The following is a 119,518-nucleotide window of genomic DNA, read 5'->3' on the forward strand; positions in this document are numbered from 1 at the left end:
AAGTTAAGGAACTACCGGGGGGCCAGAATCTTCCAGAGCTCTGAAGTAGGAGACGGGACTGTTAAAGCTGCAATCGCAATATACCAGCCTGAACTCGACATCATACAGTACCCACAACTTACCACGAATAACATCGTCGTGCTAGGAGTCCGAACCAGAGCCTGGACGGTCACACTGGTATCGTACTACTTTGAACCGGACCAAGACATGGGGCCATACCTGAGCACTTAAGGCGAGTCCACAGGAGACCGGCCAAGGCAAACTAATCATCGGGGGCGACTGCAATGCCAAAAGCGCATGGTGGGGCAGCCCAAATACGGACCAAAGAGGAGAGCAAATATGCGACACCCTGGGAGAACTGGGCCTAGAGATCCTCAACACCGGAGATATCCCTACCTACGACACGATCCGAGGAGGCAAAAGGTACAGCAGCCATGTCGACGTGACGGCGTGTTCAGCAGACGTGCTTGACTTGGTGGACGGCTGGCGTGTAGAGGAAGGTCTCACGAGCTCAGACCACAACGGCATAATTTTTGGAATAAATTTAACAAAATCGAAAGGAACGCACATACAAAGAACTACCAGATTATACAATACAAGGAAGGCAAATTGGAGGCAGTTTCATGAGAAACTGTCTCAAATTATGCTTGAGAGAAATCTTACAACATTGGAAATAACATACATACAAAACACAGACCAACTAGAAACAACAGTAAAATCATACACACAAGCAATAATCGATACAAGCACAGACACTATACCTACAAAAAAGAATACCGTAACACTTACCTTGCCGTGGTGGTCTGAGGAGCTCGAAGAGATGAAGAAGCTAGTCGCCACCAAAAGACGTAGAATCAGGAGCGCAGCGCCGACTCGAAGAGCGATGGTTGTTGGCCTTTACCTGGAAGAAAAAGAAAAATATGAAGCAGCAGCGATACAGGCACAAACAGCAGGCTGGAAAGAGTTCTGCAGCAAACAGGATAGGGAAGGAGTCTGGGAAGGGATATATCGGGTCTTGGGGAGAACTGCCAAAAGGGAAGAGGACCTACCTTTACAAAAGGATGGCCGCACCTTGGACGCCGTAGGCTCCGTGAGGCTGCTGGCTGAAACTTTTTATCCGGTGGACCTCGAGGAGCAAGACAATACGGACCATCGCCACACAAGAGAACTGGCAAACATAGTAAACGAGTGGAGTCATGGTGAGCAGCATGAACCACCGTTTACTCAAAGCGAGCTGGATCGGTCCGTAAAGTCCTTTAACCCGAAAAAGGCCCCGGGAGCTGATGGCCTCACGGCTGACATCTGCACTCACGCAGTTTGCTGCGACCCCGCCTTCTTTCTGGCCCTCATCAACAAATGCCTCACGCTCCACTACTTCCCAAAGATCTGGAAGGAGGCGACCGTGGTGGTGCTCAGGAAGCCTGGGAAAACCTCGTACACCGTCCCAAAGTCTTACAGGCCGATTGGGCTTTTGCCTGTCTTGGGGAAGGTGTACGAAAAGATGTTGGTTGCTCGCCTCAAATTCTACATACTACCGACGATAAGTACTCGCCAATACGGCTTTATACCCCAAAAAAGCACCGAGGACGCCCTCTACAGTCTGATACAGCACGTTCGTGAAAGGCTCACAAGGAAGAAGATCGTTGTCCTGGTGTCGCTGGACATTGAGGGCGCCTTTGACAGTGCATGGTGGCCAGCTATTAGAGTGCGATTGGCTGAGGAAAGGTGTCCGGCTGATTTGAGGCGGGTAATGGACAGCTACCTGAGCAATAGAGTAGTCAGGGTTAGATATGGCGGGGAAGAGTGCAGAAAAGACACAAATAAAGGTTGCGTCCAGGGCTCTATAGGTGGCCCAATTCTCTGGAATTTGCTGCTGGACCCGCTCCTCAAAGAGCAGGAAAGTCGTGGCGAATACGTCCAGGCGTTTGCCGACGATGTTGTGATGGTCTTTGACGGCGAAACAGCCCTAGAAATCGAAGGACGGGCCAATGCCGCACTCGAACGTGTTCAGGCGTGGGGTGTCAAAAATAAGCTCAAATTCGCGCCGCACAAAACCAACGCAATGGTCCTCACGCGGAGGCTCGGTATGACAACCCACGCCTCAGCATGGGGATCGAGATTGGTCTGTCCCAAGAAATTAAAATACTGGGGCTTACGGTCGACGCCAAGCTCACCTTCAACACACACGTGACTGACGTCTGCAAAAAGGCGATAGGAATTTATAAACAACTGGCCAGGACAGCACGTGTGAGTTGGGGTCTCCACCCAGAGGTGATCAGGGCGATCTACACCGCAGCCGTCGAACCCATCATAATGTACGCGGCGAGCGCGTGGGCACCAGCCACGACCAAGCTAGGAGTCCGGAAGCAGCTAAGCGTGGTCCAGAGGTTTCGCTCAAAAGTTGTGCAGGGCCTACCGGACCGTATCCCTAAACTCTGCCCTAGTGCTGGCTGGGTTGCTTCCGCTCGACCTCCGTATACAGGAAGCGGCCTCACTGTATGGTGCCAAGCGAGGTGTACCGCAGCCGGTACTGGGAGACAGGGAAGTGGAACGTATGGCTCCAGCAATAGAGGCGCCACACCCTGCAGAGCAAACTAGCCTGGAGTTCGACAGCCTGATAGACGAGGAACAATATCAAACCCACATTAATTTCGACGTGCGGATCTTTACGGATGGCAGCAAGATCGAGGGTAAGGTTGGGGCGGCGCTATCATTGTGGAATAACACGTCCGAAACCAAAGCCCTTAAGCTCGCACTGCCGTCCTTTTGTACCGTCTATCAGGCGGAGCTCCTGGCTATACAACGAGCCGTAGGAGAAGCGCTGAAACACACTGGTACCACGTTTGGCATCTTCAGTGACTCAAAGTCGGCTCTTCAGACAGTAACAAACGTCACCTCCCCTCACCCCTTAGCTGTGGAAACGAGAGACGCCATCCGACTCTGCACGCTCCAGAACAAGAGCGTCTCCTTGTTCTGGATCAAGGCCCACGCAGGGCTGGAGGGGAACGAAAGAGCCGACCAACTAGCAAAAGAAGCTGCTCTACGGTCAAAGAGGAAACCGGACTACGACCTGTGTCCGATATCATTCGTCAGGCGACAAATCCGTATGGAAACGCTTGGCGAATGGGACCGGAGATACGGGTCGGGGGAGACTGCCTCTGGGACAAAATTATTCTTCCCAAATGCACCAGACGCTTATAGGATAGTAAGGGGGATGGAACACTCCAGCATTACCACCCAAATATTAACGGGACACGGCGGGTTCTCCGCATACTTGAAACGCTTCAAGTGTAAGGAGAGCTCGTCGTGCACATGCGATCCACTCGCAGAAGAATCTGTCACACATATACTGCTGGAGTGTCCCATCTTTGCTCGTGAGCGCTATGACCTGGAACAAGAGCTGGGGATCGAACTCAAGAAACATACTCTGGCTAGCGTAATAAAGAATAAAAAGAAAAGAGAAAAATTTTTAGAATACGCCACAAAGTTGGCTTCAATAGTAATTAATAAAAACAAAACATAAGAAAAGAGAAAAGAGGTAGGAATAAAGATGCCCGACCCATGCTTCCACCTTATTAGAAATAATATGGCCTGGCAAGCATGGGGAATTATATACGAGTTGAGATTTCATTATCATAAAAAATTGTATAAACTATCATATATAAATGTATTGAATTTATTATATAAACATATCTATTATATTTAAATATCTATCAAAAGTATTATACATAAATGTTTAAAACGTATTAGATATAATTATTTATATGCTATACAAATTATTATGCAAATTATTTATTAAATATATATATTATACTCAACTACATACTATTCCTCCAAAAAATTAATCTATAAAAGCTTAAAAATCGAAAACAGAGCAAATAAGGTCTCTGACTATGTCAGGGTACACTTGACGGCAGGTGGGTTTTAGCCGGTAAGAGTCCGGCACTACCCTTAGGTGTCCATGAGGATTTCCCACCCTGCCAAAAAAACCTAACCTAACCTTTTTTTTTTTTCTCGGGGAAATCCTCATGGACTTCCTCCGCCTGGGGAGAGGCGGAGGTGTGCCGGACTCTTACCGGCTAAAACCCCTGTGTCCTCCTTACACGTGGGCGCGGGGCCGCGGGAATCCAAATTCTTCCGCAGCCCCGCACTGGTGCTGGCCCGCCTTGCGGGCCTCGCCTCGGGCACGGGGGGGTGAGGTGTTAAACTCCCCCGTGCAACGCCTCAGAGGCGCGCGTCGACACCCGCGCGCGCCTCCGCCTCGGGTCCGTTGAATGGGGCGGGACCTCCCAAGTCCCCGCCCCTGGACCCGTTCATGGGGGCGGAAGAGGGCGCTGTCTGCCCTCCTCCGGCGCCCGGAGCGCCTGCTGCGGGCGGGATCGGCAGTTGAAATCTCCTCTCCCGTTCCGCAGCTTCCTTCTGCGACATCACGTCCTCGCAGAAGGACACCACTGCGTCCCACGACTCTGCGCTGCCGACCATCTTCCGTACCACGGCCGGCAGCGACAGATCGCCTCCTACTTCATTTGTGAGGACACGGCGCTGCTCCTCCCAAGCAACACACTGAACGAACGTGTGTTGCGCCGTGTCCTCCCCGCCATGGACGCAGTGGTGGCACCGAGCGTCCGGCTCCTGCCTATGCGACACAGGTACTTGCCGAAGCAGCCGTGCCCCGACAGCACCTGCGTCACCCTGAACGACAGGGAGCCGTGCCTCTCCCGAGCCAGTCGTCGAGCACTGGCCGGATCGCCTCGACGGTGGCGAGGCCGGCGGTAGGGCGCAGAAGCCTCTGCCGCCATTCCGCCACCAAGACCTGACGGAGTTTGCTCGGCGCTGCGCTATCTGCCGCTGCACCGGCCTCGAGTCCCGTGCCCGCTCTTCCTCGCGCCACCGATACAGCGACGCGAGTACTTTAGCCTCTAGGTCCCAGGGCGGGGATCCGGCCAGGACGCAAGCCGCCTCGTAGGAAATCGTGCGATACCCGCGGACGACTCTGACGGCCATCGCCCTCTGCGGTCTGCGCAGAATGGCTAGAGTGCTGGCCGCCAGGTCCATCGCCCACAGGGGCCCCATATAGGCCATGGACCGCACGATTCCCACGTACAACCGCCTACAGGCGGCGCTCGGGCCCCCCATGTTAGGAAGCAACGTTGACAGCGCGCCCGCTGCACCCATCAGCTTGGGCACCAGCCGCCGGAAGTGGGGGCCGAATTCCCATCGGCTGTCGAGCACCAATCCCAGATACTTCATGGTGGACTCGACAGCTATCCGGGCTCCACCGACCACGATGTGTGATCCCGACGGCGGCGCGTCGGGGCCATGAACACCATGGCCTCCGACTTGTTGAGGGCCACCTCCAGGCCCAGAACCTAACCTAACCTAACCTTTTTTTTTTTTTTTCTCGGGGAAATCCTCATGGACTTCCTCCGCCTGGGGAGAGGCGGAGGGTGTGCGGACTCTTACCGGCTAAAACCCCCTGTGTCCTCCTTACACGCGCGGGGCCGCGGGAATCCAAATTCTTCCGCAGCAACCTAACCTAACCTTTTTTTTTTTTTTCTCGGGGGGAAATCCTCATGGACTTCCTCCGCCTGGGGAGAGGCGGAGGGGTGTGCCGGACTCTTACCGGCTAAAACCCCCCTGTGTCCTCCTTACACGTGGGCGCGGGGCCGCGGGAATCCAAATTCTTCCGCAGCCCCGCACTGGTGCTGGCCCGCCTTGCGGGCCTCGCCTCGGGCACGGGGGGGTGAGGTGTTAAACTCCCCCGTGCAACGCCTCAGAGGCGCGCGTCGACACCCGCGCGCGCCTCCGCCTCGGGTCCGTTGAACCCAGAACCTAACCTAACCTAACCCAGTTTGCGTCCGTCCGCGGCCACGAACGCCACGTTTTTACAACGCTCCGCGCTAAAAAATTCAAAAAAGTGGTATTTTTTCGAGCTACAGTTAAGTGTTTGGTATCAAAAGTTGCGTCTCACTGCAGCGCACCCAGTGGTGAAAGTGCCATAAACCGGACTTTGTGCAGTGAGGAGATATTTGTGAAAAACTGAAAATCTGTGGACTTTGAAAACTTTCAAAGTCCGATAACTTTGGATCCAGATCGGTGACCTGCACTTCTCATCATACCATCTTGTGAGGCGCAGCAAGGAGCATCTCTGAACACCACCTTCGCGAAAATCCACCCACGCATCACGGAGAAATTGTCAAAAAACTAAAAATTCTAACCTCAACTTTGACCACGAGGCCGAAGATCCAGACCTCGCAGCGACATCACCTTTTGACAGAAGACGGACCCCTGTGATCTCACAGGGGTCCGTCTTCTGACTTATCTAAGTACAATAGCGTTTAGACCAGATTTTTATCTCACCTGGTTACAAAGATAATAAATATTGAAAGTTGGAACTTTGACCCGCTATCCTGAAAATTCTTCAGGCAGTACCCCATATTTTTTCTGCGGATCCTGCTGCGCGCACGCCCGGACAACAAGACTGCAGTTAGTTTATATTTTTAGCAATATTATTTTCAAAAATATAGCAAAATTTTCAATTTTTTCACTTTTTCAAAATTTTTATATGACAAACTTTTTAAAAAATTTAATTTATTAATTTCATTGTAAAGCCCTATAATTATCATAAATTTAACAGTTTTTACTAGATTTTTATGTCCTTTGGTTCTCGAGATATTCAATTTTTTGTTATTTTATTGAATTAATTAAAAACAAACTGTTTTTTAAATATTTTGACCTCTGGATAGGGTTCAGGACCCCTATCTCGTCTTATTTGAACCCAAAGTTGGCACCTTTAACCTCATCAACGGCGGAAATAGATTTTTTCGGCCATTTTGGTTTAAGCGGTTCGTACATAAATGTATTAATATCTCCAGAACTATTGGGCCTATCAAGTCCGGGTTTTCACGGATGCAAACAGCCCAATTACTAGAATATTTTGTATGCGTTTTCAGGAGATTTCAGGACCTGAAATTTTTCAGCCCTGAAACTATTTTCGGCGGATAGAGGAAGCCAAGCCGAGCACCACATTCGAAACCGCAGGTCTCTGTGATGAACGGTTGCGGAGTTATAGCCAGTTAAAGTTGGCATTTGACAGTTGGGCGGCCATTTTGGAAAACTTTGGGCCTTCATAACTCCGGAACCAAGGGTCGCAGAGAGTAGCGGATTTCACAGTGGTGTTTGGGGAGATAACTTCTACCCGATCCACCTGGTTTCAAGCGTTTTGGCGCTGAAAAATTTCGGGCGCCTGGAAACCACCTTGCGCGTCGGGGCGGGACGAACCAAGCAAAATAAGCCCAAACTCGAGTATTCTGCGACCTACGGAAGGCAAGTTATGCCGGTCTGAAGATTGTCTTTGACAGTTCTCAAACTGTCAAACCAATTTTCATAATCCAATAACTCCCGAACCGGAGGTCGCAGAAACCTCGTGTTTCCTTTGGGGGCATCGGCTGGACGTTCCCTATCCGACCTGTGGGTTTTCAGGAGTTTTCAGGACCTGAAATTTTTTCGGCCTGAAACCTACCCCATCGGCTGGGTTTCGGCGAGCCCATCCAGAAAAGTCCAAGCACGGTAGGATTCGGACAAACGGTTCCGGAGAAAACCACAGTTAACTGGATTCTGGCCGCCATCTTGTTTTGGCAACCAGAATTTTGGACCGGATTTTCTCGGGAACCTTTTGAGCTAGGATAGCCGTGTTTGGGTTCGTTGGAAAGGGCTCGAGGAGACCTACCTAGTCGAAAAATTTTCGACTCTATTTTTTAAAATTTTTTCGACGCATTAGGGTTCCTGAGAGCTCCTTGACACCAGAACTGGTTCTGGTACCAAATTTTCAAAATTAAATTGACAGAGCAAGACTACAAGTATTGATTAAGATAAAACTTTTGTCTTATTGTTTTAAAAATAGTAAACCTACACCTTGTACGTGGCTACATTCTCGCAGACGACGTGCTTGACGCACTAGATTTATTGGACAATCCCTCTACCTCCCCGACCTCTGTTCGCTCTGGGGCACAAAATCATGTTGAAGTAGGTAGAGTTAAATTAACGCGGGAAATAGAACTTTCTAACTTACCTTGTGCGTAGATCCATCGATGAGCGCCTGGTGACCACACAGCCGTGTACGTGATTGCATCTGAAACAAAAGAAATTAATTAGCGAACATACATTGTTTAATATTTTGTGTTTTATTATTGCTCACCTAAATTCTTTATTTTACTTATTTTTATATTTTTCTTTAATTGTTATTATACACTTTATATACAGACAGGGGTACTCTATACACTACCCCCCTTTTTGACGTTGTACCAAATCAAAACTTTTCATACCAGCAATATGATGGGTATCAGGACACCAAAGAGGGCAACGTCGAACCCGCCAAACAGAAGCCCACCGAAGGCAGGACCTTCGCAACACAGTGTTCGCAGGAGTGTGGGCGAATGGGAGGCAGGGTTCGAGGAGCAGCGAAAATCCGTATCACCAACTAAAATTAACGAGCCGAAACAGGGAGCCAAACCATCCACCTTGACCAGAGGAACGGTAATGACAATACCACTTGACAGCCCACCTGTGCCACATACCAACGTACGAAACCCCAGAACCGCTGAGGCGAAGAGGTGCGTCTCGAAGGTGATGCAGCAAATGGCACTCTCTAAAAACATCAAGAGAGAGATTAAAGAAGATGTCACAATTCAGGTGCAGAGGCTCTCTCTGGTAAAGGAGGCTGAGGCTGACGGTGGGCGAGCACCCTTGGTAAGGACGCAGGACTCAGTGGCTGTCCCCTCCCCACCCCCCTGCTCAGTGACCATGGAGACTGAAATGCAGTCCCTTAAGAAGGTGATGGAAGAGCACAGCAAGAAGCTCGCCGAAAGCAATGGAATGATGGACAGACTGAAAGAGGCACTACGCTCTAGCCAAGACAGTATTGAGAAGATCTCATATGCTAGCGTAGCGGCAAGTCAGTCTGGAAATCCATTGCCTAGGCAGACTGCTCTACATTCCATAGCCGTCACCACCGAGGATGAGAGCAAGACTGGAGAAGAAGTTATAACTAAGATACGGGAAGCAGTGAATGCAAAAGAAGAATGGATCACGGTGGAAAAGGTTAGAAAAACGAAGAATAGAAAAGTTATAATGAGTTTCGGCACAAAAGAGGAAAGGGACAAAGTGAAGGAAAGACTTAAGAAAATGGAACTGACCTCACCGTGGAGGAAGTGAAGAACAAGGACCCGTTGCTGATCCTTAGGGACGTTCTCTTGGCTAACACCGATGAGGACGTCCTTAAGGCACTCAGGAACCAGAATCCGAGTATCTTTCACGGCCTCGACGGTGAGGCGGATAGGTTAGAAGTTAAATATAGGAAGAAAGCAAGAAACCCGCACACAGGACACATCGTGCTTAGTACCTCGCCCAGCATCTGGAGACGGGTGACAGAAAGAGGATATGTTTATATCGACCTCCAGCGGATACGGGCCGAAGACCAGAGCCCACTCCTCCAATGTTCGCTCTGTCTTGGATACGGGCATAGCCGCCGAATCTGCACGGAAACCGTAGAGAAGTGCAGTCACTGCGGCGGACCGCACCTAAGAAATGACTGTCCGGATTGGTTAGCGGGTTCAACACCGATATGCTGCAACTGCACACACGCAAGGCTAGAAAAAACAGAACACAATGCCTTCAGTTCGGATTGTGCAATTAGGAGGAAATGGGATATAATAGCAAGGACGGCAGTAGCATACTGCTGAGGTTGTCCCAAGAAACACTCCCGTCCAACAATCAGCAAGACCTTACCGTGTGGCCCAAGCAAACTTACAACGCAAGGAACTGGCTACCACCGAACTCTTATTAGAGGCCAGTGAAAGGCAGATCGCATGGGCACTGATTCAGGAGCCGTACGTGGGGGCGAGGCGAGGTATGAAGAGCTACCGTGGTGCGAGAATCTACCAGTGCGAGGATGAAGGAAGTGGGAGGGTTAAGGCAGCAATAGCTGTCTTTGATGATGACCTTGATGTTATCCCCCACCCGAAACTCACCACAAACAACATCGTCGTGGTGGGGATCCGAACCAAAGCCTGGGAAATCGCAGTAGTCTCATACTATTTTGAGCCAGACCAACCGATAGGGCCATACCTGAATCAGATCGCCCAGATCAAAACGGAAGTGGCCAACGGTGGATTGCTGATGGGTGGCGACGCCAACGCAAAGAGTTCCTGGTGGGGCAGTACTGTAGAAGACCCCAGGGGTGAAGATATGTCCGGGACCCTGGAAGAGTTAGAGCTTCAGGTACTGAATACTGGCGACACCCCTACTTTCGATACCATGAGAGGTGGTAGAGCGTTTAAAAGCCATGTAGATGTCACGGCATGCTCGCTCAACCTCTTTGACCTGGTAGACGACTGGCGGGTCGACACAAGTGCAACGTCCTCGGACCACAACACGATATTTTTTAATGTTAAGGTAAAAAGGGAAAAGGGTATGAACATAAGCAGGACGACAAGAAAATTCAACACAAGGAAAGCGGACTGGGAAAAATTTAAGACAAACTTAGAGAAACTGAAAGAAGAAAATCACTTAAATTTAGAAAGTATAAAGTTAATTAATAGCAAACAAAAATTGGAAGAGACAGTTATAATATATAGAAAAATTATTCAAGAAGCATGTGAACAAGCTATTCCACAAGTTAAAAACAAATGTAAACTTACAATTCCGTGGTGGTCCGAGGAGCTCGTCTTGATGAGAAAGGAGGTAACAAGAAAGAAGAACCGCATCCGCAATGCCGCACCGGTCCGGAGAGCGATGGTCCTTGACTCGTACCTGAAAGCAAAAGAAGAGTATGAGATCGAAGAAAAGAAAGCCCAAGTCACCAGTTGGAAGGAGTTTTGCCGGAAGCAAGATCGAGAGGGAATGTGGGAAGGTATCTACAGGATCATAGGCAGAACCACCAGGAGACAGGAAGACTTGACCCTATCTAGCGATGGTGCATTCCTAAACCCAAGAGAATCGGCAGCCCTACTTGCAGATACGTTCTATTCAAAGGACACAGAAGAAGAGGACAACGCAGACCACAGGATGATTAGGGAAGCGGCCAGTCGAATAAACGGGTGGACTCATGATGAATACCATGATCCACCGTTTACATCACTGGAGCTGAAGACCGCCGTGGCAGGTTTCAATCCGAAGAAAGCACCAGGAGGGGATGGATTAACATCAGATATCTGCAGTCGAGCAATCTACCAGGACCCGGACGCGTTCCTTGCCCTATACAACAAATGCCTAGAACTGGCACATTTCCCGGACATCTGGAAAGAGGCAACGGTGGTGGTCCTAAGAAAACCGGGCAAGGACAATTATCAGAGCCCCAAGTCGTATAGACCGATAGGTCTGCTGCCGGTCTTGGGGAAGGTCCTGGAGAGGATGATAGTAGCACGGATTAAATGGCAGCTCGTGCCGCGGCTCAGTACTCGTCAGTTTGGCTTTATGCCCCAGAGGAGCACCGAGGACGCCCTCTATACGCTAGTGAAACACGTACAGGACAAGTTGAGGCTGAAAAAGCTAATTGTCCTGGTGTCATTGGATATAGAGGGAGCGTTCGATAGCGCCTGGTGGCCTGCCATTAGAGTCAGACTGGCTGAGGAAAGGTGCCCGGTAAATGTCAGGAGGCTACTAGACAGCTATCTCGACAGTAGGAAAGTCAGGGTTCGATATGCCGGGGAGGAATGCACAAGAGAGACGAACAAAGGCTGTGTCCAAGGGTCAATCGGTGGACCAATCCTGTGGAACCTACTTCTGGACCCACTACTACAGGACCTGGAACGGCGTGGGAACTTTGTCCAGGCGTTTGCGGACGACATCGTCCTCGTCGTGGATGGGGACACTGCAGCTGAAGTCTCACGGATCACCAATGCAGCCCTCGCCCATGTTCGGGAGTGGGGAGTCAGGAACAAGCTCAGGTTTGCACCGCACAAGACTTGTGCGATGCTCATAACCAATAAGCTCAAGTACGACACCCCAATCCTGAACATGGCCGGGGTCGACATTGGTATGGTGAAGAAGATGAAGCTTTTAGGACTCACCATTGATGAAAAACTCACGTTCAACGAACACACCGCAAACGTTTGCAAGAAGGCAGCCGAAATATATAAGCAGCTTCCCAGCTTGTAGTCCCCAACTGATTTTTTCAGCCCGCGCCGCAAAAATCAGTTGGGGACTACATCGAGACATAATCCACACCATTTACACAGCAACCATCGAACCTATCATCACGTACGCGGCTGCCGCCTGGGCTCCCGCTACCGCTAAGCAGGGAATACGGAAGCGGCTTGCCTCTGTCCAGAGAGGATTCGTCCAGAAGCTCTGTAAATCCTACCGTACTGTCTCTCTCAATGCCGCACTGGTGCTCTCTGGGATACTTCCTCTAGACCTCCGCATACAAGAGGCAGCAGCCCTGTATGCGGCGAGGAGAGGGTCGTCCCAGTTTGTGCCGGGCGATAGAGAGATAGAGAGTATGGTGAGGTTTGCAGAAGCCCCTCATCCAGCCACGCAAATGCCCCTGGAGTTCGTGTGCCTTGCTGATCAACAGCAGGTAGACACATACAACGTGCAGACAGTGCGAATTTTCACTGACGGCAGCAAGATTGAGGGGAAGGTCGGAGCCGCATTATCCTTATGGAATAATGAGGGCGAAGTCCAGAACCTCAAACTTAGCCTTGCCGCGTACTGCACGGTCTACCAGGCGGAACTCCTGGCCATTTGCAGGGCAACAGACGTAATCCTCAAACGCACGGAATCGAGCTATGGTTTGTACAGCGACTCAACGGCAGCATTGCAGACGCTGTCAAACCATGGCTCGCTTCATCCCCTGGCGGTCCGCGCGCGAGCAAATTTGTCTCAAGCCTTGAACCAGAGCAAAGCTGTGTCTCTGTTCTGGATCAAAGCCCACGCGGGCCTGCCAGGGAATGAGCGTGCGGACGAGCTGGCGAAGGAGGCAGCATTGTCGTCACGGAGGAAGCCAGACTACGACCAATGTCCGATTTCATACATCAGGCGACAAATCCGTCAGGATTCGCTTGGTGAGTGGAATCGGAGATATGTGTCGGGCGAGACGGCCTCGGTGACGAAGATGTTTCTTCCTGACGCCATCGCCGCCTTCCGTATTGTGAAACAGGTGCGGCCAACAGGCGTTCTCACACAGGTATTAACAGGGCACGGTGGGTTCTCAGAATACTTGAACCGTTTCAAGTGTAAGGAGAGCCCATCGTGCGTCTGCGATCTTAATGCAGAGGAGAGTGTCCCGCATATAATTCTAGAGTGTCCAATTTTCTCACGGGACAGATACAACTTAGAATGCCAACTAGACATCATATTGACAAGGGACAACGTGAGAGACGTGATGTCGGGCAAGTCTAGAAATAAATTTTTAGAGTACTGCGAGAATGTAGCCAAAACAGTGTTAAAAAGAAACAAGACTGTATAAAACTATGTTTTATTTATAATATAGATTATAACATAGAAACATAGTAATAAGAAGCATAAAATTGTAAGTGTAGTACATAAGAATATTATAAATAGTCATAAGAAAGATAGTAGGTGTAACATGGTAGAATATAAGTAAAATAAAACAAATAGTATATAAGAACGTAAAATATTGTTATGATAAGCTGTAAAATAAAAACGAGGAGTAAGAGAACTCATTTCCCCTACAAAATTTTTAATAAATATAAAAAATAGAATAGGAAAATAAAAGTGGGAGTCCCACCCACAAGAATGAATGAGGAAGGATAGTAGAAAGACACTGTATGAAGCATGAAAGTACGAGAGGAAAATCAGCGAGAACTGGTATGAAAGAGAATTAGCATTACATAGGCGCCAATCAATGTGGCGGATTTGGTAAAAAAAAAACCTAACCTAACCTAACCTAACCTAACCTTTTTTCGGGGAAATCATGGACTTCCTCCGCCTGGGAGAGGCGGAGGGTGTGCCGGACTCTTACCGGCTAAAACCCCTGTGTCCTCCTTGGGCGCGGGGCCGCGGGAATCCAAATTCTTCCGCAGCCCCGCACTGGTGCTGGCCCGCCTTGCGGGCCTCGCCTCGGGCACGGGGGGGTGAGGTGTTAAACTCCCCCGTGCAACGCCTCAGAGGCGCGCGTCGACACCGCGCGCGCCTCCGCCTCGGGTCCGTTGAATAGGGGCGGGGACTTCCCAAGTCCTTCGCCCCTGGACCCGTTCATGGGGGCGGAAGAGGCGTTGTCTGCCCTCCTCCGGCGCCCGGAGCGCCTGCTGCGGGCGGGATCGGCAGTTGAAATCTCCCTCTCCCGTTCCGCAGCTTCCTTCTGCGACATCACGTCCTCGCAGAAGGACGCCACTGCGTCCCACGACTCTGCGCTGCCGACCATCTTCCGTACCACGGCCGGCAGCGACAGATCGCCTCCTACTTCATTTGTGAGGACACGGCGCTGCTCCTCCCAAGCAACACACTGAACGAACGTGTGTTGCGCCGTGTCCTCCCGCCATGGACGCAGTGGTGGCACCGAGTCCGTCCGGCCCTGCCTATGCGACACAGGTACTTGCCGAAGCAGCCGTGCCCCGACAGCACCTGCGTCACCCTGAACGACAGGGAGCCGTGCCTTCTCCCGAGCCAGTCGTCGAGCACTGGCCGGATCGCCTCGACGGTGGCGAGGCCGGCGGTAGGGCGCAGAAGCCTCTGCCGCCATTCCGCCACCAAGACCTGACGGAGCTCTGCTCGGCGCTGCGCTATCTGCCGCTGCACCGGCCTCGAGTCCCGTGCGCTCTTCCTCGCGCCACCGATACAGCGACGCGAGTACTTTAGCCTCTAGGTCCCAGGGCGGGGATCCGGCCAGGACGCAAGCCGCCTCGTAGGAAATCGTGCGATACCCGCGGACGACTCTGACGGCCATCGCCCTCTGCGGTCTGCGCAGAATGGCTAGAGTGCTGGCCGCCAGGTCCATCGCCCCACAGGGGCCCCATAGGCCATGGACCGCACGATTCCCACGTACAACCGCCTACAGGCGGCGCTCGGGCCCCCCATGTTAGGAAGCAACGTTGACAGCGCGCCCGCTGCACCCATCAGCTTGGGCACCAGCCGCCGGAAGTGGGGGCCGAATTCCCATCGGCTGTCGAGCACCAATCCCAGATACTTCATGGTGGACTCGACAGCTATCCGGCTCCACCGACCACGATGTGTGATCCCGACGGCGGCGCGCGTCGGGGGCCATGAAACACCATGGCCTCCGACTTGTTGAGGGCCACCTCCAGGCCCAGGCGCCGGATGCGGTTCACCACCTGTGACACCGCAGCCGTGGCTATCAACGCTGCTTCCCTGTGCGAGCTCCCCCGGGCAGTGACAAGCGTGTCGTCCGCATAACACGTCAAGTCGGCGCCCGACGGGAGTTCGCCTCTCAGCACCCAATCGTAACCGATGTTCCACAGGAGCGGCCCCAGCACCGATCCCTGTGGAACACCGCACGTCATGAGGTGCCGACCGGCACCGTCATGTCCCCGATATGTGACGCATCTACCTTCTAGGTAGGCCCCTACTGTGCGACGGAGGTAGGGAGGCACGCGGTGATATCTCAGTGCCTCCCGAATACAGCTCCAGGGCAGGGTGTTGAACGCGTTGGAGATGTCTAAAGACACCGCCAACACCACCCCACCCTGGGACACCGTCTCAACCTAACCTAACCTAACCTTACCTCCGAGTCAAAGGCCTTCTCATAGTCCACAAATGCTAGACACAGGGGCTGATTATACTCTTCGTAAGGCGGCCAACTTTCCTAAAACTGAATGCGGGACTTAACCTTTCGTGAAAGGGGGGGGAGGCACTGAAGAATGATCGGACGGAACTGATAAAGTACAAACCTATAAGAAAGCAAAAAGCTATAATTTAACCTATCAATATCGTGTCACAGCGTTCACTAATGTCTTATTTTCAAAATCATTAGGCCTCACGAGTTCAGTAGAAATAAAGAGAACGAGATTATATTATAGGTAATCTGTGTTCCTGCACTGTTGAGCGTGCGCGCAGGTGGGTGTTGTGTAGAAGTGTGGTAGCAAAATAGGGATGCGGGACATGCCGGACGCATACAACGTTTTGCGGGACTATTTTACTAATAATTTCAAAACGGGATTTCGTCAAGCATTGCGGGATTGTCCCGCAGAATGCGGGACGGTTGGCCGCCTTAACTCTTCGGTCTTCTGTATAATCTGCCGCACCGTGTGGATGTGGTCTATGGTGCCGTATCCGCTCCGAAACCCAGCCTGCTCCGGTGGTTGGAATTCGTCGAGTCTTTGCGCAAGTCGGTTCACTCTTGAGAACAGCTTATATAAGGTGTAAAAAAATTAACCATATGAAATTACAGGAAATATTCGGAGTTTCTAAATAAAAATCCGTTTCTAAGATATTCAATACTTTAAACTACGCGAAAAATATTGAATATGCGCGCTGTACATTGTGTCGGGCGCCGCTCGCGCCGCACTGTGTTTTCATTAGAACAAGCTAGCTAGACAAAAGTCACTGTTGAATTTCCTGTAATTTATCACATGAGCCTAGAGCCACATAAATGCATGTCCCAATTCTAAGAATTGTTTTGCTTCAATGTCAACTACTGGTAAGATAATGAGGGCAGTATAAAAGAGAAGAGGTAAAAAATTACTTATTACTTGCATTTTTGCGCTTATCGAAGTAACAACATATGACAGTGAGTTTAAGTTTTTTTAAAAGTGTTAGTAATGGATCTTCAAGTAAAAGGTATGTACTTTTCAATTCTAGTTAGAAAATAGATATACTTTCACCTCACTGTTTTTAAATACCTAGAGTTTTAAAGAGTATGTTATTTTTGGTCAATTTTCTGAATTAATTGGACTAGAAAGTACTTGTACCCTTATGTACCCGGGCTGAAAATGATATGTATTACAGCCATATCTGTTAGCTTTTATATTTTACTCATTTTGATCCGCGCATTTGAGTGCAACTTTGTCATTCTGTCTGTTGTTTCAGTATACGAGTTCTCAGTCTCAAAAATGGAGTTTTTTGATGAATGCCAGAAACATCCCAAAGAGAATCGTAATAGTAGACTATATGACTTTCTATCGATGAAACGTGATCTTGGGAATATCACGGAAGCATCTGCGCGGGAAATTAAAATGACAATTGGAAGATTGTCATCCAAATATGTAGAGAAATGTTAAAGTTCTGGAAAGCGTCGCGATCGTTTTCTGACTAAGAATTCTGAGTGGTTATCTGGTGATTTTTCGTTCAGAGTATCCATCTATTACTCAGCACCATCATCATCAAGTAAGACTTCGGTTTCTGGGTGTCCATCGGTGGATTTTACCGAAGCTAGTGAAAAAACGAAAAGGAGGCGCGTGGACGACCTTCTTCAAACACGGGATGTAAACCAGTTAATAGTGGCTGCTGAACTATCAGCGCGATTGTCTGGACATCGGAACTTCTGTGATTAAAGATGCAAGTCAAAGTCCTGAAAAGTGCCAAATAATGAGAGCAAGTGTGAGTGTACGCGAAGAATCGAAATGTTTGTCAAAGGAAGAGGCTTTGGCATATTACGTAGATGCAAAATCTTAAAAAATGCCAAATATTTAAAAACTGTAACTCCTGGTTCATCACTATCCCTTAATAAGCAAATGGGGGTGCTATGGAAGTTCCAGTCATAATCAAAATCTAAACTCATTTATTCAAACTTGGCTGCAAAACAGCACTTTTCGAACGTCAAAAAAAAAATACAAAAGACAGCGCCCCCTCTCCCCCCTCCTTCTGTAAATGTAAGTTCTAGTGTAAGTCATAGTAGTTTTTATCAAAATATCAATAGAGCTCTAAATAATATTGTACTAATCAATTTATTAGAATGTGTACCTTATCTAACTTTATTATTAGTTGTAGTTAAAAATATTGATAAAAAGTACTAATAGTGTCCCATTGTGTAATTAGTAGCTAGGCTATTAGTAGTTGAGTATTTTATGAGAATTGTTAATTTTATTTATTGTTGTCTTTTAATTGTCCGTCATAAACGAAATATCTTTTGTCATTTTTTGTTTTTTTGGTGCATGTGACCCTCCCTACCTCTTTTTATTTGGGTGTTTGGTGCTAAAACCGCATTAGAATATCATAATAAAGCCATACGAAGCAAAATACCCCAATAAATAATTTTGTCTAGCTAGCTTGTTCTAATGAAACCACTGTGCGCCGCCCGCTTGTAGGCATGAACGAGAGTAGTGGCACAAAATACATAGGTACAGAAGTCAATCTACATACAAAGCGCGTTCGAGTCACGCAGACAAAGGTGTCTCTGTGTGCGTGTTCACAGACGCGCTGTCTCAAAACAACTCAAAACAGTGCGAGCGCGGCTGCCGCTTTCTTGAGATAAGCGCGTCACACAAAGGTAGATAAATGTGCACGCGTTGTGATACCTACCTAACTGTAATTTGACTGTAATATTTTTAATTTTAATAACAAAAGAAAAAGTAATAATGGAGCAACAAAATTCGTATTATAATTGAACAAGTTGACGGTTGTTTTATACAACAATAAACAGTGAATTGTCGTTTTTTTAGCCTGCCGTATTACCTATAGTATGTACCTACTTATTTTCTCATATTTCGATGGTTCGTTTAATAAACGCAGTAGGTAGGTACAGTTAGGTGGGTAGGTAAGCGCCCCGGGGGCGGCCTCTGGCCCAATGCCGTAATAAGTTTTGCTAGTGTCGACCCAGGCGAACCTGCCTACCTACCCTCAAAGATTATTGCTAGTAGGAGTTGATAATTTTTGTGATCATGGCGAGACTATGTTGTAAGGTAGACGAAATAAAACTCGCACATCAAGTTTTCTGTAGGTAGAAGCAAGCTTAGATCAGGGACTGTACCAACCCATTACATACAAAAATACTTTTTTCACAAGTAAAGAGTAGGGTAAGTATATATGTATGAATAACAAAATTATAAATTGCGGTTTCTGAAAAACGGTATCTCGTTCAAACGAATTTCCGTTGAAAGTGTTTATTAACCTCTTGTATGCCACATTAAATATTTTATTATTATTGGTTTATATTTCATTTTTCCTGTGTTATTCTCAACAATACATCAAATAATTAGATACGAGTACCACTACCACGTTAGTTTTATGCGCATAAAACAGTTGACAACCCTAGCGCGACCGCCGAGTTTAGGCATGAAAAGTGAAGTACATACATGAGATTGACTTCTGTACCTATGTATTTTGTGGTAGTGGCGCGGCCGCGCGCACTGTACATTCACCCCTACGATACCGCCGTTTTGTTAACAGCTGATTCAATTTTTCTGCCTGACTGTTTATTGGATTTAATTGCAATTGTTAATTTTAATACTCGTATTGATAAATAATTATTAATTGTTTAAATTAAGTTTACGGTACGATCAAAAGTGAATTATTCAATTTACAATTATTTTGAAACCATTTCATAGAAGTAGGTATAAATTCTTACCTTATTTACAAAAGATGCTGGAAGTGTCCACCGTTTTGACCAATGCACAAGAGGGGACGACGTATCACATTGTTTTTTACCGCGATTAATGTGTCTCTGTCACTTTTAACCACGTTAAATGCACTCACTATGCGGGTTTTTAATTCGTCCACATTTCGAATATTGTTACCACTGTGTCCATACACTAAGTCTTTTACACGGTCCCAGAGATAGAAATCTAGGGGTGTAAGGTCGGGCGATCGAGGAGGCCAAGCAATAGGTCCTCCACGGCCTATCCAGTGGTTAGGATAGGTAGCGTCGAGATACGAACGAACTGCTCGGTGATAATGTGCAGGAGCTCCGTCTTGCTGGAAAAAATGGTGCCTTGTTTCGGCAAGAGACACATCTTCCAACATGTCTTGCACAGACTGAAGCAATCCTAAATATGTTTCACCGTTTAGGCGTTCTAGGAAGATAGGTCCGAGTACCGTCTGCCCTATGATTCCAGCCCATACATTCACTGAGAACCGGTGCTGAAAATGGTCTGGAACCACAGCGTGCGGGTTTTCGTACGACCACCAGTGAGCATTGCGGATGTTGAATAAGCCCACTCTACTAAACGTGGACTCGTCCGTCCATAAAATGTTCCTGCTAGGTTCTTCCACCAACCACCTACAAAATGCCAGCCTCGGTTCAAAATCTGTAGGTATCAGTTCCTGTACTCTTAAGAAGTGGTATGGATGTTGGCCTTCTTCACGTAGAATGTGCCAGGCAGTAGTGTGACTTATGCCTAAGTCCCGACCTGCATCACGTGTGCTCGCGTGTGGGTTATCACTGAAGTAGTCCAGTACTCGTTCTTCAAGGTCACTAGCGATGCGTAGCCTCCCGGTATCGGCTTGATGAGGTCGAAACTGTCCGTTGTCGAGTAAGCGCTGGTACACTCCCAGGATTGTTTGAATCGCAGGCACTCGTCGCTGGTTACCGTACAATTCACGGTACCGGTTACGTGCTGCGGTCAAACTTTCACCGGTCACAACATAGCACACTATCATGTCTAAATACTCGCGATTTGAGTACGTAAACGGCATTTTAAATATTTTACACGGAATTGCGTGAGCGCGAGAGTAACGGCACAACACACCCTTCTAGCGCGACCGATAACGGACGACTGCGGGCGGAGGGCGGGTGGGCGACCGGCGCAGCGGCAACTTTAGGTAGACAGCGCGGCGCCGATCCGCGAGCGCAGCCCTGAGTACAGCGCGCATACAAAAATTACCCTACATTATTTTTTTTCTAATTTAGTAATTTTGTTTCAATGAGCGATAGCGAGGGAATCAAAAGAGCACAAGGTGAAAAATCTTTGCACTCGGGTGCAACACGTAACTTTTCATCCCACCTCATCGAGGAAATTACTAAATGCAAAAAAACAAAATGGCGCGCACATATGAGTATCAAATTAAAAAGAAGTACCTATTTAAGTTCATTTATTTGAAAACTCAGTTTAAAAATGAAACGAGGTTAAAAATCTATGTAAAAACAATAGTAAAAATTACTCAATTAATTGAATAATTATTTTAAGCAGTATTTTATTTTTTTAATATGTATTTGTTTGAAAAGTCTTATCAAGATTGTCACAAATGGAGTATTGCACACGATGTTCTAAATTCAAATCACTTTGCTGCTCTAGAGGATAAAGACGGCTTTTGCGCTCAGATATCAAAGGGTAAAACTACTTTCCGAGATGGTGGGATGAAAAGTATATACTATAATTCGTTATAAGACATAAGTTAGTTACCCTTACCTGAAGTGAAGATTTATTTACACACTACCATTGAGCAGTTAATTAACTTTGAAAATTATTCATCATTTACTAAACTTCAACGCGTAATAGCATTTGTCAAAAGATTTATTAATAACTCTAAGAACCCACATGTAAAACGTACGGGTTTTTTAACAAAGGAAGAATTAAATCAGTCTTTCCATAGTCTCTGCTTTATAGCTCAACAACAAACATTTTCAGTAGAGTACAAACTTTTAAAACAAAACAAATCATTAAGCGCTAAGTCCAAAATTTTACCATTATCACCATTTATTGATGACAATGATTTGATTAGAGTTGGTGGCAGAATTTAAGCTTCTGATAGGCTTTCCGAATATAAGCTTTCCATATGATAGGAAGCATCAAATACTTCTTGACTCTTCTCACCATTTAACCAAGTTATTCTTTCGGAAAGAACATGGACGTCAGATGCACGCTGGGCCACAACTTTTACTAGCTACCGTTCGAGATACCATTTGGCCTATAAACGGTCGTCATCTGGCTCGCCGCACAGTACACAACTGTACAACATGTAGAAGAGTGTTCGTTTCAGTAGGGGTAGATTTCGCTGGCCCGTTCTTTATCATTAACCGAAGAGGACGAGGAGCGAGACTGACAAAATCTTACTTGTGCTTATTCATTTGCATGCGCTACAAGTGCATACATTTAGAGGCAGTAGGTGACCTATCCAAGGATGACTTTTTGATGACCTTAAAACGATTCATCGCACGACGAGGCAAGCCAGCGGAAATATTCTCCGATAACGGTCGTAATTTTGTCGCAGCTGCTAAGGAGTTAGGATCATTTTTAAAAATAAATAACCACTTGTTTTCCGACTTCGCTGCACAAGAGGGTATAAAATTTAATTTCATCCCTGCTTACTCCCCTCATTTCGGCGGCATTTGGGAATCAGGCATCAAATCCGCAAAACACCACGTCAAACGCGTTATAGGCAATCTTCACCTGACCTTTGAAGAATTGCAGACATTATTTGCGCAAGTGGAGGCAATATTAAATAGCCGGCCCTTATGTCCCATGACTTCAAATCCCAATGACTTCCTTCCTCTCTCTCCTGGACACTTTCTCATAGGGAGAACGCTAACTGCGTTTCCGTATCCACAAATAGAAGAGGTGGACCCCAACAAGCTGAAGCGGTTTCAGAGATTAAAAAAAATTAGACAGCACTTTTGGCGTCGTTGGCAAAATGAATATATAAATGAATTACAGAGAAGACAGAAATGGTTAAAGGATACGTCACAACTCAAAGTGGATGACTTAGTCCTGATCAAGGAAGAAAACTTGCCACCGCTGTGTTGGAGATTAGGAAGAGTCACGAAATTGTTTCCGGGACCCGATGGAGTAATACGAGGGGCAGATGTGAGGACATACCAACTGCCTTCGACGAACTTTGGTACGCTTGTGTCCCCTTCCTGGTCCAGAAGAAGAGATCTCTATTGAAAGAGAAGCCTTTCAAATGGGGGAGCATGGCGCGGCCTGAAGCGCCAATACATTTTTTCATAGCAACGCGCATCTCAACGGGTCACGGTTCATCGTCCTAGGCGTCAAGAAATGACGTACATTTTTTATGGAGATACCTACGTTACAAATTATTTTTTATTATATTCATTCACCGTCACTTTTATGCTGTTCACGTCAGCTCCATGTATTTTCAAGTTTTTGCAAGTATACACACGTAAAATCAAGTTCCCGAGTTTTATTTACACCCAGAATAGGACCCTCTTATGTCTAACAAGCAGACAATAATAATATATATGACAGGAACATACTTTGCTGTTTAATTTGCTTACTCCAAACCCCATGGAATTATTTACCAGCGATGTAATCCTTATTACCTCTTGCGAGTAGTAGCGAGTGTAACATCCACCAGATACAAGAACCCACCGCTCTCAGAACGCATCCCAAACGAGCCAGCTGAGCGCAGACCTAGGTAAGGTGGGGAAACTCATCTACCCCTATAGTCTGCAACATAGTATGCAACAATAATGTCCTCTTAGCCAATTATCGGCTACGGCGGCTGTTCTCATGTAAGGAGATTAGCCAACTGCCCAGGAAATATTATAGTGCACAAGAATTTGCGAGGTGACACACAGACACAGGTGCACTCACTATTCCTTCACTTCCATAGCCCGATGGGACGGCAATCCAACACGACCGGAGAGATCAGGCCCAGGACCGACATTTACGTGCTCTTCGATGCACAAATACTTCCAGGCTGCGGGCTGTTTCGTGAAAGTCTCTAAAACCCACAAAGCGATTTCGTGGATGACAAAATCGAGAAATGTTGACGATTTAACGATCTGGTCAAATTAACATGAACATTTCATGAAACGCAACCATTTCATGAAATGCTCAAGCTTTTCATGAAGTGGTCAATTCTACGATATGGCTACGACACGTACACTTGCACTACCTTGAGGCTATACCTGTCGGTGAGCTTTATGATAAGGTACGCTACCCTGTTCGACACACTAGACACCTCCACAACGTTATCAGCTAGGGACTTATTAACCAGAAACCCAACGCCACCTTGGGATTGTTGGTCTCCCTCTCGGAAGTACATTAGGTGACCTGATCCGAGGGTTATGGTGTCCTCCCCCTCTCTTCGAACTTCACATAACCCTAATATATGCCACCTAATCTTCCCAAGTTCCACCTCGAGTTGCGCCAGATGCGAGTCAAGCCGTAGCGTGCGGCCGTTGTACGTCGCCAGAGTCAGTTTTGTTTGGTGGCCTCCCGTACCCCGGAGATTCTTCGCACCACCTTTCCCGCCGTAACCACGAACTAGGGGCCGTGGCTTTTTTGTTCTGCCCATAGGAAGAATTTAGCCTACTGCTATCACGCTGGCCAGACGGGTTGATAGAGGTTTTTTTTTTTCGAGTTTTCCTTCTCTCATTTACTCCCCTTATGTACTCAACCTCATCAACTCCCCGCCAGCCGTCATCATTAAATTGGCCTTTTTTTGTTGAAAGATCATTTTAAGAGGTAAGGTAAAAATTTTTGTTCTAAGCCTTTTTATTGTCTCACTGTTGGGCTGCGGCGTCCTCTCACACGGAGGAGGATTGAATATTAATCTTGCTCAATGCGGGTTGGTGATTTCAGATCGCAAAAGTAGCCCGACATATTGCTTCATCACATGTCACGACGAAGAAGCACTGGTCAACAAAAAATCGAGAATAATATCTAGATCAGTTTTATTATTATTTTATAATAGTTATTTACAAAGTTATAACAGATAAATGCTCTCCGAGTCCCCGCTGTGTATCCATCCAATACTGTTTAGTCATCCTCGTGCAGCGAGAACAGCTTGGCCACCTCGAACAGGTCGTCGAACTCGCCCTGCGCCAGCACCTGCACACGGAGTTACATGAGATGAGCGCAAGCCGCCAGCCGGCACGACGTGACGTCACGCGCACTGACCTGACGCGCCACGTGCATGCGGTTGAACAGGTTCCACAGCAGCACGCCCACCACGCGCCGCTCGCGCAGGTAGAACACCACGCCGCGCTCGTAGCGCCGCGCCGCCGCGTCCGCCTCCGCCGCGCCGCCCGCGTCCGACGCCGCCGCCACCGGCCGCAGCGCGCCCGCCTCGCCCGCCACCGCGCCACCCTCGCCCGCCGCCGCCTCCAGCTGCGCCGCCGCCGCCGTGTCCGTCACCGCGTCGGCGGAGAACACGCCCACGGTGGGGAGTCGCGAGTCGATGATGCCGATGGCCTGCGAACAGACGGAGTGAGCGCGGCCGCCGGCGCGGGCAGTGCCGGGGCCGGCCGCGACGCTCACCTCGTAGCCGAGCTGCGGCCCGAGGTCGCTCCAGAACATGCTCTGGTGCGTGTAGTGCTTGGGCGGCGCGACACCGGCCATGTTCTCGCCGGCCAGGCGGCCCGACACGACGGCGTGGTCGTGGTGCTCCACGCGCCGCCGCCCCAGCACCACGTCGTAGAAGCAGGCCACGTCGCCCGCCGCGTACACGTCGGTGCGCGCCTGCAGCTCCGCGTTCACCAGCAGCCCGCCCAGCTCCGGGTGCGTCTCCAGCTCCGACGCGCGCGCCAGCTCCTCGTCCACCTCGCTGCCCACACACTCCACCACCAGGTCCGCGCGCAGCTCCTCGCCCGAGGCCAGCCGCAGCGCCACGCCGCGCGCGTCGGGCGCCGCCGCCACCACCTCGGCGGCGGGGCGCAGCGCCACGCCCGCCTCGCGCAGGCGCCGCGCCGCCTCCTGCGCCAGGTAGGGCGGCAGCACGCCCGCCAGCGGCGCGCGCTCGCGGAACAGCTGCAGCACCTCGCGCCCGTCCGCCAGCAGGCGCTCGGCCAGCGCCGCGCTCAGCTCGGACGCCAGGAAGCCGCCGCCCAGCACGGCCACGCGCCGCACGCCGGGCCGCTCCAGCTCCTGCGCCAGCCGCGCCGCGTCGCGCACGCCGCGCAGCGCCAGCGCGCGCCCGGCGGCCGCCGCTCGCGCAGCGTTCGCCGCGCGCGCACGCCGGTGGCCACGAGGCACTTGTCGTAGTGCACGCGCACGGGCTCGCGGCCCGGCGCGCGCAGCTCGGCCTCGTGGCGCACGGCGTCCAGGCGCACCACGCGCCAGCCGCGCGCCACGGCCGCGCCGCCCGCGCTGTCGGGCAGGCTGGCCACGGGCGTGTAGAAGGCGGGCGGCTCGTAGGCCACGGAGCGGCGGCGCCCGTTCCACTGGCGGAAGGAGAGCGCGTCCAGGTGCGGCGCGCGCGTAGCCAGGTCGGGCTCGCGCCACAGCTCCTTGCTGAGCGGCGGCCGCATGTAGGGCAGCTCGGGCTCGGCGCCCACCAGCAGCACGCGCGCGTCGGGCCGCGCCGAGCGGATGGCGCGCATGGCCGCGAACGAGGCCGTGCCCGCGCCCACCAGCAGGAACTGCACGCGCCGCGGGATGTCCTCGCCAGAGCTGGGGATGGGCTCGGGCTCTGACGCCGCGCTCGCCGCGCTGGGCTCCGGCTGGACTGCCGGCTGGCTCTCGTTGTCCTCGCTCAGTTTTCTATAGAAGTAGACCTGAAAGCGACGGACACAAGTGACAGTGTACCGGCGCTAACGCTAGGGACGCGGCGCGAGATGCGAGCGTGCTACAAACCCCGCCGAGCGACGCCGTGACGGTGACGGCGGTGGCCGTGAGCAGCCAGGAGCGGCGCGGTGGGGGCGGCGGCGGGGGCGGGGGCGGAGAGCGCGGGGGCGGCGCGCGGGGGCCGGGGGGGGCGCCATCGCTGTCGCCTCGCGACGACGTCAGTACTGTCTGCAAGGTACAGGGTACACGTTATATGAACCATTTTATAATTTCAGACGGTATATTGACATTTCAAGCTGTACAGTGTATTTTAGCTACTATAAATACTTAAATTATTTAATATTTAGTGTGGGTTTGACAGTAAGTAACTACATAAACTATAAAACTTTTTAAAATCGATCAAAACACTAAAGCAAAAAACTTTAGGTGCATCGGCCTAGAATTCGGTGTCTAATGGATGTTACTTAGTTAATTTTGCCACTGACTTCTAGGCCGATGCACCTAAAGTTAGTTTTTTTTTTGCTTTTTAGAGTTTTGGGAAGTCGGTTTAATTTTTTTGTAAAAAAGTTTTTTATTTAAAGCTTTTCAGTGATACGTATAGTTGTCACTATCCATACAAGTGGGAAGTTCTCATCAATACAAAGAATATAAGTCCAAATACGAGGTATTTTACATATTCAGTTGTCGAGTTCCCTCGACTTTCTCTGGTCTCCATCATCAGGTCAGCTTCAAACCTTCACTGTTGCAAAGGTCTTGTCAATACAAATAATTTAAGCCCAAACACGAGTTAGTTTACATATTCAGTTGTCGAGTTCCCTCGACCCTCTCTGGTTTCCATCATCAGATCAGCTCCAAATCTTCACTGTTGAATAGTGCTTTTAGGCGTACACCTGAGTATCAAGTTTTTACCCTATGTATGCCTACAACTTTCGAAGGTTGCCCTCGATTTCTCAGGGTTTCCATCATCAGATCCTGACCTGATGACTATGGGACCAACTGGCAGCTATTCCGAGTCGAACAAAAAAATAATCACGTAAATCGGTCCATAAACCTCGGAGTAATCGATGTATACAGATAAAAAAAAAACAAAAACATACTGGCCGAATTGATAACCTCCTCCTTTTTGGGAAGTCGGTTAAAAAGGAAAGAATTACCTTGGTGGAGGTTGTGTGATTGTACCCTTTGCAGCAAAAAGTTTTAGCGAATCTATTCACCTGGGTAACCACGTTTGTGGGAGAACACTGAGTTTGCATGGGTTCATGATTAAAGTTCAGTACTTATACTAGGCTAAAATGATAGTGCTGAATGGAAACACAATTTTGCTAACTAAAACTGATTTACAAAAAAGGGAAGTCAGGCTCATCAATACTGTTGCCAACTCTGGCCACATTGAGTTAAAGTTCACAATAGTGATGAACAGTTTACTATCTCACTAAATAGGACTACAATAATACATTTCTGTGGTTTCAGTGGGACCTCCTTCCCATACCAAACATTGCCTTGAAAAAATGATCCCTTGTATGCAGTTATATTAGAATTAGAATAAAAATTATATTACTTGAAGCTGCATAAGCAGTTTGCTCATTTTTATTATTATATCTAAGTGTCATTTTACAAAACCAAAAATAGAAAGGCTTTTTGTAATCGGTTGAGGAATAAGTAGAACACAACAATATCTGGCACAGCATGGTAACCTGAACACAACGTGTGCAACTCTGACTTGTGGCCATGCTATTGTTTTCCTTGCAGTATGGGTAACACTGTAGGGAACACCAAGATTATTAATCAAAGTAACCTACCGTTCTATAATGCTTAATTCTCCTTGGATGCTTGAAAAATAAATAGACTTATCATAACTGCTCACTATTTAATTCAATTCATAGTGAATAATAATGAAGTATTGGGTTGTCCGGGTAACTGGGTTGTGGGGGTCAGATAGGGCAGCCGCTCCTTGTAAAGCACTGGTACACAGCTGCATCCAGTTAGACTGGAAGCCGACCCCAACATAGTTGGGAAAAAGACTTGGAGGATGAGGATGATGAGTGAAGTATTAAAATGTTCATTGTAAGTTAATCTGTATGCCTCTTGTGAAGTTTTTTAAATATTATTTTTATTTCAATTTATTCCATTTTAGTTAGTAGATGTATAATTTGTGGTTGGCCACTGTGTAAATAAGAGTGATATTAAAATTGAAAGATAAATTACATGTAAACTAGCAACTACAAGAAAGTCAATCTTCTGCCACCTACTTTGTTAAGGAGAGTAAATTAAAATCTTAGGTCTAACTGCAGTGATTTCAAATTAAAGGAAGGTCTAGACACAAGTGCCTTATTCAGAGACCGGCAGTGTGGTGTAGTGAGTGGGTTCCACCAAACAATAGTTACCTGTGAGGAGGGAGCCTGCGTGCTCAGCGAGCTGGTGCCTGCAACAAGGAGCAGCGGTTACGCTCACGCCTGCACTGTGGGCCATCGAGACCAATAATGCTGACAAACATCACTCGATTCTGACCAACTCAACTGTTACATACATCAGAAAATGCATTCAACACTAAAATCCGTCACTTAGATGATCCACTGAACTAATACTATAGTTACTTCTATAAAGCAACTTCAGTTTTATCATAATTATGCCCAAAAAAGTCAAAAGGGCTTATATTAAGTTCCAAGTTATGGTCATATGGAATCGAGTATAAACATTCCAAGAACACTACACGTAGTTTATGACAAAGTCGATGTACAAAACTTACGGAACAGCTTGTACACATCTCTTCTCGCCGCCGAGAGCAGTTCGAGAGCTTGACTCTCGATGTAAATTGCAGATACGGCTTTGACTCTAAGCATTACTAATTATTTTTCACTTCCCTCAAAAACTAAATAAAATATTTAATTGTTATAAAATAGGGTTGATGGATGAAACTTTAATTTAACCCTTTATTCTCATTCCCATACATCTTTGAAATATTATAAAACTGTTGTGAAATTATGACTCGCCGCTAGGTACGAACTAGGTTAGGAAGCTGCCTTTGACTTTGACGTTTTCTATTTCATGACATAACTTTATATAATATCTATGGTTTGAAAATTGTCTAAGATTATTTTATTTTATACTGTTGTTGTTGAAGGCTACGTTTCGTATGCCCCGTATAACGACCACCAGTTTAAACTGTACTTTCATGAAAGAATTTTGGTGTGGGTTAAGGTCACGCGTGGTGTGTGGTGGCGTTGAGCTTCAAAAATATGTTTTTGGGCTTTATTTTAATAGGATTATATTAATCTGTGATCATAGACATAATATTAGTAAACAGGACTGCGCATATAAACCCAAAAAACGAGCCGAGTGAAACAGTTAGTACGGAGGCTGTCTGTCCCTTTCTAATAGGGTGACTATGAGATTAAGCTATGTGAGACAAATCCGAATTTGCTAAGATTATTAAACACAGATTGGTATTGAAGTTTTAACTTACGCAGTTTGTGACCTTAAGATACTAATAAAGGCTTTTAATAATTAGCGGGAATTAGCAGTATAAAAGCAGGAAGATTCGAAGTGAAGACTGTTTTTTTTTGTATTTCTACTTCATATATAGACTGCTGAGCCATTTATGTCGCCTTTTTTCTTTTTTTGGGAAGCTATAACAATAGTACAACAGTTTTGAAATCCATCACCCATATTTTGACTCGTTACAAGAATTCATGGGCACCCTAGTTGTTTGGTTTACGAAAATGTTATTATTAGCTTACCTGTGGAACGAGATATTGCAACCACCATAGGATTCACTTTTACAAGTATAAACGCAACACTTTTTCACCATTTAAATAGTTTAAATTGATTTAATTCAAAAAATATAAACAAAATTTTAAATGCTGAAAAAAAAAAAACAAAATAAAAATTTATGTTGTTTATGTTACCAGGTCAGGCAAGTACCAATGCAACTTTTCTAAGTTTGTATGTACTTTCTAAGAATATCTTAGACACCAATGGCTGATAAAAAGGTGAAGGAAAACATCTTGAGGAAACCTGGACTGTATAGTCTGAAATCACCAACCCGCATTGAGCAAGCGTGGTGATTAATGCTCAATCCTTCTCCGTGTGAGAGGAGGCCTGTGCCCAGCAGTGGGACGATAAATAGGCTGTAACTATGTTTTAATAATAAATACGAATAAATTAATGCGATTGTTATTAATATGTTGACTTACAATTGTTAAAATAAGATAAAAATTTTATGTGATTCAATTGTTTTTTGGGAAGACAAAACTTTTGATCACAACATTTTTTTATGCTGGCAAGGTGTTAGAAAGAGACAAACAGCCTCCGTTCGAACTATCCCTCTCGGCTCGGATTTGCCTCTGTGTATTATGCAACCAATTTAGTACCTTATTGCGTTAGAATAGAGTTCATTTTCGTAAATATATATTTTGAGCGTGCGCAATCTTGTTTAGTAATATTATATCTATGTCTGTGATACGGAATGACTGTCAAATTTAATAGGAAGTCACTGTCAGTCAAGTGTTGAATGTCAACAATGTCAACTATTTTCATCGTCGTAGATTGCCGAGCTGATGGTTGAAGTGATGAAAGTCGGAAAAATAATTGAAGAATAACTTGCATTAGATTCCAGTACACCATATTTTGAAGTTTTGGGAAAGTTCAGCGCAGCACTTCTTCACTGCTATTGATGCAGATATCTATTTGAAGATACAACTGTATTGAATCGATAGTAGTTAAAGTAAAACATCTCAAAATTCCTCCTGCCTCAGCGACTCAGGGATCCTCTCTCCGCACTGCTGATTGGTACGTACCATCCGCGATTACCTGCCATGACTGGGTGTACGAGAGATTGCGTTACTTACTGTGCAGACTCAAATATTTATTATATCGCCGGTCAATTCACGGCATGAATTTCCTAGTCATTTATTAGTTCATGGCTTCGTGAAACAGTCTATTCTACTTATATAGCTTTTAGTGAGTTTCAGTTATCACCGATACCTATATTTTTATCCCCATAATTATAAAGTAATTCATTTTTTGCCATGTTCCATAGTCAACTAGGAACCTTCATAGTCACGCCATGTCTGTCTATCCGTCCATCCGCGGATAATCTCAATGATCATTAGCACTTGAAAGCTTAAATTTACTATCAACATGTATATCAATCATGCTAACAAAGTGCTACAATAAATGGGGTAAGTTTATAAGGGAACACGTATAGTGTTAATTCCATTATTTGTTCTGTATTTTGTTGAAATATATGAAACGAAGAATAACCATATAGAAATACTAGTGCTTCTCAGCTGCATAACAATACACTGGATGCAAACCCCAATGCATTTGGAAAAGGCAGATAGCTAAGTAGATAATGATGAAACTTTGTGGATTAAACAGAGTATAAACTATTCAGACCCCCATCCTTCCCCACCACTTCTGATACTTGGTAGGAAGATGCCACTATTGATGTAAATCAGGGTGGGGCAACACCCTAAAATAATGTGTACCTTACTAGCAAATTACCTGCATACTTCAGTTAAGTTAGATGTATATCAGATTTTTTCATAATTTTGATGTTTTATGAGTCATGGTGGCCTAGTGGGTAATGAACCAACCTCTCGAGTATGAGTGTGTGGGTTTGACTCTGTGTCAGTCAAGTATGGCTGCAACTTTCCTAAGTTTGTATGTTTTTTCTTAGTATATCTTTACACCAATGACTGTATTTCAAAGGGCAAGTTAAACTGTAGGTCCCGGCTGTCATTGAGCGTCATTGGCAGTTGTTAAGGGTAGTCAGAAGCCAGTAAGTCTGACCGAGGGGTATTGGTTTGCACAGGTGACTGGGTTGAGGAGGTAAGATAGGCAGTCTTTCCTTGTAAAACACTGGTTCTCAGCTGCATCTGATTAGACTGAAAACCGATCCCAACATAGTTGGGAACAGGCCTGGAAGATGATGATGAGGTTATGGATAAAAATTGAAATAAGGGATTATCTTTTTCATTATTTTCCTAGCTGATGCCTAGATGGCACTGATCTTGGTGGGTGACTGCGAGGAACGGAGCGTCATATCTAATGTAAGGCAACATACTTGTCATCAGCAATAAAAAAATTGAAAATAATGAATTAGAGCGAAAACAAGTCAGTCAGGGTATTATCCTAATGTCCTGAGAGATTTTGAAAACAATCAGTCTTGGGAACAATTTTTCTTTTTTTAATTCTCATAAAGAAAACCTTACAAAAGTTGTATTTTTGTAGGATTTTACAAATACGGTTAAATAACAAACTTAGACCAGATTTTTTTTTTAACTTTTTAATGAATCAAGTTCAAAATAGCCTTCATTGATAGTTTATCTAAAATCTACATTTGAGTTCGTATTTTTTATTTAAAGTTATGGTTCAAGAGTTAGAGGGATGGGGGACATTGTTTTCAACTTACGGAGCGATTATTTCCCCCTAAATCTAATATAATACTATTAAAAACCGGCCAAGCGCGAGTCGTATCCGCGCACGAAGGGTTCCGTACCGATTTTTAAAACGGACAAAAAGAAACTCGTTTGTTCTATGAGAGCCCCCCAAAGTACTTCTTTAATTCTAGTTTTCAGTATTTGTTCTAGCGGCAACAATAGTACATCATCTGTGAAAATCTCAGCTCTCTAACTATCACGGTTCATGAGATACAGCCTAGTGACAGACGAACGGACGGACGGAAGGACGAAGGAGCGAAAACAATAGGGTCCCATTTTACCCTTTGGGTACGGAACCCTATAAAATGATCTTCGTAAACCCCTATTCATTTTTAAATTTTCTTCTTGTATGTATTCTGTGTGTTACTGTTAAATAAATAAATAAGGTTTCACCAAATCTAAAATAAGAAAATGTTTTTATTTAAAATAGGCCTTTGCACGGTTCCAAATAGTTGGTCTCATGGAGAAGAGCCAGCAGGAAACTCCATAGATGTGAATACTGTAGTAGATGTGAACTTGTGTATTGTTGTGCGGCAGGCGGTCGGAGATGCTGGCGGCGTGCGAGGCGGGCGAGGTGTTCGCCCTGCTGGAGGGCGGCGCGGGCGGAGCGCGCGACGCCGCCGACGCGCTGGCCGCGCTCTACGCCGCCGTGCGCGAGCCCTGGCTCACCCGCGCCCTGCTCGCCTACCACGCGCGCACCGCCTCCGCGCGGGCGCTCGACCTGCTCGCGCGAGCCCCCGACCTGCACGCGCGGCACCTGCTCGACGCGCTGCAGGACCAGCTCGGCGCCGACCGCGCCGCCCGCGCACACGCCCTCGCCGCGCTCGCGCCGCTCGTGGCGCGCCGCCCGCCCTGGCTGCACCGCCTGCCCGCGCACCCGCTAGCACGCGCCCTGCTGCGCGCCGCGCGACACGAGCGCGACGCGCTGCCGCTGCTGCACGCGCTGCTGGCGCTGGCGGCGCTGCTGCCCGCCGCGCCCGCGCTCGCCACCGCGCACCCCGCCGAGCTGGCCGAGGCGCTGCTGCGCCCCGCCGCGCTCGAGCCCGCGCCGCCCGCCACGCGCGCGCACCTGCAGCTCGCGCAGCTGGCGCTCTTCCACGCGCTCTACGCCACGCACCCCTGCACGCTGCTGGAGGCGCTGCGCGCGCAGGCCGCCGAGCTGTCCGCCGGCGCCGCGCGCGACGCCTGGGAGCGCGGCGTCACCGTGCTGGCCGAGTCCGTGCGCCTGCACCCCGCGCTCGTCACCGGCAGCCGCCTGCGCGAGGCCGACCCCGCGCGCTGGGCGCGCAGCGAGCCGCACGACGTGCTGGCCGACTGCCGCCGCCTGTCGCTGCACGCGCGCGCCGAGGACTCCGCGCCGTCGCCGCTGCCCGCGCCGCCGTGCCGGCTGCGCCGGCCGCCGCCCCGAGCCGGCGCCGGGGTCGGCGCGCACGCCGCGCGCTCGGCCGGCGGGCTGCGGCCCGGCGCCGAGCCCTGGTTCCCGCTGAGCGACCGCTGCGGCGCCGACTCCGCGCCGCACACGCCGCTGCCGAGCGAGGCGGACGCGGCCGAGCCGCCCGAGGCGGCGGTGGAGGCCACGCCGGAGAACACGCCGGCGCGGGAGACGCGCGCACAGTTCCGCTTCCGGGCGAGTCGGGCGCCGTGCGCGCCATCGGGCGGCGCTCGCGGCCCGCGTCGCCGCCGCGCAAGGAGACGTCCCCGTGGCGCCGGGCGAGGCGTACGCGGCGCGACTGGCGCGCGTGGCGCAGGAGCGGCGCGCGGCGGACTCGCCCGTGCTGTTCGCGCGCCGCCGCCGGCCGGCGCCGTGGCGCGGCCCGAGCCCGCGTGCCGGGCGCCGCGCTGGCGCTGGAGCCGCTCAACGGCGAGGACCGTGAGGTGCTGGAGCTGACGTCGCGCGCGGACGCCGAGTGGGAGGGCGGCGCGGGCTCCGGGCGGGCGCGCGTGCGGTGCGGGACCCGCGCGCGGGGCCCCGCGGGCCGGCGGCGGCGCGCGGGCCCCAGGCGCGCGGCGTCGTGCGAGGGCCGGCTGGCGGGCGGCGCGCGGGTGTCGGTGGCGGTGCAGACGGTGGACACGTGGCCGGAGCCCTACGAGTTCATCATCGCGGACTACTTGCGCGCGATCCCCGACGACTCGCGCCGCTCGGTGAGTCGACACACTCTCGCCGGTAGTTGTCAATAGTTAGTTGTATCTGATCCGTGCGACAACTACAATCAGCGGCGGCCCTAGCCATTGCGAGGCTACGTGCGGCAGGTCTATGCGAGGCCCTTTGTCCTACGTGAAAAGTCTGTGTTGCGAGCTAGGAGTTATTTTCTTGTTCATAAAAGGACTTACAAGCGGCGCTACCTTCTGTTTGGCAAAAAAGGATGGAAAAAAAAGATTTGGAAAATAAAGCACCCGCGAGCGAAGCGAGCGCAAAAAATTTTGAGCTTTGGGTCACTAAAGCACCTATACATGTATAGTAAACAACAGTGTAAGGTGAAGTCGCGAGCGCAGCGAGCGCGAAAATTTTTGAGTTTTGGGACATAAAAGTACTCTAATCATGTTAGAAAGAACGGTACTGACAAGTGAACAGCCGCAAGCGTAGCGAACGCGAATTTTTTTTAATTGTTTGTTTAAGGACTCTCAAATTAAACTCCGAATTAAGCACAAATAAAAAGAATCCGTGACTGGATCGAGAGCCAGTTGTTTTTGTTACTTTGGTGTTCCAACTTTTTGTTAAATTGAGAACTCAAAAAGTTAACGGAGAATGAATTATAGATATATAATTTAATTATAATTTTTTATATTAGTGTGGGTTGCAGCGCGAGGCCCCCCCAAGCGCGAGGCCCCCCCAAGCGCGAGGCCCTGTGCGAAGGCACAGTTCGCACACCCCTAGGGCCGCCACTGACTACAATGGAGCATTTATTCAACGCAGTCTATACTCTGATTGCTAGTTGCTGCTCGCTAGTTCTTTCTTCACTTCATACTAAAAAAGGGACCCAATAAATTACTTCTTCTAAGACTTACTGGCTTCTGACTACCCGTAACGACTGCCAAGGATGTTCAATGACAAAAAAGAATAGTTATTGATAGCCAAAGATGTTTATTTTGTAACCGATTGTACGGTCACAGTCGTCATAGTAGGCACGGCGTCATATTTTGCTGACGTTCGAAGTGTTTTTTGCAGCCAAGTTTGAATAAACCAATTTTGGTTTTGATTATGAGTACATAGGCTCAATACTCTATTACACGAGCACTCTGCGCAGTAGCTAGACTAACCCCAACCCCCTGCGCAGTGCGGCGAGTCCAGCCAGCCCAGCGAGCGCCTCGACGCCTACATGGCGGAGCTGTACGCCGGCCGCGCCAGACCCACCGCCGACCTCAGCGAGCAGCTCGCGCTCGCGCACGCGCAGCTCATGTACGAGCGCTGGCGCCGCGACGCGCACGCCGAGCGCAACCGCCGCCTGCTCGGCCGCTGTCGCCAGGTGCGCGCGCTCGAGCTGCACAACGCCGCGCTCGCCGACCGCGCGCGCGCCGCCGCCCGCGAGCGCGACGAGCTGCGAGCCCGGCCCCCCGCCGCCGCGCCGCGCCGCCCGCGCCCGCCGCGCTCGACGCGCAGCTCGCCGCCGAGCGCGCGCGCGCCACCGCGCCGAGCGCTGCGCGAGGCCGAGGCGCTGCGGGCGCTGGACGCGGCTGAGCTGCAGCGCGCGGCGAGTCCTTCGAGGCGGCGCGCCACGAGCGCGCCGCGCTGGCGGCCGAGCGCCGCGCCGAGCAGTGCGGCGCGAGCTGCTGGTGCTGGCGGAGCGCGAGCGCGCCTGGCGCGGCGGCGCGGCCCGGCGCCGGCGCCCGAGGACCGCGCGCTGCGGGCGGCGCTGGCGCGCGGAGGCGGAGGCGGAGGCGAGGCGGCGCGCGCGGACGCGGCGACGGCGCGGGCGCACGAGCTGGAGGCGGCGCTGGCGGCGCGCGACGCGACGGTGGCGGAGCTGAAGCGCGCGGCGCGGCTGGCGGCGGAGGAGGGCGCGGCGCGGCTGCGGGCGACGCGCGACAAGTACGCGGCGCTGCTGCGCGTGCTGCGCGCGACGGAGGCGCGGCAGCTGGAGCGGCTGGCGAGCGCGGAGCTGGCGCCCGAGGCCGAGCGCAGCTAGGGGCCGCGGGGCGCGGGGGGACTCGCTGGACAGTGCGCGTGACGGACAGTGCGGCGCCGGGGGGCGCGGGGGCGGCGTCGGGAGTGATGTGGCTCGCGGGGAGCGGTCGGTTCATCATTATGTGTATCGCATCGATGTAACGCTTTTTCATATTTAGTTTTCATATGTAATGGTCGATTATTGATTATATCTTCATGTAAACTAACTGGGTATCAATAAAAATCAAGTTTTCGTTCAAATTAGTCTTTATCTTTATCATTAAAATCCACGAGCGGATATCGCATAATAATACGTCATACATAGTATATTTGGTACAAAATTCACAACAAAGTATAATATAAATAGTTAAAATATCAACAAACTCTTATTTACAATGTACAAAATATACAAATACGTACAAAAGAATCAACAACATAAGCCTAAGATATGGTGAGTCAGGGCAGCGGCTCGACGTAGTTCTCGGGCACCAGCCCCGTCTTGCCGTTGAGCGTGCCGCGCAGCCAGCCCGGCTCGCCCGACGCCGACACGTTCGTGATGATCTGGTTGGGCTCGAAGGACAGCTCGCCCTCGCTCTCGCCCAGACACGCGTACAGCGTGCGCACGCGCCAGGCGACGCCCCGCGCCGGCAGCGGCGACGCGCCCGGCGACGACACCGACTCCGCCGACGAGCTGCTGGAGCGGCCCGGCCGCGCCATCTGCGCCAGCAGCGTCGCGTGCTGCGGCGAGTAGCGCGGCGCCAGCACGCGCTCGCACAGCTGCACGCACACGTCCGCGCGCTCGCCCGCGCCCGCACTCGCCATCGCCGTCGGCGACGTCCTGCAACACAACCACCAGCAGTTAGCACCGACACACTACCCGCACTCCACCTCATTCGATACACCCAAGAAGAGAAGAAAGGAGCAACCGAGTGGCTAGTTTGCGATGCATTTGTTTGCAGATACTATCACATCACGGACATTCGAACTGCGCATACTTGTAGAAAGGTCACAAAAACTTCATGCACAAACATTTTCTTTTGCACTTTTTTTCCAATATCTAAAGAAAGGCATGGGTCCTCTCACAACTGTTTTCCACAATAATTAATCTTTACGTTAACTTGGTTCGTACAAATAAGCCTGATCGACGATCGATGACAATAGTTGATCAAAAATAAGATCGGCGACTTGACAGTGAATCGATGAGCAAAGAACGTAAAGAGACACCAACCCGGCAATGACGAACCCGGATAGGCAGATGATCATGGTGCAGAGAGCGATCAGCGCGGTAGTGCAGCGAGCGGCGCCGGCGCTGCAGTGCGCGGCGGCCGGCGCGCGCGCGCTATATACGCGCCCGGCAGGTGCCCGCACACCTGCCGCCCCCCGCCCCGCCCCACCCCACCCCTACGCTGCTGGGACTCGGTCTACAGTGTAGCCTTGTAAAGACCATCTTTGTCTAAATGATCTACCTAGGTTTTTGATGCTAATTAACTCAAAACGACTAATACTAGGTATATCGACCTAAATGTGTTCCAATTATTATAAAGACGTATGCATGTATCGTATCGCTACCGCGGCCTTTCACTAGGCACATTTTATATACTTCACAAAACGCGAGAGATAGGTACAATTATACAGTAAACGTGAAGTCACTCCGTATTTTGATGAAAACTGAATTTTGAGGTGTCAGGTGTAGCAAAGTATGTAGTTGAATATAGATATGATTGCAAGCGCTGTGTTGGCGCGGAGGCGGCGCGGCGCAGGTGGCAGGTGAACATTCCGCGCACGCGCAGCTGCCGCCCGCATTCTTATCTCTCGTAAGGATTCGCGCACCTGGCGCCCCCCGCCCCGCGCCGCGCACCTCCTCCCGGCCAATAACTAACAAGTCCCAACAGGGGCCCGATTCTCCTAATTTTACTTAAGCGACATACGATTGACGTTCGACTCGATTCGACTGAGATCCAATCCCGACTCGATTACGATTGGAGCATATGTGGCATTCCGCTATTTTTTCTTTGAAATAAATGTTTTTATCCTTTTCTGTCATTCAATAATGAATCATTTTGTCTGCAAATGATTTACGATTGCAAAATTATTGTACAGCAAACTACCGGATAGACCAAAATCACCAAAATAGCAGACCAATCGCACACCAATCAAATGTCAATCGAATAGATTGTAGCAGAATGCCCGATATGGTTAAAACTGCTATTGCGATCATATTGCGATTCGATTTCTATTCGATTTTACATTTTTAACTTAGGAGAATCGGGCCCCAGAACGGTGTCGGGTCAATCATCCAGTATTGGCTATGTGCAAAGCGAGTAGTGCCGTCAGATAACGACCGCAGCGCACAACACGGCAGAAATTAGAAACAAATGCGGATGTTTCAAACCCGGTTTTTATTATAATATTCATTTTACAGTAAAACTATTGAATAAATTGCACTTAAATAATGTCAACAATACTATTTTAATCTTTGGTTTTATTTATATTAACAAAGAAATTTATAATGTTTACATGGTTATTATTTGACAGCTTCCGCAAATGTTGTAAACGCTACGCGTCGCCACCGTCGCGCACATAGTCAATACTAACTCCCTATTGTAACGATACTTAGTATTAAGATGAAGTTAAGTTTCACTAACTTACTCAAAAATGAGGCTCTCAATTCGGATATCTTTGTTTTCTATTTTCGAAATTCCGAAAGAGAAACACGCAGTAATAGTCGGAGCGCCTTCCTTTCAATAACGAGAGAACGGGTTCGATTCCAGTACCAATGTACTTTTTCTTAAGTATATCGATGCTGTGTTTCGAGTGACATAATCGTTGCGGAAACCCTGGACTACTTGAGCTTGGTATATAATGTGGAGACGACTATAAATGTCGTGAAGATATTGTTGAGTAGTAGCTAGTGGACCGGTAAGCTCAGCACTACGCGCGTGACAGCTGCTCGCGTCGGGCCGCGCATCTGCCGCGCACAACTCCACAACAAAAAATCTTTTCACCCCGAAGACACTCGTCTTGAATACGATGTCTATTATGTATCATTATTTACAGCTTTCATGTAAGTGCAGTAACTTGTAAATAACCGACAATAGTTTATTTTCGGGACAACTCTCCTATATTCAGCAACTATACTCGTATGTTTAAAAAATGTAATTTTGATGCTTGTACCGGTGGCATGTGATCCACGTTACTCTTTGTATCTAGCGAAAAAAAAACATTTTCTACACCTACATAATTATATATTCTGCTTCAATGCTTGAGGTATGTCTTGTGGCAAATTTAATTTCATTAATTTTAGTATTTTTTTTAATTAAATGAATTGAATACAGTAACACTGCAGTATTGCATTATTCGTGTCACTCACATAACAGGCTGTGCTCAATACAAATAGGTTTTACGAACCAAAGGGATCGTTGTGGATATAAAGGAGAGCACACAGGTGTGCACCGCGGCGCGGATGTGCGAGGCGCGGGGAAGCGGGATAATAAGACGCGGTAGTTTTTGTAAGGAACAGCTGTGTCGGGCAGGCTCCGCGCGCGACTGATGTCTGTCAGGTATGCGCAGTCGGCTTATTGCCATATACTCCAAACCATTGTTCTCTGTTACAATATAGCATAATTTTTTCTACTTGGGTTCATAAGTTTGCGAAAAAAGTACATAATATTAAATTGCTCCAAATTGGCTCCAAAAGAATTTGTGATTCGTCAACAAGATAAAAAGCCTTTGACTTTGTTAAAAGGTATTTTGTCATAAAATATGTTAAAAAAAACCAACAAGTTGCACCCGGAGAGCGCTGGCAGAAGTAAAAAGTGGAATGAATAAATAATCTTACAAGAATTGCTTTAATTAGCGGTATAACAGTACTATAATTGTGTGCTAAAATACAATTATTTTATTGCGCTATCGTTCAAAAACATGACACGATGATGATTACGATCATTTAACAAAATACCACCACGGACACGGAACGTCCATCGAACGTTTTGCGGAGTGTTTCAAATCCGTCGTTCACGTGACCCGCCGGGTGTTTATATTTTTTTTACAAAAAGTGCACAGCGCCGCTAAACCACTTTTCACTTCGAAAATACGCCGACTATTCATTCAGTTTTGGACACCACTCAAGGCAGTTTTCAACGTCAATTATATTATACATTGTAGAACAGTCTGATAAATAATACACCTCTATAAAAGTGTGGTAAGCAAGGTCGTTTGCTTACCACATATATAAATAAAGCCGATAATTGTAATGATAAATGTTTAGATACGTTTTTGAATACAATTACGAAAGAAAAACTGCAGTCGATTTGTGATAATACTTTTATTTATTAACCTTATTATCAAATAAACGATTATAACGTAATGCTCCTATATAATTTTTTATGGCGTCTGTACTTAACATTTTTGGAGCTCGGGGGAAGGATTTTAGTTTCCTTAAAGAATAGTAAAAATACTACTCTTTAAATAGTATTTTGCGCTTTGTTGCGTTGGGAAGGAATGCGTGGAGCGGGTGGGAATGAACCGTGCGGTCGGCGGAGGCAAATCGCGACTCGCATATGCAGAGCAGAGGGCAGCAGACGCTACTGTGACTGTGCTCATTTGTCGACTATGCTCATTTACAATAATCTATTTATTGAAATTACCGGAACTTAACGTACGCCTACAAGGTACTAAGGACATGAGATCCCGTCACAAGGGTTTATTGCCACAGAAACACAATCAGTGTCAGGTAGCGGCGACGCGAGGAGAGCGCGCGAGCCCGACACACTTCACAAAGGATTTTTTTCTGTAGGAGCCGTTAACCTTGAATTAGTTAATCACTACATCTGTCTGTCTGTTCCTATGTATGCCAAAATCTTTTAAACCACGCAACGGATTTTGAAGCGTTTTTTTTAAATAGATAGTTTAGTGAAGAGGAAGGTTTACAATGTACATATTATAACGCATGCATAATACTATTTGGTTCGCTTACATTAAAAATGCCGACTGAAGACCACGAGATAAATCCAAACTATTTAAAATATAGGTGCTGCAGTATTGTGCACCATAAAAAAGGTCAAGTCCGCGATGTGTCGCTTCGGATAACAAACAATAAACATTTTTATCATTTACATTTTTCCCGTAAAATGTAAATGATTCACGAAGTGATTATTAATAATTACCTTTAATACATTGTTTATACAGATCAAATATAGATCAATATACCTACAGTGTAATCTATACTAATATTATAAAGCTGAAGTTTGTTTGTTTGTTTGAACGCGCTAATCTCAGGAACTACAGGTCCGATTTGAAAAATTCTTTCAGTGTTAGATAGCCCATTTATCGAGGAAGGTACTTTTTATCCCGGAACGGGAAGTAGTTCCCACGGGATACGGGTGAAACCGCTGGCAGAAGCTAGTTTGATATAATATTTCCGAAGGATATTACAGATGTACAATGCAGGGACATAGCGGAGCCGGCCCAGCTGGAGGTGCTAAGTAGGTTACGTAGTACAGGATTAGCTTAAAACTATGTTTTATATCGGCGGATTTCAATAAGCTATCTCTGTGCCAATTTGATTACTAGAGATAGTAATGTCGAAACTCGTGGGAGTAGCGGCTCAAGAGAGGCGCCCCGTCTCCGTCCGGCGCCTCTTGAGCCGCGATGCTCGGCAGCATCAAGGGGTGACAGAAACGGAATGACAACACGCCTTGTATCTAGATTAATCCTCAGAAAAACAAAAAATTCGCGGGCGCTGAATCACTCGCGCTGTCTAAGCCGCTCTAGTTACTCTCTTTATATGTACAGTCATGGAATTTAAAAAGAATTCCGCATTTTTATTACTAAGTTTTGTTCTGTTTTATGACTTCACAAGTGAAGTCTGTTATTTATTAGTTATTGTGGAATTCGGACGTGTTACTCGATGTGTACTCGTAACGGTCCAGAAGATATGTTATGACAAATAAATGATCTATGTATCTATCTATAACAATTAATTCATTGAAAAAACAAAATTAATATATAAACGGCACATCTTTTAATACGTGAAAAAATATGAAAAAATACATTGAAATTAAGGAAAAACAATATCATATGACATTTGACTGTCAAATGAGTGCAGCGTCCAGCATGTAGGTACAACGACATGTCCTACTGTACTGTATCGCTCTACTAGGTACCTATGTCCCAACACATGTTTAGTGCTTACACATTCAAACATATACAAACTTTATCGAAAAATACCATCTTGAAACAGAGCGAGATCTCTACATCTAAACTCATTTCTATTAACAAACGAGTACCCGCTGAAGATTTTCACTAGTTTTCTATTAGTTCACGTTAATAACATAAAGTGCACACTACCGCTGTATACATGGTGTCATTTTTTCTTCCTTTAGTAGTTGTAGGTTGTTTACGTAAATATAACATCAACGATATGCTGTTTGAAAGTCGTTGTTTATTGAATGTTCAACTATCACACAAAAATTTAAATCATAAAATAATTATTTTATTTTGTTTTTAGTAATGTTATTTTAAGTAAAAATTTTAAGTAATTTTTAGTAAGAATATGACTTAACAAATTAAAAGCAAGAACGTCGGCTCTGGCCCTGCCTTGACTTCGAAATTGTGCGAGACATATACTCACTACTAACTTGTAAAAGAAAATTGACTATAATTATTCGTGAATACTCATTGACTAATCTTATTTCTATCCAAACGCGAATGGTCATTGCAGAACGTTTTTCTATCACTGAATCACAGTGATGACAAAAGTTGCGAGTTGCAGTTTTGTACAACATAAGTTCGAAAAACTAGCCTATTACATAGTGTATTAGGAAATACAATAACTGTGCAGTTGCGCGATATCATTACACAATATAAACAAGTCCTATCGAAGTACAAAAGGGGGCTTTTTACTTCCATTGTAATGTTATTGACTTCAGCTGTACTGTGATTACAATGACGTGCATGTGCAGGCGAGCGGGGGAGCACGGGGCGCGGGCGGCGGGGCGGGCTCCGAGCAGCACAACAGTAGCACACGTGTACAACAGTGAACATGACGTGGAGGAGTGCGAGTCAGAAGTGCGTGTACCTGAGCGGCTGCAGGTGGGGCGGCTGGTGGGGCGGCTGGTGGGGCGCGTGGGGCGGCGGCGCCAGGTCGTCGGGCAGCTCCAGCAGCGTCTCCACGAGCACGTTGTAGAACTTGAGCTCGAGGATGGAGGCGACGGTCTCGCGCTCGGCGCGCAGCAGCGTGGGCCCGAAGCACACCGCCAGGTTCGACGCAGACATCAGGTTCTTGTCGCTGCGCGCCGCCACCCTGCACAGTACACTCTACTTAGTCTGCTATACCTACAGTCATTTCAAACTGAAACATATAATGCTGCGGGAATTCGTAAGACGAAGCTCTCGAGGTCGTAACAAGCAATACGCACGGATGAAGTATATAAGTGCAAAAAGAATTTTCACGTCTGTTTACGTCGAGATAAATTGCCTACTCAAATATAGGTCCCTACAGTCTGGCTTACAGATGATGTCTTATACTATGGAACATGTGCGTTGCGTGTGTCTTTATGAGAGGTTTTCTTTTTGAGAATTAAAAAATATTTTCCAAGGGCTAGTTTGATGGGGTTGTACCTACTGTGTTGCTTGGCCCTAGCCAAAACAAAGCCAGCTAGCAGCTAAAAGCATTAGAAAAAGAAAATCCGTGATTCGCGACTGAGTTGAGAGTAGGTGTGTGTCGGAGTACGTACTTGCGCAGATGTCGCAGCACGAGCGTCAGCATCTCCCGGTTGTGCGGCGGCAGCGCCCGCACCAGCGCCGCCACGCCCGCCGCCCGCTCCCCGCGCCTCTCGCACTCTGCAACACGTGCGGGGTGAGTCCACAGCACAGCGACACACACAGCACACACAACACACACACACACGTACTGGCCACGGCGAGGAACTGCGCGTGCAGCGCGCGCGTGAGCAGCGGGTCGGGCAGCGCGCGCAGGTAGCTCTTGAGCGCCGAGGTGAGCGTCTTGGTCTCCCAGTGCAGCGGGTCGTCCAGCGGCGGCAGGCGGCGGCCGGGCGCGGCGCAGGCCACGAGGCGCGCCACCTTGCTGGCCACGCCCGCCACGCGGTACAGGCCCTGCTCCTCCAGGCCGCGCGCCTCGATGGCGGCCAGCACGCGCCGCACGAAGGCGAAGCCCGCGTCGTCCAGCGCGGCGGGCGCGGGCGGCGGCGCGGGCGGCGCGGCGCGGGCGCCCGGCTCGCGCAGCGCCGCCAGCCAGGCGGCGCGGTCGCGCTCGCCCAGCGCCTGCAGCACCAGCGCGGGCCGCTCGCGCTCGTCGGGCACGCACTCCCAGCAGAAGCGGCGCTCCACGGGCTCGGCGCAGGCGCGCGCGCCGCACACCGCCAGCGCCTCCGTGCCGCCCGACGTCTTCACGTTCATCTGGTTGTACGGCGTCAGCGACAGCTGCCGCGACGCCTTCTCGTACGTGCAGTACTGCTTGCTCCACGTCGTCGTGCCGAACGCCTCTGCACAAACCCATCGCATACATTGCAAAGTTCAGCCTCACGCAGGCATCGCACGACACATTAGTGGATGAAGCTTGGAGACACTCACTTTTCTCCATGAGGAAGAGGTATCCGGCGCGCGAGTCGGCTCCGCCCGGCTCGTCGGCCGCCTGCTCCTCCTTGTGCTGCAACAGAGCGGGGTGAGGCTGCGGCTCGCGGGCCAGCGCGGCGCACGCACACACACTTACCATCTGGCGCACCTCCATCATCTTCTTCATGAGCGACTCGGTCTGCTTGCTCATCTCCTCGAAGTTGGTCCGCGTCTGCAAGCGGCGCGCGGTTAGTAAGCCACACAGTCACACAGTCACACGAGCAGGCACACACACACACACACGGCACAGACACACAGCACACACACGGCACACACTCACCCGCTGGATGCGCAGCTGCAAGTCCTTGACGCGCGGCTCGGCGTCGGCGTGCACGTCGTGCGCGGTGTGGTGGAAGGTCCACCAGCCGAACACGAAGCCCAGCAGCGTCTCCACCAGCTCGAACTTCTTGCGCTCCTGCACCGCCTGCAGCTGGAACACGTACTCCAGCGACGCCTGGCAGAAGTCGCGCTCCGCCATGTCCATCGCCGCGTCCGCCTGTACAACGCACACTGTACTGCACACGACTGCACACTCCAAAACACTTCATTATAGAGGTATAGGTACTAAAAGGATTGTTTGTTTCTTTACTCGAACGCTCAAATCTCAAGATTACTATTAGGTAACCTATTTTTCAAAAGGCTACATGTAACACTGGTGCGCAGAGTAGTTCCTACAAATAAAATAAAATGATGCACGCTGGCGGAAACTAGTATGTACATACATAGATATGACTGCTAGAAGAAGATGGATTAGGGAAGTCACTTTATACATTTATAAATATGTGGCATGGCATGGCTAAATGTTAACCCACCAGACGGGACAAAAACTTTTGATGTGGGCGAGATCAGTTCGTGAAGTCCTCTGTGGGGAGTGTGTTCGTATGTGCTCCACTGCGGCGAATGTGAAACACTTTGGGGTCGGTTTGGAGTAAAGCGCGGTGGGCGAGGTTACCTCCTGGAAGACGGCCTCCGGCTTCTTGGTGGAGAGCGAGAGCGTGCGCTCCTGGCTCTGGCAGAACTTGGCAGTCTTCTTGTCGAACTTCTTCTTGCCCTCCTTGACGGCGCCGATGTGCTCCTTGCGGAAGCGCTCGAGCGGCTGGATGATCTGCTCGTGTGCGCGCCCCAGCTGCAACACAACGCACGACATTGGTGGCTCTGACAACTGTTTGTTACAATTTAGACTAAGTAGCAGTTTATATTGCCACTACAATACTGTTATGGCTGGAAGTAGCGGTAATGCGAAGCAGCCATTGATTGATAACGATTTGTTTACTTATTTATTCTTATTTACTTATTCCTTTATTTCAGGCAACTAGGGCCCATAAAAAAAAATCTTATGTATTTAATCAATCATTTATATTTCTATTACCTAATTATTTGTACATGTAGGTAGGTTTTATTTGCTAATCACATAATACTACACTTAAGAAAATAGCTTTGTATTTTTATTTGATATCAAATACTTTTAGCATTAGAGTGCTACATTACCTACAAGTTGTGCTATTAGCTTAGGGTATATATACCTATTAGTATAGCTACACACAGTGTAATTGTAAGTACCTACTCAGTGTTATCACAAGTTTTATGTATCTTATTTTGTTTAATAAGTAGGTACATGTATGTATCTCGAAGTCTTCATAAAACTATTATTTCCTATTGTATATTTTGTGAATGTTTTTTTCTCAAAAAATAAATTAATTAAACATTGCCACCAATATATAATATATATCATATACATATTTATCTACCTAGTTAATGTTTTTGACGTAGCGATCTCTACGAAACTTGCAATAATGCGAGCCAAAGGTGAACGTTTACAATAAATATACCTAGTGCCTGAAGAAGTGGCTTGCAACACAAACCCCGACATCCCTGCCTCAAGAAGAAGGAGCACATGCCCGGCCACAGACAACGATACAAAACATTTTGTTCATAGAAGAGAATCCCGGGCATTGACCTCTCGCGCAGACCATCTCGTGCTGTTTATTAAGAGAGCGCTGCCCAATACAAGTGGCCTGCGACATAATTCGCTACCTTGTGGCTAAATACAAATTTATTAAACCATATCTCATATTTTAAACATGGATATTAGTGTAGGTACACATATGTTAGCAACCGCAGCCCGCAGCGCAGCGCCGGCTCCTCACCAAAGATACGTCTCTGGCGGGGAGTAGAAACCGTTCACAAATAGTTGGAGCTTCCCCGAGGAGCTTCCGCGTCGTAGGGCGCGTGCTCTACAGTCTCGCAGTGAATGGGAGGCGGCGGGACGTAACGCGCGGCTAATTGTGTCAACGGCCTCATTAGCATGCGGCGCGCGCTGCGGGCCGGCCGCGCGCCGCATGCCGCGCCGCGCTAACGGAATCGAAAGTGATTCCTGAAGGTCGCCCCGGCGTGTTTACCAACAAGGCCGGCAGGACGCGCTCGCCACTAGTTCTCCTTGACATTGGACGGCGTTCACTAAACCCCGATGGCCTAATACATACGTATAGCTTCCGCCCGTCGTTCATCTTACTAACTCTCGGGCCCGGCGGACGAGCCACTCAATATCTTTGCAAAGTTTTCCTTCAAAATATACATAGGTATAAAGCTAGTGCCAAAATTCGAACTATAACAGCACACTAGTCCAGGACTGGCGAACCAATGACAAAATGTTACTCGCAGTTTCAATCGGATCAAGGAGGTACTTATTTTCCACACTCGAAAAAAATAGAGCCTTAAATTAATTATTTAAGATATCTGCACTCTAATGCCAAAAGATTATTTGCAAATTAACGAATCAAAAACAAACAAAAAATACATGTTGTTCTTCTTCATACTATGCCACGAAACTTATACACTAAACTATTTGTTGGTTTTTAGGGATTTAGCACATACCTAAGTCAAAAAGTAGGTGACCTAATCATCTTCCTTGCTTGTTTAAGGGAAAGATAAAACAATAACAATACTACAGAACAGAAGGTTAACGGAAAAGAGGCAGACAACCCAATAGACGGGCCGACGGCATGAGGCAGGTGCCACGGAGTACAGAGCCGTAGCCACAGAGATCCGAATGGAATAGGTTAGAGGAGGTCTTTGCAAACTAGCAAACGGACACACAAAGAGTGAAGAAACACCAAATACGGGAAATCTCTTTGCGTTAGATTTAAGTGATACAAGAGAATTCTTAAGTAATAAATATGTATCACTTAAATCCAAAAAATAAATGAATAAATGTGTTATGAAACGCAAGATCAGAGTAGAGGTGTTGTGTTAGTACTGACCATGCGGTCGCGCTCGTCCTCGATGGTGCGGATGAGCGTGGCGAAGTGGTGCAGCGAGCGGCTGATGACGCGCTCGTCCTCCGTCATGGACGCGCCGATGCACGCGAACTCGAACTGCTCCATGCTGGTGGCCAGCGCCTGCTGCGCCGCGCCCAGCCCTGCAACGCCACACAATACTCGCGACAACATTCATACATACGTCACCTACATAACAACACTCAACAGAATTTACTTTATAATATTACTAGCTTCCGCCAGTTGTAACCCGCGACCTGTGGGAACTACTTCGCTCATCCGGATAAAAGTAGCCTGTAGCCTTATTCGATCATTATGGATTACGACTTACAAAATAATTAATGTTCCTGTAAGAATAAAATTATACATAGACAGGATTAGCTGTTTCAAGCGGTCCGGGTAATGAAAACTCTCTACCCAACTAGGTATTTCCTACCAATTTAAAAACTCTTACAGAGCATTTGTTTACCAGTTGCAGGCTAAGTATGTAAGCTTGTAAGTAGTAGGTGTAGATGTACCTAGATGTAAGGCATCCACAGCCACCTGCCTTGCAGCCAACTAATCAAATCAAGTATGGTCGAGGGGCGGCTGAGTGAGTGGTCACGTCACGTGTGCTGCGCTCAGCGCGACATGGCGCCGCGGAGGTCACTCATTGTCCTACATATTTGTACATCGTAGGTACTACCTTTTAACCTATACCTACACGTAAGCTATAGATTTTACAGTCATCAATTTATTGTCATTAAGTGTAGACGATTTTCGACATGGTTTTATTTATTATTACTTATATTAATTACGTGGCTATCGTACACAGCCGGGCGAGTTGCGGAGTGCGCGCGTGCCTGTTCAAGGACGAGATTAAGAAACGTGCAGATAATGAGTGTATGTAGTGAACTATCGCGATGTGGCGATAGCGTTTCGAGCAAGTTTAGCAAGGTACGCGCGAGACAATCAGTGAGCGAGGTTATCAAGCGCGTCGCACGGAGCGCGCCTGACTCACGCGCCCAGCCCCGCCGCCACGCCACCGCTATAGCCTGCTCAGTTCCGACACTGATATACATATATTACATACCTCCCTTTAACCAGAAAAAATCAAAGGAATTACATAACAAACTTCCAAATAGTCGCAAAAATACCAAAAAAAAATATCTGGTGGGAGCTATGATCCTTGGCAGTTGTTACGGGTAGTCAGAAGCCAGTAAGTCTGATACCAGTTTAACCAAGTGGTATTGGGTTGCCTAGATAACTGGGTTGAGGGGGTCAGATAGGGCAGTCGCTACTTGTAAAGCACACACAGCTACATCCAGTTAGACCGGAAGCCAACCTCAAAACATAGTTGGGAAAAAGGCTCAGAGGATGGATAATGGTAGGTGCTATGAGAAATCAGAATCCAGAGGGTCTGTCAACTAGTCTTACCAAGAGGTTTATAATAAAAAAAAAAAACCTTTTTTTGTTTCTTTGTGTCCTAACAGCTCCAAAACTAGTGAACTGATTTGAAAAATTATTTACCAATAGAAAGCTACACTTTTCCCAAGTAACCTAGTTTGAGGGACATGGCTGTAAAAATATTTAGTACAGTTTTACAACATAACTATATATCTTAGAATTGTGATATTGTAAACCTAGTCTATATCTTTGTGCTTCTTTATGTATCTGTACATTTTTTGTTGAATAAACATATTTTGTTTTATTATTATACTATACTTTGACCCAGTACGGGCAATAGTAACCACAGGATGCAGGTGAAACTGTGTGAAAACAGCTATTAAAATATGTATAGAATGAATATTGCTGACACAGCCTGCCACTGGTGACTCTATTGAGTAATGTGCTGCATCTAACAGAGACTCACTGCCTTCACTGTCCAATATTACATAATAAAATGCATATTATTTGTGTTTGTATAATTCATACATTCTAATCTAATACACATAAATTTTAATAAATGACTGCCTACCAATAAGGTGGGCTAAAATTAATTTAAATTATCCTGTTTAAAATGAGTTTTCCATGATGCAATACAAACAACAAACACGAGTGTAGGCACGGCAGCACATGTGTCTGTGCTGTCACTGACAGTTAAGTGGTGCTAATTAACAACATCATTGACACGGATACCGCCGCTCAGCATGAATCACTGCAGCACAACGCCTGCTGCACACTCACACCTTTAATATTTCATATCATATGTATTTCAATGTGTATGCAGTAATTTGTCAGATTTACACAATTACATATATCTACATCACATACTTTAGAATTTTAGATAACTAATAATGGATATAAGGTTTTGTATTGCTAGCATGTGATCCATTTATGAAATGAATATTTAGTGAGAAGTTCCAGAATATAATATGTGAGCAAATACACATTGATATAATTCAAGAGTAGTGTTCCTCGTATTATGTCAGCAGAGCACAACAGATAGAGCACAATGGCACAGGTAGTGTGTGACAAGGCAAACATTAACAAAACCAGTTGTGCTAGTGATTCACACATGGACGTGCAGCTGTGTTGCATGTGTGTGTGTTTGTTGTTGTGTCACACTCCACAAAGGACTGATTAACTCTTATCAGCCAGACTGCTGCCAGTACTTGCAACTACCAAGGTGCACTCACTAGCCATCCACATACTTTCCTGATAATTCTGTGGACCAACCGCAATTGTATTAATGCCTATGCACATAGCTTCATTAAATAATTCATTACAACATTAAAAAGTTACTAATGTAAATCTTCAGGTACTGAGTACATAAGAGTGAGGATAGCCGCAGCATTCCGCTGTGTGTGTACTAGAGCGGCAGGCGCGACTTACGCTTGGCGGCCTGCACCACATCCTTGACTTCTTTGATGAGGCGCTTGATCTGTTGGCTGGTGCGCTCCAACTCCTTCTCGTGCCTCTGCAGGTTCTCCCGGAACTGCGGGCTGTCCGCGAGGCACTCGGTGAACTCGAGCGGCTGCAGGCCCACGCCCATCGTCACCCACTCGCAGTCTCACTCGCGCTCACAACACCATGCACTTTCACCGCGCGCGATGCGGCGCCAGCATCGCGACCGGCTGTCCCGCACTCGCCACCTCTCGGACGGATTCACTGCGATCAGGCTGAGCTGACCACTACACTCTAACACTACACTATTTAGCAAAACGAATAAAAAACTACGGTATCACAAGAGACTGACGATTGCTGCGTAGCTGTCAAATTGTCAACTAAATGCAATGTTGCCATAACATTTATTTTAATCTTTACTCGAGTGTGTTTTCTTACACCCATATTATAAAATACCATTTAAAGTATATATTTTTTTCATTTATTTATTCTTGAACATATTTATTACATTTTTAAATATTAAATATAAAAATAAAAAACATTTAAAAATATAAAAAATAAGTTGCCACCGATATCGGGCACATGGTCGAAGGTACCGGTGGTTAGGGTCCCAGAGATAGAAACCTCCTCACAATTAGTCACAATACGTGCCGTATCAAGGAGTACTGCCTTCTGAATCAGTCCCTTGATCCAGCCGCCCAACGAGAGCCTCCTGAGGTGTTGGTCGAGGCTCTTGACTATTAAACCATTGGCCGTAACGACAATCGGCACAATAACAGCCGCGTCGAGACTCCACATGGCGACAACCTCGTGCGCTAAGTCGAGATATAAAGTATGTCTCTTCCAGACCTCGGGACTATAGAGTCCCGGATTTTTGGGAGGCGAACGTGGGCCGAAGTGGCCGAAGCCAACACGCTGAAGCCCTTTTGAGACAACTTTAATGAAATGGTGACACAAAACCGACGATTATCCCTGTATACACTATAGAAATGTACCCAAGGACAATCCCCGGTTCTGTGCTAAACTATTGCTAACTATGGATGAAAACTACTTGGGCTATTGTGATGGGATGCTAATGGACTAGGAATGGGGAAACTACGGGAACTATGGCACCTGCCGATGACAATGTATTAAATACATGTTAAAATGGCAGGTGGAGACTCGCCAACTCACTTACTGGGCCCCCGGGAATCAGTCACTGAAAAGCAACAAGAGGGCAACAGGGACATGAGCGGCTGAGAAGGGTGAGGATACCTCGGCGGACTTTAAACGCAGATCACGCGCTCCCTGTGGGTCCAGCATCACCGGCCCACTCGCCACTTACCACGAGGCACCTACCCTCCGAGCAGGACTAACCTTGCTCTAGCGACTCCACTCTGACCGGCCGATGAAGGCAAGCCAAGAGGCGGGAGACCTATCCCCCGTCATGCTTCACTCCGGCAAGCCGGAGATGGGGGACAGTATACTCTCCCTGGAGCACTCGGATATACAGCCCCGCGGGGTCGCTACTCCCCGTCATCCGCCTCAGATGCCCTGCGGGGCATATAAACTATATATTATTATTATTTTGTGATGTATATCCAGTACTCAAAAATTAAAATTAATACTCAATAGTATGATCTCATGGTCCATTCTCAGTTCAAAATAAGAAAACATATTATACTTTCAGACCTACATAATGGCAACACTTTTGTCATATGCCTGAAAAAATGTGTATTAAGGCTCAGCAGATTCATCAATGGTGGCATTAAGGCGAATGCTTCGACTGGAGGCGAGAAATTCAAATATAAAATAGATTATTGATGTTTTTTTTTATTATTTTGATTAAAATGAGACGTGATCTTTGCTGTTATAATACATAGGCACTTATTTTATTTTAAGAAGCAAATATAAAAAACACATTTTTGGTAAGTTAAAAATTATAAATGGCATGGTTAGTAACTAAAGTTTCAGCTGTTAAAACTATGCACTATAGTAAACAAAAATGAGTAATAAAAAGGAATGAATTGGATTAGTGAATAAATTATTGAGCGGTGAAATTGACTGAATGAGCAGTTACGTGCGTGCAGTAATAAATCTGAATTTGTCGGTATGAAATCTTATTCTGAGCAATTCTATAAATAATGAGGTGGTAACATAAAGTAGGAAATCAGTAGGTACTTTATAAAATTAAATGACTTTTGCTTTAACTGAAATCCGTCCTTCTTCTGGGTGGTTTTTAAAGTAAAAACCCAATTAATAAAATAACCTATTACATCCAAGGCAATTAAAAAAATAGGAGAAACGAAGTCAGTCAGATTATTATTGGGAGTCCGGAGAGATTTTGAAAACAATTGTTTTTGAAATCTGAATTTCTTGGCTCGGTGCAATGTTTTTTTTTTACTTGGCAAACGCTCACTAAACTAACGTAGTAGGTAGGTACAACGCCATCTGTCACTTTCTTAGAAACTATTTTTTTTTGTAATTTATAAAAGAAAACCTCCCATTCAAATGTAACCCGATATCTTTACTTTACTTATATACAAAGATAAAAGATTCGTTGGTTTGCTTGTTTGAACCGAATAGGCTCCAGAACTACCGAACCTGAACCGATTTGTATAATGTTTTAATGCTAGGAATCTACAGTATCTGCTCTGAGCATAGGATATATTTCATCCAGGTACGGGAAGAAGTTTCTCCGGGAAGCGAGTGAAAACGTTTGGAACAGCTATACCATTATTTCGCGCTAAAAAGTTTATCGGATTACATAAAGTATTTTTTTCACTTTATTTACGCTTTTACCTCAAAGTGAAAATATTTATTTCTGGATTGATGACTACCGATTGGGATTTGCTGAGCTGTTTAAAATACTTACTTATACTTTTGCGTATGGCAGAATATTTGTGATGAAAACTTTTCAACCAATTTCCCAAAAAGGAGGGACTCAATTGGTGGGGAACTTTTTTTATGTATGTCTGAACTACTCAAAGACGCCTGGGTTAAATTTTGCTAATTAAGAAAAACACTGGTCTAGTGTAATAACATGAGTATATTGTGAGTTCGGTGCGCAGGTCAGGTCTGCTTGTGCGAGGGCGCTGCCTCCTCCTCGGACTGCTCCTCCGACTCCGACTCCTCCGACTCGTCCGACTCCTCCGACTCGGAGTACGACGAGTAGTCGCCGCCCTCCACGCCCGCGTACCCTGCAACGTTGCACACACACTCGATGTTACCTTTCAACGGTTAAATAAATAATAAATGATTTTCTAAATTATAACATAAATAAAAAAAAACAAATTCAATAATTGTTACTTAATTCAATTAAACGTAACATTTAATTTAGTCTTCATTTTTGACACGTAGAATTGTTTTATTATAACGGTTCAATGCGGGAACTGAATGAGCAATTCTCAATTATTTATTGCTTATAGAGAGGTTAACGTGGAAGGGAAGGTCGAAGGAAAGAGAGGAAGGGGTCGTCCAAGATATAGCTACATCAAGCAAATTAAAGAAAAGGTGAAGGTTGTGACGTATAACGAAGTTCAGGAGTTGGCGCTAGATAGGTGTAAAAGTGAAGGAGCTGCACCGACAAGAGCTGGGCTCTTAACTTAATGATGTCATCATCCTCCTGCTGCGCCGATTGGGATCCCTTATCCCAATTTTATTTGGGGTCGGCGCAGCATGTTTTCTCCTTCCATACTCTTCTATCTTCCGTCATCTCACAAGTAACATTCTTTCTTAACATATCTACTTTCACACAATCCATTCATCGTTTCTTTGGTCTTCCTCTTCCACTATATCCGTCCACATTCATACTCATCATTTTCCTCACAACATGATTCCCATTCCTCCGCATCACATGCCCATACCATGACAGCCGGTTTCCACGCAGTTTTTCTGATACCGGCGCTACTTTCAAACTTCCTCTAATATACTCATTCCTCACTCTATCCATTCGCGTAACTCCACACATACCTCTTAACATTCTCATCTCTGCCGCATGTCTTTCATTCGTCGCTTTTGTGGGCCAGCACTCTGATCCATAGAAGACAGCAGGTCTGACCATACTCTTGTAAATTTTCACCCTAAGTTTAAGGGGAATACGAGGGTCACAAGTTGTTCCCGTTACCTGCCGTCATTTCATCCATCTTGCGTTAATTCTGTGCGTAACTGTCCGATCTATTTCGTCATCGCCCTGAATAAGCGAGCCGAGATACCGGAAATCGGAGCAGACAGGAAAAAGTGTGTTATCCAGCGCTATGGCTTCAGGTTTGGAGAGACCGCCGAAATCGCAGAACATGTATTCGGTCTTGGTTCTGCTGATTTTCAAGCCAACATTCTCCAGTCTCTGTTGCCAACTCCCCAATCTGGGACTGCCTGTACATCGCACGAACTAACTCCACAGACTTCCCAGGCACACCTTTCTCTTTCATGGTCCAACACACACCAAATTAATGATGATGAGAGAAGTTGTTGGTATATAGATCATTTAGTCACAATTATGGACCCTGTCGCGCATATAACAATTGTATGAGAGAGGAGGAAGAGCATTAAGTGTTTCATGTGATATATTCTATGTAATATTAGTTGGAAATTTTGAGTTTTTTTAGGTATTATTATGATGTATATGAATGTAGTGTGTACCTGCGTCGTTGGGCAGGTCGTCGTCGTCGTCGTCGGGCAGCGCGGCGCCCTGGCGGCCGTAGCGGTGCGAGCGCGTGGACATGCTGAGGTCGGCCGTGACGTGCGTGGGGTAGGCGCAGCGCGGACACGGCGGCGCCGCGCGCCGGTCCGTGCGCACGCCGCGCCGCCGCACGTGCTCCTCGCAGAAGCACGTCTTGCAGCGCAGGCACGAGTACTGCCCCAGCCGGTTGCACGACTGACCTGCGACACACCAGCCCCGCGGTCACTCGCACGCCACTCCGCACGCCGCGGGCACGTCGGCCGCTCGGCCCGCGATACTCACACTTGTATGTCTCGGACTCCAGCACCTGGCAGGAGGCCTGGTGCTCGAACTGGTCGTCCTCGCACAGGAAGCCCTGGCAGAAGCAGCAGCGGAACACGCGACCGCCGTGCTCCCATACGCCTGAACATTCCAAATACATACAGTAAATATCATCTGAAGTGTGTAGACGGCACTGGTGCAATGGGATGACAGACCTCTCTCGCACTCCAGGCAGACGGCGTCCATGAGCGGGCACGTGCAGGCGTGCGACGTGAGGCACTTGCGTCCGTGGCACACCCACGCCTCGCAGAAGTCACAGATGGCGCCCTGCACACAAATTGACTACTTCCAAAAACTATACCTACACGAATCTTATTAAACATAAACAGGTGACGTGATAACTACAACAAATCAAGTAAACACAAGTTTGACATACCAGATTCAATGCTCTGCACATCAACATTATCAAAGCTAAAAGTAGTTGCCTATTTGTTGTTCAGAGCTTCTAACTTAGCATAGTTGTAGAGTTATCGCACTTGGTTGGCAGTCAGTACTCACCACCATGGCCAGGCCGGTGGTGAACACGCCGGGGTGGCGCACCACGCAGTCTCCGGACTTCAGCATGCACTTCACCTTGCCGCAATGTGCACACGTCGGCAGCCGCTGCACAGCCTGGCAGAAGTAGCAGAATGCACGATTTTTCTGCTTCCTGTTAAGTGTAAAATTTTTATGTTCAATTGTTCATATATTATATCAGAGTCGCATACAATCTATGGCCCTCACAACCTCTGTGAGGCACGCCAAGCCCTTTTGATTTTCCTGTTTTTTTTGCAACAAAATAAATATTTGAGAGTATTTTAATTTGGCTTATGTTTAACAGCCCTTTCACACGGCAGTCCAGTTTTGCGGGACCGGCATTTTACTGTATCCTGCAAAACTGAACTACGTGTGAATACAGCGTCCGTTTTTGCAGGATTCCTGCTTTTTAATGGACGAACGATCCAGTATCAAGTGACAAAACCGAATCGCACAAATCGACGGGAACAGCATTTTGCAGGATCCTGCATGCGGTTTGCTCGTGTGAACACTAGCATATAATATCTTTTGCGATCAAACGGGATCCAGCAAAAAACGGTATCCTGCAAAAAACTGGACTGCCGTGTGAAAGGGCCGTAACTGATCACCAGATATAGTAACAAACAGCAGACAAAAATAGTAAATGATCACCAAAATGAAACTCGCATTTTAATGTAAAACTATCACCAAAGTTTTAACACTTTGCTATCCTATTAAAGTGAAATTACTCCAAAATAAATCATGCGTAAGCCAAAAATAGTAAATGATCACCAAAATTAAACCACCATTTTAAAGTAAGATTATAACCAAAGTTTTTAAATTCTGCTATCCTATTTAAGCAAAATGAGTCCAAATAAATCATTGTTAACCCAAAAGTAGTAAATGATCACCAAAAGTAGTAAATGATCATCAAAAAAGTTTTTACATCTTGCTATCCTGTTTAAGTAAACTGACTCCAAAAAAATAAGTTCGGCCTGATAAAATAAATGCAATAACATTATGGGGACCCTTTTCCTGCACTAGCGTGGAAAATTGTCTATTGCATGCCTCTAAACAGTGCGATGAGAGTGTGTTTTCGAGGGAGTGTATTGAGAAACACATTCTTCTTCTTCTTTCTCCTGCCCTGTTCCCAATTTTACTTGGCATCGGCGCAATATGTCATTTTCTTCCATTTTCCCCTGTCACTCGTCATACTGACACTCACGCATGCATTGCAAGCCGGACACATAACTTAATATGGCATCATAATACTTTATTTGGTAATAAGCCTACATTTTATGGCAATCACAGTGACTTATTTAGGCAAAAAGAATACATTAATTTGGTCGTCAAGAGTTGGTGATCATTTACTAAATTTGGTGGTCGAATACAATTTAAAGCGAAGCCGTGACTAAAATAGCTGGTACTATTACATTTTTAGACTTTATTTTTCTGGTGTTCAGTAGATATTTCTGGTTGCAAAACTTAGGGTATCAAAGCATTTTATGGTGGTCATTATATTTGTTCCCTTTTAATTTCTAATACCTTTAAGTTGAATTTTGAAAAGTTCTTAAAAGTTAAAGCACCTGATAATTTACTTTGAAAAAGAATTCTATTAATATAGTTTTAGTCACAATCTGCCAAGTAACACAACATAAAAATATGGAATTGCTCACATAATATTTTTGATACTTTTAACATAACATGTACTTAACATGACTGCTGACAAAATTAGAGCTTGCTCCTGTAACTTCTTCTTTTTTGGAGCCCAGAAAGGAACAATTTGACTATGTGAGTTCAATACAATAAAAACACACTAATAACATTTAGGCACACATTTAGTCTGGACTGCACTGTATTAGATAAAGCCCATTCCTTGCTGCCCTTAGGCCAAGGCCCTGCAGAGGAACACTACAAATGCTGATTATGAACAGTTTATTTCATGTTCCTATCTGTATATAATTGATCTAGTCTAAAACCAGTGTGAAGACACCATTGTGCCACCTCTCAGCAAGGACGGGTGAAGTGTTGTGTTGGTGTTTAACTGTTGTTAGTTGTTGTAGAGAGCTCCTCGTGCGACACGTGATGCCTCTTAAGAAGTTACAGATTAACGTGGCAAGGAGACAGCTCTGTACCGAGATAGTATCTGTACACAGTTCACATTGGCCGACCTGCGTACTACGTTAGCGCAGTGGCGTTACATTTACAAACACAAAAGAGGAGTTACTTCTGGCACTTGTCGCACTCCATGGGAACGTTGCACGGGTGCGCCGCTAGGTCCACATTCTCTCGCGCATTGCGAATCTCCTTCTGGCGCAATTTCTGTTTTTCCGCTTTCTTGCGCTGACCAGTCTTCTTTTTAGGCATTTTAATTGTATAACAACGTATTAAATATGAACAAAATGTTGTGATAAGTGGAAATGTTTAATTTCACTTTATAAGACATCAGCTGCTTTGATTGTAGAAAATGTGACGCTGACATCCCCGGTGGGTGACAGATGACATTGCAAACTACCACTATTACGTTCTAAAACGAAAGTTTTTGTTTTTCTCAAAACAACTTGTCCCGTCCGAAATCACTTATTTAACTCCTCGTACTTACAGGGCGTAGTACCTAGTCTTGTTTGACTGTAGTGAAGCTCAATCTTTAAGCGGTCTACGTACCAAAGCCGCTGACCCGACGGCACAGCCCGGCGGCCAATTTCTAGAATGAATAAGTCACGCAATTTTTATTATATCTAGCACCTTCCATTACATTAAGGAATGCAATAAAGTATTGAGTAATTTGTATGTATTTATTTAAAAATTGTCCCTTGCGGTAAATGTAGGTTACAAATGTTTCAAAACGAATTATATAAACCTACCAAATTGAAGTCGCATCTGTTTTCACGAGTAAACGAAAGAACAACCTTATTTTTAATTTATCTATGTAACAGTTGCGTACTTGTTCAGCTCCGAACACAGTAATCAAAACAAACATTATTATTCTCGTATCCCCTCGTGCCGCTTCGCGGGGAGTCATTCGTCGCTTGTTATAGTACCGTTGTTAGTTGATGTCTCTTGTCGGAGGTGCGCAGTTTGTTCAAGAGTTAAGAAGGAAGTCGCACACTACGCAGCTACTATGATATCTCCAGTCGACCTGGTATGTTGTTTGTTCTTTGTTAGAAATTAGTCTGTTAGGAACAGATCAATAATTCCGTGTTGCAAGTAAAGTCTGATCCAAATGTGTATTTAACGCAACAGCTTATAAATCCGGCTTAGTAAAAAAATACACAGGATGATTGTGCATTTTTAGACATGTAAATAATTTAAGGATCTTCTCAGATTTCGTGCAAGCTATCATACCATAGGTAAATAGACTTACCTATTTAAAAAGGCTTAAGTGCAGTTTCAATATAATTCCCCTCCCGGGACGATCGATGAAACACTGTTGATCTAAGTTAATTGATAGTTTGTGAATGATTCCCACATCTCTATTCAACATCCGTACTGTACTTAGATACCTATATCGATTGTGCATCAAAGTGTTCAAGTACATTCGTACAAGTATATGTACCTATACCTAGAGCCTATGTATGGTTGCATAGTCGACCTACATTGCCAGTCGGTGTAGCGCGCACTCGGCACTTGCGACTCGATGTCACCACTCGAGTCACACCGGAATGGCATAATATAATATTGAATTTATGTATATTTAATACATACCTACTTAAAATTCCAGTATCGCTTAAAAAGCTTGAAAAGATCGCGCGGCCGCCCGCGGTGACGAGAGTGGCCGCGCAACTCGCACGTCTTGATGTCGCTGCCATTCCGGTGTGACATGACCCTTAGTGCTGCGTTAGGTGTCCTCATATAGATTTGCAAGTGTCACAAAAATCGCTAAGAGATGAGGCGGGTGTTATCGCGTTGGATCTTCCCGGTCCGAACCTACTCTTGTTCGCAGTAGGTAGTCGCAACTCCATTGCAATCATGTTAGAATCATGTTTCCAGCGGTTTCATGGGTACCGCAGAGAAATAATGCCAGAAGAATAATAGCTTATCATAACATAGGTACTCAATACTCAATTCTTTATTAGCATTCCATATGTTATAACAGGGCCCCGATTCTCCTAAGTTAATAATGTCAAAATCTAATTGAAATCGAATCGCAATATGATCGTAATAGCAGTTTTAACCATATCGGGCATTCTGCTACTAATAAAAGACCAATCGTATTCGATTGACATTTGATTGGTGTGCGATTGGTCTGCTATTTTGATGATTTTGGTATATACGGTAGTTTGCTGTACAATCATTTTGCAATCGTAAATCATTTGCAGACAAAATGATTCATTATTGAATGACAGAAAAGGATAAAAACGTTTATTTCAAAGAAAAAATAGCGGAATGCCACATACGCTTCAATAGTAATCGAGTCGGGATTGGATCTCAGTCGAATCGAGTCGAACGTCAATCGAAGGTCACTTAAGTAAAATTAGGAGAATCGGGCCCCAGGTGGTACATACAGATTAGTGACAATATGGACCATATAGGGCACAGCTTAAAGAAGGGTACATTATGGGTACCTGCGCAAAATACGCATCGAGTACGCAGGATCGTTAAAAATAAATTATAATAATAATATTATCGTCGTTATCGATAGTTCAAAGTAAATAATTAGCGTCGTAGGTATGTCTGTCTAATCTAAACTCGTAATGCGATGCATCAGCACTACGCCAATGAGATGCCAATAAAACACTACTCCATCACAACACGTTGTTTGTACCGTTTAGCTACCGTCCAATTCGGCAGGCAGTCGTTATCACCTGGCAAAGTATTTATCGGCCAAGTGTAGTGTAGTCGCAAGTTCACTCAATGTCAAGACAAAGTAGGTACCACCTAAGTGGTAAGACAAAGACCAAACTACGCACTTACTGTTTGTTATAAAGTAGTAGCTTATGTACCTGCGTAATACTTGTTTACTAGCAAATAGGTAGAGCAGTGCACCTTTCTGAAATAGGAATGAAGCTCTGATGGTCGACTGGTGGCGGTATGACCACCACGCACTACCAAGTGGGGATATTAAAAGGCTTGCTCTGATATGGACACCAATAAAAATATTGTAGAGTGCGCTTACCAACACGCATGCGCAGTGCGGTGAGTATAGTAGCTGCGGCAGTGTGTGACGATGGTATTGTGTTGTCAGGCGCGGCGGGTGAGCGCGGGCGGGCGGCTGGTGCCGTTCTTCAAGTGCGTGTGCGTGTACTTCGTGTCGCTGGGCGCGGGCGGCGGCGCGCCGGGCCCCGCGGCCGCGGCCGCCAAGTGCGCGCCCGTGCTGTGCCTGCTGCTGTGCGTGCTGCGCCGCGTGGCCGCGCTGCCGCGCCACAAGTACGCCCTGACCTACCCCACGACACGTGCACTATCGCACATTACCCATCATATCAACAAGCAAACTTCCTTCACGATACCTGCCGTAGATAACATAACAGAGCTCATTTCATACTGGTCGATATCTACAAGATTACATTATATGTTATATTTCTTTAGCCATAGCGTTACAAGTCGTACCTAGGAATATTTAACTAAGCTAGAGAGCAAATAAAACGGACCATGCTAATATAAACAACTAGTCGTGCCACTATCGATTTCTACATTCTCATGATTTAATGGCAGTTCCACGCGGTTTCACCCGCGTACTTTCCCCATACCCGGATAAAACTTAGCGCATGTTACTGCGTGTAGCTTCCTTAAGGTGCTCTTTATAATATTAGTAGATATAAGATTAGTATAGATTTATTCTGCGTTTCCGTTTTGAGTCCTCCAACTAACAATTTAACAAAAGTTCACGCTCGCTGCACTTGTTACTTCACAGTGTTTTTTTTTGTATTTGTTTTGGCACTTTTGGGCCCAACACTCAAATTAATCACAGCTTGCAGACTTTATTTCGTTTTATATTCTTTTTTTGCTAATTTCACTTCACTTTTGAACCCAGCATAAAGTTCACAGTTTATTTTTTCAGTTCACAGTTTGTTTCTTCTTCTTCTTCATTTAGTTAGAGTTTACTTTTGGAGTCCTCAAAAAATCGCAAATATTCGCGCTCGCGACTACTCTTTACATTGCAGTGGTTTTTATAACTTCTTAACTTGCGTTAATGCTATGTTTTATGCGTATGGTTTGTATAGGAAGTATTTTCACGCGACGCGGATGAAATCACGGGTGACTAGTAGTTATTATTATAATGATTAAAATGAATACACACAAGTGAGTGAATCAGTATTGATGATGGAGTGTGTGGTATCGCAGGGGGTGGTACGCGCGGCGCGTGGCGGCGGGGCTGGCGCTGTCGGCGCTGGGCGACGCGCTGCTGGTGTGGCCGGCGCAGCTGGCGGGCGGCATGGGCGCGTTCGGCGCGGCGCACGTGGCGTACCTGTGCGCCTTCGCGCGCGCGCCGGCGGGGTCGCGAGGCGCGGGCGCGGCGCTGCTGGCGGCGGCCGCGGCCAGCGCGCTGCTGCTGGCGCCGCCGGCTGCGCGCGCCGGCCGCGGGCTACGCGCTGCTGCTGGCGGGCATGGCGTGGCGCGGCGCGGCGGCGGGCGGCGCGGCGCGGGCGGGCGCGCTGCTGTTCGCGCTGTCGGACGCGCTGCTGGGCTACGGGCTGTGGGGCGGCGCGCTGCCGTGCCAGCAGCTGCTCGTCATGTCCACCTACTACCTGGCGCAGCTGGGCATCGCGCTCAGCGCGCTCGACGACGCCCACTGAGCCCGTACACTCTTCCTTTAGCTCATAAGCGTATATACTTACATATAAGTTAGTTAGGTATATGTTTAGAACCTAGATATTTTGTGACCCTATTAGCGTACTTCATGGTGGTAATATATTTTGTAGTTCGTTTACACGAGTCGAGCCGTGTGGGCCCCCGCATGCGCATCTGACGAGTCGGGTGCCGTCAGTCTGTGATATAATGTACTTTTACGAGAGAAGTGTTGTGTGAAATATGAAGAGTGTGTGTGAGTGGCGGGACGTAGACTACAACAAGACTGAGTCCGAGGCGCTCCGGTGGCGCGGGAGCGGCTCCAGGGTGTTGATACTTGTACATTCCTGCAGGTAGTGTTAGGCAGAGGCCACACGTGTCACTAACACGACGGTGTGTCAGCCACCGCGCCTCAACTGTGTTCTAAACTATTCCAATAGAATACGTTGTTCGTTTGTACTATCTACATACAATCGGATCCAGCATCAAGTATTGTATCGCTGAGCCACGTCATTGCACGGATAATGTCACACAGATAGTGTATTTAGTGGCGACACACCACGCTGACACTTATTGACTATCAACACGATGAATATCAATTATGTAATATTATATTAAATGTTATACATTTATGACCGGTAGTTATTATATTTTTATTATTGTATAGATATAACAAGTGTCAGGTCACGGAGAAGTGACTTTAAAAATAAATAATAATAACTGAAATTTGTGTTATCAGTGGTTTTAAAACAAGCTTTTATTTATGTTACAAAAATATGTATATTATAATATAGTGGATAAACTTAACTAAGCGTGTTGTGAGGGCGGCGGGCGGCGGGCGGCTACTCGCGGCGCAGGTTGTCGAGGCGGGCCTGCAGCTCGGCGTCGGCGTCGGGCGGCGCGGGGCCGGAGCCGCCCGCCACCGCCACCGGCGCCGCCGCGCCCGGCGTCCGCGCTGCAACACACGCAAGCGTCGAGCTCTACACCGTACTCAAGCAACCCCTCCACAAGGCATCTTCCTTCACGAGATGTTGCTTGCCATCTGTTTTACTCCATGCATGATACCCTTGATGCATATGCTTCAAAATAATACAACACCCTGCATCCAAACCTCGATTAATAATTGTCTCGCTGAATTCACGCTAAGTACATATTTTTCCAAACATTTCACGCCACTTACCTAAGCATGGTAAAATTTTTAGTGTTATTAAACTGACTAAAAAACATCCCAGCACTAGTATCTACTGATCCGTGGCAGCCACATGTGGAATCCGTCAGGTTGCACAGGTGCCTAATGTGGAATAAGTCATCTAATGATATAATTGATCTCTATTGGTAATGGTCGAATTTCTATATTACCCAAATCTGTTTTATATAAATACTTGTATTTTTGGCGAAAAAAGGCCAAGGTTAGTAGTGTCATACTTTGAGTACTATGGGTGCTTGAGCCGAGACCTGTGATCCCCGTATTCCGTGAGGCAGAAATACTGGAGAGTGTGGTACCTCGCGCTGACTGACCTGCGACGGAGAGCGAGCCGGTGGCCTGCGGCAGGCCCGACAGCGTGTCGTTGAGCTGCAGCCCCAGCTCGTCCAGGATCTGCGACACCACCTGGTCGCTGCACAAGTACAAGCTCACGTCAATCGTCACTCCATAGGTACAATTATGAACGACAGTTCCTTAGCTTAGCACATAGTGCCTATACATCTGTTATAAATATTATACATTTTCGATGTTTTGAACGTTGACATTTTACCCGTGTCCAGTAGGTATTTGAACAAAAGGTATTAGAGAACATACAAAGGAGAGGGCATGAGTGGCGGGACACTGACCTCTCCTCCTCGTCGTCGTCTGCCGCCATGGCCTCGTCGATAGAGTCGCTCATCATCTCCTCCTTCATGTCCATTATTTCCGACTGCTTCTCGAACTCCTGCAAGCAAGCGGGCGGTGAGCGGCGCGGGGCGGGGTGGGGCGGGGTGGGGCGAGGGGCCTACCTGCAGGATCTTCTGTATCTGCGGCATGTTGAGCTGGCGGTTCATGGTGGCCATGGCGCGCGTGACGCCGCGCATGGCCTGCGCCATGGTGTTCTGCGACTTGAGCGTCTGGATCTTGAGCGACACGGCCTGGATGTTCGCCTTCATCAGCATGAACTTGCGCACGTACCGCCGCGTGCGCACTAGATCCTTTGCCATTATTTTAACAGCATCCTGTGCACAAAATCACAAATTACATTCCTAGGCGCAATTACTACTATTGTCAATGTGAAAGCTTGTGATTTTGAATGTTTCAATGGTTGTTGTCGGACACAAAATTTTTATCCTGATATAAGAAAAAGGACCCAACACCATTCGACGCGAATGCGTGAAGCGCCTGTTTATCATGTGATTTAGGTGAAAGATTTTCAAGTAACTACATGTAGCCTTAGGATTGATGTAAGTTGCATCACGAGTAGGAGGGCTTATAAACAAGTGTTATTCTGATGATTCAGTAAGATAATTTGAATCCAATAAAACATAACGTTAAGTGTTCACTAATTAGTTGGGACGGACCATCTGTCCTTCTTTGGCCAGCTTTTTGATGTCATTGATGACTTTCTTCTCCTGCTGCTCCATCTTCATCCGCTCCCTGTCCAGGTCCCGCATGGCCTTGTTGAGTGCTCGCTGGTTCTTGCGCAGCATCTCCTCCGGAGTCATCCGGTGACCAAACAACCACTCCATTGTGGTGCTGTGTTTGCTACACAAATATTATTACTTGTACAACATCCTTTCAAAACGCTTCATTTTTACAGAGAACACATGTCAACTCACAAACAGATTTCACCTGTCTACTGCTCCGATATGAAGCCATTACCTTACAATGCCTATTAATTTGCATTGCTGTATGCAGTTCTATACAAATGATAGTGAATATAAACTACTATGTCTTTCCAAGTTGATATGTGTACCCAGCCCTAAGTATGACATATGTTGGTATGATAAATTACTAGTTAGACAAAGTTTAACTTTTTCCTATGCTAGCTATTACTAATAAACACGACTTTATTGTTGTTGGTATCATGTGCCATTCTTCATTCTTGTAGCATCAATTTCTTAATACAAGGTCTGCCCCTGAGGTAAACATTAACCGATATTAAGTAAATAGCTCCACAATTCTTGTTTAATAAAGGTTACAGCACTCATCACATAATAAACTGCTAGTACATAAACAATTTAGCATTGCAATTATTTAATTAATTTGGGCTTATTTAAATGGATGAAGTGCTACTGTTTTACACGATGGATACCAGTTACATGATTATAGGAGCAATACCTTTTTATTTAAATACAAGAACGTCCAGATATTTGAAGTGATGATTCACCATCCCCTAGTTAAAAGTTGAGGTCACCGATTTATTCTAAACTCTTCATAAATCAATTGGTCACTTATCACTGACTAAAGCACCATAAATATTAACTTAATTAGTAAATGCATTTACACGGGAACTACGCTCCAAAATATTGTTTACATGAAAGATATTCAGAAATACAATACATTTATATTTTTGATTAAATAGCTCTTTATAGATCAGTTCAGAAATCTAATGAGAAATCTGATCACAACCAAATCAAATATGTCAGTGTCACAATCACAATTCAGTGTCAAAGTCATGTGTGAAAGTGACATTTATTATTTGTGAAACCCAGAAACCCGGTGAAACCTGACACTATGGACCTTTTGGAATACACATGGTGGACACTACGGATAGGGAATAAAAGGGAAAAAATAAGTCATTTAGAATATTATCCGAATGTTACGAGAGCTTTTGAAAACAAAATATCTCACTCGTGTACCAGTGCACCAGTCAGCGTGTGTTCCGAAATATAACTCGGAATCTTAACTTGAGGTATTTCATGCTCGTGTCATCATGAATTTGATGGCATATTTATTATACTATACTCTGTTGGAGAGACAAGTATAACCACGTGTATAATGATGTTATAATGTGTATGAAGTATGAATAATAACAACTTGATTCTCATTCTCGTTAATACTCGTTATGGCGTCGATTCATGACATCACACGGACGGACGACGGCAGCTCCAAGTTTCATTTCGGAACACACGCCTAATTTAGACGACATGTCAGACGACCAGACGATCATTCAAATTTTTTTAGACTAGGACTTTATAAATTATTGTTTGTTTGTATAGTTTCATACAAATAAAATAATTTTAGTGTAACCTGTGAAATTAATCCAACATTAGCGAAAGTTTCATGTTGGAAAAATTATAAAACTGAGAAATCTTTCAGATAATATAGTTGTTGTTGCTGCATGCAGAGTCAAACACTTTAAAATTTGTTGCTCTTGATATTAAAATGAGTGATAACGACCTTTCCATTATGGATGTGGATGAGGTTGCTCCAAAACCGTTAACGTCCAAAGCTGGCACTAGCGGCTCCAAGCCATCTTCTCATTTACCATGGATAGAAAAATACCGGCCGATAGTATTCAGTGACATCGTGGGCAACGAAGACACGGTCTCTAGGCTGGCGGTGTTTGCGCGCACCGGGAACGCTCCTAACATAATAATCGCGGGTCCTCCGGGCGTCGGCAAGACCACCACCATCCTGTGCCTGGCGCGCGCGCTGCTCGGGGCCGCCTTCCGCGACGCCGTGCTCGAGCTCAACGCGTCCAACGACCGCGGCATCGATGTCGTGCGCAACAAGATCAAGATGTTTGCACAACAAAAGGTTTGTATCCTATGCATTTCAGATTATGAAGACCCATAATGTGAAAAGTGATCTGCAATGTTCACATGTGGTTCCTAGGTCTAAGTTTAGAAGCCATCAGTATGTATTTTTTGTGGTTGTTTCCTCATGACTGAGAGTTGTGAAGTTCTCTAGGCCAGACTGTCTGTAGGGCTGACCTACACTTTGCAAATCGGGTCACCTTGTCTGTAGGCATTTTCCCCTGAGCCCTAACAGTTTTTATAAAAAGCGATAATATAATTTCATTTATTTGCATGAAATCTTTCTTATAAAGTCCTCCACGGAATAGAAGCTCTCTTCTATTAGCCATGTTCGTAAAAATCGAAGACTACTTCTGCAATCCCTTTGTCCCTGAGGAGGGATAACAGCATAATACATATCCAGACGACTCCTGTTTGACCAGAGAACTTAAGGAGTATCTCCAGGCAGACAGCAGAGAGAGGCTTATTCTGGAAAATTATAACTGTACAGTGTACACTGAGCGCATTCACAAGGGCCACTTACTGTGTAGTTTGTAAGGAAACATACCTATTTGTAAGTACTATGTTGAATTAGAAGTAATCTGTAAGGGCAAAGTAACTTTGTGAAATTAATCAATAATAGTTTTCAGTATTTCTGACTGTTATGGTTCATGAGAGAGCATGGTGACAGTAAAGTTTAATAATAGTTTAGTAATCAGGCTCTTTGTTAACCCTTTAGATATGGACCCTTACAATTGTTATTCATTGATATGAATAATTGTAGTTGAAACCATGTGATTGATTACTATATGATTGAGTGTGTACGCGGCAGGTGACGCTGCCGGCGGGGCGGCACAAGCTGGTGATCCTGGACGAGGCGGACAGCATGACGGAGGGCGCGCAGCAGGCGCTGCGCCGCACCATGGAGCTGTACTCGCACACCACGCGCTTCGCGCTCGCCGCCAACAACTCCGAGAAGATCATCGAGCCCATCCAGTCGCGCTGCGCCGTGCTGCGCTACTCGCGCCTCACCGACGCGCAGATCCTGGCCAAGGTGCGTGCCCCCGCCCCCGCCTGCCCCACCCGCCCCACTCGCCCCGCCCGCGCTGACGCCCGCCCCCTGCCCCGCAGGTGCTGGAGGTGTGCGAGAAGGAGCAGCTGTCGTACACGGAGGAGGGCGTGAGCGCGGTGGTGTACACGGCGCAGGGCGACCTGCGCGCCGCGCTCAACAACCTGCAGTCGACGGCGCAGGGCTTCGCGCACGTGAGCGCCGAGCACGTGTTCAAGGTGTGCGACGAGCCGCACCCCATGCTGGTGCGCGGCATGCTGGAGGCGTGCCTGCGCCAGGACATCCACGCGGCGTACAAGGTGGTGGCCAAGCTGTGCAAGCTGGGCTACGCGGCCGAGGACATCGTGAGCAACATGTTCCGCGTGTGCAAGACGCTGGAGGCGGGCGAGGGCGCGCGGCTGGCGCTGGTGCGCGAGGTGGGGCTGACGCACCTGCGCGTGGCGGACGGGCTGGGCTCGCCGCTGCAGCTGGCGGGGCTGCTGGCGCGCTGCTGCCACGCCGCCGCCGACGCCTAGTACCTGTGCGCTTGCTATTGTGATCATAGACTGCATTTTAATTTCTAAGTGTACAATCTAGAAATAAGTATTATACAAAGTGAAATAAAAAACCGGCTTTACAATATAAAAATGTATTCTTTAATTAGATCGATATAATATAAAATTGATAACATTGTATATATGTAAGGCGCGCGTCGGTAGCGGGGCGGCGCCGGAGTCACCGCGCGATGATCTCGAGCAGCTTGTTGTGCTCCGTCATGAGGCTCTGCAACATAACCGCATCATGGCGCGTGTTTCACAACAACACGCTCACGAACACGCGATGCTCTACAGAGCAGCATCTGTATCCATGAGTGTGCGTTGCTAAGGCAGTCACTCGACGAGAGGTTAGTTGAGCCGGTGGTGGCGGTGTAACGGAATGCGAGTGAGGTCAGTGTATGACGCGCTGCTCCTCGACGCGGCGCTGGATCATCCGCTGATGTTCCTCGCTCAGCGCCTGGACAACAGCACACGCTACACAAACACACACACGCGCGCTCACCCGCCACCCATGCAACCTACATCATTGTCATGCAGTCCACTGCAGACCGCATCCGTTTTGGCATTACACAGAGGAACCTATTCTGGCTTAGTTGGTGACACTGTCATGAACACTCGAGACGTAGGGTGCCGCGGCATTCAGGAGAAGTTGGCACTTGTCCGTGCAACGTTCTCTCTCGTACCGGACAGGCGCAGAGATTGCGGCCTCCCTACGATCCCGCGCGTGCGGAACATGGACGTCGCAAACAAATAAGCAAAGATGGTCACACGAACTCGCTATGACATAGACCCGCCAGGATCAAGCGCGTTGAACTATGTTAAGTCTCTGTTTGATGGATTAGTGCGGCTGTTAGGTACATATACATAGTGTCAGTGATTTTCACTAACATTTCTACTTTACACAGCACAGCTGCTGTGCCGCGACTGAGTGCGTGTGAAAAGGGCCTGAGGGTATCGATGTAATTAGTACATTCAATAATAATGTAGTCCTGGTCGAATATAATAGTATTGGGTACTACATAATACCTCAGGGGGCCTGTATCGTATCCTGTAGAGAGACTATTTATAGATGAGCTATATGATACGAGCAACAGAAGCGTCAGCGTATTGCGTAAGTGGAATGCACGCACCTTGAAGTACTTGACGGTCTTGACGCGCAGCTCGAGCGTGGCGTCCTCGTCGCACACGAACAGCGCCTGCGCGTGCTGCTGGAAGGCCGACACCGTCCACATGTGGTTGACGCCCTCCTCCACCGCCTTGGCCAGCGCCAGCGCCTTGTGCGCGCCCGTGATGAGGATCATCACCTCCTTGGCGTCCATGACGGTGCCCACGCCCACCGTGAGCGCCTGGCGCGGCACCTTGCTGATGTCGTTGCCGAAGAAGCGCTTGTTGGCCTCCAGCGTGTCGTAGGCGAGCGTCTTGACGCGCGTGCGGGAGACCAGCGACGAGCCGGGCTCGTTGAAGGCGATGTGCCCGTCCGGCCCGATGCCGCCGATGAACAGGTGCACGCCGCCCGCGGCCGCGATCAGCTCCTCGAAGCGCTTGCACTCGGCCACCAGGTCGGCCGCGTTGCCGTCCAGCACGTGCGCGTTGCCCGGCTCGATGTCCACGTGCTTGAAGAACTCGTTCCACATGTAGTAGTGGTATGACTCCGGGTGGTCGCGCGGCAGACCTACCACAATCATGTAATTTTAGTATATAGTAACATTAGTATATCTATACTAATCCATACTAATATTATAAAGCTGAAGAGTTTGTTTGAACGCGCTAATCTCAGGAACTACTGGTCCGATTTAAAAATTTCTTTGAGTGTTAGATAGCCCATTTATCGAGGAAGGCTATAGGCTACTTTTTAACGTACCGACATACTCGTCCATATTGAAGGTAGTGACGTATTTGAAAGAGAGGCGGCCTTCTTTGTAGAAGTCGATGAGGCGGCGGTACATGCCGAGCGGCGTGCCGCCCGTGGGCAGCCCCAGCACGAAGTGGCGGCCGGGGCCGGGCGCGAACTGCGTGATGCGCTGCAGCACGAAGCGCGCCGCCCAGTCCGCCACCACGCCCGCGTCCTCCAGGATGATCAGCCGCATGCTGCGCTCGTGCCTGCACCACACAACGCTCATCACACACTCAATTCTCTTCATTTTACTTAAGAGATACAACTGATATCCAACTGAGATTCAATCACGACTCAACTACGATTGAAGCATATGGGGCATTCCGCAACTACTTGAGTCATAATTGATTGCGGGCATATTCACGTAGGTATATAAGTACAATGCCTATCAACTCCCTCATTTAAATCCTTATGTACACAACTTATGTACCTTTATATCCTCTCTTGGAGACGTAGGGGACACTTAGGGGTCGAGGAATTATGATTGCTAGCTAGTTGAAATAAGGTTGAAACTTGTACAGCATTTCGGTGGGGCGCAGGGCGCAATCGCAAACCAATCGAATGTCGTTGGAATACGATTGGTTTGCGATTGGTCTGCTATTTTGGTGATTTTGGTCTATACGGTAGTTTGCTCTACAATCATATTGCAATCGTAAATCATTTGCAAACAAAATGATTCATAATTGAATGACAGAAAAGGATAAAAACGTTTAATTCAAACAAAAAATAGCGGAATCTCAGTCGAACGTGAATCGTATGTCGCTTAAGTAAAATTAGGAGAATCGGGCCCCAGGGCTCGCGTCAATAAACCGTTTCAAGTTGCCGCCGTGCCTACTATGACGACTGTGACCGTACAATCGATTACAAAATAAACATCTTTCGCTATCAATAACTACATATTCATTTGTACTTAAACACAACAAAATAAAAATATACGTAAGTATCTATAAAACTTATTTAACTACCTATAAGTTGAGAAAGTTTTTGCACCGAATAAAATTAATTTCTGTATTTGGAGTATTTGATGTAAGTTTTACCGTTACTAGTTTAGTTCAAATAAAACAAAAATCGATATCGCCGACCGCGCGGACAACCACCGCGCCTTATCTACGCCGACTGCGGGACTCGATACAGTTTATTGAACTTATTTACCAAGAATACGCTAGATGATAAGTGGTTTGCAAAACAACTTTTCAGATAGCCAACTACACAATTACTTTATTTATTGATGGCGAACTTTCTGAATCTCTTACTTTTGTTTCAAGCAAATAGCTGTGACATTGGGGACTTCGCGGCACTTTCTTATTTGTTTGAGAGAAGTAGCGGTCAGCAATTCTTATTGTTTTCCAGTACAACAATACTTTGCATGTAATTTGTTACTGACCCAGATAAATACAGTTATATGTAAGTAGTGTGTAGTCCTAAGTATATTTATTTTGATTCAATGATTACAAAACTTAAGGAAAATGTGACATTGTCTGACCTCTTAGCAAAACAAAATGCTATTAGAGACCGGTTTTTTTTTTGCGTCACATGGGTTTAACTCAATTGTTTTATTATTTGCCCCGGGAGTGCCACTACGCTAAATTACGATTATGTTTACAGTCTAGATGAGACTAGAAGATGATACTTTGTGTAACCACTGAATTTTTAAGTACAGTTAATAATTGGATGAAAGTTAATATATTTTGGAAATACAAGTGTGAACAACCTAGTAGAGGTCACTTACCTGTGGCTTGAGGGTCAGGGCCGAATTACGTGGCGCTCAGACTATGTACGTTATTGATCTAGTATGTGTTTGGTGGCTGTAACAATAACAACAGGCTCGCTTGCAGCTGTTGTGTGCGGTACTCGTGTGCGGCGAGCCGGTGCTGCGCTGTCGGACGCCGGCGGGTGGGCGCGCCGACACTGACGTCTGCTAACGTCAGCCGCTTGACAACTGACAGCCGACCAGTGTTGTTACTTTACAAAAATACAGCACTTGGGGGAGAGGCTAGTAATACAAAACGCCAATTCCAATAAATGTGTTTTATTTCTAGAACAATAATACTTATAGGGAGATTATCAATAACCCGGAGAGCCCCGTCGATCACTTGGTTCGTACAAGTACAGTAACGTATGCCTCGCACGTCCCTGTCCGCTGCGCCCGCGCCGGCGCACGCGGCATTGGCACGCTCCTAATACAACAATCATTACTTTGACATATTTCTAATTTTATTTATTTATTTACCAACGTATTGAAAAAGGGTAACTCGTTAACGTCATAGATTCCAAAATGAATTTAACGTTATTAACGTATTACAATATGACATGACTTTCAGAGAGCGAACTCGGTATTAAGTAATTGTTAACGATGGCGAATATTGAGAAATGTACGTGCACGACCCGACCCGCGTGTCAACAGTAAGAGATCGCTCATCATCATCATCTTCGTCAAGTATTTAATTTTTATCTCATAATATTTAACACCTAGTGATAGTGATGACATAAAACTTCGAACAAATCGTTACAATTGTTTGACAATAATGCTTAGCCTACAAAAACCGTCAGTTGCCTACAAGTTTTAATAAAATATTTTATCTAATTATAAAAATACCTATATTGTATTGTAATAATAAAATATTAACCAATAAAAGTCTATTTAATGGTAGCTTAAAACATATCTGTACAACGTATTGTGATCCAAGATATACAATAAATGTGGAGGAGGCAGGCCGGCCGCCGCTCAGCTGAGCAGGTTACCATGGTAACGCGCAGGCGCTGCTGTCCGCCAGAACAATCAACCGATACTCAAGTAAACGTATGTAACATCGTCGCAGAGCATTAATGTCGGTCGTCGACTCGTATAGTGGCTAGGTGATGCAATGCACGGCATGTCATCAAACGCCGCCCTGCCATAATCTGAACGCGAATGTGTATCCTCTGGGCTAGTAGTTGTCCTTAACTGCAACTAAATATTAAAAGAAAGCCCGAATCCACTTATAGTCTTCTTTTTTCGATACAGTTTTTATGGTCTGCACAGACGATCATGATTCGCCTTTATGGGATTAAAAACACCGAACCTGACGCTTTCGTCAAAATTAGGCCAGTTTTACGAACAAACGACGACATTAACGCTTTGCTTAAGTTTATTAGAGAATAGTGTACAGTAGAGTGTAACAGTTGCGGCATTAGGCCGTATGCTAACATAAATAGCTTCACCCGTGGAGCTGCGAGAGCCTGACATGTGTCGGGTGTCGGGTGTCGCTAGACAGGAACTGAGCAGAGAGAGTGCGGGCGCTAGACGCTGCGCTAGAGGCGCGGGCGCTTGGCGGGCGGCTCGCCCTCGCCCGACCAGTACGCGTACTCGGGCAGCCACTTCAGCAGCTGCGCGTCGAAGAACTCCTCCAGCCGCTTGGCGTCCTTGTAGATGCTGCTGTCGGGCTGCAACACCACCCACGACCTTACTACCACTGACCACGCGAGCGACAACTCTCACAATTCTCTTGACAACGAATTATATTTTATTTCCTTAGTAAAAAAAGGGCCATCGGCATTTGAAGTCAATTTTGAAAATGGGGGGAGAATGAAAAGATTTAATCTAGTTAATACTGTAACGTACTTTCAGTAGTAGCAAACCTAAAAAATGTTATGATACTCCATTGAAGTAGGCATTTAACTGATAAACCTACTTAATATACCATTTTTAAAAAGTCAATTTAAAATATAAAATGCTCCGAATCAATATAAATACAATAAAATCAGTATAAATACAATATAATGAATAGAGTAACAGTAGTAAGTAGTGAAGTGATATTGAGCAGGGTGTATGGTGTACTCACGGGGTTGTAGGCGTAGGCGTTGCGGAAGAGCAGACGCGCGTCGGCCACGAACTGCGCCACGTGCGTGTAGCGCTGCGGGCTGCGCGGCTGCAGCTTGACGCGCATGGCGTCCAGGCACATGGGCCGCGGCGCCGCGCCGCACTGCGCCGCCTCGCGGAACGGCAGGCTGGCCTCGTACTGGCAGTACAGCTCCAGCGTCAGCCGCTCCACCAGGCGCTGCTGGCGCGGCGGCAGCCCCCCGCCCGGCGGCGGCAGCTCGTCGCCCGGCGCCGCCGGCAGCTCGGCGAAGTTGACGCACAGCAGGCACTGCCAGGCGTCCGCCTCGTCGGGCAGCTTGTCCACGGTGGGGATGTGGCAGTACTGGTGGAACACCTTGGGGCAGCGGTCGCAGCACACCAGCTCGCCGCCGTCCATGCACACGGCGCACCAGTCCTCGTTGGGGTCGGCGCGCGGCTCGTCCGTGGACGAGTGCACGGGCGGCGCGGGCGACGGCGCGGGCGGCCCGGCCGGCTCGGCCTCGGCCACCACCTGCACGCCGTTGGAGTCCAGCTTGGCGATGGTGGCCATGAGGTCCTGCACCGACGCCGCGCACACCTTGTCCAGCTCGCCCGGCACGCCGCCCTGCCCGCCCCCGTACGTAAACAAATCACTCTGTTTATAATCACACCGAAGGGACTTTGCAAAAACGTCAGACTGAACAGACGCCATGCGAAGCATTTTGCACAAAATAAAAAATCTCCTTTTGTTTTTGTCAGTATGTACCTATTTATAGAAATAGAAAAAACATAAGATAGATAAAATAGAAATACTTAAAATACAATAAATACATGATTTATAAAATAGAAATAATATGCAATAATCAAATTATTGTTCTTTTCATTATGTCAATCAGAATCCTATGGGCATTGCTTTGTCCCTTACCGGCTCTTACATAATGTGTATGGATAATGACGAGGTTGATTCACTCGAATCATTATTTTTGTTCATTCACATTATGGAGCAAATAAAAGAAATAGTATTGTGCGAGTAGCGTATAGTAGGAGAGACTCACGTTGAGGCTGGGGCTGGGCGTCTTGGGGTTGGTGGAGGTGACGGAGGCGGGCGGCACGCGGCGGCCCAGCGTGATCTTGTAGTCGGGCGTGGCGCCGGGCGGGCCGGGCGGCGCGTCGGGCGCGGCGCCGGCCTGCGGGATGTGCCACTTGGCGGGCGGCGCGTAGGGCGGCGGCGCGGGCGACGGCGTGCGCGGCCCGCCGCTGCGCCGCCCGCTGCTGTACGCGCTGCCGGCGTACGCGCCGATCACTGCCGACACAGTCCGTTAGCGCGCGCTACACACTCAGTGGGGGACGCGTCACTACACTCACTCTGCTGGTAGGCGTGGTGCATGGCGAGCTGCGCGTGCTGCGCGTGCGGCGCGTGGTGCGGCGCCGGCGCCCGCCCCGCGCCGCGCGTCGTCTGCGCGTTCAGCAGCCCGCGCAGGTTCATCTCGTTCATCCCTGCCGCAGTACGGTACACCAACTTATTACATGATAGTACACACAACACTCGCCGCAAACTGCGCATATCATGTTCTCTCTTACACATGCGTATGAGTGACGCAACATAGATGTAGGAACGCGCGTTGTTGATTGGTTAAATATATTTGTCAATAACAATCAGTATGTTTAAAAAAATATTTACTAAGAAGTAACCTATCGCTTGAAATTAGAATGAGCAGCGAGTCGAACACACAGCATATTATCGAACTGTAATAAAGTAAGTAGGTACCGTGCAGGTGGTGCGGGTGCGTGGTGGAGGTGACGTGCGGGTGCCGCAGCGGCGTGGTGCGCGCGCGCAGCCCGCCCGCCAGGTACGCGCCCGGCGCCGCCCCCAGCCCCGCCCCCAGCGCCGCCCCCGGCGCCGCCCCCAGCGCCGGCCCCGCCAGCCCGCGCCCGCCGGGCCCGCCATGCCCGCGCCTCCCGCCTGCACGTACGACTGCGCGGGACACGACCCAGCATTAGTACACGCGCACTCTAACGTGCTACACTTGCAAACCAACTACACACAGATCAATCTCTGCGCTTACATTAACACGAATACTACCTACATGACATTCATAATTTTGAGGTATATTTAACATTCATGTATAAAAAGTATCGTCCCATGCACACGATTACCACTAATGACCGAGTACAGAAGCAGACAAGCCATAACCGATGAGGCGCGGCAGTAGCAGCACTGACCTGGTAGCGCGCCAACGTCTGCCGCATGGAACAACGTGGCGCAGCTCGTTATACAGTGTGAGAGAGACGAGAGCAGAGGGCGGAGCGCGGCCTACCTGGTGCATGGCGACGTGCTGCAGCGCGGCCACGGCGGAGGGCGGCGCGGGCGGGTGGTAGGGGCCCTGCGCCGGCGCGTCGGGCTTGCCGTCCACCACGATGCTGCCCAGCGCCGCCAGCACGCGGCACAGCTCGGGCAGCTTGTCGAGCTGCAGCGCGATGCGGACGGGGATCTCGGGGTTGGGGATGTCGGCGCGGCGCGACTTGATGCGCTGCAGGTGCGCGCACACCTGGCGCTTGGCGTGCAGCACGGCCGTGTCGGAGCCCTGCAGCGCCGCCGTCACGAAGCTCACGCAGTGGTCGGTGATGGCGGCGAGCTGCTCCAGCGCCTCCTTCTTCTCGGTGAGCGTGCGCTGCTTGGCGTCGCACACCTCGTTGAGGCGCAGCACCAGCTGCTTGCCGCGCGTGTTGATGGCGTTGGTGAGCCTGCGGGAGTGCGCGGGTGAGTGGGCGGGGCGGGGCGGGGCGTCGCCGCGGGGCGGGTGGGACACTCACTTGACGACGGTCTGCGTGATCTCGTGCACGAGCGCCTTCTTCTTGTCGGCGATGAGGTGCTGGCGGTCGCGGATGACCTTCATAGCGGAGCCCAGCAGCACGCGCTTGTAGCTCACCTCCGACAGCAGCGAGCTGATCGTCGACCGCGCCTGCAACCACCACGACGCTTCACAACTCATATTCATTCATTTATAGTTTTAAGTTATCTTCCTATGTATCTTTTTATACGCTAGAAGAATTTATGCAATGTAAAAGTGATGAATATGATTATTTGTAAAACCAAAGGTCATGTAATAGTTATTGTATATTTATATTCAATATGATTAAGTAGATTATGAGCAACTATAACTTGTATAATTAAAATACTAGAATATAAAAAAATTACTAGAATATATAAATATTTGCATGCCAAGTTAAGGAGAATGTAGCTAGAGCTTTTGACTACTGTAAAGAACGTTCAGGGCAAATAAATGTTTCTTTCTTTCTAAGTAAACGTTGAGATCAAAAAAAGGTAAAAAATAGTGGTAGGAATCAAGACATGATATGAGACTCATGTTTTGGTGGATCAAAGTAATTTTTTAAGTAAGTGCAGTAATACAGACTGACTGACAGCAACTGTTAACCGCACGAAAATCTGGTGGGCCGGTAAGGTAATATGATATGGTGGTGTGTACCTGCGCGGCCATCTCCGTGCTGAACTGGTACTTGTGGTCACGGTGGTGCTGCAGCTGGCAGTCGCGGCACGTGAGGCGGTCGCAGGTCTCGCAGAACAGCGCCAGGCGCTCGCCCGCGTGCTCGGCGCAGAACATGTCGCTGGGAGCCCGGGCCCCCGCCGCCGCCTGCAGCTCCGCCACCGCCTCCTCCTTGGACTTGATCGTGTGCTCCTTGGTGATCTTGAGCCTCTGGTGCGCGTTCACGCAGTTGTCGCAGATGAACTCGCCGCAGTCCACGCAGTAGCTGGTGGCGGGCTCCGTGTCCTCGCAGCTGTTGCACTGCTGCTCGCCGCTCACGCCTGCACACACGCACCGTGCCCGTTTCATCAATTATTGGCTACTAGAGCTGTTTTACCCGCATCCCAGTGGAACTCGTTCCCGAACCCTATCATAATATAGCGTATGTATGTTACTCGGGAATAATGTATGTTTTCAACAGAATAGTGAAAGAAATTTTCAAATCAGTTCAGAAAGGATGATGGGTAAAATTGGCCGGTATATCCAATAAAAACAATTCGCATATCAAATGATAGCTTATAACTTAAGCTTCATTTTTTGTTATGGGCGAAACATTGTAAACCACCGGAGAACGAAGATATAACACCTGATAGCATAGGAAAGCCCATGGACTTGAACCACTTCATTGAGTATGGGAGGGATGTTTAAGTGCATTATATTACTGTCCATATTAGTCAGGACATATCACACAAGGTGTCTGTGCCCATATTTTCCAAGCTTATAAAAAAAAAGATTATTTCGCAGGTAGTTTTTACAACGTATGGTGTACGTATTCTGCCCTTCCGGTGAGTCTAACCGGTATATCCAATAAAAACCATTCACATATCAAATGATAGCTTATACCCTAAGCTTCATTTTTTGTTATGGGCAAAACCTTGTAAACCACCGGAGAACGAAGATATGACACTTGATAGCATAGGACAGCCTATGGACTTGAACCACTTCATTTTGTATGGGAGCGATGTTTAAGTGCATTATATTACTGTCCATATTAGTCAGGATATATCACACAAGGTGTCTGTGCCCATATTTTCCAAGTTAATTGAAAAAAAAAAGATTATTTAGCAGGTAGTATTTACAACGTATGGTGTATGTATTCCGCCGTTCTGGTGAGTCTAACCGGCATAACCAATGAAAACCATTCGCATATCAAATGATAGCTCATACCCTCAGCTTCATTTTTTGTTATGGGCAAAACCTTGTAAACCACCGGAGAACGAAGATATGACACTTGATAGCATAGGACAGCCTATGGACTTGAACCACTTCATTTTGTATGGGAGCGATGTTTAAGTGCATTATATTACTGTCCATATTAGTCAGGATATATCACACAAGGTGTCTGTGCCCATATTTTCCAAGTTAATTGAAAAAAAAAAAGATTATTTAGCAGGTAGTATTTACAACGTATGGTGTATGTATTCCGCCGTTCTGGTGAGTCTAACCGGCATAACCAATGAAAACCATTCGCATATCAAATGATAGCTCATACCCTAAGCTTCATTTTTTGTTATGGGCAAAACCTTGTAAACCACCGGAGAACGAAGATATGACACTTGATAGCATAGGACAGCTTATGGACTTGAACCACTTCATTTTGTATGGGAGCGATGTTTAAGTGCATTATATTACTGTCCATATTAGTCAGGATATATCACACAAGGTGTCTGTGCCCATATTTTCCAAGTTAATTGAAAAAAAAAAGATTATTTAGCAGGTAGTATTTACAACGTATGGTGTATGTATTCCGCCGTTCTGGTGAGTCTAACCGGCATAACCAATGAAAACCATTCGCATATCAAATGATAGCTCATACCCTAAGCTTCATTTTTTGTTATGGGCAAAACCTTGTAAACCACCGGAGAACGAAGATATGACACTTGATAGCATAGGACAGCTTATGGACTTGAACCACTTCATTTTGTATGGGAGCGATGTTTAAGTGCATTATATTACTGTCCATATTAGTCAGGACATATCACACAAGGTGTCTGTGCCCATATTTTCCAAGCTTATAAAAAAAAAGATTATTTAGCAGGTAGTTTTTACAACGTATGGTGTACATATTCTGCCCTTCCGGTGAGTCTAACCGGTATATCCAATAAAAACCATTCACATATCAAATGATAGCTCATACCCTAAGCTTCATTTTTTGTTATGGGCAAAACCTTGTAAACCACCGGAGAACGAAGATATGTCACTTGATAGCATAGGACAGCTTATGGACTTGAACCACTTCATTTTGTATGGGAGCGATGTTTAAGTGCATTATATTACTGTCCATATTAGTCAGGACATATCACACAAGGTGTCTGTGCCCATATTTTCCAAGCTTATAAAAAAAAAGATTATTTCGCAGGTAGTTTTTACAACGTATGGTGTACGTATTCTGCCCTTCCGGTGAGTCTAACCGGTATATCCAATAAAAACCATTCACATATCAAATGATAGCTTATACCCTAAGCTTCATTTTTTGTTATGGGCAAAACCTTGTAAACCACCGGAGAACGAAGATATAACACCTGATAGCATAGGAAAGCCCATGGACTTGAACACCTTCATTGAATATAGGAGGGCTGTTTAAGTGCATTATTATTGTCAATAATTGTCAGAACGAGTCACAGAAGGTGTCTGTGCCCATATTTTCCAAGTTTATTTAAAAAAAGAAAGATTATTTAGCAGGTAGTATTTACAACGTATGATGTACGTATTCCGCCATTCCGGTGAGCCTAACCGTTATATCCAATGAAAACCATTTGCACATCAAATGATAGCTTATATCATAAGCTTCAATTTTTATTATGGACAAAATATTGTAAACCACCGGAGAACGAAGATATGACACTTGATAGCATAGGACAGCAAATGGACTTGAACCACTTCATTTTGTATGGGAGGGCTGTTAAGTGCATTATATTATTGTCAATATCAGTCAGGACGTGTCACAGAAGGTGCATGTGTCCATAAAAAAAAAATAACATCCTTGTTATAACATCCGTTAAATAGTGAGTAAATACTGTTTCCCGTGCGAAGCTGGGGTGGGTCGCTACTTTTCTAATAATTCGGCAACCCAGGGCCGACTATTCTGGTGCCGCAGAACGAGGAAATGCTAACTCCAATAATGGAAATAAAAGAAGTAAAAGTTTTCGGTGGTAGAAGTAAAACAATTATGCCTAGTTAAGACCGATTTTAATTGATAGTCTACCCTAGGCTTATTTAAATAAGTGATAATTTGACGAAAATACATCATACAATGAATTTTTCTACTATGGATTTTATTTTAACAAAAAAATGGTGCAAAAAGTATAACTCTTTTGTGCCCGACTGTACTTGTTTCCGGTCGATTCTTGACATGAACTGTTTTATTTCAGTAACTGTAGGGTATAAGCAATAATCTAATATACATTAGAACTTTATTGGTTATCAGGCCAGGGTTCATACAAAATTGCCCATCATCCTTTTAGAGCAAAAACAAAAAAATATATATAGTACATATTACAAGTGTAGGGGCCCGATTCTGCTCAGATAAATGTCAAAATTGATTCGGATTGGAGGTGGAACCTTAGCGGGCATTCTGCTACTTATCCAATCGTATTCCTACGACATTTCATTGTATTGCGGTTGATCTGCCATTTGGTCTATTCGGTAGAGCAAACTCTACAATCGTAATACATACGCTTACATTTACACATATGCAATTGTAATTGGGTCGTGATTGGATCTCAGTCGAATGTGAATCGTATGTCGCTTAAGTAAAATTAGCAGAATCGACTGACCGTTGGAGCCGGCCTGCTCGAGCTGCATCTTCTCGAGCACGAAGCGCTGGTCGATCATGTTGGCGACCTGGCACTGCAGCCGGCACGCGGGACACGTCACCGCCAGCCGCTCCGCGCCTGCGCACACACCCGCGCTCACACCTTACTATCTCATTACGTAGTAGATATTGAAGGCACTTTAGTCTAAAGAAATACCCAAGAAGTCCCTGGAGCTGGCCTGTTTCTCGTCGAGCTTGGCGCGGATGCAGGGCTCGCAGGCGGAGTGCAGGCACTCCATGAGCTTGGGCGTGCCGTCGGCCAGCGCCAGCGCCGTGTGGCACAGCACGCAGCGCGTGGCCGCCAGCGAGGCCCGCGCCGGCGACGCCAGCGAGTCCGCGGAGCCCTTGTCGGCGCCCGGCGACGCCGCGTCCGCGCCGCCCGCGCCGCCACCATCCGGCGTGCTGCTCACCTGCAAAAACACAACACTTACTTTCCGCAACCTATCACACCTTGTTTAGTCATTTGTAACCATTTATAGTTCTTTTATTTCAAACAAGTTGAAAAAAAAAACATGAAAACAAAATCTTGAAAAAGAAGTATGTAGATGAAACTTTCATAGAGACAGTTAAAACCTTATAAAATAAAGCGTTGACTTAAATCAACGATTTAATTGAGTCAAGACAAGTTGCAATCTTCTCCTAATCAAGAATAAGGTCAATAGTTAGAAATGTTACAGCAAATAAAACGATATCAGACAAAGTTAAGCTGAAAATTTAATAAAGAAGATAACAAAGCAATTGAATCAATCCATACTAATATTATAAAGCAGAAAACTTTTTTTGTTTGTAATGGAAAAACTCAAAAACTATCAGACCGATTTTAAAAATTCTTTCACCATTAAAAAGCTACATTATTTGTGAGTAACAAAGGCCCTATTTTATACCGGTACGCGGGAAAACAGCATTACAAACTTTGTCATTAATTACTGCGGGAAAACAGCAAGTAATTAATGAAAAAGTTTGAATATGAAGTAAACCCAATTGGTACAATTTGTTGGTTTTTCCCATTATCATAGCAATTGTTTATATTAATAATCACTACATACACATACCGCTTAAAATATAACCTTCATTGCTTGGGCAGAGTGTAACTTCCCAACAGTGAAAGAATTTTTTAAAGCGGTTCAGTAGTTTCAGAGCCTTTAGAGAACAAACAAGTTTCCTCTTTATTATATTAGTATGCATTAAGATTTGTTGTATGCACATGCTACTAATTTCATTAATATTGTAAATATGAAAGTCTGTTGGATGTTCCTCAATTTATACTTTAATGGCTTAATGTAATTAGATGATATTTGTGACACACAGATTGGAGTACAACTTTAAACATAAGATACTCTGACGTGTGATGCCTCACCTCGGTGCAGGAAGTAGTGTCCTACACCTCACATGTTAAGACTATCTAGTATAAATATAGCATTATAATATGTACATGCTGTTATGGGACTTGATGCCCAAAATCTTCATCCCATCTTCACATTTTGTATATTATTACAAATTGTGTGAACTACTTTTAAAGAGTAAGCATGGAGTTCCTTGCCTGTTCTTCTCCACAGACAGGTACTTGTGGAACTAAATTCATTATTATTTAATTAGATTGTTTTATTTTTATTAGTAAGTGAAATAATTGATTTGATAATGTTTGGCATCTGTATGAAGTAATTGAGAATTCTGCAATAATTATTAAATTTATCTTTTTTTGTTGTAGGGAACTGGAACATAGTTGTGTATTTATTTATTTTTATTATGCACTGTTTTCCCACAGTTCCATCTGCGTCCCGTGGTAACTACTGTCCATACTGGAATATAACATAATGTATGTTACTTGCAGGTTATGTAGCTTTCTAGTGCTAAAAGAATTTTAATTTTATCCATTACAAACAAGCAAACAAAAAATACATTTTTTTCCTATTTACAATATTAGTGATGAAAACAAAAAGTAAATGTTTATTTTGAGAATGTGGAAAGAAGTTCACAGAATGAGAGATAAACAAACAGCATGTGAGGTGATAACAGACTGTCCTCTTGAATGAGCCTAGTATGGCACCTGCATTTCTTTACTTGTTTATATACAGCAGATTCAAACATGATTAAAAAATGTTATTTGAACAACCTGTGCCACTCCTAACAAAATGCAATTCATATACATATTTCATTTTACTTGGGAGACAAACAGATACAATTTAAAAAATATTCCAAGCAATATAATTATGTATTATAGTATCACAATGAATGTCTGCAAAGCCTGCCTGTGTGACTGATGGGATGCTACTTTCCACCCACCTGCAGCACTCATTCATGGACGGTTTTATTTATATCAAGCTTGTTAATTTAGCCTCAAAGCCTTAAATCTAAAAGAAGTTTGAAATACAAATACATGGTGTTGTGGCGTATAGTGAGCAGTGCCTACATTGAGCGCGGCGGCGGCTGGCGCGCCCGCGTCGCCCAGCTCGTCCGGCACCTCCTCCTTGATGGTGACGCCGAGCAGGGGGCCCAGGTCCATCAAGGCCCGCTCGATCTCATCCCCGCTCGGCTGAAAGTTTACGTTTTCCATTGGAACGTCTACCTCGTCCACTTTTCACTCATTTAATTTCACCCCGACATGTTCACTCGCATAGTTTGTTGCACTTTCACTCGTCTGCCCGGGGACACTGGCACGTAGACATAACTAATTGAGCACTTGGGTTGCGAGTTGCGAGATGCCGCCGCACACAACAGCGTCCTTCTATTGCCACCACCCGTGTAACATTAAATATTTCTCAGTAATGTTCCAACTTCAATAGTAAATATGCTTTCACTGGACTTTTTCTTTTTATATAATTAATTAGTTTATCAACAAAATTATCTCCAGAATTTGTTAACATGCGTCTGCTCGACAACCATCAATTGATCATAGACTAGACAATTTCAATTTCTATCAAAGACTGTAAAGAAAAGATGTGTATGAAGCATGAAGCTAGCTTCAATCGACGAGCAGAGAGAGCGTGCAGGTGCAGACGGAGTTATGGTTTTACAATAAAATTTAGATCATTCTCCTTCTTAGAAAGTGTATAATGTCTTCTTCTTTTAATATTTTTTTTTTATACATATGTGTATTTGTTGCCAACAATATATTTAAAAGTTTCCTTGTTCGCAACTTTATTTCATTTTGACGTAACGTAAGTATTTGTATTTTTGATTAGCTTATATAATAAGTATTACAATATGTAACATAATATTTGACCCATTTCATTAATATTTTATAATATAACACAATTAAAAATACAAACGCAAATGCGTCCGATGCGTTTATTGAATCGAAAATGCACGTCATGACGAATGTGTCAACAACGTTGATTTGAACTGTCTTTAAAAAAAAAAAGAAATTGATATGACTTGACATGAAATAAAATTATGCCTTTAACGGCTGGATTAGGAAAAAAAACCTGGATAATAAAAGAAGACAATGACATGACAAAAAATTATTGATTTGACATGAATTAAACACGTATGACAAAATTTTTTAAAAAATATTACGAAAGAAATAAATACCTACGAAAGACTAGGCAGTATGGTCGAAAGACTTTAGCCTGCCCTATGGGCAAAAAAAAAACGTTGATTTGACATTTACGTGACAGACAGATAGTGACAACACGTCGAAAATGGCTGACTCTGGGCCTAGTAAAACCGATATTGAAGCAATATTTCAAAGATTACGCTCTATTCCATCGAATAAAGTACATACATTTCAGTAGCTATGTAATTTTAGAATGAAAGTTCAGTGATAACACAGTTTGTGGTCTGGTGTACAGGTATGTTTCGACTGCAACGCGAAAAACCCTACGTGGTCGTCGGTGACGTACGGAGTGTTCATCTGCCTGGACTGCTCCGCGGTGCACCGCAGCCTCGGCGTGCACCTCACGTTCGTGCGCTCCACGCAGCTCGACACCAACTGGACATGGAAGCAGCTCCGGAACATGCAGCTTGGCGGGAATGTCAACGCTGTATGTTCATTTTCTTTACTCATTTACCTTGCGATTTATTTAATTGGAAGTTAAGACGACTAATGTGTTATGTGTGAATGGGTTGGTCATTAATAAGTCACTATGTGTTGATGATAGACCCAGTTCTTCCGCACACACGGGCTGTCGACAGAGGACGCGCGACAGAAGTACAGCTCCCGCGTAGCACAGATGTACCGTGACAAGCTGAGCACCATGTCCGAACAGGCCATGAAGACCTACGGCACCAAGGTATCCTCAGCAATGCATAAAATCAGTACACTATACGTTTAGTTGACAAACTCATTTTATTTCATAAAAAGACCACATAGGATGACAATAAGATTTTAACATTCTTGACTCATAATATATTCTTATATCTTTATTCAGATGTCTAGATTAAACCAGTTGCACAGGTTGCTCTGACATTTCATTAATTTAATACATATTCCATTTAATGATTATTTTATTCCACTTTTCACAGATTTGGGTAAGTAGGTACATCATGTTAATTGTGTTCTACTGTCTAATATACTAAACCAATTCGAATATATTTTAATTTGTTCAGTTCAGAATTACAGTCTAATTTACATAGTCAGGTTGAGGGCAGTTTGAATATGTTTTTTGAACACAATTAAAACATCCTGTTTTAATTAAAACATTGGTCATATAATAAGGCCTTAATGTTTTTGAGTCACTGTCAAATAGGGCCTAGCCCTAATTTAGTCACAGTCAAATGGTTACATTAGTTCTGCATTTTGAATAACTATTAATGACTTTTTTTGATTGTTTTAACCTGTGTGTCTCAGTTGCGTTTTGTGTTATGCAGCTTCACCTGGAGCCGGCGGCGCCCGAGCCCAAGGAGGCCAAGGAGCCCGAGGTAGACTGGTTTGCGGAGCACGGCGACGCCGCACCCACTAACACTAGCGAGCTTCCCATCCCCGCACAGGTAACACAGACACCCACACATCTGCACGTGCCAGCCACCGAGGCCACTGCACTACTCCAATACTTTATGCGGCCGTAATCTTCACTATTCCACAGATTGATAAATGATGATTACAGCAATAAGTTTCCATACATGTCTATTTAATTAAAAAAGTATGTCGACATGGAGGAAACAAAAATGATTCTGATAATAAATTTGATAAATGAGAGCGAGAGTGCGAGCGTGGCAGTAGGACTCACTCGCTCGGCGCTCCGGCCGGCCGCGCGGGATACGTAATTGCTCCGCTCAGTATCTATGTCCCGTGTTCAGGTACGCCGCTTGTGTCGCCTGGCGTGCTTTGTTTTATACATTCACTTCATATTTCCTAACTAGCTCAATGGAGTATCATTACATTACTATTTTTGTGAAATATTTTTTGTCATAGTAATTTGCCCGCCCATATATAATTCATTTAGTATTTGCTTTTGTTTAATTTATTAATAGCATGAGTTGCGCCCCCAGTGTGAAGTGTGACTTACAGATGAATGTGACACGCTCGTCACATTTCCGTGTTACAATCTCGTCTTCCGCATCAGTTCCGATGGCAATGTAAACAGTGATAACATCTAGATAGGTGTATATTACTCAATATTAATTGTTAAAAACTGTCTGCTTGATTGATTCAGCATATCGATCAATCAGTGATAGGTACACAATGTGTGCGCGTGCGCAGGCCGCGGCTTATCTCGCGGTGATAACGTTAGCCTCCGTCCCCCGTAGCGAAACTAGTTTATACCTACTGCGACTTTACTTATTAGTTAACGAATAAACTGAATAAACTTGTCACCACGCATTTATGTATATTTAGACAAGTTGACGATACATGTTTCGAAAAGCAAAACGTGGTTTATAAAACCAATGCTGATGAGACTAGATTTACTTCCAAATGATATCTGTCTTTTAGAAGTTGTGTCGTACAAATCTCGCCGCAATTAGACCATTTAAAATAAATATTTTAATAGTTTTAAATCGAGTTTCAAAATAATTTCAACTATTTTTTTTTTGATTTCTATAGTAGTTTTTTTTGTTGTATTTGCGATTACGGTGTCACAAAAGTGTAATTGGTCAGGGAACAACATTGGCAAGAGACCGAAGCACATTTGGTAGGTACATGGAGTGTTGTATGTATGCGTGTCGCAGGGCGGCGGCGCGGCGCTGAGCTCGGCGGCGCGGCTGTGGGGCGCGGGCGGCGCGTCGGGCGACATGACGCCCGCCGCGCCGCGCGCCAGCACCATCGCCAGCCGCGCGCCCAACAAGCGACAAGGGGTACGTACTGCCATTACATTATTATTCACTTCTTTGACCACTTCATGATATTGCAAACATAAACTATATACCTACTAATCTTCTTGTTCCCAAGTCATTTGGTGTCTCTGTCGACCGATGTACTACCATTCACACAATCTAAAAAACTTAAAAAAAGATATCAACTGAATAGACGCTCGAGCAACATGCGTCGATTGGACGTTAAAGAAAGTGACATTTATCGGTATCGCAGCTGGGCGGTAGGAAAGGCGGTCTGGGCGCGACCAAGGTGGCGGCCAACTTCGAGGACATCGAGCGCGAGGCGATGCTGGCGCAGCAGCAGAAGGCCGCGGCGCCGGCCGCCACGCTGGAGAGCGTGGAGCAGGAGGTGGCGGCGCTGCGCCTCGCGTACCGAGCCCCCGCGCCCCGCGCCGCCGCCGAGCGCCTCGGCCTGGCGCAGCAGCAGCCGGCCCGCGCCGGCGTGTCGCACTCCGCCGCCAGCGACATGACGCCCATCGAGCAGGAGGACGCGCCACAGCCGCGCGCGCCGCTCGACGACATCGACGACTTCAGCTCCTCCTTCACCATGATCCGGTGCGTCACCCGCCCGCCACGCAGCCTGCCGCGCCGCCCGCGGCACATACTCTATACTCACACCGACATGTATTGTACTCTGCAGGAACGAGCCGTACGGCAACAGCCGCAACCTGGACAAGTTGTTCGGTGACAGCGACCGCAAGTCTTCCTCGTTCGACAACATCGCCGGCATGGCCAGCATGGGGGGCAGCGCCGGCGGGCTGGGCAGCGGGGGCAGCCTGGCTAGCCCCGGCAGCATGGGCGGCGGCGCCGGGCTGAGTGGCGCGGACAATACGCGCAACAGCGCGGAGGGCACGCGGGTCAACGCGGGCAGGCCGCGCGGACGCCGCGCCGACAGCGCGGAGGATGACTCGGCCGTCAAGAAGTTCGGGTCGGCGAAGGCGATCAGTTCGGCACAGTTCTTCGGCGAGCAGGTGAGTGAGTGCTGCGGGCGGTGTGTGTGGAGTGTTGTGGGCAGGCACTGACCGGGCGGGTGTTGCAGGACTCGCGGTTTGAGCGGGACTCGAACCTGTCGCGCTTCCAGGGCAGCACGAGCATCTCGTCGGCGGAGTACTTCGGCGGCGACGCGCAGCGCATGCCGCGCAACTCCGCCTTCAGCGTGTCCGCGCCCGACCTCGACGAGGTGACTAACATTATTCAAATTATTACTAACGCTATTCAAATTCAATTTAATCATTAATTAGTTCTCATTTTTCAGTGGACTGCTTGTTTATATTTGAAATAGTTTTTAAGAAAGCGCGCTGTTTGTTGCGCAGGTGCGCGAGTCAGTCCGCGCGGGCGTGACGCGCGTGGCGGGGCGGCTGTCGTCGCTCGCCAACGGCGTCGTGTCCTCCATACAGGAGCGCTACGGCTACTGAGCCGCCCGCTCGCTCCGACACGAATATCTAGCCGACATTATTCTAATTATATTTCAATGTAAGAAACATTTATAAGTGACCAACTGACTAGTAACCATACTATGTTGCATAAATAACGCTTTGTTGACGATGTCTCTGATAGCGGATCCATTTTATTATTTTGTTTGACACCGACGACGCACTTTACCGCACAGGGACTAATACAAACAACTGTCGTAAGTGAGTTCTATTTTGTATGTATAAAACTAATGTTGAATTATGTCGTAACTTATGTAAAAGTACTTGTATTAGACAGAATTGTCTGAACGGGTGTGAGCAGACATTATTGTATTATAAATAATATGTTTATATTCATGTTGTATCAAAAGTAACGCAGAGACACAGAAGCGCCACCTCTTGTACAACGAGTTTATACAGAGCTGTCCGAATGTTCAACCGCTGCTTCATATTCCGTGTGCGGGAAGTTGCTCGCGCTGCACACAATCACGTTGATGAGTTGAGTGGGCTGAATTTGAACCGAGTTTGGGTATTTGGACAGATGCTACTTGTATGTTAAGCTTTTATATGTATGTATATGTGGTGACGCAGGCCACCCTACTAGCATTTGTAGTACCGAAGACGGCTTATACATATGCAAGAGCGCGAGTGGCGTACACACGTCGGCTGCTAGTCGGACACTGACAGCCCATACACATATCGACATAGCTTTTACAAATTTCACATATAATCTACTACGCTATTGTAATCGTAACTGAGACATAGACCTTGAGTGTTGGTCAATTACAATGTAGTGTGTTCAGATGTAGGAGCCGCTGTTTGTACGCGCGAGCGACATCTTGTACTTGTAAATATTGTAATGTACATAGTACGTGCAGTAGTGCACGAGTAGCGCCGCCGCGTCACTCAGCGCTCCACAGGCGATACCCGCTACTTCGCTATCGCATTCCAAATTCTAATGTATCTGTTTAATCTTCTGTTCTATTATAACAAAACATATTCGTTGATTGTTGCATTATTGTAAAGTTAGTTTCCTGAGCCGTGGGTACGAGGCGCGTGGTCCGAGGGCAGGCGCAGGCGACACGCGACACTGCGTCGCCTGAGCAAGCACGCGACTAGTTAGCCACTAACCGAGCATTTATTTATTTTTATGTAAACGTTTTTGGTGTTAGATAATTTTTATTTTTATAGTAACTCGGTTAAGTTGATGTTAGTACGAAACTAGGCGGTTGACTCGCGGCAGGGCCGTACTGCCGCGGGTCTAAGTAAGCATGTTTATTTTTAGAGCTTATTTTATGGTCGACACTAAGTTTGTGCGCATTATATTAAGTTAGGAGCGACAAGCGTCCGCGCTGTGAGTCAGCGCTGGCGACAGCTCGCGAGGAATGTTCCGCTCGGGGCCGCTCCGGCTCCAACACATTTGTATAGTAATAGAATTTTGTTTTATAGATTATAATTATTGATATAAATATACAAAATTATATTTGCTAGTGTTTCATTTTATTTATTATCCTTATCAACAAATTTTTTGATACTTAATCCTACTAATATTATAAACGCGAAAGTTTGTATGTATGGATGTTTGTTACTCTTTCACGCAAAAACTACTGAATGGATTTTAATGAAACTTTACAATAATATAGCTTATACATCAGAATAACACATAGGCTACAATTTGTAAACATATTGTTCGAAATACTAAACCTGCGCAGACGAAGTCGCGGGCACCAGCTAGTAAAATAATATTTAAAAAATACTTTTATTAATCTTTAAAATAAATTATAATCAATCGTTTTATTGAGTCGGGGCATGTATAATAACAAAAATGAAAATAGCGCGGTCACGTGTGCAGCGGCCGGGTGGCGACGATGGCGACGTTCTCTGGCGACACGTGCGGCGGCACGAAGTACACGAGCCGCGCCGCGAACCCGCGCTCCCGCAGCCACTGCACCCGCGCCCAGTCCACCAGCCGCTTGGCGCGCCGCCCCGCCCGCGCCCGCGCCCCCGCCTCCAGCCGCCCCTCCCGCGCCTCCCCGCCCCCCGCCCGCGCCACCCGGCTGCGCCCGTCGCCGCACGTAGCCCACGACACGATGCCCAGCATCACGTTGAACTCGTCGCCGCTGATGCCCAGCTCCTGCAAACATGCTGTATGATCCCTTGCTGGACCCTACAATACTTTAGATGATGGTGGAAAGGAATAAAAGATTGTTAAGTACTGAACACTACTGTATTAACCGAAACGTACTAAAGGTAAAGATGAGCTTAATGGACTATGAGTGAATGAAATGAGTGACGCAGCCCTTGTTGGCTGTAACGAGAACGCTTGACCAACTTGGTAGCTCAACGCGAACTGAACATATATTATGAATTAAAATGTAAGTGGCGTAAAATGCTGATGTGCGGAATGTGCGGTTGCACCGTACATGCTCCCGAGCGGGAAGATGAGTATGAGATGAACATGATAAGATGAGTAACAAGGTGATGCCAATTGGTCCTTATTTAATGCTTAGAGTCTCTACTTGAACTCCGTTTTACGTGATATAGGCACTGTACACTTGTCTAACTTATGCACCTTTGGAATTTCTCTGTAATCTGACACACACGGAATTTCACACTGATTACGCGCACTAGCACTATATTCCACAGTGGATGATGACAGAGAGGCCCCAGCCTCTGCCCGTGCCGGGGTCACGTGTTGCGTTGCCTGTAGACTTGCCAATGCGGCCCTTGCCACCTCGAGAGAAGCGGTCCGCCTGTTGTGCAGCCGACGCCGTACCATGAAGCCTGCTCCAACCACCAACACAACTCCGATCATCACATAAAATGCTGTGTAGTGATGGATATCGTGATAGGAAAGTTGATTTGGTAACTTTTCACTTGCTTTAAGTATGCGGAGTTGTTTCTTGATTTCGTCGAACTCCTCGTTACTCGAGAGTAGTGTATTGTTTTGTATCAGTGGTGTCGAGATGCCTGCGTTTATGATATGATTAATTGGTTCTATCTCAGGTAGCTTTAACGATGGTTTTATGTTTAAAGTGCTAAAAGCTTCATTGCGTGAGTAAACGGTAAAACTTTCAGTTTTAATTAGACAGTCGTGTTCGACTCCCAATATGCCTGCTTTTATTATCTGCCCCGGCGACACATTATCGCCGCATAGAACTCTTATTTCACACTGACTACAGCAGAAAAATGCGTAATTGTTTATTTTGCTAAGAGCTGTCCATTGGTTCGAACAAGTCGTAATGCTGATCTTGCATTTGCTTGAGTCTGGTTCTAGTTCACAAAATTTTTCATTATTCTTGAGATGATAAATTGGCTTCTCTATATGACATAGATAATTGTCCACATTGTCACTTAGACATACCTGAACGTCGGATATGGACATTGGTAAATACGAGTCCTTCTTTAAATTGATTGCAACATGTTCAGCAATCGGAGTTAATGTAGCCATCCTTGAATTACCTACAGATTGAGGTATTGGGATAATTTTCATGATGGAAAATGTATCTCTAGACACCAGAGGTACTTTCAATTCGAAGATTAAAACTCTTCAGTCATTCTTGCTTTGACTGTCAATAAATGATAAATGTTTTAAAGTTGATTTGTAAGTTATTGATCGGTAACGTAAGATCTTTTGAAAGATGACTCGATATTGTATTCAGCGTGTTCTTCAGTTGTTCTGGTGACAATAAATGAATATTGAGTCTTCCGTGGTAAACATCTGTTACGGTATCTAATAAACTTGTTTGGATTGTTTTAGCTGTCTGAGAACATTGCTTGTAGCGATTGCTCCCGTACTGAAATCGTTCATGATTCGATTTCTCTCTGATTCGTTCAATAAAACGTTTTCTATTCTATCTAGCTTGATTGATAATGTATTAAGCATCTTGTGTTGCTTATTAATTGCTTGCCCGTTTCTTTTCAAAATGTTGTATTCTGCTTCAATTACCGTTGTTTGTTGTTTCAACAGCGAGATTAAATGATCTTCATTGTCACGTATGGATTGAATATCTTGTTTATATTGTTCTGCGAATCTCTCATCAAGTACACCGAATAAATTGTTTGCAAGATACCCTACACCGTTGATAAGGCCTCGCTTGCGGCGGCGCAGGTCTCGTGCGCGGCGCGTGCCGGTATGCTGACTCAGCAGCAGGTGGTTATAGTACTCGAGTTCTGAGAATTCATGCTTTAGTTGAACTTGAATTACGTCACAATGTGATGTTTCTTTAAACTTATTGCATAGCTGTTCTAAGTAGCCGAGGTATTTACTGCATGCTTCGGTACCTTGCCAAAGTGAATTCATGTCATAGTATGTGACTATCTTCCATTCATCTCTGATTAGTTGCATGTTTGCAATTTTGTCCAAATAAAAACCTTGATTGTCTTTTAATTGTGTTACATTGTATGAACCGTATGCTGTGGTCAAAATGCTCATGAGAGACAAGAGTAACATTACCAGCGAAAAAGCTGTAGTTTACTCTTTTGATTTGATATGGCTTGCCATCCTTTACTTCCTTGGAACGCAACTCTTGTTTGTTGATCCTATCGTTCACAGGAGAATAGACAGTTTGATAATAGGCCTCTTGATCAGCCCATTCTTTGTTTTCAATGTGACCACCCTGATGTGGCCATCGGCCCCGGGATGCAGCTGGACGACTCGACCAACTGCCCATTTCCCAGGAGGTAAGTTTGCATCGTTAATTGTGACGATGTCATTTAGTTGAATGTCTGGTTGAGAATGTCTCCACTTGCTTCTTGCTGACAGCTGTGTGAGATATTCTGCATGCCAACGTTTCCAAATATCTTGTACTATTTTTTGAGTTAAATGCCATCTTGTCCGCATATCAGTTTCTGTTTCTAATATAGTCATATCTTGATTTAGATTGATAAAGCTTGACGGAGAGAGGAAATCTAGATCGTTGGGGTCTTCAGTAAGAGGACACAATGGCCTTGAGTTAAGTACTGCTTCTAACTGGGCCAGAACTGTGCTGAACTCTTCAAAAGTGAGCTTTTGCTCTCCAACGACTCTTCTTAAATGATATTTTAAACTTTTAACTGCAGCCTCCCACAGCCCTCCTGCTGTGGGCCATGAGGGTGCGTTAAAATGCCATTCAATCTCCAGGCTAGTAATTTCTTTTAAATAATGTACTTCCTGAGCAAATTCTCTCTGCTGTACATGTAATATTATTTTATGCTTAGCATTTTTTAATTCATGTAATGTTAAATAAGTTTGCATGCGATTTTTCTTGTATCTCGCTTGCTTGATAAATCTTAATATCCATGCTAAAACTCTTGTTAGTTTAGCGAGTGTACTATATCTTACTAATAATTCATCCAAAATATTATCGCTTTCTTGCTGCGATATGTGATTAATAAGTTTCTTGGCTTTTCGTGCTTCTTCGTCTGTGGTAAACACTGCTTGCTCAGTTTCATGGTCAGGGTCGTATTTTCGGAGCCACGACGGTCCTTCCCACCACAGCGAATGATTTTCCAATTGATCGATACTCAATCCGCGGCTTGCACAGTCCGCTGGATTTTCTGCTGACTTGACGTAACGCCAGCAATCTATCGGTATTATGCTTGATATTTGTCGCACCCTGTTGGCGACAAAGGCTTCCAACGTCCTGGCTCTTTTTGTAACCAGGCTAGGACTACCATTGAGTCTGTCCAAGTATATATCTTGATATTATGACTGATAAAGCATTGTTTAATTTTAGCCAACAATTTTGACAATAATAAAGCACCACTCAACTCTAATTTTGGTAATGATATTGATTTGTTTACTGGAGCTAATCTTGCTTTTCCTGCCACCAAAGAAATCTTTGTTACTCCGTTGTTTTCAGTCTTGCAATAAACAACGCATGCGTAGGCTTTATTAGACGAATCGCAGAATCCATGTAATTCTAGCGTGTTGTTTTCTCCTGTACCCAGCCAACGCTCCAACTTGAATTGATTGATTTTGTGCATGTCATCTTTAATGTTTAGCCATTCTTTGCTAATTTGATCGGGTAACTTGTCATCCCATTGACTACTTGACATCCAAACTTGCTGAAATAGTAGTTTTAGCTTTGTTGATAACGGTGACAGCCAACCAAGAGGGTCAAACAACTTTGATATGTCTGATAACATGGATCTTTTAGTTGGTGTTTTGTTTGATGGTTCCATTTTTGATTGAAATGTAAATAAGTCTTGTTTTGAATTCCAACGTAATCCCAATGTTTTTGATGTCTCCATTTCCTTAAAATCGAAATTTTCTTGCTCTCTATTCGCACTGATTGCATCGTCTTGTAAGACTGATACGTTGGACGACCACTTTCTTAAATTAAACCCCTGATTTTAGCAATGTGATTAAATCTTGCTTTAGTTTTACTGCTAACTCGACAGAATGCGACCCATGAAGGACGTCATCCATGTAGAATGACTGCTCCAAGGCCTTGATTGCAACACTGTCGAAATTTTGTCTCTCATCTTCAGCCAGTTGTTTTAAAGTCATCATAGCTAAAATGGTGCGGCCTTGGTGCCGTATGTAACCGTGCATAGTTGGTATACCTGATGACGCATGTCAGTAGTATCCCTCCATATGATTTTTGGAATTTTTGATCCTGTTCATTTAGCCAAATAAAACGGAACATTTTTCGATATCTGCCGTAAAAGCAACGCGATATTGTCTCCACCTTAATAGTAAAGATTGGAGATCTTGCTGTAGATTTGGGCCTTTTAACATGACGTCATTTAAGCTAGTTCCTGTTGTTGTTTTGATGAAGCGTTGAAAACTACGCGAAGTGCTGTCGTAGTGGAATCGTTTCGCAATACACAATGGTGCGGTAAATAATAATCCGGTTGCATGTTACCGGACGCCGGTATCATATGTCCTAACGTTTTATATTCTTGAATAAATAATTTATATTGTTTTGCTAATTCTTCATTATTGTGAAATTTCCTTTCCAACTGTTGAAATTGCGCCATTGCTTTATTTTTAGACAATCCCAACTGTACCTCAAAGTTTTCTTGAAAAGGCAATCTTACTTCATACATGCCATTATCATGCCTTCTTGTGGTTTTCTTGTAATACTCAATGCATTGTAGATCTTCTGCAGATAAATTGGATGATTCCGAGATGTCTTCAATCTCCCAAAATCTTTGTACTTCGTCCACTTGATTCAGGACTACGCTACAATGAAAAGTGTTTAAGTTTCCGCATAAGATCCATCCCAGTCGTGTCTGTTGCGCGACCGGTAATGATAGATCCACCCTGATAATGCCCTCTAAAATGATATGGGAATACACATCGGCTCCCAATAAGATGTCGATAGGACGGCTGACATTGTATTCTGGATCGGCTAGTTGCACGCCAGCTAGATGTGCCCATGTTGGCTTGGTAAATGTACATCTTGGTAACTGATTAATCAGCGTGTCCATGATTACTACATCTGTTTTAAATGTAAAGTCATTGAAATGCGAACAACATGTTATGTTCGTAACGCCCTTGCTACTGCTCTCCTTTTCTCCTATCCCGCAGATGACGGCCTTGCAATACTTTCTTGATAAAGCTAGCTGTTGTGTCGCTCTCGCTGTGATAAGAGAGGCTTGAGAGCCTTGATCTATTAGCGCACGCATTTTGTGGTATGATCCGTCACTTGCTTGAACTTTGATCATTGCGGTTGCTAATAATGTTTCGATCATGTTATTGCCTTGTTGCGCAACGTGATTTTCTTGAGATTCTTGATTTTGCGTTGCAAGGACCACTGGTGTTTTATTCTCAGTAATTGTGTTACATGAAGACTTATTGTTGAACGCTTCATGTAAAGTGTATTATGTCTACCGCTACATTCGCGGCACCGTTTTTCGGACGTACATTCCTTATCCCCATGCGAATAAAGACAATTTTGCACAGACGTAATCGTGTTATAGCTTGTCGCTTCGAACTTGGCGTCATAGTTAAAACTTATTACAATAGTATATTCCATGTGACTCTTTGCATAATGGACATGTTAATTCGATATTATTTACCGAAGTCTTACTTGCTGAATATTTATTCTTGAAGAATGATGACGATGTTTTATTTTGCTTGCTTGTTGATGGTTTGGAATTTTCGTTTTTCTTGCGTGAAGATTCCAATGCGGTGAATCTGCTCTCTAAGAAGCTTAGAAACTCCGTCAATTTTGGTAGATCTCTGGGTTTCTTCAGAGATTCCAAATAATGATCATGCGTGTCCGCATCCAATTTCAGCAATAAAATACGCACGATGAATGGATCCCAGCTGTCTATGTTAACGCCTAGGTTCCTTATTGAGTTTAAACACTCTAGAGTGGTATCGTGAATTTTCTTGATCTGAAAAACATTTGCTTGTTGAACTACTGGAAGATTCAGTACGAGATCTAGATGAGATGTAAAAATCAACCATTTGTTGTTGTACCTATTGTTCAATATCTCCCAGCAGACATTGTAATTGTCAGAACTGATTTGTAAATGCTGTATCAAACGTTCAGCTTCTCCTCGCACCTTGCTTTTAAGAAACTGCATCTTGTGGGCGTTTGATAAGGAGATGTTACTGTGGATAGCTTCAGTAAACAAGTCCTTGAAAGACACCCAATTTTGATAATTGCCACTGAAGAACGGGATGTCGATTTTGGCGTCCAATTCTCTTTGTGAACTACTGACCCTAGTTTTCTATTAATTGCATTTTTTAATTCATTGTAAATAGTTTCTTGCTTCGTATAAGACACCTCATATTCTTGATTCGTACCCTCTAATTCGCTGTCTAGTTCCCAATGTAAGGAATCTATAATAGACCATCGAGACTGTAGAATACGCAAGGCATCTTTCAACTCCCACTTTTCGGACATAAAATCCAAATTTATCCCTGCCACAGTGCGCTGCAGCGCCCTGAAGTTGCTTGCTTGTTTCTTCAATAGTTCATCAAGCTTGCTAGATGAACCTCTGGAGCATGTCTCGACAGGCGGCGATTGTTGTCCCACCGGATCTTCTTGCTCAGACCATGCAGGACCCTGTTCTTCCTGTGTAGAATCTCCTTGTTGAGTTTCTTTCATCTTCATCAACAAAACTTGATATTGTTGATTGATAAGTTCCTTAGTCGAGATATATAGCTCTTTTGTTTTTTCGTATTTACGGCCAATGAAATAGGGATGAGTCTTACTTTCTTCCATGAGAAGACGTTCGTGATGGTACTGGTAATCAGACCAATATTGATTTAAAGTATCTAAACGTCGCTTGAAATAGTCAGCAGTCTTACGATCCGCTGAGTCTTTTTTGATATTTGTAGCCAACTTTAGGATGGCTGTGTAAAGTTCGTCCTGATTTGCATGTAAGGCCTCCATGACGAGGATTTAATTATAGTAAGAAATAAATGGAAAGATCTTACTTGACTGTTTTGATAACTGCTTACGAATCCTTGGTGATCCGCTGAGACACCTGTTAGCCTCAGATTTTGATGATGAAGCGCTTCTTGAGACACCTGTTAGTCTCGAGTCTGTTGCACTGAACTCCTTATAGTTCGCGGGTCCTTGATGACCCTGGGTCACTTGTTAGTCCCAAAGTTTTGTAGTCACTCAACACAATTCACACAAGTTTTGAGTCACTGGTTAGCTAACCGCTGCACTGTCCACGCGCGCGATATGGACTATGCAGCGTGCAATGTTCACAACCGAAGGACCATAAATATGTATGATCCCTTGCTGGACCCTACAATACTTTAGATGATGGTGGAAAGGAATAAAAGATTGTTAAGTACTGAACACTACTGTATTAACCGAAACGTACTAAAGGTAAAGATGAGCTTAATGGACTATGAGTGAATGAAATGAGTGACGCAGCCCTTGTTGGCTGTAACGAGAACGCTTGACCAACTTGGTAGCTCAACGCGAACTGAACATATATTATGAATTAAAATGTAAGTGGCGTAAAATGCTGATGTGCGGAATGTGCGGTTGCACCGTACACATGCCGTCGATATTCTCTATTGTAGTCAACATTTTACTATAAAATGTGCCTGTACCGAGTGAGTGGCGCTGACCTCGAGTTGCTTGTTGCCGACGAAGGCGCCGCGCTCGCAGCGGTGGTGGCAGCACGTGGCCAGCACCAGCCCGCGCGTCGACGCCGCGCCCGCGCCCGTCATGCAGCGCAGCGCGTAGTCTGCACACCATTATATTCACTAATCAAATCCTTTATAAACATTACTAGCTTTTGCTCGCGGCTTCGTTCGCGTGGAATAGTGACGTCCGGCAGATTTTTGGTTTGACCAATACATGGCGGTAATATAAATATTTTTTGTAATAAAAACTATGTCTGTACCAAATTTCACACAAATCGGATCAGTAGTTTAGGCGTGAAGAAAAGACAGACAGACAGTTACTTTCACATTTATAATATTAGTTAGAATTCTTTCAGTTGGAAAGCTACATTATCCTCGAGTAACGACTGCAACCGCGGGAAAACATCTAGTGGAACAATAAAGGCTAATATTGAGACAAACCTGTGGCCACTCCGCACAGATGCTTGGCGAGGCCGACGAGCGCGCGGCAGGCGGGCGCCAGCGGCACGCGGTCCAGCGCCAGGTGCGCCAGGTCCGCGCGGATGCGCGCGGCGCCGCCCGCCAGCTTGTTGTCGCGCTTGTGCCGCAGCGACGCGCGGTCCACCAGCAGCGCCGGCCTCCGCCACGCGCCGCACGCGTAGTACGACATGTGCCCTGCACAACATCCCACGTCACACTATGTCACTGTTGCTGCACATGACCTGCATCACAGTAACAACCAGCACTTACCTTTCCCAGCGCCCAATTCCACATAGCAGGTGTCGTCGGCCACCAGCCCCTCTTGTTCCGTCAGCCACAGCAGGCTGGACACCTGCCGCAGATGGCGGAGAGAGCTCTCTGCTCTGTCTCCCTCAGCAAACTCAGGCATCACTGCACTGTGGATGGGGTAGTCGGGGGCAGTTGTGATTGTGCCCTTCACATGCTCTGTGCAATCATTTTACATGTGGTTATTAAACACAAAAAGCTTCTATATTTGTCGCTCTGGCTCTACTGAACTGAGTCAATTTTAACAATTCTTTCACTGTTGGGAAGCTTGTGGAGCTTCAGCACAATAAACAATAGTAACTTATATTTAAATTAGCTGCAATATTCTGCACTTACTTTCATATAAAAAGTTAACTTTGTCTACGACTTGCATGACTGTATCCCAAGGCAATTGACTGAGTGGCTTCCGATGACATGTGTCCACCTCTGTGGGAGCATTGATGTTGGGTACGATGTACACCGGCTGCTCTGTTGCACGAGCATTGCAGATGGACAGGTGCTTCTCCAGTTTACTGACGTAAACCGTGCTGTAACAATCAGCATTAAGCTTTTACTGATTTAAGATCAATACTACATTTATGTATTACTGAGTGATTATCTATACTCACTGTTTGGGATCATTGGGGCACGGAATTCGTGTGTCATCCTTAGCGAGAAAAGGGTTCATTTAATTAATGTGTTAAATAACAATTTAAACCATTTAATTGAAATAAAAATGTGAGTGAAAGAAACTATATTTTTAAGTTCCATAATTATATGGATTTATCCATATCCTGTATAAGTGAAGGTACTTTTAGAATACATGTTTACAACTACGTTTTTTATGGAATGCGATTATAGTGGTATGGTATGGTATGGTGTGACCAAACCCAATCTCATCTGCAACTCCGTCTGCACGAAGCTATACACACTGCTGCTGATAAGAGCACCTGGAGGAAATTATCCCGGCCCAACCTCATTGCTGACAGAGACTAATGATGGTCACGATCCCCAATCTATGGGGGAACGACTTTGATGATGATGATATTACAGTGTAGGTCTGTGGGTCGCCCTAGGTGTACAACAGTATCGCATCGAACCTGACCGTCAGCTGTCTGCGGCTGCGGCTCGTGTTCCCCACAGTACTGGCGGCCGGGCCGGACTGTCATGCGGCATAGCCTCTTTTTCCTTGTCACGTAGTACTGGCATTGAGGTCCGTTTGTACTATTTCTCACTTTGGGGGAATCATTTTGGATATCAGTCATCTTTATTTTGTTTACTATCTGATCACCGTTTTGAGGTTATCTTAGCGATTGATGACCTAAGTGACGTTGACATTTTGTTTACAGTTACGCGTCACGTCATGTAATGATGTTTGGGAATAAATTCCTGACATGACTGGTCACCGAGTTTCGATTTCAAGTAAAGTAATTAAATAATTCATTTAATGCTTTGAAAAAGCCTTTGGTATTAATTACAAAAAATAGAATTGCAAGCCAGTATTATAATTTTTCGTCTTGGGTTGCCCACTTGCACTTGATACTTGATCTTTCTGATATTTTTTGAACATGGCTATTCTGGTGGCTTCTAACGTCAACAAGATTTTAGGTTAGGCGTCGCATCATATTGGTTTCGTTTTGTTTTTCTTTCACTTGATATTATGTAGTGCAGCTGGTACAAAATGAGTTCGCCAAGTAGAGATAACGAGGAACCATCGTCGAGCACTGCGCCGGCGGAGGAGGGCGGGGGCCCCAGCGGCGCCGCGGCGGGCCGGCCGCCCGCCAAGCGCAGGCTCTCCAGCACCGTCATCGAGATCTCGGACACGGAGAGCGACGACTCGGACGTGTGCGCCGTCAACTCCTACCAGGCCACCGCCGACGAGGTCAAGAGGATCCGCGGAGGTCAGTACTGATGCATTTACTTCGCGCCAGTTTGCGCGGGAAACTTGAATTCAGAAGTGGAGCAAGGCATTTTAATAATAATTTAAGTTATATTTACTAACAAGATTTTGCAGACATATATGTTAGTTTAAGGTATATACCTATGTGTCACAGTTGCCTGATAATAAAGGTGTAAATAAATTATATTATGTAGGTAAATTACATTAAATAGGTAATATATTTATTTCTAAGTATATCTTGGATACCAATGACTGTATTTCGGAAGCCACATTAAACTGTAGGTCCTGGCTAACATCCTTGGCACTCATTACGGGTAGTCAGAAGCCAGTAAGACTGACACCATTCTTACCAAAGGGTATTGGGTTGCCCGGGTAACTGGGTTGTTATTCATAAAATGATGTCAATAAACAAATGTATTAGAGATTATATTAAATATTATACCAGTAGAGAGAAAAATTGCCAATTTCTTTTATTGGCTCAATGATGAATTAGTATCTTATCAGCAGCTCAGTACACAAGATATAGATTCGTTGGCACACTAATCACGTAAATATAAAATTGGTATCAATGTTTAGAAACTATTTTGTAAATCCGATTCAATAGATTTTCAATAAACATTGTATATCCCTGATAAATATTTAATAAAAAAATGAAATTTGAAAATGGTTCTAATAAACAACGAAACCACTGTTTCCAGAGGATTACTCATCTTCATCATCATCATCCGAGTACAGTTCAGACTCTGAGTCATCCTGGGAAGATGACTCCATCCTGGTGGAGGATGACAAGAGTCAAGCCAAGGCAGTGCGGGCACAGCTCAACCCTCGCGCCAACAGAATGGATGAGCCTAAGTTTAATCCCAAGTTTAAGGTAACATTCTAATTATTTCTGCAACAGCTAAACCTAGACAAACATATTATTTGTATCTGCCACATAACATGCCTGTTTGTTTACTTACAGTCAGAAGATTTAATAGAAAGACTTCAAACACACTGGAGAGATATGAAAGATTTGGAAAGTTCAGAGTTAACCTTGACATGTAAGCCGTTCCGGCTGTGCCTGCTGCATGACTTCCTGGCCAACTCGGAGATGATCAACAACATTGTGGACGACATGAACACGCTGGACTGGTCGCGCAAGAAGATGGATCTTTACGAGTTCCACCAGACTGCAGACCTGGCCAGCCTCACCTGGCAACGAAGTATTAGAGGCATATATGAGCTGCTCAAGACTGAGGTTATGAGTTGGGTGAGTACCACTTGATTCACTTCAATTTCCTGAATATCTTGAAGGAATTCTCAAGTCTTTATAGAAATTATAGTTTTGAAGATTGTCCTAAATTCCGAAATAAGTGATTATTAATGCCATTATGAGCATAATAAGGATTGTATGAAACGCAGGTGTCTCGCGCGACGGGGCTGGCGCTGCGCGCGGTGTCGGCGTCGTGCTCGCTGTACGGGCCCGGCGACCACCTGCTGCCGCACGACGACCTGCTCAGCGACCGCCGCGTCGCCTTCATCCTCTACCTCGCGCCCTGGCGCCGCCCGCCCGCCGCGCAGCCCGCGCTCGAGAACGGCTCCGGAGACCATACTCATGTAACTGTCACTACATACTTTGTATATCAACTGCCTCATTCGTAACTCTGTCCATTGACAATTAATTTGACTCCCTATTTTTCAAAGGTTTTAGCAAGTCTGAATAATGAACTGAATCGTAATCATATTTTTGACAAGCAGGCGACGGATTCGGGCGGCTGGGAGGCTTCGATGGGCGGGGCGCTGCAGCTGCTGGCGCGGGACGAGGCGGGCCGGCCGGCTGACGTGGCGCATTCTGTCAGCCCCAGGAACAACATGCTGGCCTTCTTCAAGGTCGGCACCGACTCCTTCCACCAGGTAATATGCTTATATACTTATCCCATTGTCTTTTGTCTGTTCTTATTCGAGGCGGGTTGCAAATTTCAGATTTATTTAGTCCAAGTCACCATTACTATTATAATTAAAAAAAAAATATATATCAAACATATTATGTACATTGTTAGTTGTTTGATATGGAGTTGAATGTGCCCATGCTGGTGACGATGATGTGTGACGTGGTATGTGCAGGTGGAGGAGGTGCTGTCGCTGGAGCTGCCGCGGCTGTCCATCAACGGCTGGTTCCACGGGCCGCCGCCCGACGACGAGCCAGAGCCCGAGCCTGAGCCAGAGCCCGAGCTGCCCGAGCCGCAGCGCCCCAACAATGATATTGTATGCTTTGACCATTTTTTTTAATGTTTTAAGTAATAATATTGATTATAAGCTAGGACTTCTAATTGGCTCTCTGTCGACTATGACTTTCTACTATTGTTTAGTTTTTTTTAGCTACTAAATAAATAAATAAATATATAATCCTCACGAATTTGGCATGAATGGTCTCCAGAGGTTCAAAAAGCTAAATCGCGGGAAATTGGCTAGTATTAGTGTAAGTAGATATTAGTATTGTGTGACACATGTTTGACGTGGTCGGGCAGGTGGTGCTGAGCCAGTGGGTGGAGGCCACGTACATGTCGCCGCGCTCGCGCATGCAGATCCAGGCGCAGATGGAGGCCGAGAGCGAGGTGCTGCTGCAGGGGCTGCTGCTGCCCGCCGTGCTGGACGAGCTGCTGGCGGCGCTGGGCGACCCCGCGCTGGCGTGGGAGGCGGCGGGCCCGGCCGACCGGCGCCGCTACTGGCGCCTGCGGGCCGCGCCGCCCGACCACCCCGCCGGGCGCCTGCTGGCGCTGGCGGCGTCGGGCGCGTGGCTGCGCCTGCTGGGCGAGGTCACGGACCTGGCGCTGGCGGCGCACGGCGGCGCGGAGCTGCAGCGCCTGGCGCCGGGCAGCTACGAGCTGCTGCCGGCGCGGGGGTCGTGGGGCGCGGCGCGGCTGGAGGCGCGGCTGTGGCTGCGCGGGGCGGGCGGCGCGGGCGGGGCGCGGCTGTACGTGGCGCCGGAGGAGGCGGCGGGCGAGGCGCTGGTGCGGGTGCCGGCGGCGCACAACGCGCTGTCGCTGGTGTACTGCGACGCGGGCGCCGCCGCCTTCACCAAGTACGTGCCGCGCCTGCACCCGCGCCCGCCCTGCTACGTGCTCGCCTGCACCTACACCGAGTGAACCCCGCACCCCTGACTTTACATATTTTTACACTATGTAGGTATGTGATCCGTGAACATATTTATTTCATTATTTCCGATAGATTGCCGCGACGGAGAACCGGACGTCGACGATGCATTACATGTAAATTTAAGTTTCCTTAGATTCATAGCGAGCTATGATCCGCAACTATTCAGTGATCCGCAGTTCGCCGCATTCTTCATTTTTTTACTTAATTTTAATTAACGTCGAGATTTATGAAATGTACATATTATTAAATATATTCTTAATTTTGTTATAAATTAAATCGAGTTACGTATGTGTCGGTGAAGAACTATGATTGTATTGAAATGTTAGCATGATCAAGCGCAGGCCACTACAGACGTAAGGTATAGAATGTGCCGCAGTGGTCGGCGGAGAGTATATTTTTGTATTGGTCGCGTGGTGGCCGCGGCGCCCGACGATGCGCTGTAAACAGATCAATAGATGTGTGTGTGTATGAAATGTGTTCATGTTCACTTGATGTAAGGTTAACGTGATAAGGTAATGTTAACATTGTGTTACTTACTTTTTGTACATAATAGAAATATTGAATAAACCTAAGAGTTCTGATCGATGTTTGTTGTTATTATTTGTTATTTTCCAATTCATTTAAGAGGACGAATTGGAATTTTTGGCGCCAAGGATGTCAATTTTTCTCAGTAAATACAAAACGGATCAAAATACAACTTGGTTACCTGAAAGTTCATGATATAAGCCTTATTTTGTTAGTTGTAGAAACATGATTAGGTAACTTTTATAACAGAGAAAAATATATCAAACATACCTCTTTTTAAAAAGAGATTCACATATTATGGGCAAACGGGACCGATTTAAGCCTCTTAACTTTTTTAGTAGTTGAGTATATACATACTCTTTAAAATGGTAGTAGGAATTTTTATTAAATTATCATTTCTAAATATTAAAATTACAAAACCATTTTGTCGCTTACGACTTTTAGTTATAAGCTAGCGCGCGTATTGTTATCCTCGCCCCGCTCAGACGCTCCGACCCCTTTTGGCGCCTTAGATGCGCGTGCCGGTTATGGAATTATTGTTGACCACTTCCTCGCCTTAATACTTGTAAGTGCCTGTTCGCACGGACGTTATTTTTATGTCGCATTTAGAGTAAAGTTTGCGCTCAGCCTGGGCGTATTTTCTACGGCCGTGTGTAGCAGGTTCGTCAGTTTGGCCTCACTGAATTCCCACTCTTTTGCCAATTCTGTCAACTATTCCACATACTATGCAATACTGAAAAACCACGACGTCAATGTTATGTGTGTCATGTCGGTTTTTTTATTAAAGGATATTTTTTTTTATGTTTTTATGCTGTGTGTTTTAGTCTAAAACTATTTTTATACACACTACAATGGTGGAAGTCCATAGCAGTATGAATTAAATAAGTATCTGTGGCCAAACACGAGTCCAGGACGTTCAGTACGTTAAAGAGTTCTTAAACTGCATTTTGTTTTTGTCTAGCCTGGCAGTCCTAACATATTTACATAATACTTACAGTTACTTATGTATCTGTATGTTTACTCGACGCGAGCCGACAATGTTCGACATTTGAACTCGGTTTCTCTGGGTTCCATCATCAGATCCTGAGTTACCTCCTTATAACCCTTTCATATACCTCAAGAAAGGGATTTTCAAATCTATCCAAGTTTCTTCGAGAAGTAGAGTAACAAAGATAAAAACGAAAAACTACAGTCGATTCTTTTAAGCGACTTCATATAAAATCGATACGAAATGAGCTTAAGACTTAGAGCTTTAGTGGAAGAACTTCGGCTCCAGTGGGTACTAATCACACTCGAGTAACGAACATTAAGGTATATTTTTATAATGTTCTGTTACAAAAGCGACATGTGTTAGTGTGTGTGAGTGAACGGCGCGGGTGAATAGCGCTGAGCCGCGGATATGAGACTTCAGCTAATATGAACAGCTTTGAGCTCACTCCGCACGTAATCCGATCCGCTCCGGCTCGCCAATACTTCATATTTCTTAGTTAATTTATCGCACACACTGCGCCACCCCAAATTAAATAGAATTTATGATCGCTGTAAGATCCTTTCACTGGACCCTTCCCCGGGGACGCGCGATTGTTTTAGATATTGCTGTCGTCCTTGCAGTAATGAGCTTGTATTAAAGTCAGCAGGGTTTTGTTGAATACGCTAACGTCGGTAATTTGCTCCAGTCTCTTTGGCTATGTTTTGTTTGGCGGTAGGTAACAAGGCGCTATACATGGATAATACCAGCGTGTTTGGAAGAGGTATCTGTGGCGGTATTGCGTCACGTCGCTCCCCGAGGAGCCAATCAGCGCGCGGCGACGACGTGCCGACAGCGCGGCGAGCGCGTGACGACGCGCTCCTTGTTACACTTGTAACTACGTTATTATTGCACTAGTAGTGTCAAGCTATTTCAGGTTACCCACTTAAATAGAGGCACATTGTAATGGGTTTGCGGTTGGTACCGGTCCTGGTTGGTTGTGGCTGGTATAGGTTTATGTAGAATGTCGCTACAGATTTACAACAACAAACTTACGTTATTTTAAATTTCTTTAGTAAAAACGTCATTTTACATAAGTCCACATATTATTTATTTTGTCGTTGTTTCACCCACGCGTCCAAAGGCAAGTACTTCAAACCCCCGAATAAAATCCCTATGTTACTCTCTTTTATGTGAGCTATTTACCAGAGACAGTTTCATTAAATTCATTGCAAACCATTTCAAGGATTAGCCGGAATAAACAGATATGATAAATAATACATAACAACAAATTTTCGTAGTACCTACGTGCTACGTAGCACTCGTAGCAGCAGCGTAGCGCAACATATAGAATGTACGTAACCGGGATACATTTTTACGTAGTTTGTAAGTTGTATGATTGAAAACATGAGAAACTTAGTCTCCATTATATTTTTGATGGTGAAACTAGTGAAACAGACCTGTGAGAGTGGTGTTAAAAAGAATAGTAGATTTGTGGAAGGAAAACCCACATTATAAAGCAGTTTGTAAAAAGGAAACTTTCATTACTGCTTTCAGTAATCTCAGTCATATGTCGCTTAACTAATAGCTGAATCAATGTGTGCAACTAGCAAGCTCGCGGCTCCGCGTACCTATACAATGCAGCGTCGATGCCGACCGCCTGCCGACTTGCGACAGCCGACAGCGACAATACAATTCTTTCACATTTTCTTTGCAACTCCACCTGCATCTCCCACTTTTAATTCAAAGTGTTGAAGAAACTTTTTCAGTATCATTTTGAATTTCGCTCGGAGCATGTTTGGATGAAAGTCACCGCTATGAAGGCATTTGTCAAGATTGATAGCGTTTCATTAATATCGCGGCAGGCAGATGGATGGTGTGAGTTGATCAAGTCACTCGGTATATCTCGCAGCTGTCTGCGAGGGTCGCTTGTTTCTCAACAAATGTAATAAACGTGTAGCCACTTTGACTCTTGACTTGGTTGCATGTAAGTAAGTTCTTTAGTTGGTTTTATCGTCATTAAGTAATCTGCCAATAAATGAGCTGCGGCTTGTGGTACCTGCCTAATCTGGACAGCTGACACGCAGGGCACGACTGCTCGGGTCACCGCGGAGAGACTTGTTCACTACTTTACATCTCGCTCCTACTGACGTCCTAACTATTTCATGAGTTCTAGACACGCAACTTAGTCTAAACGTTAATACAAGAACCACTTCAAATAAATACAATATTAGTGGTGTATGCCATTGCTACACTTGTTCAATTCGTATACGAGTGTACCTATGTACCTGCTCGCTGCGCGTCATTGCACTCGGCCGCTGCTCCAGCTTCATTTCACATCACATCTATCCAGTGACAACTTGAGTGTTCTCATAGCAAATAACTAACATCTCCTAGATAAAAAGTGCTGCTCAGCGCTTGCTCACACCACAGTCAGAAAAAGAAAGACAGTCCGAAACCAGGGTGTGCTCAATTATCCTCAGGCTGTTAGAGATACGCGTTGAGATATACCTATGATTAGTTCGAATGGTCGCGCGAGTACCTACTTGAGCATTTTGAGACACGGTTATACAAAAGTTCGGAATAAACTTTGTCTTTCTGTTTATGCGCAGTCAGCTTAACTACTTTGGATGAATTTCTTCGCGATCTGCCTTCAGTATCATGTTCCGAATGTTATATGTTATTATTTCGTTGTATGTTTATACATAATAAGAAGTATTGTTCGTCAAAATCTGTATTTGTCTGTCCTGTATCTGGTCTAGAGGGAGCTATAACTCAGATGTTGTGTCAACACGTCAGCGCTGCGGAGCTGAGCCATCAATCAGTACTGGGCGCTTATTTTTTCTACGCAGCAAGTAGCAAGGACTTCAATAGAGGCGTATAGGTACGTAACTTTTACCCTTCAGCACAAAATGTGAAGTCGTAGAACATCAGAGGGCGCGGCACAAAGAGGCATCGTTTGTGGCGCACAATACGATTTTAATAACGATTGTTATAACATATTTAAGGCTTTATCGCGAAAGCTTTAGGAACAAAAGAGTTACTTACATGTAGTGTGTTGCGCGCGCGAGCCACAGATGGCGCTGTCGGTCGGGTCACATTTACGTGCACTTTATTGTTTGAGAAGGAGGCAGCGTCCTTGGATTTTGTTATTTACATTCATTGAAGTAACATTTTGTGTTCGGATGCGACTTACCCGCTGACGCCGGCTGAGCCGCGCCGCGGTATAATACTAATAAATAGCCAATAACGTCGCCACTGAGCCGCTCGTTGATACAGGTCTTCTTAAGGAAAAGGTTTTCGGGTTTTGCTACACTTACTTACTTACTCTAATATTATGTATATTAGAAAAAATGGGCCGCTTTCAGGTCAAATATAGTTAGGTAACTACTTATTCACTTAAGTTATCGTCGCACGGCGATCTAGCATTTTATTTCGAACTTGTTAAAAACGTCACACAGGTAAGAACGCAGATAAAGTTTAAGACGCGCAAGGAAAATGAATGAATATTGAAATATTAGAATATCCGTGACGATGTCTCGACTCGATAAGCATTCGAAGCGGGAGTATTCTAGTGCGGAGGTGAACTCGCGCCGGACTACAACGCGGCCGGATATTGAAAAATCAGCGCAAGTCGAGGCAGCCTCGGCGAGGCGAGGCGACAACAACACAGGCGAGGCACAGAATGTTCACTTGCACATACCATGAAAACATGTACACAGCTCACTATATAAAATTTCGTTTTTTTTTTTAATCTGAATATAAATAGTAGCGATTAGAGTGTATAGTCGTGTTTGTTTCAAGCGCAGTACGCTATGAAGGAAGCTCGCGTTTTCCGTGTATAATATATAATACATACTGTATGAGTGAGTCCTCTGTGCGGCTCCGGCCGCGTGGCTCCCTGGCTCGTGTGTAGCGTCGTCATGAGCCGGAGTCTGCCACTAGACAATATTATGAAGATACACAGCTTTCAAATTTTTGTCTCCTCTCGTACCTGTGGATATTGGGCGACGAGATTATCGGCTTAAACTAATAGAATTTCGTCTCGTGGTCTGCACTCAAATGATTTTAGATAGGTAGGTAGCTGCCTAGCCTTTTTTATTAATTAATTTGCACAAGACATTTTAATGCAAGTATATTATGACTACGATCTTGAGGTCAGCTGTCAGTTTAGCCGGATGCAGCTGAGTACCAGTTTTGCATTGAGCGACTGATTATGTCCTCCTCTACCCTTATATCCGGGTAACCCATTCTCTTTCATAACACTGATTTTCGAACTTTCTCGCTCCCAAGACGTTGAAATGACAGATTACATCCTCAGTTAAAACTTGTCATGACACTGATGGTCCCCCATCCATGTACGGACCGCGTCAAGCCTAGGTTAACCCGATGATGCTCAAGCCATGTTGTTACCTGTCGCGAGGCTGGGCGAGATAACATCTTGTGTTTCTTGCCGGTGAGCATAAGCCGTGTCGTTATCCGCGCTGACGTTATCAGGGCTGACGTGACAGCGGTCAGCCGGCAAGGGATTACCAGCCGCCTTCCTTGCGCCGACCCTTACAGGCTGCCGCTAAACGATACCGGCTTACAATGTTTCTAAAGAATCTCATATCTCTCCTAACACTATTTAAATGAATATTGCTGTTTCACTAATTGTATTTCAAGAGCCATGCCATGCCACCATGCCTATCGCATGAAAACTAAAACATTTGCTTAGCTTTTCAGCTTAATTCCAAAAAGGCAGATAAAGGATAAAGGACCATGCCCATCTGTGCCCCAGTAACGCCCAGAGAAAGTATATTACAAGATAGCCCTATTAAATAGAAACTAGATTGTCCTCCATAGTGAATGATAAAGCGCTACTTACGGCTTACTATGGAATAGTTGAGTCCCATTTACGGTACGGAGTCATTTTCTGGGAGAACTCGACTGATCGAGACATAGCTTTTAAGGTTCAGAAAAGGTGCCTTAGATCCATGTTTAAGCTCAAAAGTACAGACAGTTGTGTGCCCTATTTTAAGCAATACAAAATCCTGACACTTCCATGTATCTATATCTTCGAAGTAGCTATGTTTGTTAAACAAAATCCGTCTCGTTTCCAACGTCTAGCTGATGTATGTCCGAAGAATAGACGAGACAATAGCAAATTATGCATTGTGTCGTGTCAAACGAGTCTGAAGCGCAACAGTATCTATTGCATGGCCCCAATAATATACAATAAGTTACCAAATGCCTGGAAAGACTTAAGCACACCACTGTTTAAGAGAAAGTTACGCCAATTTTTAAATGATAAAATTTATTATACTATATCAGATTTCTTAGCAGAAAAAATATAATTTGTATGTATAAATGTTTAATTGTAAAATTAGTAGTAAGTTAATTGATCTTGTATAATATTGTGATTATAAATGATAGATTAATAGTAGGTAATAATGTTTATAATAGTAGGTAATAATGTTTGCATGCCGAATGGTAAAATATGGCTGAACTTTATAATTATAAGAACTTTTGTATACCCATATTTGCAAAATAAAAATATTCTATTCTATTCTATTCTAGAATTATGATGATAATTTGAAGTCTTAAAAAGCACCGGTTAAAAAATAAAAAAAATAAGACATTCTTGTTGATATTGCAGTACATGACATCGTTTCAATCATGCTTTATTTATTGCGGTCTGGAATCTCGTCCTTTGGCCCATGTATATATTCATTTAATGTATTCAATATATTCAAATAACTGACATGTTTATCTAATAACATACAATTAAGTCATGAATTCATGATGATCATGAAGTTCCTAGTGAAAGACTAATAGCAATGCTGTCTATAAACGATAAATGTATAAAAAACCAGTGGGAATTTATCATGTTTAATGTCCAATATCTTTTGAATCGGTGCTTTATATAATATTAAATCTAGATATCTTACAAATATGGCTATAAAGCTATCGTATGACATAGAACTGGAATTTGGGCATTGCATGGCATTGCTGACTTTTGTCTCCATACTAATATGGGCATGCATGATCCTTTGCTTGTAATGAATGTAGCAATTATCTTGATGGCTTTAGTTCGGTAAGGTATTGTTAAAGAGATTTTTTGCATTAAAGTATTTCATTCGAATACTGTGATCGAATTGTACAAATCATAAAATTCATGAAGTAATTTTTCGGAGTAATATTCTTCCCGTACACATAAAATTTTCACATTAGAATATAATTGGTAAAGCTCGCTGCTGGACAGTTATTGTTTTTAGGATTGCTGAGTATTCGTAGTGTTTGCTGCAGAGCTAGTTAATAATATTTGAAGACGAGTGAAGCCGCGGGCGCGAGCCAGTATCCAATATTGAATGTATGGTGGTATGTATGTATGGTGTATGGTAACGCTATAAAGTGAATGGGCTATAAACATAAACATGTATTTGAGACGCGCGGATGTGGGCCAATATTTAATTTTATTTATCGTGTGACGTCACAGCGCCGAAAATGGCCGGAACCGCGGTATACTTGCTAACTGTCCACTTGACTGATAATAGCTCAATAATCCTACGGACATTTACCGAAACGGAATCCTACCTAAATTGATTTATGTATTTTTTTACGAAACCCAAAGAAAAGCTTTCCGTCATATGCCTCGTATGTTAGCAGACCACCGCGTGTAAAAGGAGTTGTTGTGACTATTACAAACTTCTGATTATTTTATCATTACAATATAAGTACAAAATCAAGATCAATATTTATGAAGACGAGGGCTATCGGTTCAGGAGTTGATATTACGTATTTTATACTTGACGCTGAAGACCGCGGCTCGGGGCGCATATTTTAGTTAAATTATGGTGAATGTATAATATAATTGCGTCTGCTCGGAAGCTCGCGAGCCAGCCGCAGCTTAACGAAATCATTGACGAAAAATACATTTAGATAGGTATTTACCTGAAGAAATACATCCCGTGACATATACATACTTAGTGTACGTGTGTGATCAACTGATCACTTGCTGCACATTGACATATTGCATATTGAAGTGTTACTAACATAGATTACAGTTTTTTATATCCTTACAATTTTGTATAATATAATATCTAGTCTTTAAGGTATATATCTATGGGCCAATGCAGCTTGATAATAAAGGTATTTTGATTCTGATTTGATAGTGCATTGGTCAAGAACTGTACGAGACATGTTTTGTTCAATATCTATCACTTGTTTTTGCTTGAGTTTGTAATATAATTTGAATGATATTTTTCTTTATTTGTATAACAATCAGCATAACAGCAATTTAGTCGACACATACATACACACGTCAATTAACGTGACGTTAATTAAGCCGCGTCGAGTAGTGGCGGATATTGCCGACGTCTCGGATCATTACAATGCGCTCATTAATCATTAATATCTGTTACTATTGTACCAAGTCAATGATACTGCTAGTTAGGCGCAAACACATGAGTGTTCCGATAACTAGCCGTGCTCCGCGGTTTCACTTGTGTATGGGATGATATTTCAATTTGTCTTTTGGCTCTGAAGTCGCAAGCACATACGAAAAGCTATTTGCAAAATAATTACCATACCTATTTGAGTCCAGCCGAAGTAACTATTACGGTAATCTGTGGTTTAACTATCAGTGTGGAACTGTTGTCCAGTGCACATGCAACTTGTACCTACTACATGCATGATATATCCGTTTGGTCGCGTCGGTCGCGTCGGTCGCGTCGGTGATCTGTCCTCGTAAACTGCGCGCCGCGCTCACTCGTGCGCGAACTATTTATGACTCACTACAAAACAATTATTTAACCCCAAACCAAACATCTCCCATTACTGTCGTGCAAAGCATTCCGAGCTTTCCTCACAGGTAATAAGGGTTGTATCAGGTGCACGTAAACGCGCAGTTGGTAACCACTGATCGTTTGATAAAACGGATGCACTAGGCCACAATGTACGAGTACCTAGTTCTATCTCCGCGAGATATTACCTCGATATTTTGAATGAACAAATCTCTCTAATACATAGACAATTACTGACTCTGTAGTGAACATTAAAGTTATAAAGTGTACGATTTATGTATTTATATTTGATCATCAACTGGACGCACTTTTGTAGACAATGAAAATGAGAAATTATCATTATAATAATTAAGTAACTTGACATAATCTCTAATTGAGATCATCACATAGTACAAATGTAATTGAATGTATAGCAATAAAATAATAAACACGAGTAGATCCTACAAGCGGCTCAGAGCGGCTGAGCGCGACACACGGCATAACGAATGGCTTCATAAATACATTATTACGCATTAATTAACCGGCTAATTGTTATCGGCGCATTAAGTCAATACGCCGGATTACGCTCACATTACAATTAACAGCTTACACGCGATCATATTACTAGTAAGTATTAGTTTGAATACTTGATGATCGTGAGACGGACGACTATCTCGCGGACGTTGTTTTCTATTGTCACATTATATACTAAAATCAAGATGATCGGATATTGTCTTTAGCATGTATTACATTTACGTTAAAGTTTTAGGTGATTGTCGCGTATATTGATATAATGTTCGTTAAAGTTTGAAGATATAAATAAGTTTGATACTGTCGGCGCTTCTATTGTGTGTCGCCGGTAGCGGCGGGGAGCCTCCAGCGAGTTGCCAACTACCCGCAACTTCCTAACACAATTAATTGACAAACACTAGTGCGTGCGACACTGTCGGTAGGCGTCGTGTACTTCGGCAGATAACTACAATGGAAGCTATTGGTGAAAGTTTGAGCGGTGCGCGGCTGTTGTCTCGTGCTCAACAGAATCATCCAAGTGTCACTTTCTAACTCAACGCTTGCAATTAATCTGCGTCTGCTTTCAAAATACAATAGTTCCTTCATTATATATAGTAAGCGAGTTTATTATATTATTCTTTATTTGTAGGAAGCTTTGGTAAGGTGGCACGAGGCAGCGCGTGTAACGTGGTCGTACAATGCATGTCTGTGTGGTGGCGTACATCAGCGGCAGCTAATGGTGTAACAAGCTTAGAGCCGCTAGTGGCCACTTAGCCTGCCGCGCACCATGTCGCCGCGCAGCGCTGCCTACACATTTAATCACCACAAGCTTGTGCTCGCTCACTTGACAATCAGCAGCCGGATCAATTGCATTATTAGCCAGCCGGCTGATTAGCTAGCGGTGGCCGCATTATGCGTCCCGCCGGCCCCAGTATATGTAGTAGCCGCGACTTGGGGGCAGTTCCGTTTGTAAACCAGATCGCAGCGCACCTGCGGCTCATTAACCAGTTTGTATGTCCCCCGGGAGAGGGGGGGGGGGGACAGTCACCGCAGCATAGCGGGTAACTGTTGCATTTCCTATTTAATTTTGTGAATTGCTGGCGATTTGCTAAGCAAACGGGTGGAAGATGCGATCAGTCATCACTCGGAGGAGACACAGAGCTGCTCTTCTAATTAATTTGTAACATTAATACAGAAGTCTGCGGAGTGCAGGACACGCCGCATCTGTGCCGACAACAAACCCGAATGCAATATACGAAGCGTCTCCGCGGTGCAGTGGAAATCACCATATCCATAGCTAACAAGACAGATAAATTTGCACACTGTAATCAGTTGACACACAAAACATAAAAAAAATATTCAACAACAGTCGAATTTAAAGCGGTGTTTTATAAAAGCTCTAGGATATTAAGATTGTGATAATATTAAGATTAAGCTTTATCAGCTCAGCATCGTGCAGTATTTGTTGTGCTGGTGCAGGCGGGTGCAGTAGCTGCAGTTGCTGCACTAATTGTTCGCGACAAACATTCTCAGCTGTGGCGTGTTTGTGTTGTGTGCGGCTTGCGCGACGATAGCAAGCATGCTGCAGGACTTAACTCTTGCACAAACAACCGTGAGACAAAGCATTACATATGTTTGTAACAAATACTTACGTAAATATTCACAACACAGCTATTTGTATAACAGTTCAAAAATGTAGACCTGAAGCTACTATAAAATAGTTTCACATAGAAAGCTGACATGGGAATCTTTCCTGCTAACAGATCAAATATACATATAAATAGATTATTCTATATACTATGATCAAAAATAGTACATAATGTTGAAATACAAAGTGAAGTTCGATTGGCGGTACACAATTATGCGATTTCTTTCAGACAACCAACAATAAGTTAAAGTGAATTGCAATAAATATATATTAAGGTAGCCTGCAGCACGCAATAATATACTTTTGTGATATGGGTACAAACAATCCTTCTGGGTAAAGTGTTGTGTAATCCCGGGCAGCCGGCAGCGGGAACACAAACAGTACGCAACGCAGTTTGTATCTAATGGACGTTAAAAATGTTCAACTTTTGTACATTTAAATTCCATCCGAGAAATTTATTGCGCTCGACCCGCATGGGTACACGCCTAACTCTAAATAATTACACCCGAACAAATATACCGAGTGTACGCCACGGGTTAGTATTCTGTGAACGTTTCATTTCAATAACTCACTCCAAAGGGGTTTTCAATGCAACCTTTTGGCGTTGCATTAATTTCTTAATGGCCGTCATTCAAACAGGTGCTTTTCATACTGATTTCAGTTCTCAAAATCATGATCAAATTGCAATTCATGACATACGAAATGTACAATGTAATCTCTAATGCCTTCCATTGACTACGAAAACCAACTACGATTTTGCTACGAATGCTACGAGTGCTACGCTGCTACGAGTGCTACGCTGCTACGACCTACGTAGGCGTAGCAGTCGTAGTACTGTTCTTTTAGAATTTAAATCAAACAAATATCCAGATGTTCTTATGTCGTAAAGAACAAAAAATAAGTTTTTTTACAACGGCAATAAGCACCAGCGCAAAAGTATGCATTTTATTTAAATTAACGAAAGTAATTCAAAAAATGTTAATTTTACATGAAAAATTTGTTGAACCATAAAAGTGTTTCCCCCAATATTGGAACAATATCATCCAATGATCAGCTAATTACTATCACGTACATCAAATACACGAAAACCAGTAACATAAAAACATAGCGGCGAGCGTGAGCTTATCGCGTTATTTAGTTTAGTTCAATTACGTCGGAGTTCGGCTCAACCGCAATATGCTAAGTGCCGGCTAACTTCCCGTTTTGGCAGGAAATACTTGTTTTTTAGCCACATGTTCAACGATCGCTTAATGTACACCATATACTACAGATGACACTCTGCCTGCTCTAGATGCTATCTTCAAGATAATCTATGTGATGTGTGACGTACCGTAGATGTCAAGCCGGCAGATCAGACAACCATTTCTTATCATTTTAACCATTTCCTTAGTACTAAGCTGACCTTAATATTTAATCACTATAT

At 45.6% G+C, this 119,518-nt stretch overlaps 12 protein-coding genes across 21 annotated transcripts; 5 read left to right on the forward strand and 7 right to left on the reverse strand.

Annotated features, from left to right (window-relative positions):
- Nucleotides 1–24,476: 24,476 nt before the first annotated feature.
- On the reverse strand, nucleotides 24,477–29,371 carry LOC110380382 (apoptosis-inducing factor 1, mitochondrial). Its single transcript, XM_049841563.2, is given in 8 exon segments — nucleotides 24,477–24,650; nucleotides 24,720–25,013; nucleotides 25,080–25,756; nucleotides 25,759–26,314; nucleotides 26,394–26,552; nucleotides 28,124–28,153; nucleotides 28,709–28,746; nucleotides 29,071–29,371. Coding segments are annotated over 8 exon segments (1,920 nt in total). The 5' UTR covers nucleotides 29,165–29,371; the 3' UTR covers nucleotides 24,477–24,578.
- A 1,421-nt stretch (nucleotides 29,372–30,792) lies between these two features.
- On the forward strand, nucleotides 30,793–37,130 carry LOC126054810 (hamartin). The gene is given in 10 exon segments (XM_049841559.2): nucleotides 30,793–31,112; nucleotides 33,305–34,386; nucleotides 34,389–34,468; nucleotides 34,471–34,549; nucleotides 34,552–34,602; nucleotides 34,605–34,909; nucleotides 36,043–36,448; nucleotides 36,451–36,516; nucleotides 36,519–36,554; nucleotides 36,557–37,130. Coding segments are annotated over 9 exon segments (2,430 nt in total). The 5' UTR covers nucleotides 30,793–31,112; nucleotides 33,305–33,314; the 3' UTR covers nucleotides 36,892–37,130.
- Nucleotides 37,119–52,002, reverse strand: LOC110380383 (rho GTPase-activating protein Graf). Of its 3 annotated transcripts, XM_049841560.2 has the most exons (10): nucleotides 51,593–52,000; nucleotides 48,764–48,921; nucleotides 46,456–46,629; nucleotides 45,784–45,999; nucleotides 45,601–45,675; nucleotides 45,462–45,537; nucleotides 44,783–45,373; nucleotides 44,606–44,711; nucleotides 43,948–44,172; nucleotides 37,119–37,707 (listed from the first exon to the last, which is right to left on the reverse strand). In XM_049841560.2, the coding sequence occupies exons 1-10, from the start codon at nucleotides 51,750–51,752 to the stop codon at nucleotides 37,326–37,328; spliced, it is 2,163 nt and encodes a 720-aa protein (XP_049697517.2). In that variant the 5' UTR covers nucleotides 51,753–52,000; the 3' UTR covers nucleotides 37,119–37,325. The 3 variants fall into 3 exon arrangements, with proteins under 3 accessions (XP_049697517.2, XP_049697518.2, XP_049697519.2); XM_049841561.2 differs by lacking the exon at nucleotides 48,764–48,921 and having other exon boundaries at nucleotides 51,593–51,755; XM_049841562.2 differs by lacking the exons at nucleotides 45,462–45,537; nucleotides 45,601–45,675; nucleotides 48,764–48,921 and having other exon boundaries at nucleotides 51,593–52,002.
- Nucleotides 52,003–54,614: 2,612 nt separating this feature from the next.
- Nucleotides 54,615–62,335, reverse strand: LOC110380398 (zinc finger protein 330 homolog). Of its 3 annotated transcripts, none has more exons than XM_049841567.2 (7): nucleotides 62,197–62,335; nucleotides 59,745–59,784; nucleotides 57,084–57,234; nucleotides 56,741–56,852; nucleotides 56,547–56,666; nucleotides 56,225–56,464; nucleotides 54,615–54,783 (listed from the first exon to the last, which is right to left on the reverse strand). In XM_049841567.2, the coding sequence occupies exons 1-7, from the start codon at nucleotides 62,204–62,206 to the stop codon at nucleotides 54,656–54,658; spliced, it is 801 nt and encodes a 266-aa protein (XP_049697524.1). In that variant the 5' UTR covers nucleotides 62,207–62,335; the 3' UTR covers nucleotides 54,615–54,655. The 3 variants fall into 3 exon arrangements, with proteins under 3 accessions (XP_049697524.1, XP_049697523.1, XP_021196039.1); XM_049841566.2 differs by lacking the exon at nucleotides 62,197–62,335 and adding an exon at nucleotides 59,945–60,073; XM_021340364.3 differs by lacking the exons at nucleotides 59,745–59,784; nucleotides 62,197–62,335 and adding an exon at nucleotides 59,308–59,660.
- LOC110380384 (lysoplasmalogenase TMEM86B) lies at nucleotides 60,088–64,532 on the forward strand. The gene is given in 5 exon segments (XM_049841572.2): nucleotides 60,088–60,222; nucleotides 62,266–62,447; nucleotides 63,363–63,581; nucleotides 63,583–63,802; nucleotides 63,804–64,532. Coding segments are annotated over 5 exon segments (681 nt in total). The 5' UTR covers nucleotides 60,088–60,201; the 3' UTR covers nucleotides 63,843–64,532.
- On the reverse strand, nucleotides 64,533–67,417 carry LOC110380400 (charged multivesicular body protein 2a). 2 transcript variants are annotated; one of them, XM_021340369.3, is made up of 6 exons: nucleotides 67,114–67,417; nucleotides 66,354–66,537; nucleotides 65,799–66,011; nucleotides 65,637–65,734; nucleotides 65,325–65,422; nucleotides 64,533–64,761 (listed from the first exon to the last, which is right to left on the reverse strand). In XM_021340369.3, exons 2-6 carry the CDS (start codon nucleotides 66,519–66,521, stop codon nucleotides 64,649–64,651), a joined length of 690 nt encoding a protein of 229 aa, XP_021196044.1. In that variant the 5' UTR covers nucleotides 66,522–66,537; nucleotides 67,114–67,417; the 3' UTR covers nucleotides 64,533–64,648. The 2 variants fall into 2 exon arrangements, with proteins under 2 accessions (XP_021196044.1, XP_049697528.1); XM_049841571.1 differs by lacking the exon at nucleotides 64,533–64,761 and adding an exon at nucleotides 65,066–65,097 and having other exon boundaries at nucleotides 67,114–67,416.
- A 121-nt stretch (nucleotides 67,418–67,538) lies between these two features.
- Rfc4 (Replication factor C subunit 4) lies at nucleotides 67,539–71,587 on the forward strand. Its single transcript, XM_021340363.3, has 4 exons — nucleotides 67,539–67,687; nucleotides 68,095–68,535; nucleotides 69,346–69,567; nucleotides 69,645–71,587. Exons 2-4 carry the CDS (start codon nucleotides 68,161–68,163, stop codon nucleotides 70,095–70,097), a joined length of 1,050 nt encoding a protein of 349 aa, XP_021196038.2. The 5' UTR covers nucleotides 67,539–67,687; nucleotides 68,095–68,160; the 3' UTR covers nucleotides 70,098–71,587.
- On the reverse strand, nucleotides 70,195–73,904 carry LOC110380399 (glucosamine-6-phosphate isomerase). Of its 3 annotated transcripts, none has more exons than XM_021340367.3 (4): nucleotides 73,742–73,904; nucleotides 71,980–72,223; nucleotides 71,249–71,790; nucleotides 70,195–70,575 (listed from the first exon to the last, which is right to left on the reverse strand). In XM_021340367.3, the coding sequence occupies exons 2-4, from the start codon at nucleotides 72,203–72,205 to the stop codon at nucleotides 70,510–70,512; spliced, it is 834 nt and encodes a 277-aa protein (XP_021196042.1). In that variant the 5' UTR covers nucleotides 72,206–72,223; nucleotides 73,742–73,904; the 3' UTR covers nucleotides 70,195–70,509. The 3 variants fall into 3 exon arrangements, with proteins under 3 accessions (XP_021196042.1, XP_021196043.1, XP_021196040.1); XM_021340368.3 differs by having other exon boundaries at nucleotides 70,195–70,344; nucleotides 71,980–72,218; nucleotides 73,742–73,902; XM_021340365.3 differs by having other exon boundaries at nucleotides 71,980–72,218; nucleotides 73,742–73,902.
- Nucleotides 73,905–74,025: 121 nt separating this feature from the next.
- Nucleotides 74,026–86,105, reverse strand: LOC110380385 (E3 ubiquitin-protein ligase TRIM33). The gene is given in 12 exon segments (XM_064039543.1): nucleotides 74,026–75,435; nucleotides 75,834–76,454; nucleotides 76,885–77,132; nucleotides 77,195–77,326; nucleotides 77,598–77,670; nucleotides 77,673–77,804; nucleotides 78,148–78,574; nucleotides 78,644–78,792; nucleotides 79,318–79,655; nucleotides 83,151–83,267; nucleotides 83,346–83,598; nucleotides 85,599–86,105. Coding segments are annotated over 12 exon segments (2,766 nt in total). The 5' UTR covers nucleotides 85,743–86,105; the 3' UTR covers nucleotides 74,026–75,303.
- Nucleotides 86,106–86,778: 673 nt separating this feature from the next.
- Nucleotides 86,779–92,342, forward strand: LOC110380389 (ADP-ribosylation factor GTPase-activating protein 3). 2 transcript variants are annotated; one of them, XM_064039510.1, is made up of 10 exons: nucleotides 86,779–86,904; nucleotides 86,980–87,171; nucleotides 87,289–87,420; nucleotides 87,998–88,117; nucleotides 89,297–89,422; nucleotides 89,655–89,995; nucleotides 90,081–90,194; nucleotides 90,249–90,411; nucleotides 90,480–90,620; nucleotides 90,754–92,342. In XM_064039510.1, exons 1-10 carry the CDS (start codon nucleotides 86,830–86,832, stop codon nucleotides 90,853–90,855), a joined length of 1,506 nt encoding a protein of 501 aa, XP_063895580.1. In that variant the 5' UTR covers nucleotides 86,779–86,829; the 3' UTR covers nucleotides 90,856–92,342. The 2 variants fall into 2 exon arrangements, with proteins under 2 accessions (XP_063895580.1, XP_021196030.3); XM_021340355.3 differs by having other exon boundaries at nucleotides 90,081–90,411.
- Nucleotides 92,343–92,597: 255 nt separating this feature from the next.
- Nucleotides 92,598–103,012, reverse strand: LOC110380390 (tRNA:m(4)X modification enzyme TRM13 homolog). The gene is made up of 7 exons (XM_049841574.2): nucleotides 102,748–103,012; nucleotides 102,277–102,314; nucleotides 102,005–102,195; nucleotides 101,633–101,827; nucleotides 101,345–101,557; nucleotides 100,886–101,004; nucleotides 92,598–92,986 (listed from the first exon to the last, which is right to left on the reverse strand). The coding sequence occupies exons 1-7, from the start codon at nucleotides 102,910–102,912 to the stop codon at nucleotides 92,693–92,695; spliced, it is 1,215 nt and encodes a 404-aa protein (XP_049697531.2). The 5' UTR covers nucleotides 102,913–103,012; the 3' UTR covers nucleotides 92,598–92,692.
- A 186-nt stretch (nucleotides 103,013–103,198) lies between these two features.
- Nucleotides 103,199–107,267, forward strand: LOC110380387 (prolyl 3-hydroxylase sudestada1). 2 transcript variants are annotated; one of them, XM_049841573.2, is made up of 7 exons: nucleotides 103,199–103,548; nucleotides 104,246–104,418; nucleotides 104,509–104,796; nucleotides 104,949–105,143; nucleotides 105,282–105,440; nucleotides 105,651–105,791; nucleotides 106,055–107,267. In XM_049841573.2, exons 1-7 carry the CDS (start codon nucleotides 103,329–103,331, stop codon nucleotides 106,670–106,672), a joined length of 1,794 nt encoding a protein of 597 aa, XP_049697530.2. In that variant the 5' UTR covers nucleotides 103,199–103,328; the 3' UTR covers nucleotides 106,673–107,267. The 2 variants fall into 2 exon arrangements, with proteins under 2 accessions (XP_049697530.2, XP_021196028.3); XM_021340353.3 differs by having other exon boundaries at nucleotides 103,200–103,548; nucleotides 105,285–105,440.
- The last annotated feature ends 12,251 nt before the right edge of the window (nucleotides 107,268–119,518 follow it).

The sequence above is a fragment of the Helicoverpa armigera genome, chromosome 19 (assembly GCF_030705265.1).
Source record: "Helicoverpa armigera isolate CAAS_96S chromosome 19, ASM3070526v1, whole genome shotgun sequence".
Classification (NCBI taxonomy): Eukaryota; Metazoa; Arthropoda; class Insecta; order Lepidoptera; family Noctuidae; genus Helicoverpa; species Helicoverpa armigera.

Excerpts from the sequence above, each read along its gene's own strand:
- LOC110380400 (XM_021340369.3), bottom strand. The coding sequence starts at position 66,521 with ATGGAGTGGTTGTTTGGTCACCGGATGACTCCGGAGGAGATGCTGCGC. Across the intron at positions 66,012-66,353 it reads TGGCCAAAGAAGGACAGATG|GATGCTGTTAAAATAATGGC; the intron begins GTCCGTCCCAAC and ends TTTTGTGCACAG. Across the intron at positions 65,735-65,798 it reads AGATACAGAAGATCCTGCAG|GAGTTCGAGAAGCAGTCGGA; the intron begins GTAGGCCCCTCG and ends GCTTGCTTGCAG.
- LOC110380398 (XM_021340364.3), bottom strand. The coding sequence starts at position 59,447 with ATGCCTAAAAAGAAGACTGGTCAGCGCAAGAAAGCGGAAAAACAGAAA. Across the intron at positions 56,667-56,740 it reads CTGCCTGGAGTGCGAGAGAG|GCGTATGGGAGCACGGCGGT; the intron begins GTCTGTCATCCC and ends TGGAATGTTCAG. Across the intron at positions 54,784-56,224 it reads CGACCTGCCCAACGACGCAG|GGTACGCGGGCGTGGAGGGC; the intron begins GTACACACTACA and ends GCAACGTTGCAG.
- LOC110380383 (XM_049841560.2), bottom strand. The coding sequence starts at position 51,752 with ATGGGCGTGGGCCTGCAGCCGCTCGAGTTCACCGAGTGCCTCGCGGAC. Across the intron at positions 48,922-51,592 it reads TGTGGTGCAGGCCGCCAAGC|GGCTGGGCGCGGCGCAGCAG; the intron begins GTAAGTCGCGCC and ends GTGGCGTTGCAG. Across the intron at positions 46,000-46,455 it reads CGGAGGCCGTCTTCCAGGAG|GCGGACGCGGCGATGGACAT; the intron begins GTAACCTCGCCC and ends TGCGTTGTACAG.
- LOC110380390 (XM_049841574.2), bottom strand. The coding sequence starts at position 102,912 with ATGACTGATATCCAAAATGATTCCCCCAAAGTGAGAAATAGTACAAAC. Across the intron at positions 101,558-101,632 it reads GGAATTGGGCGCTGGGAAAG|GGCACATGTCGTACTACGCG; the intron begins GTAAGTGCTGGT and ends GATGTTGTGCAG. Across the intron at positions 101,005-101,344 it reads TCTGTGCGGAGTGGCCACAG|ACTACGCGCTGCGCTGCATG; the intron begins GTTTGTCTCAAT and ends AATGGTGTGCAG.
- LOC110380399 (XM_021340367.3), bottom strand. The coding sequence starts at position 72,205 with ATGCGGCTGATCATCCTGGAGGACGCGGGCGTGGTGGCGGACTGGGCG. Across the intron at positions 71,791-71,979 it reads CAATATGGACGAGTATGTCG|GTCTGCCGCGCGACCACCCG; the intron begins GTACGTTAAAAA and ends TGATTGTGGTAG. Across the intron at positions 70,576-71,248 it reads AGACCGTCAAGTACTTCAAG|GCGCTGAGCGAGGAACATCA; the intron begins GTGCGTGCATTC and ends GCTGTTGTCCAG.
- Rfc4 (XM_021340363.3), top strand. The coding sequence starts at position 68,161 with ATGAGTGATAACGACCTTTCCATTATGGATGTGGATGAGGTTGCTCCA. Across the intron at positions 68,536-69,345 it reads AGATGTTTGCACAACAAAAG|GTGACGCTGCCGGCGGGGCG; the intron begins GTTTGTATCCTA and ends TGTACGCGGCAG. Across the intron at positions 69,568-69,644 it reads ACGCGCAGATCCTGGCCAAG|GTGCTGGAGGTGTGCGAGAA; the intron begins GTGCGTGCCCCC and ends CCTGCCCCGCAG.
- LOC110380389 (XM_021340355.3), top strand. The coding sequence starts at position 86,830 with ATGGCTGACTCTGGGCCTAGTAAAACCGATATTGAAGCAATATTTCAA. Across the intron at positions 87,172-87,288 it reads TTGGCGGGAATGTCAACGCT|ACCCAGTTCTTCCGCACACA; the intron begins GTATGTTCATTT and ends TGTTGATGATAG. Across the intron at positions 90,412-90,479 it reads CACAGTTCTTCGGCGAGCAG|GACTCGCGGTTTGAGCGGGA; the intron begins GTGAGTGAGTGC and ends CGGGTGTTGCAG.
- LOC110380387 (XM_049841573.2), top strand. The coding sequence starts at position 103,329 with ATGAGTTCGCCAAGTAGAGATAACGAGGAACCATCGTCGAGCACTGCG. Across the intron at positions 105,144-105,281 it reads GCTCCGGAGACCATACTCAT|CAGGCGACGGATTCGGGCGG; the intron begins GTAACTGTCACT and ends ATTTTTGACAAG. Across the intron at positions 105,441-105,650 it reads GCACCGACTCCTTCCACCAG|GTGGAGGAGGTGCTGTCGCT; the intron begins GTAATATGCTTA and ends TGGTATGTGCAG.